Raw genomic sequence first — 142,932 nt, 5'->3', positions numbered from 1 at the left:
AGCCACAACTCTCGAATTGGGTAGGTACCCTTACCGGGCATTGGCCGTTTGGCGTTCATGAGGTGAGACTTGGGATTGCTTCAAGTCCTTTTTGCAGAAGCTGTCTGAAGGATGTGGTGGAATCATCTGAACACCTTCTTCGCAGCTGCCTAGCTCTCGTAGGGCAAAGATTTAGATATCTGGGCTCTCACACCTGTGGATATAGCGGGTTTCAATACCACACACCTGTGAGTAGCTTCAAGCGGTTAACTCGAACGTAGTTAGCCACGGGTGGTCGTCATCCTGTAGTCAAAAGCCCCTTCTTCCTATTTGTACCTAATTGGTTCTTCAAAAAAATGCAAAATTAATTTGGTATTTGGTAGCTCCTGCTACTCATTTTATGACTTTTGCACATCTTTGATGCATTAAATGAGAAAATAGAGTGCCAAGATTTTACAATTTGGTTCCGCATTTCTTCCCTTTTTGTGATTTTACAAGGTCCGAATTTTTTTTCCTGCTCTGTCCAAATATGCTAAATTAGGTTTAAGTCAGGAAAGTGCGTCGGCCACTCTAAAACATTAACTTTTTCACTATTTTTATTTTTTTTTCAAGTACTTCTTTGCTAAATTTGATGAACTCTTATTATCTTGCATAAGTTCCTACCTCAGAGGCATCTCTTCTCTAGCATGGGAAAAATACGTTCTTCTTCTTCTCGATTGGCGCGATAACCGTTTAAGCAATTTTTGCCGAGTTTTACAAAGCGCGCCAGATGTTTCTATCTGGTGCTAATCGGCTCCAGCTGGACACACCAAGTGAAGCCAAGTCCTCCTCCATTTCACACAGAGGAGGTCTACCTCTTCCTCTGCTACTACCAGCTGGTGTCGCATAGAATACTTTCAGAACCGGAGCGTTTCGGATAAATGGCTGCCAACGCCGGGATCCCATTTGGGCAAAGAATCAAAGCATAACCGCATCTAATATTCTCATATAGTCCACCGCACACATTTTATCGTTTGTCCGAACTATTGGACCTAGTCCTTCGCCCAAAAAAGCACCCCCACAGCATAATTGATTTCACGATGGCAAATTTATTTCTTTTTTTTGTCAAATGCTGACCTTGTTCTTGGCCCCCAAAGACAATCACATTTTCTAACGTTTAGACCGTCCATAGCACATTTTTCCCGATGTTTTACAAATCGAAGCCTTTTTGTTTTGTTCTGTAAACTTATCACCGGTAATTTTCAGAATGCTCTTGCTTTTAGTCCCGTATATCAACCTATATCGAACTGTCCGACTAATAGCTTGCAATTTAGTGCAGCTTTAAGCCCGTTCGATGTCAACCTTACCCTTGCTATAACGTATAGTTGGCTTATTTTTTCGTCCTTAATTTTCAGCTTTTGGTACGTTGGGACTGCTTCCAACAAGCTGACCAAAGAGTGGGGAGGTCACATACCACCTGTGGATGCGCAGCTGAAGTTAAAACGAACTCTCTTGGTCTTACGTGGATCGAACTGGGACACATAGCTCAAAACCGTGTACGTTGGCGAAGAGGCGTAGTTGATACCCTATGGGTGAAGTACAAAACAAAGATAATCATCCTCTATCTTCTTTACATCTCGTCTTATTTGTAATGTACGTGTCTACAAATGGAGGAGCCTACAGTTTTAAGCCGCTTCCCAACGGCAGTTGGTTTTTCATGAGGAGTTTTTTGCGGCAGATATACACTTGGAAGTTTGCCATTGGCTGCCGAGTGGCGACCGCCATTAAAAAACATGTTTTCTATCCTTTAATGGTTCGTTCCCACAGTGAGTTTCAAAACCGAGCGCCGCCTTATTGAGGTCACACGCAAGTTCTATCAGTTTTATTCAAATTTGGCTTAACACTGAGTGCGCAAGGCTCATGGTAGACCAGAGCTGCCTCTCACAGAGAAAACTTCTATTGTAAAGGTGATTAAATTTTAAAGGCCGATATTGACTGTAAACCACACCTAAATGTCAAAGCTTTTTTCTGCATTTCATTTGATATTTTTCAATTTCAGACTAACTCAATTTGATCCATGGAAAAATACACAATCGAGCAACGGTCAGAATGGTGGCAGGAAATGGCAACCGTGAATGACCAATTTTCGAAGTAAATCATCTTCAGTGATGAGGCACATTTTCACCTCAGTGGATTCGTCAATGAGCAGAATTGCCGCATTTGGGCGAATGATAATCCAAGAGTGATTGCCGAAAAACCAATGCACCCACAAAGAGTGACTGTTTGGTGCGGTTTAAGGGCCGGCGGCATCATTGGGCCGTATTTTTTCCAAAATGAGGCCGGTCAGGCAGTTACTGTGAATAGTGTTCGCTATCGTGAGATGATAACGAACTTTTTATGGCCCGAATTGGAAAATATGGATGTGGACGATATGTGGTTTCAACAGGACGGTGCCACTTGTCACACAGCTAACGAAACAATGGCTATTTTGCGCGAAAAATTTGATGGCCGAATAATCTCACGTCGCGGCGATGTCAATTGGCCACCAAGATCATGTGATTTGACACCGTTGGACTTCTTTCTTTGGGGTTATTTGAAAGAAAAGGTGTACGTCGATAAGCCAGCAACAATTCAAGAGCTAAAGGATGAGATAATTCGGCACATTAACAGGATAGAACTTCAATTATTCTTCAGCGTCGTCGAAAATTTGGACCATCGGATGGAGGTGTGCCGCCGAGGTCGCGGTGGCCATTTGGCCTATATTTTGTTTCATTCATAATTGAGCCATACCAATATTATCATATTATCATAATAAAGTGACAATAATTTCTTAAAAAAATTGTATTTTATTCAAAATCAACACCGGCCTTTAAAACTTAACCACCTTTTATTTCTCACAAATGAAGATACGAAAGTTGGAGAAACAAAAAGTAATTGTTTGGTAAAAATCTGGCATATAAATTTACCAGCTTGGGTGATACAATTTTAATACATTTTTTTTTTTTTCAAAAAATTTACTATTTCAGCACTGCCAACGATTTTGCTCTCACATACCAATAGCTTGCCCCAAAAGCTGATTTATACCTGTTTCAGTATAGAAAATTTAGCTCAACATTATAGCCTTCCAACTTAAGCAATAAACTGAATCTTAGAACGGAGAGACCCTCACTCGCTGAATGCAAATAGGCAATGAGATGAGCAACTTGCAAAAAGCGCGCAAACAGCCCTGATGAGGGCAACCGAGGAGCGGGGAATTTCACTACGGCTTTAAGAGCATGGCAAATGTTGACGAAAACTTGCAGCCTGTCGGCTTAAAATGGCGCACGCACACATGCAAATGCAAAAATAAACAAATAAAGTTGCAAGGATGAGTGGAACACACACACACCCACACACAGATCTAGTAAATTGCTCAAATGCTGCATTTGTTATGCAGTTGTTGCTATTGTTGTTGGGCGTAGTTGAATTACTTTAATGCATGTTGATGTTTTCAAAACAGAAACATTTCAAATACCAGCAACTAACCCGACTAATGTTGTTTCTACTTGTATTTACCTCAGTACAAAGAAGTGCATGACAACTACGTAACACTTTGAGCAAAAAGTCCCCCTAATTTCCTTAACCCTATTTCGGGTCGGCTCTCCTTGTGCGAAATCTCCAGGTCACCCGGTCCTGAGTCGTCACTACGCTGACGTATCTGCACTGCCTGTTGTTTTCAATGGTGTTTTTCCAGGTTTTTGGTGGTGTGCCTTGCCCTCTTTTCGTTAACTCTACCTGCAATATTTGCCTCACTGCGTGATCCTCTGGCCTGCTTATTATATGACCGTACCAGTGTAGTTGGGTTTCCTGGAGCTTAGTGCTGATTGGAGCAACTTTATTGCCACCAAGAATAAAGTAGTTTGGAATCTTGCCCAGCAGTGTAATGCGACTGACCTACCTCAGCATCCTTATTTCTGCCGCGTACAGTCTCCGCTCCAGTTTACATGGTATAGCCCAGCACTCGGATGCATTTGTCATGGCCGGCCTGAGCATAGTTTTGTAGATTTTACCTTTTAAGCTTTGTGGAATTTTCTTGTCGAATTTTGCCATCCACATTGAATTCGGAGAGAAATTTCTCGTCCGAAGATGTTATTTTCGCTGACATGCGAGCCCAAGTATTTAAAACTATCCACGATTTTGAGGGGGACGTTATTTATTGTAAGAGCTGGAAGCTCACAACTCGGTGTTGTAAAATGAAACTCGATTGCTTCGGTCTTTATGATGCTTATAATTCGATTCAAAGACGGCAATCCACCGGTTGAAATTTTCATGGAGGATGGATTTGGATGGTGTCTTTTTTTAATTTTTTTTTTTGTTCGAAGTTAGAGCTATTTGGTCAGCATACAGCAGTGTCCAATGGATTTTGCATTGGATTTCACGAGTAAGGAAGTATTTCGGCACAGTAAAGAAGAGAGGACAAAGAACTTTGTTCCTCAAAAGTGGTATTATCGCCTTCAAGGTACTCCCCTTAAACTGCACGACATCTATGCAAGCGTTCCATCCAGCTCTCGAAACATTTCTGGAACGCTATTTTCAGTATAGCCATCAGGGCCGTCTTAGATGTTTCCATTACCTCCTTTCGACTGTCAAAACCCATTCCCTGTAGTGGTTTTTCGACTCGATCAAACAGAAAAAAAACCAAATGAAAATCGCAGGAAGCAATCAGAGGAGTCAGGTGAATTCGGTGATTGTTGGATGGTATTCGTTTCGTTCTTGGTCAAAAATTTACAGGTAATGATGGCACTGTGCGAAGGTGCCTTTACATGGTTCAAAATACACGATTTTTTCCCCACAAATCATTTCACTTTTGAAGAATTCCTTCACGCAAACATCTCTTAACGCCCAAATAATAGTAGTTATTAACTGTCTCAACTTCTGGCGAAAATTCGTGGTGTACTATACCTTTGCAATCCATAAAAACCGCGAGTATCGCCTTCTTTTTTGAATAAAACGACGTGGTTTTCTTGATCTTAGTTCATTCGAAGCTCTCCACTCACTCGACTGATGTCTAAACTGCGTGTTTTATGCAGAAACCGACGTCTCGTCTCCAGTAATAACCCGTTTGATGAATGCTGGATCAGATTCAGTGATGGAAATCATTTAGTTGGAGTTAGCAACACGGTCTCTTTTTTGCAGAAAATTCACGTCCTTTGAGACCAACTTTGCAGCAACACGCAGATCAAAATCATAAGCTACAATGCACTGAACGGATCCACAAGCAATGTTCAAGTCCTCTGCCAGCTCTCTGATGCTTAATTTGCGGTTATTTATCAACTTTGCTTCCACTTTATTTATGTTTTTATCAGTTTTCTTTGCCGATGGTCTGCCACTACGTTCGCCATCCTCGATGTACTCTCGGTATTTTCTGAAGCTTTCAGGGCACTGGTATCACGGCTGTTTTTATAGAGTAACAATACCAAAAAAGTTTCCCAACATCTCGAAGAGTTTTGCACCATTTTCAACGGAAAATTTAATAGAGAGTGATTAGATTGGCAGTCACGCGTGACTACTGTCAAACTAAATACACAATTTTTTTCCTTAGTCATTGACATTTCATCATGCAAAGACCTATGTCTCAAAAACAAATCGTAAAATTATATTACGAAAATCGACGCTCTGTGAAAAGTATTCATCGCGCGCTAAGGCCAACTTGTGATGTACTGCACATGGCTCACTTTGGCTTAATGCCTGCGTTAATAAGCAAAATTGCCGTATTTCAGCTGAAGAGCAACCCAAAGCCATTCAAGAACAGCCATTAGATCCATTGAAAACAATAGTTTGATGCGGCTTATGGACTGGAGGAATCTTGGCCCATATTTCTTCAAAGAGGAGGCAGACGCGAAGGTAACAGTCAATGGCGATCGATATCGCGCCATGATAAATGCCACTTTGATATCGGAAATCCAAGACCGTAATTTCCACAACATTTGGTTCCGACAAGACAGCGCTACTTGCTACACAGCCTGAGAAACAATTGATTTACTGCGTCGTGTCCGTGAGCAATTTATCATCATCGTCTCAAAGCAGTGAATTGCCCACCAAGATCGTGTAAAATAACACTTTTCGACTTTTATTTGTGGTTGGGTGTAAAGTCTAAATGTTGTGTGGTTAAACCAGCTTCGATTGAGGCATTGGAAGCCAACGTTACTAGAGTTATTCACGACATATCGAGCGAAGTCCTCCAGCGAGTGACTCAAAATTGGTGCTTACGGAAGGCCGAGTTACGGCGCAGTTGCGGCCAACATTTGAAAGGGATTATCTTTAAAAAATAAATGCTATGAATGGTTCTGCCTTTAACAAAAAAAAAAAACAAAAAACGGAATTTAAATCAGTTGACTTCGAGCGTCACCGGGCGGTTGTTCGGTGAACTTTTTGCTCAAGGTGATATCTATACATATCAACCAAATGATGGCATACTTCAAGGCGCATGTGGTTTTTATTGTTATTTTTAATGTTGTGTGCTTCGGTTTGAAGCGAGTATTTAATGTAATGAGGCCTTGTTTTGTTATCCGCAAAAAGCGTTGCTGCGACAGGATGTTGCAACTTACTTACACTTTACTCACTCGCAAGTACACCAAAAGTACGCAAGCACAGCCAGCAGTTAGTTTTGTTATTTCGACTTTGACTATTTGCCCATTTGCACACTCAACCGTCAAGTCGACAGTTAAGCCGAATTGTTTTCCTTTCGGGGGTTGTTGTTAGAGAGCGGGGGTGTGTAAAAAATACGAGTAGCAGAGCTGCTGGCTTTGATGAGTGCCACTTGCCGCTGAAGTTCATGAAAGTTCAAGTGGCACTACATAGTGGCAGTGCAAAGCTAACGTTTTTGTTTTTTGCTTTTGTGTTTTTTTTTGTATTTTTTTTGTTTCATGAAATCGCTATGAAAAATTAGTGCTTTCGCTATTTTAGGCGTGAAATTAGTTGATTTTAGAAGTAAATATTTTTATTAAATTAAAAAAAAAATAAAAAAAATGTGTTCGGTACTGAAATTCGATTAAAGTGAGAAAAGTTGTGCCAGCTCATTCAGCGAAAATACTCCAGTGACAACTCAATAGTAAAATGCATTTAAACCCTTTTGAGCAGGCCAGCGTTTGGTGAAAGCTTTGAGTGGCATTCGTTTAAACGTTCGTTCGATTGCTTACATTTATAATATTGCTTATGTGTGTGTGTGGTTGCGTGCGTCTTTGGCTAACAAACACTCCCACATGCATACTCACTCACACACATGCACATTCCACTGCTGAATTAAGTTATTTGTCAATGTCGCTGCCATCGGCCAATTGCCAAGCCTTCCTTCCAACTGCTCAACCGGCAACTGTCACTTTGACAACCTGTCACTGGTTTGGCCAGAATTGAAAGCCAATCGCTGCACCAAATACTACAAAAAGACACACACACACACAGTTATCAACATAAAATCCGAATTTTTTGAATCTTGTGCAAAATGAAAATCAATTTTTCCAAACAATGCTGTTCGACTGAAGGCGATGGACAGTGAAGCGAAAAATTCTTCTAAAATAAGCTGAAAATATGCGTTCTATGTAGAATATAGCCGAATGAATGCGTGCTGTCGATTGAAATTTAAATGTGCGCTGCTCTGCACATAAAACACAAATGAAGATAACTAAAGCGGTATCATAAAGTCGGATTTTTTAAGAGCTATAGGAAAGTTTTTCCAAAAACACACACATAAAATTCAGAAAAATGCATGAAGTTTTTATTTAAATCGATAGTACAATCCGTATAACTTAATTTTGGAGATTATTTCATGCAAATGTTGACCGCGACTGTGCTTCAAATGGTCCATCCGCTTCCATCCGGTTAAATTATAGACCAAACTTAAGATGTTTGACAGTGAAACAAAACACGAAACGTGCGTCGGCTGTTTAAACTAACTGTTTAAAAAGATAATAGCTAAAAAATCGGCCTTTATAAGTCCGTTATTACCAAGCCAAACTGAGAGAAACATTTTTTTTATTATAATTTTTTGTCTTAGTTAAATTCCTTGTTTATGCGCAAAAATCCATCAGAGTAGCGAGTTCTCATACGAGGCTTTGCTTGCTTTTGCCTTGCAGGAGGATTTTTACATGGCACATCTCAAATGAAACAATGAGCTGTATGAGCTTTACGACGCCTTAGACATAGCGCAGCGAATAAAAATCCAGCGGCTTCGTTGGCTAGGTCATGTCGTCCGAATGGATACTAGCGCTCCGGCTCTGAAAGTATTCGATGCGGTACCAGCTGATGGTAGCAAAGTAAGAGGAAGTCCTCCCTTGCGTTTGAAAGTTCAGATTCGGAAGGACTTAGCTTCACTGGCGCGCTTTGTTAAACTCGGGCAAAATCGCGTAAGCGGCTTTTGCTTGAATCAAAAATCAAGAAGAAGATCCAAAATTTAGCGTACAACCAGATAGCCTGCGCTGTTTTGCCTTCTCGCTACCTCGAGGATACTTGGGCGAAGCTCGGAAGCTGTGAGCTGCTTGAACTGTTATGCAGAAGAATCGACCTGCCCACTCCGAGGCGAATGGCCACCAGGGACTTACCCCACTTGAATGGACTTTTACACATGGAAGCTTTCTCCAAAATCGTTTACGCTGCTATTGCGCTAATCGAAAAGAAGAAGAAGATGATACAAAGTAAAAAAGTGTAAAAACCAAATTAGTAAGTTTGTTTAAATTTTTTAAAATAAGAAAATAATTTTTTAAGAAAATTTTTGAGAAAAAAGCATCAAAAATTTTACTTTTTAAACTATAATATTTGTGCGCAACTAAGTTCTTGTTTTTCTTTATTCTGAAAAAATGGTTACAAGTGAATCATTGAAAGTATTGCCCATTGCAGACTACTACTTTCTCCCATATTTCTGGTAGATCTCGTATATCGTCGCAGTAAAACTGTTCATCTTTTGAGGCTATCCACAGATCAAACCATTTTTTGATGTCTTCATATGAATGGAACTGCTGGTCAAGACCATGTGCCATCGATCGGAACAGGTGATAATCAAATGGCGCAGTAGGGTAGGATTTCCGATTTCAGTGTTTCCAGGTAGGTTTCAACGGGTTTGGCAACATGACGACGAGCGTTGTCATACTGTAGAATCACTTTTCGTGCCTCTCCGCGTATTGCGGCCGCTTTTCGCGTAGTGCTCGGCTCAATCGCATCAATTGAATTCGATACCAATCCCCACTGATCCCCAGGTTTCGCTTGGTTTTAACAGTTCATAATAAATAACACCAACTTGGTCCCACCAAATACATAGCATAACCTTCGCAGCGTGAATATTCGGCCGAGGCGACGTCGCAGAAGCATGACCGGGCAGTCCCTAAGACTTTTTTTCTTTGGATTGCTGTAATAAATCCATTTTTCATCACCCGTCACGATGCGATGAAGAAACCCTTTCCCCTTTTGCCGCTGGAGCAGTTGTTCACAGGCAAAAAAACGATGTTCAACATTCCTTGGTTTTAACTCATAAGGAACCCAAGTCCCCTGTTTCTGAATCATTCCCAAAGCATGCAATCGCTTGCAAATGGACTGGCGAGTAACTCGTAATACTGAAGCAAGTTCTTCTTGCGTTTGATACGGATCCTGATTGAGCAGTGCCTCCAATTCAGCGTCTTTGAAGGCTTTTGGCCTTTCTTCACGCGGACATGAAAATAACCGTCTTTGAAGCGACGGAACCAATTTCGGTACGTTGTTTCACTTAAAGCAGCATCTCCATAAACTTTTTGTAGCTCTCGATGCGCTTCAGCCGCCGTTTTTTTGAATGAAAGAGGGAAATCAACACTTCCCGCAAATGACGATTATTCGGCACAAAATCGGACATTTTCACAAAACCAAAAGTACATGATACCAAAACAAAATCACTAATGTGTCGAAGCAGTTTGTTTACCATATGTCTAAGCTTGGTTTAAGACGTTTAGGTTATGTTAGAATCGACTAGCACACACTGCTGACGGCATCTATTGGCAAACAGCGGGAACTTAGTTGCGCACCTAATACCAGAAAAGAAAACAAATATTTATTCATTACGTGTGCACTATTTTTAGTTCAATACTCCCACTGGAAATAACCATTGAAATAAATTTTTTTTTTTTTTTTTTTTTTTTTTTTTAATATTTAAGATTAATAAATACTTTTCAGTTCCAAACTTGATGTTAGACAAAGGAACATAGAAAGTACTGCCAATGTGTTTGTTACGCTAGAATCACTTTTTGTTTACTATAAGGCGCATCTTGGAGAAGCCCCAAGCAAAAGTAATCGACAAGCACCACAGTTTGGTTGAATTTAATACCGCTTACGACTGCATGCAAAAGAATTTTCATCTTTCTTTACATATCAAGTGGTTTTAATATGATATCCCTGCTAAATTTATATGGGTGAACAGAATAATCTTGAATGAAGCCACGAGTTCCCTCAGCATTGAGGGAAATATCTGTGATCTGTTTCTCGCTAAAACGAGGCTTCTGACAAGATGGTTACATAGTCACACAAAAAACAGTTCTCGGGCATGAAACATATTGATTGTGGTGTCCTGAGAAAAAATCTGGAGCTCCTCATTATGTTAGAATACTTACTAATCTGAAAAAAAAACTTGATTAGTTTGTTGCAGCAAACAATTTTTACAAATATTGATGAATTTGCTGGAAACCTTAAAACATTTGAGTTCGGTTTCAGCGATCCTAATATATAACAAACATGATCTGATCTCGAAGGCAGATTTTTTTTCAAGTTCAGAAAAAAATTTCTTTTTCTTATTTCGAAAACCTATCGTAATTGGGTAAACTGATCAACCTTAGTTGATTCTTTTTGCGCTGTGGGTCGATTTCATTCCGAATAAAGTAAGTTTTGAGCGCAGAGATATCGGTAATAATTGAAAATACTACCGTTGGCAATTCCATCTCCTGTGGCTCCAGCAATACATCATCGTGTGATCAGCTGTGTAACCTTTAGTAAAATTCTAAAATAATATGCGAAAATATTACGCAATTTTTCTCACCGATACCAACATCAGGCGCATTATTCATGGCACTGAGCAGAATTGTAGATTTATTTTTTCCACCAATGTAGGTTCCCCATATGAGTTCGTGTGTTCCAAAAAATTTTATTTAATATGCCTCGATGTCTTCATTATTGTCCGAACATTCTTCCTCGAACTCTGGAATAAATAGTTACTCGCCTACACCAGAAAAATAGCCATCCAAAATTTCATCCAAATTTCATTCCTCTAGAAACTGTGTCGTTGAGCCATATTTTTTATGAAAAATCGCTTGAAAACTTATACAAAGCGACTAATATATCTAAAAATACAATTGATTTAAAAAAAAAGAGTCGGTAACGACAAAACTAATCAAGCCGGTGGAATATCTTATGAAAATAGCAGTGGAAGCTTTAGAAAATTGTATGGGTAGAATTCCACTCAAAAGGCAGGAAAAAACATGGTGTCTCTTAAAAAAACTTTACATTTATTGCAAAGCGATACGAAATAATCGGTCATTTCACAAATAATTTCGTGATTAGGTCACGAGATTTTCGCAGGATAAAAAATGTTTCGTGGTTGGGACTTAGCTCAAAGCCGAGTTTTTGTTAGAGTTCTACACAAAAGCCAACGAAGAGTTCTTGTATGCGTAGACACCTTTCACAGCACAAGTGAAGAGTTGGCATAAATTTCTACAAACTTTCTCAAAACAAAAAGCTACTTTCTCTTTAACCGACTTTTACTTAAACTTTTACTTTGATCAAGAGGCTCTTACAGCAAATGCGCATGGCGATTACAGACTCTAAGACTTTTGCTAGTGCTAACTATCCAGCTCTCTTGTTCGAGAATATATCCAATCCTTTTTGACTAGCTTTGCATATCTACTGCAATCCACTGTGCTTCAGCTTTTCTACGTCCAGCAATTGCCAAAAAGCACTGTGACAGTTACAGGAGCAAAATAAAGAAGAGAAAAACTGCTTACACAAAAATTGTAAAAGATATAATAAATATAAGGTACTGACAGGCAAAAATTCATCGATCAAAATAAAGTTGCGTATATGTCCGTACCAAATTAAATTTTAAAGGAGCTTCCAATCGCGATAAAATAGTTTTGTATTTAAATGAAATAAATGTTACTATAGATATGGGGCTGAAGGTTCTTCAAAGTATGGAACACATCTCGGCATATTAAATTAGATCTCAATATATTGTATATATGTATGTATGCTAATAATTATGCACATAATGCTCCGATTTGTATAGCGGTTTCTTTATTTTATTCTTGTTTTTCCTAGAAAATTTTTATTTTATTTAATATACTCAAACTTACAAAAGGAGGATGTCTTTAAGCCTTAATTTACTAACCAATCACAAAATTTTGATGGAAATGCCTTCACTCTCCATAAAGAAAAAATCCAAGCTTTCATTTGAGCACATCAAAAATTTTGAATGTTAAAAGTGAAAAAAATTATATTACCAAAAATATATTAGCATTACTAAAAAATTAAAAAAAAATTTTTTTCGTATTAAAAAATACATTAAAGATATTGAAATTTGAAAAAAAAAAATTAAAATTTACAAACCATTTTTTACTTTTTTTACCAAAACAATTTTTAAATTTCTTTGTTGTTGAAATTTGTAAAAAACATTTACAAACAATTTTTTAAATTTGTTTTTCATATAAAAATATACTTTAAAAATGCTGGTGTTTGAAACAAAAAAGATTTACCAATAAATTTTTTTAAAACCAAAAACTTTTTTCTAATATTTTTCTCATATTAAAAAATACCATTTAAATGTTGAAATTTGAAAAAAACGTTTACCAAAAAATTTTTTAAATTTGTTGATATTAAAAAATACATTAAAATTGGTGAAATTCGAAAAAAAAAATTACCAAAAACTAAAAAAAAATTTTTTCATATTAAAAAATACATTAAAAATGTTGAAATTAAAAACCAAATTAACCAAAATATTAAATTTTTTTTTTTCATATTAAAAAATACATTAAAAATTTTGAAATTTGAAAAAAAAATTAAATAAAAAAATGTTTACTTTTTAAAAAAAAAATTAAATACAAAAATGTTTACTTTTTTTACCAAAAAATGTTATACATTTTTTTTTGCTGAAATTTGAAAAAAAAAATTTACCAGAAAAAGTTTGTTAACTGGATTTCCATATTAAAAAATGTTGAAGTTTGAAACAAAACAAACTTACCAATGAATTCTTTTTAAATTTACCAAAAACTTTTTTTAATTTTTTTTATATTAAAAAATACAATCTAAATGTCAAAATTTGAAAACAAAAACAAAAAATTTATCATGAGTTATCAGATTGTATCTCTCCGCAACAACTTAGATATAATTTAGAAGTAAAAATTTCACGCTTTCTTTTAAACAGAAAAAAAAATTAAATATGTCGATATGTATTTGCAAAAAAAAAACAATTTATTTGTTCATCAAACAAATTAAAAATTTTTTTTTATCGAGAAACAGTTAAAAATCCTATCCCAAAAATCTATTTTGTTTTCTTTTCGGTCGGCGAAGTCGAATGGGCTGCGTGACTTTCATTCGGCAGAGCGTAGGTTCGAGTCCCCGTGCATGAAACACCAATTTTTTTTTTTTTTTTTTCGAACTCCATTTATTCCATACAATCTGTCATAACAATAACAATAAGTACTATTTTTACCTACAATTTAAATAAGAATAGCTTAGAGTAAGAATTCCCAGTGGAATTCGTTACTTAATAATGAGCAACATATAACATATACATATATTACAATTTTACAACTTTTGCATTTACGTATATTACGGTTTAAATCTTTGCATTAAATCGTTAGGCTGACATTTTTTTAATCTTGAGGAGTAGCTTATCTTGGAAAGGTTATTTGCTCGATTATTCGGATGAGTGGCAAGTCGGTTGTTGTATCTCTGGCTGAGGTTGTTTATTTCTTCGAAAACTGTCCTAACTTTTAGGTCACGGTGCAATATCTCGTTTCGTACAAACCATGGCGCATTGGCACACATGCGGAGCACCTTTGACTGAAATCTTTGCATGATTTCTAGATTTGATTTTGCTGCTGAGCCCCATAATTGAACGCCATACGTCCATATCGGTTTCAGAATAGCTTTGTAGATAAGCACCTTATTGTCTAGTGTAAGTGCTGAATTGTAGCCGATTAACCAGTGTAGTGATCGCAATTTCAGTCCAAGTTGCTTTCGCTTTAAAAATATATGCGATCGCCAAGTAAGACGCCGGTCTAATAGAATACCTAAATATTTGGCATTTTCTGTTTGTGGTATTGGAACGCTGTTAAGAGATACGGCAGGACATGAGCCATTTCGAAGAGTGAATGTTATCTGCGTCGATTTGCTTTCGTTAGCTTTTATGCGCCATTTTTTCATCCAGCCGCTAACACTGTTAAGGTTTTCTTGTAGGTAATCAGAAGCAATTGAGGGAAGGGTACTCCTGGCCATGACGACTGTATCATCTGCATACGTGGCTGTATATGTGTTCTTTGATAGTGGAAGATCTGCCGTGAACAAAGTGTACAAGACGGGGCCTAGAACACTTCCTTGTGGTACACCTGCTCTGATTGCGTGAAGGTTAGTGGTTTCGTTGTTTACTTTAACAAGAAAATGTCTATTTTGCAAATACGATTTTATGAGCATATAACAGTTGTGCGGTAAGCCCTGCTTAAGCTTGTATAGCAGGCCTTCATGCCAGACTTTATCGAAGGCTTGCGTTATATCTAAAAATGCCGCTGTACAGAATTGCCGCCTCTCAAGTGCTTGTCTAGCGAAATCATACACACAATTAACTTGCTCTATGGTGGAGTGATACTTACGAAAACCAAATTGGTGGGCTGGAATGAGATTTCTTTGCGCAATTATTGGATTTATCCTTTTTAAAAGCAGCTTTTCGAAGAGCTTGGAGGCAACAGGCAATAGACTTATTGGCCTGTAATTGGATACCACGCTCGGGGTCTTCCCTGGCTTTTGTATAAGGATGATTTCAGCAACTTTCCATTGAGTTGGGAAATACTCTTGTTTTATCATCGCGTTAAATATAATGGTGAGGAATTTGTATCCACATTTGGGCAGTTCTTTTAAAACCTTACTAGTTATTAGATCCTAACCTGGCGCCTTTTTGGTTTTGAGAGTTTTGGTTGCTGCGTATCTAACTTCTTTCCAGGTAAATCGTACAGTCGGAAAATCCATTTGAAACGGAGCTGAGAGAAATTCGTTAACTTCTGAGTCTACCTCCACACTTTGACTCGGAAATGGTTGGAAAACATTTGATAGGTGTTTGGCAAACTCTATTGCTTTTTGTTTATCAGTTTTTGCCCAATCTCCACTACACGTTTTTATCGCTGTGTTGTGAGGCGTTGGTTGTGAGATCTTTTTCGTTGCCTTCCAGAGTGAGTAGTCAGTAGCTTCCGTAGGTGACAAGTTGGATAAGTGTTCATGCAGTTCTGAGTTTTTTGCGTCTCTTATAGTGTTTTTTAATTGTTTTGTGAGCTTATTTAGTTTTTTTTTGTCGTTCCTGTTTCTGGTGCTTTGCCATATGCGCCGAAGATTGCGTTTTTCTGATATTAAAATTTTGACGTGATCGTTAATGTGCGCTTCAGCGTGAGTGTGCTTAATTTCCGGCGTAGCGGTCCACGCAGCTCTTTGAATGCAGTTGTTGAAAATCTCAACGGCCGTGTCCAGATCAGAGTTGGATTTTAGTGGAATATTTAGGCACAGTGTATCCTCGACTAGTTCTTTAAAGTATTCCCAGTTTGTCATTTTATTGTGTAGCTTTGGTGTCATTTCCTTTTTTTGAAAACAAGAGTTTATTGTTAACAGCAAAGGTGAGTGGTCTGATGAGAGATCTAGACATGTGTCTATGGAGACCTGATTTTTAGATACACCTTTGCGTATGCAAAAATCTATAAGATCCGGTGTTTTATTTGGGTCACTAGGCCAGTAAGTGGGTTGTCCTGTTGAGACGTGGAATAATTTATTGACCTGCATTGCTTTGAGGAGTTCGCGCCCTCTTGGAGTTATTAAGCGTGAGCCCCATTGCGGATGTTTCGCATTGTAGTCGCCACCTGCTATAAATCTAGGTCCCAACGATTTGAAATACCTTTGGTATTCAACGCTTTTTATTGATTGATTTGGAGTGCAGTACACAGAAGCAATCACAAGAGAGCTCTTTCCATCTGTGACTGTTATAGCAGTCGACTGTAGATTGTAATTTTTAGTGTTTCCATGAACCATATGCGTAATATTATTTTTGATTAAATAAATAATAAATTTTGATTAAACACCAATTGTCAGAAAAAGTTTGTGCCATGTTCATAGCGGTCGCCCCTCGGCAGGCAATGAAAAACCTCCGAGTGTATTTTTGGCATTAAAAAGCAATTTTTTCTAAATCTTGCACAAATTTTAAAACTTTCATTTGTCATAAAATAAATTGACAAGTGACGCAAAATTAACAATCTCATTTTGTATCGAATAACTTTTTTACTGAATAAAAAAAACCAACTGATTTTAAGTGCTGGAAATTTTCATTAAAAAAGATATTTAAATAAAAAACATGATTTTGGGTGATGGAAATCTTTATTTTGACCTTTACGCGCTCCACTCCTTGTCTTTTTGTTTAATGCAGCTGGGTATGCAGTTCGCAAGTGCCAAATATAATTCACGTACGACGCCATTTGAAAAAATTATAAATCTTCCTAAATGGTGATTAATTTTGGACTACCTTTCATGTTAGAAATAAAAATTAATTAAAAATAAAAAATTGTGTATATTATTTATAAATTGGCCTTGAGTGCGCGTGACCGAATACCTGTGCAAAAATGAGCAAGTCAATGAAGCCACTAACCAGCAACCAGTGCTGACCTCACTCAATGCACCCAATTTAAAAAAAAAATATATGCTTATATAAATCGTTAGCTGTGTATGAAAATAATCATTCACAGAAATTTCAGCTAATTTCAAATTACACTAGTCTACAAGGAAAAGTATCCGAAATAATTTAAACTAATATCTGCTTCTCTGTCCATGCAAAATTCGGATTGATAACTAAAATTAATTTATTAGTTTGAGTTTTCGAGATATCCTAACCTAAAAGTGCAAAAAACTCCATTTTTGCCCATATTTGAGGTTATGTAGCCTTGCAGATGTTTTCTTTCACCAAAATTAAAGGATGGCATCTTTAAATACAATCCTTTTTTTTCAAATGGCGTTTTGTTTGCTCAAATATCATTTTTTTTCGCAGAGATATCGCATTTTGAAATTTTCATGTTTCGAAATTTTCCTACACCTGAAAATCGATTAAGATAACATAGACATGATATAGTCGCTTACTAATTTTCTTGGGTTTGAGGGCCTGAAATATATGGATTAATAGTATGTAAATTTGGAGTTTGTGGGAAAGCCTGCTTGCAGTTATGTGGGTTAGCCTGCTCGCGGTATGATAGGGGTGGTTTCTAGGGGTTAGGGCTGTGTGTGACTCGGTACCCAAAGGTTAGATAGTGTAGGGATGTGGTGAGTCAGCACACTTATGGTGTGAGACAAAATTTTAAGAAAAATAAGACTCAATTCAAGAAAATTAGTAATCGACTATATCATGTCTATGTTATCTTAATCGATTTTCAGGTGTAGGAAAATTTCGAAACATGAAAATTTCAAAATGCGATATCTCTGCGACAAAAAATGATATTTGAGCAAACAAAACGCCATTTGAAAAAAGAAGGATTGTATTTAAAGATGCCATCCTTTAATTTTGGTGAAAGAAAACATCTGCAAGGCTACATAACCTCAAATATGGGCAAAAATGGGGTTTTTTGCACTTTTAGGTTAGGATATCTCGAAAACTCAAACTAATAGAGCAATTCTGAGGCCAGATTTGGATTCAGCGCATCATAAACCTTCGGAAATATATAGTCCGGTTTCTGGGTCTGAATGTTGGTTAAATTTTGTCGGCCTGTGTTATTCTATGAATTAAATCATTTATTTTTTCTATATTTTTTTGCTGCTTCTTTTTTCTTTGAATTACCTATTGCAGTGGCAGAAACATAATTGACTTTTGATTTCCACAATCAGTAGCTGCAGCGGTTAGTGGTCAGCAAACACTGCCGCTTTGGCCAACCAGCAGCGTAACTCGCTTGTCCATTTGCCAGCACGTCAGTGGCAGCAACAGCAATCGACTACCAACGGCTCTTCATGACCGAAACAGCAAAATTTATTTTAACCGCAGATATTTGCGGTTTTCATCTTCTTCAATGTCGGTCGCATTGCTGCTGACTTTTTACTCCTACCTACATACATTAAAACTAATTGTTTATTTTTGTTTTTGCCATTTCTTTTGTTTAACTTCCTGCTCTGCTGTTTGAATTCCTGCAGTTGCTGGTAACGCTTTAATTTATTATTTAAATTGAAAAAGCTTTGGTGTTTATACAGGGCAGCATCATAGCAAAAAGCCACAAGAAAGGGTGATGCATGGGGGGATAGGCGGAGAGAGAGAGAGGAAGAGGAGAAGAGAGCGGGCAGCGGGCCAGGCTCAATTGAGAAATTTTAATGAGCTATCTAGTGGCTCGGTAATCTGGCTGATTGGTATACCTCAAACGAATCCACAACTAATATAAGTTTCCCTGCTGGGATATCCAGTTGTGGCAAACTGGTTGTACTGCGCGATTAATTAAGAAATATGACTAGTTTGCCTTAGCTTACTCGAACTTTTCTAATTCAAGCAATTGGCAGATTCTAGGTGCAAATCAGTTATGGCAAGTCATTTAGCGCATTGAAAAGTTCGCAGCCGTAATACCACTTGTAATTGAGTGAAAAGATTGGTTTTTTATAATTTTTTTGTTTTGTTTTCAACTTAATCGCCTTGAAGTAAAATATAATTTTCTTATCCTGAATATAGTACAAGGTGAAGCCCAAAATAAACAAGACTGAACCAAACTAGAAACAAAAGGTGCCTTGTTCCGATAACTTCGAGTTTATTTATTTAAAATAGTCCCCTCTGTCCTCGGTACACTGTTTTGCGCGTTCTAAAAGCTTTTCGAAAGAGTGTTTCAGTCCATTGACCGGAATGTCCTTCAGGGTTTCGGTACAAGCCTTTTGGATGCCCTCTACGGACGAAAAACGTCTGCCGTTCATGCCCAAATGCAATTTTCCGAATAGGTAGAGGTCACAGGGAGCCCTATCCGGTGAATACGGTGAGTGATTCATGGTTAAAGCGCGATTTCTAGACAAAAAATCAGTCACAAGAGTGGATCGATGAGATGGTGTATTATCATGCAATAAGCGCCAGCTTCCTGCTTCGCGGTATTCAGGGCGAATTCGACAAATGCGATACAACAAACGTTTCAAAACGCCAAAATAGAAAATTGCATTGACGGTTTGGCCCATTGGCATGAACTCTGTGTGAGCAATTCCCTTGGAATCGTAGAAACAAACAAGCATCGACTTGATTTTTGACTTCTCCAAACACGATTTTTTGGCTGGTGGCTCGTCGGGAGCCTTTCATACGGCACTTTGACGCTTAGTTTCCGGTTCATGTTGGAAACACCACCGCCATAAGCTTCGGTAAACGTTTTACCGATTTTAAACAAAATTTGATATTCGCTATTTGTTCGAAATTTACTTTTGTACCGATGACACAAACATACTGACCCTTTAGTCGCAATAACTTCGCTTCCACTGAACCGAATGTCACCAAGCTTTCACTGGAAGTAAGCTAGTGATGTAATTTCCAACGCACTAACTCATTAAAAAGATGGCGCCATCAAAAGCATGTGTATAACGCCAGTCTTGCTTATTTTGGAGCTCTCCTTGTAATGTCTTTATGACACTTGAAAAACATTATTTTCAAAATGATTTTCTATCTCCACTTTGATTTCATTATCGTCCGTAAGCCTGCATTCCCGTAACTCCATTTTTATATTTGGTAAAAATTAAAAGATGAATTAGAGCCTACTCCATCAAGCCCAGAGTTTGGTGGCCAATTTTTCAGAACCGCTCACTCGCAATGCGCTATCTACAGTTTTCCACTCATCAGTGGAGCACTCGTGTCACCTAGGTTAAGTTAGGTTATGCTGGTAGTCGGTCTGTACCACCAACTCACTTAGATCTTACCATTCCGTTGTGATACCACTGTGCGACACGGGAAACTCATTCTTGTTTGTTCGTGGCACCATTTTGTGGCTCTTATGTAGCGCAGGATTGGCCCAATCCCAACGCCAGACAGTTCCGTATGCCAAACAGTTTATGCGAGAAAACTCCTAGTCAGAAGAAATACATGCCGAATAGCAAATGACCGGGTAAACAAGCCAAGACCTTTGAGATATCCTCTCTTCAGAGGCTCAGCAGTTCCTTTTTCTTTTTCTTATTTATTTGTGGCCATAGTAACTCAGCTGTTACGCATGTGTCTTCATCTCTCTATGCTCCATTGGCCTCTTGGATATTCTTAATTATTAAGTTGTTCGTGTCCGTAAGTATCCTAATGAGACTTCCATCCCTGAGCAGTTGAAGAGTAGTACATTTCCTGGCTACCTCATCGCCTTTATAATTTTCCTCAATACCTCTGTGCCCCGGAACCCAAATAAGGCTGACCTTGAGAAAGACACTAATAGCATTTAGAGGTACCAGGAATTCCTGTGCAACCTTTGATCTTAGTTTAGCCGCATTCATTGATTAGTCGTTTTTCTTTTAGTTATTTAGATACGTAACCACTTCTTTTATAGCTAGAATCTCTACCTAATAGACGTTGCAGTAGTCTGATAGTCGAACAGATAGTTGCAGTCCTAATTCCTTCGAAAATACTCCATAGCCAACCTTATTGTCTAGCTTCGAACCATCTGCATAGAAATTTAAGTCCCCTTTTCCATGGCCTTGGAGTTTGCCACTCCCTTCTTGACGATATACTCGTCTTAAAGAGCCTTTCAAAGGGGAGTCTAGGAATAGAATAGTCTAGTTCTTGTTTATGACTATTCAAGCTGTGCAAAGTAGATGCGTGGCCAAACTACCGGTCTTTCTATAGCGCCATACTATTAAATCTAAGCGCCGAGGTGCCGTTCACGTGTTTCCCTACAAGATTAGGTGCATGTAAGTTGATTAGAGCTTTCAGCGCTTTGTTTGATATACTCCTGAACGCACCAGAGATGCATAGAGAAACTATTCTTTGGCCCTTACTCGTGATTTTAGCGTAGCTTGCCCTTTGACTGTGGGCATCTATGTTTCCTTGCAAATAGATTTAGTTCAGTTTTTGCAGGGCTTTTACCAAGTTCCCTACTCTCAGTCCAGGTTCTAAGCGTAGCCATGTTAGAGCGCAGAATATCCATTAGGGTATTGAGATATTTGCCTTTAACAGCAATTGCAAGATCATCTGGGTAAGCAGTGACGTGGCAACCCCTCCGCATCGTCTAAGGCGCACTAATTTCTTTCATTTACAAAGATTCTTGCAAAATCTCTCCAATTCGTTTTTTGTTAATCTGCAATTTTTCTATTGCCTACCACAATTTAATTCTTCGATCGGTCGGTACAAATGTTTAGACTTTCAGATAACTTTCCTTGGCCACTACCAACATTGGACTATCTAGGCAGCTGCCTACCGTTCTGACAGATTTATCTTCCACTTTGAAATAGCCGATCCTATTTCTCACTATTTCACATGAAGGTGAAGCGCCCACAATAAGCGATGATATTACGTCGTATTTTCTTTTTTGGAAAGCCTACCAAGGAATTTAATCACAGCGCAGTACTCTAAATTATGAGAATTTTCAGTTTCCGTTCAAAGGGTTTTGCTGTTTATTTCAAAGAGAACTGTTAACGACCAAAATAAAAAGGAGGTGTCATTTAAACTAACAATACCCCATGAAATTAGTGCTACTACCTAGTAACGAGATGATGAGTCAGGATCGCAAAGGTACCTTAGGGCGCGTTCTCATCAAACGTCCCTTGTTCATGTCAAAAAACAGCCTTCAAACAAAACTTTTTCTTCTTTATTAAAAAAAAGTTGCCTGAAATTTATCGAACGTCATTTTATCTATAGGATAGGAATCTGGGACTACGAGGAATGGAGAAAATATAGGTAGCAGGGTTCAATGGAACTGTGGCTCATCTGTGGGGGCACAATAGTTTGATGGATTGGAAGATATCTCAGCAGTGGGTTGGAAATGTCTCCTTAAATTAGCAATATAAACAGCCGCCATGCGGGTGGACTACTTCAAAACGCAAAACTAATGAACTCCCTCTGGTATCGCTATGGACCGAACTGGGCTATGCGTGACTACAAGTCAAACAGTTGGACTTAACCTAACCTATCGAACGTTATCGGAGATTTACGGTGAACATACGCCGTCGATGAAAATGTGTGGGTTTTATTCCGATCTTTTAAAGGTGATTATTTTAGCCATCAAGGCGAGAAGCAGCCTCAATAAGCGCCAAATCACAAAGACGATAGTTTGAAGGCATATCAAGACTTTATGAATACTAGACAATCAGAGTTTGTAGAATTATTGAAAGTAAAACAAACAGCAACTTTCCAGCGCCTAAAAGCTTTGTGAGGCATACAATTGCAAAGCGGGTGCCATATGGGATGAAGCGGCCGTAATGTGGGAAAACGGCATTAATCTTGAGATATGGTAATCTTGTGATTTGAGGATAATGAGTGATGTGAGGGCAATAAAGTGGCTGAGTACCTAGCTAAAAAAGGGGCAAACATGCCTCTAATTGGCCCTGTGCCTTTCTGTGGACGAACAAAAGGCCACATCAACGAATTTCTCAGAAATTGGGAGGCGAAGAGATTCGTTGCACACGGGCGGAAGTCTATCGGTCAGCGACAAGTGAAACAATTCGTAATGTCGGAGAGATGAATTTATGATAAGCTACTTTCACTCAGCAGCGTAGACTTAAAAGGTTCCGGTGGTCTAAAATGTCCAAAAATTGATTTTTTTTTTGATATTTCGAAAGTGTAGCCTTTAGCAATATACAGTAAAATTTTTGGAAGGATATTCCCAGTATTTTCGATTCTACAACCGTTTTAGCAGGTAAAGTCAGATTCGTCATGCGGCCACTCTCAAAACTTTAAACTCTATTATCTCAAAATTTCTTTTTTTTCCTGGTATTGTCAAAAAAAAATTATTCCACCGAATCATCATAAATTTGAATATGTTGTTCACAACATCATTGGCTATCGCCCGTACTAGAATCATACCATTATTTCAATTATTTCGTTTTTTTTTATTAAAAAAATAAAAAACGGTTTTGAGAGTGTCAAATTCAAAACCGCGCCATTTTGTCAAATTTTTTCCCTTTTTTTATTCTAGCTCGGGACATCATGAGCCAACTGGCCCTACACAAAAAAGGCATTGTATGGAGTTTCACCAGACATCTTGAGGACCTGTAATTCTCCGATGACATCTGCCTCCTCTCTTACAAATTCTCTCATACGCAAGCGAAGGCGGACAAACTAGTCGCACTGGCATGCATTGTCGGACTGGAGGTCAACATTGCCAAGACCAAGGCCATGAGAGTTAACTACAATAACGCAAGGCAGATATTGGTTGACGGATGTCCGGTGGAATTCGTTGAAAGCTTCTGCTGCCTCGGTTGCATCATCACGGCATCATGGCATGGAGCAGATGAAGATGTCAACTGCACGCTAAACAAATCAAGTTCGGCATTCGGACGAATGCATACAAATATTCGACTCATGCGTGAAGTCCGTATTGTTGTACGAAAGCGAAACATGGCTGATCACTAACACCATCACACCGAGGCTACAATCTTTCTTCAACAAATACCTCCGCATCATCTGCGGAATATTCTGGCCAAACACGATCAGTAACGACGCACTGGAGAGATTAACGAATGAGGAGCCCATCCGTTGGCAAATAAAACACAAAAAGTGGCGATGGATAGGTCTCACGTTGAGAAAACCACCAGATAGCACCACGAGAATGGCACTGAACTGGAACCCGAAAGGGAGCAGAGGTCGCGGTCGAGCAAAAAACACTTGGTGTAGGCCTAGCAGATGCCGACATCACAAGGGACGCTGCAAAAACAACAGCACAGAACCGTGTACGATGGAAGAATCTTGTCAGGGGGGAGCAAGGAAAAAAATGTAAAAGAAATCAAATAAAAAGCTTAAAAAATTTAAATTTTGTTTTTCATTTTTTTCATTGTAAAAAAATTCCTGAAATTCCTACCCTAAATTTTCGAGCTCTAGGTCACCGGGGCCCCTTGAGACTTTTAACTGGTCGCTTTACAGGCCACTTCAGCCTGAAATATCACTTAAACAAAACTAATCTATCTGAGAGCATCGTCCGCCGATTCTGAGAAATGGACGCTGAAAATTCAGAATCCATTATTTTTAAATGGTGTTATTGCCGTGCATTCATATAAATTATAGAAAAAGGCCAAAATAAAGGTCAAAATAGAGATTTCCGGCACTCTAAATCATATTTTTGTTAGCAAACAATTTTTTCAAAACAAAATGAACGTTTTCTTTTGCGCCAGCTTTTGTAGTATAACCTGATTATTCTTTTTTTTAATGAATGAGTTTTGCACTTGAACCTAATAGTCTTTTGTACCCATTCTTTTTTACTATTTCAAATTATTCCTGCACGGTTTCCACTTGTATGCATTAGCTATGTGCGAGTATGTCCATGCCAATTTGTATTTTGGTTTTAGCCATTCAATTTTAGTTGCCTCCCCTACAGATATTCTTAGTCATTTGCGGTTGGCCTTGTTTGTCCAACAAAGTGGTTGCGAAGGTCGGGGTTGGCTAATATTGCCAGGCTGTCATTCATACATTTACGACTTTGTATGAGTATTTGTGTGTACCTATAATGCTACTAATGCGATTTGTACTGATTCAATTAATTTTGGAAACAAAACTCCCGCATTCGTATTTCGAATGATTTTTAATGTTGAGAAAATCAATCAAAGGAAAGCCACTGGTTTATAAAAATATTTATGTATTTATCTTCTTACATCTGTTAATATGTGGGATATAAATTAAGAGGAAACTATTGGGTTGTTCGGAAAATAATTTGGTTTTTTTGTGGATATATCGAGCTTCGACGCTAAGCCCAGGCCTTTCAGGTGGTCATAAACAGTTGTATTCGATAAATTCACGGCTGTTATTCGCCGGTTTGCATCAACTAACGCCTTTATCGCGTCTTTATCAGCTTCAACCGGCCTTCCAGAAGGTGGTGCATCTTCGATATCAAAATTTTGCAAACCAATTTTGGCACTGGCGTATTGTCAACACATCTTCTCCATACACATCGTTTAATTCCTTTCTGGCTTTAACTGCATTGTTACCTTTTCTATAGTAAAAAAGTAAAATATGACGAAAATGCTGATTATTGCTCTCTATATTTAAAAGGGCACCAGCCAAAAACTACTGCATAAAATCAATTCAACTTATTCACTAACGAGTCTTGCTATATCAGCTGTGAAAACATATAAAATGGGGTCTTCCATCGAAGTTATCCAATTGGTCCTACACAGTCATTGTAAGACCGATAGTAACATTTGCGGCACTAGTCTGGTGGTCCGCTATGGAAAAGAAATAAAGCATGGTTAAGTTTCAAGGGCCAGTATTGATTGCAAATAAAATACAATTGATTTAAGAAATTGTTATCATTTCTCTTTATTATGATAATACTGGTATGGCTCAATTACGCATGGAACAAAATATCGGCCAAATGGCACACCTCCATCCGATTGTCCAAATTTTCGATGACGCTGAGTTATAATTGAGGTTCTATGCCGTTAATGTGTCGAATTATCTCATCCTTTAGCTCTTGAATTGTTGCTGGTTTATCGACGTATACCTTTTTTTCAAATAACCTCAAAGAAAGAAGTCTAACGGTGTCAAATCACATGATCTTGGCGGGCAAATGACATCGCCGCGACTTGTGCTTATTCGGCCATCAATTTTTTCGCACAAAAGAGCCATTGTTTCGTTAGCTGTGTGACAAGTGGCACCGTCCCGTTGAAACCACATATCGTCCACATCCATATCTTCCAATTCCGGCCATAAAAAGTTCGTTATCATCTCACGATAGCGAACACTATTCACAGTAACTGCCTGACCGGCCTCATTTTGGAAAAAATACGGCGCAATGATGCCGCCGGCCCATGAACCGCACCAAACAGTCACTCTTTGTGGGTGCATTGGTTTTTCGGCAATCACTCTTGGATTATCATTCGCCCAAATGCGGCAATTCTGCTTATTGACGAATCCACTGAGGTGAAAATGTGCCTCATCACTGAAGATGATTTTCTTCGATCTTCTGTTGCCCGTTTTCATAATAGGCCTGAACAACTTTAACGCGTTGCGCGATTGTGTATCTTTCCATGGTTCAAATTGAATTAGTCTGAAATTGAAAAATATTAAATGAAATGCAGAAAAAAGGCTTAACGTTTCGGTTTGGTTTACATTCAACATCGGCCCTTGAAATTTAACCACCCTTGGGCAGCAAACCAAACCAAGCTAAACAAGATACAAAGACCAGATATATCTCAACCACAGGAGCGCTTAACGTGCAAACACATCTAGCACCATTAGACTTACAATCGCGTGCAGCGTGGTGAGACCCAGAGACATAGGAAACTGTATAACAAAAACGTACGGTCGCAACAAAATGCTGCTGTAGGGATCCTCACTGCTCAAAAACAAATCAGACTTCACAATCCCCGACCTTCAAACTTCAAGGAAGACTTTGCTTTGCGTTTTTCACTAGAAGCCGAATGGAAGAAAGATAAAGTGATTGGTAGATTCAATGTCGAAATCTACCGCGACTGTTCTGAGATGAACAGTAGTGTGGGAGCTCGCCTCTATTTGGAACCGCTCAACTTATACAAATCTATTCGACTTCCTGACTATGGCAGCGTGTCGCAGACAGAACTATTAGCAATCAGAGAAGCTTGCAAATCACTGAAACACTACAAAAAAAATGTTACAAGAGTAGCTATCAACAACAACAACCTTAGACTCCAATTCCATTTCATCCAAATTAGTTTTACAGTGCGGAGAGGATTATGTAGATTAGATTAGATTTGTGGGGGGTTGGAGAAGTCCAAGCACTCAGTCAGGAGACCTTTGTACTACACCCGGATAGAATTCAGTAGAAAGAATAGAAATAGGAAAGATAAAAAATGGGTGGTAAGACGGATAAATTAGTTTGAGGTCACTCTTCCACAAATCATTGATGAATTTTAAGAGATCCGGAAGAGGAAGAGTATGAACTTTGTCCATACTCAGTGTATAGCAACCCAATATCCTAAGTCTGATTCGGGAAAACGCCGGACAGCTACAGAGAAAATGGTCTGCAGTCTCGTCATCCTCAAGACAGGATAGGCATATCGGGCTGTCGATGATCCCCATGGCAGCCATATGCTGACCACAGGCGTTGTGCCCTGTGATTACACCCACCAGTACTCTCAGGTCCTTGCTGCTGAGTTTTAGGAGAGAGGTCGCTATTTTTCTGTTCGATTCTTTCACAAAGCACTTGGCTACTCTGCATGAGTTCAACCCTCGTCAATCTAGAAGAGGAACTAGAGTTGCTTGGTCAGTGGCTTCAAATATAGAGGGTAAAGAAATAGCAGTTGAGCTAGCAAGAAAAGGTTCGGCACTAGTCATAACAGGGTCGGTGGCAGTTTCTACCCCATTCAGCACAATAAAAACATCCATTGCTTCACGCGACTATATTTTAGCCGCAAGGAGGTAGAAAATTAACTACATGCAGCACAACCAAAAAAACATGGCCGTCGTACAACATCTAGAGGACAAATTACCTGTTACGAGGCTCTCGTTCAAACATTTCACGTATTACTGCAACCCTTACAGTTCACTGGGAGATAGGAGATTATGCAGCCAGACTCAACCTTCTCTTTAATCCCATCTGCAGAAGCAGTCAGGCGGAGGTGGTGAAAGAAAGTCATTCCCACTACTTATGCGAATGTTCAGGTTTAGCCAGAACAAGACTGCACTTTTTCGGTGAACCTTTCCTGCAACAAATGAAATCTCCGATGTGAAGATATAAAATGTATGTACGTAATGTTTTATGAGGATCTCATGAAATGGATCTAACTTAAATCAGGAAAAAACAGCAAGAGATCTTACGAAAACAGTGATAATAAAGCGGCTCTAGTTGGTAAATTAAATTGTTGAACCTTTTCGAACCTATTGGGACACATATGTCCCAGCAAAAGTTTTCTTATAACTATAGTCTAAATTTTCCATTAAAACTCATTGAAAGCTGTCCCGTCTGGTATAGTGAGGTTCAGGTAACGGTTCTGTGTTTTTTTTTTATCCAAAAATAGTGAACAGGTGCCGCTCAGTTTGCTTCTAAAAGTGACTGTGCTTGAATCAATTTCTATTTTCTTTTGAACATTCGATTTTTTTAGTGAAAATAAGTGTAAAAAATAGTAGATTTTACTAAAACTAAGTTATTATTTTGATCATTTTTATTTATGGGATCTATGTGTCCCATGAGGTTTATTTATTGGTATAAATATGTCCCGTTTAGAGCTTGTCGACATTCTCTAACCTTTCGAAATTTTTAACATATTTAATCATAAATCTGTTTTGATTTAGAAAAACCTTAAAATATGTCGAGAAAATTAAATGAAGGGGATATATTGGCCCAGGTATGGATGTGATGAATCTGGTGACCTTGGTGACGTCGATTTTTCAGACGGCAGTGACGATAATTACGAGCCCTCTGAAGAGGAAAACTTCTTATCAGAAAAATCTAGCGGAGATAACGAAAATAATACTTTTTCTGATGAGTCGCAATAAACGGAAAGTGGGGAAAATAATTATGTGTCGACATTTAAGGGGGTAGTATGGTTAATTCGGTGTAAAACAAGCATATTTTTCGAAATTTTTTTTGTCGACACAGTTGATTTATTCAAAATTTTAAAATTACTTCATTATAAAGTCATATTTAAAGAATATTGTGTGAAATTTTCATTGATTTTTATGAAGAAATGAGTTGGTGGCAGCGAATCTTCGCGGACGTCTCATAAAAAAGTTTTATTGCGGTGTCCCTCAGAACTCATTACTGGATCAACTAAAATCAAAAAACCAAATTGATTTCATCAGCTAATAAAGTTTCGCAGGTAACAACGTCGAATTTTTTTTTTTTTTTTTTTAATTTTTTAAAGCGCTTTGAAGTCAAAACACCGATTTTTCATAAAAAAAACTTGAAAACTTTGTTGTTTTAAAATATGACAAAATTAAAAAAAAAAAAAACTCGACGTCATTACCTCGTGAATAAAGTAAAGAAACCAAAAAACTAAATTTGAAAAGAATCGGTGCAGTAGATATGAATCTACAGTGGACACCGACCGTAAAAAAGGCAAGAAAAACGCGTTTAAAGATTTTCGGCAGCGTGAAATCCGGTTGGAGAGGTAGATACTTAATCCTTTGTGTCTTTGTCAATTTTATTCTAATGCACTTCAAACTTTCACACAATAATCTTAAGATGTTATAGAATAATTTAAAAAAAAAAAAAAAAAAAATGAAAAAAAAAAAAATACCATACTACCCCCTTAAAAATGTTACGGTTTGGCCAATACCTGATGAAAATTTTCAATCACGAAAGACTGTTCAAGCTCAACGAACCCGCATCATTTCTACACATATCGGACAATCTGACTCAGTAACACAAATTTTCGGTAAAACATTTCCTAGAAGCTTGCTTATTTACCTAACACAGTGCACAAACCAGCGTCTCGAGCTATTGCGCAAATCTCCGAACAATCATTCTTTGAAGCCTACCGATATCGGTGAAATCCCAGTTGTTATCGGGTGTACACTTATCAGGTCATATATGCGTCTACCTGCGATGAGACACTACTGGTCCAAACATAAAGCAATGGGAAACGAAGCTATAAAATTGGCGATTGCTCGCGATCTTTTCTTAACTATTTCTTCGAAAATGTATTTCTTGTCTCCGGAAAAACCTGTGGGTTCTAGCAAAACATATTATGTAGATGATATGGTAAAATGTTTGAAAAGCCAGTTCCAAGCAGCTCACGCCGGCAGCCCTTATCAAAAGCATTGACGAATCAACGACCAAATTCAAAGGGCGTTCATCTCTGAAGCAGTATATGCCACTGATACCAACAAAGAGAGGTATGAAAATGTGGATGCATTGCGATTCCCAGACAGGTTATTGTTATGACTTTAGCATATACTGTGGAAAAGAAGAAGGGCCTACTACGCTAGGTGAACGAGTAGTTAAAACCTTGGTAACCACCATATGAGAACCAGATGTCACATTATATTTTGATCGCTTTTTTACAAGTGTTAGCCTTTTAGAAAGTTTGGCCTTTCCTGCGCTTGGAACTTGTATGACAAATAGAAAAAAATTTGCCAAAGAAAACACAAAAATTGATAAAGGGGAAGCGGTGTTCAGGAGCAGCAGCTCTGGTACTCCTATACTGAAGCTAGATATATCACTAAACTCGCTGGTTGTTTTCCGGTTCGAAAGGGTTAAGTAGAAATACTCAACCACTTCAACAACAACAACAACATCCCTTTGATACAAATTTCCTTTACTAGGCTAATCTCTGTACATTTTTCTCTGATCTGCTTAAAATTTTGTCATAACATTCACGAAGTTTTATGCTTTGGAAAAAAGTGAAATACCTAATTTCGATATTTAAAAAATAAATCAAAAAAATTCGTTTAAAGTTCCCTTTGCTTCGAATTTCCATAACCTGACTGCTTTGGTTAAAGTCTTATATCTCCGTAAACTTTTCTCTGTTCTGCTTGAAATTTTGACACAGCAATCGCGAAGTTTTATGCTTTGGAAAAGAGGTGAGAAACCAAAATTTGATATTTAAAAAATAAATACAAAAAATTCGTTTAGAGTTCCCTTGGCTTCGAATTTCCATAACCAGACTACTTTGGTTAAAGTCTGGTATCTCCGTAAGTTTTTCTCTGATTGCCTTGGAATTTTGTCATAGCATTCACGAAGTTTTATGCTTTGGAAAAGAGGTGAGAAACCAAAATTTGATATTTAAAAAATAAATACAAAAAATTCGTTTAGAGTTCCTTTGGCTCCAAATTTCGCTAACCAGACTGCTTTGGTTAAAGTCTTATATCTCCGTAAACTTTTCTCTGATCTGCTTGAAATTTTGACACAGCGTTCGCGAAGTTTTATGATTTGGAAAAAACTTACATACCCAAATTCGATTTTTAAAAATAAATCGATAAAACTCGTTTAAAGTTCCTTCGGCTCCAAATTTCGCTAACCAGACTGATTTGGTTAAAGTCTTATATCTCCGTAAATTTTTCTCTGATCTGCTTGAAATTTTGACACAGCATTCACGAAATATTGCGCTTTAGAAAAAAAGAGGAAAAACCCGATATTCGACATAAACTTCCGTTAACTGACTTTAGTCTACCAGCTGGCAATAATTTCAATGTCGAGCTTCTCCTGCATTAACTGCCAGCTCTGGTAGCTGTTGGCTTCTAATGAATTATTGCATGAATGCCTTGTGTTAAAATGTGACCTAAATTGAAATAAAAAAACAACAACAACACTCATTTCTTTGAGACATATGTAGTTTTATTTATTTTTATTAATTAGCCATTAAAATTTAGTATTATTTATTGTATTGTTTTATCGTTACATCATCCATGTAATGAACCTTTTAGCCAACTTGATTTTGTTTTGTTCATGTTTTTTATTACTTTTACTTATTGTTTTTTTAATCAATAATTAATTACATTGGGCTTAATAGCGGAATTACTATTTATTTTGCAATTACGATGAAATGTTTTGCGCTTAATTAAATACTAAAAAAAAAAACTTTATACGATCATACGGCGAAACACTCATACTTATAGTTATAAATACATATTTACGTGTATGTGTGTATGTATGTATGTTTACCACTGCACATTTATTACATTTTTATACTATTTTTCCATTTTGTAACTCTTCAGCGATTTCGTTAGAAAAAAAAGCTTAGTCTAATACATTTATAATTATCACCTAAATATATGTTTGTGTGTATATATTTATATACATATATGTATGTATGTGTACGTAAAATTTACAGATTTATTTTTCCGGTAGATGTTGCACATTTTGATTTTAACCGTTTCCAGCGAAAAAAAAAAGAAATGGAACAAAAGCAGAAATAAATTTACGGTCATCAAAGTTCATTGAAAAGGTTTTTGTATTTTTTGTTTTTTTTTGTAATTTTTTGTAGCAACAACAGCAATTGCACACATACACTCTTACATACAGATGTATTGATGGCACATTTTTTAAGTGCATATTTGCTATTATTTTTGATTTTTCATTGATTGGAGTGTTTTTTTGTTTTTGTTTTGTTTGGTTTTCCAAGCAATTAAAATTTACCTTAATTTTACTTTGATTCTTTTCGTTTGCTTTTGAATTAATGTTAAACGTTTTTTAATTATAAATATATACAAAGTGCTGTTATTTTTGGTTATTAAATTTAGTTCGCATCATTTCGCGAATCCATTTGGTTTGTTCTTTGTTAAATTTTATTTTTATAATTGATGTTTTTGTCTTTCAAAGTATTTATAATATTTTACAGTATACTTAAGGGGTAAATATTTAAGTTCTAAGAAATTTTGTGTTAAATTGAAATTTTTGGTGAATTTGAATGCGCGTGGAATGCAGCAATTTTTTGATAGTTTTTTATTACTTTTATTTTTTTATTTCTTTCTTTTTCATAGAATTTATTTTATTTAACTCTTTTTTTTTATTAACTTTCGCAATAGAGAGCCTGAAATGTAGAATTATGAAATGTGAGAAAAGTTTAAAAATAACGAAGAAACATTTTAGTAGATTTAAAAACTTTTTATACTTAGTTCTTTGTGATTTTAACAGGGGCCTCTTATCAGTCGACTTCAAAAAATCGATTTTTTTTAATGCAATCGATACATATATTATAGAGGAATATGCCCTCAAAATTTTATAGCGGAATTCAAAGTGATTTCGGAGTTAAAGGCCTGTGTACCGTCCCTCGACAAGCGAGCTCGTCTACCTTCTGAAAACTTTGAAACATGTTTCCTCACAACCATGTTTTTGAAAATGGTGTGTAAGATTTAAAAACGACGAAAGTTATCGTTAATTGAAATGCGCAACTAATTACCTAACAAAATGCAAAAAAAAATCATTTTTTAATGTTATTTAACACCTTTTTTGAAAAAAAAAGCGAAAAAAAGCATTTTTTTTTTTTCAAAAATTAATTGTGTGTTCATATTTTTATACAAGAGTATTCTATTACATGCGGGAAAGCCTTCTGAATAAGACAACATTTTTCTTTTGTGTTTCAGGGGAAAACTACGACCGCAATTAGCGCGCAACGAGAAGCTGTGCGAGATCCCTCACATGTCCGCCATTTTGTTTTTTTATTTAATATATGTTAAAAAATTGCTTATTACTCTTCAATCATGCCTTCAAATAAATACAAAAGATTATTCCTGTGTGCCGCTTTTTTCGCCTCAAAAAAATTGAGAAAAACACCTTTTTTTGAAATCACTGATAAGAGGCCCCCTTAACCATGTTTTTGAAGTAAACTGCTTTGTTGGGCAAAACTAAATAAACAGAATGGCGTAAAATTAATCGTCCCATCGGAAAATTAATAATTTTTGCCAATGGCGTCGTACGTAAGTCATATTTGACACTTGTGAACTAGACAGCTACATTAAGGGGACAGATACCAGTAAAATTTCGAAAATTTTTTTTTTCATAAAATGTTAATATAATCCTTTAGGAATATGTCAAAAAATTTTTAGTACGTAAATTTAAGTATTTCTTTTATTATAGATCGTCAACCGTGACGACTCTATTCTTTGCGTTCGAGCGCTGGACGAGGTATAGTTACGTTGCCGACTTTAGATGCGTTTTTCTCAAAACTAAAGGGTGGTTAAATTTCAAGGGCCGATGTTGAATGTGAACCACACCTAAACGTCTAGCGTTTTTCTGCATTTCAGTCGACATTTTTCAATTCCAGACTAACTCAATGTGAACTATGGAAAGATACACAATCGAGCAATGCGTTAAACTTATTCAGGCTTACTGTGAAAACGGGCGTTCAAATCAAAATGCATATCGCGCACTTCGTGATTTTTTCGGTCAATTTAATCGTCCAATTGTGCGTACAGTCGGAAAAATTGTGCAAAAGTTTGAGCAAACCGGGTCTGTAGGAGATGTGAAAACACCATTGCATGCTCTTACAGCTCGTACAGCTCGTACTGTAGAAAATATTGCTGCTGTTCGCGATAGTGCGGTTGAAGAGCCGTCCACCTCAACTCGTCGTCGTGCAAAACAATTGCACCTCTCACGCTCGTCGTTGATGAATATTACGCATAAAGACTTGCATATACATGCTTACAAGGCGCAATTGACTCAAGAACTAAAGCCCCTTGACCATTTTAAGCGTCGTGCATGGCCAGAATGGTGGCAGGAAATGGCGACAGTGAATGACCAATTTCCGAAGAAAATCATCTTCAGGGCACATTTTCACCTCAGTGGATTCGTCAATAAGCAGAATTGCCGCATTTGGACGAATGATAATCCAAGAGTGATTGCCGAAAAACCAATGCACCCACAAAGAGTGACTGTTTGGTGCGGTTTATGGGCCGGCGGCATCATTGGACCGTATTTTTTCCAAAATGAGGCCGTTCAGGCAGTTACTGTGAATAGTGTTCGCTATCGTGAGATGATAACGAACTTTTTATGGCCCGAATTGGAAGATATGGATGTGGACGATATGTGATTTCAACAGGACGGTGCCACTTTCCACACAGCTAACGAAACAATGGTTCTTTTGCGCGAAAAATTTGGTGGCCGAATAATCTCACGTCGCGGCGATGTCAATTGGCCGCCAAGATCATATGATTTGACACCGTTGGACTTCTTTCTTTGGGGTTATTTGAAAAAAGGTGTACGTCGATAAGCCAGCAACAATTCAAGAACTAAAGGATGAGATAGTTGGGCACATTAACGGCATAGAACCTCAATTATGCCTCAGTGTCATCGAAAATTTGGACCATCGGATGGAGATGTGCCGTCGGGACCGCGGGGGCCATTTGGCCGATATTTTATTCTATACGTAATTGAGCCATACCAGTACTATCATAATAAAGAGAAATGGCAATAATTTCCTAAAAAAATTGTATTTTATTCAAAATCAACACCGGCCCTTAAAACTTAACCACCCTTTATATCTACAACTTGCACTAGGGTCTGCATGGCTTTCACGCAGTATAATATCAGCCAAATTCTGGATTTCGATTCACAAAAATTTGCTGAAAATGCATAATGGCCGATATTCCGATTAGTATTCGAATTTTTAGTGCCAAAAGTTATATCTCTGAATAATAAAACCGCAAAGAACCGATATGGAAGTTACAAGAAAAGAAAAAAAAAACAACAACACAATAAGGTAGAGGGCGGAACTATTTTCATTTTCTTAGCAATCGGAATTCAGCATGAGGCCAGAATATTTCGAATTTTGACTAGCAGCTTTTATACAAATTTTCTAAATTATTACGCTGTCTTTTTTTTATTTATTTGAGAAAAAAAATTCAAAATAATCATTAGCAGCATTCACTTCGTTTTGTTTTTTATTGAATTTGTTATTTGTTATTTGTAATTTTTTCATTTATGGTAATAGATTTTTGTTATTTGTAATTTTTTCATTTAGGGCAATAGATTTTGATTTTGGCAGTTACACAATATTGAAATTTTCTCTCAACCTTAAATATGTTCTTTTTTTCTTGTTCTCTATGAACTTTTGTATTTGTATTTGTATTTGTAATTTACGCAATAATTTTTCATTAGATATTTTTGTTACCATGTAAGTATGTATTATAGCTTAGCTTTGCCTTTCATTTTTGGTATAGTTGGTAAGTGATTTTTTCGTATTTTTATACATTTTTTTTTTATAAGTAATATGTACACTTTATGCGAATTGTAGAGCGCTATTTGTGAATAATTTTTCAATTTATAGCATTATTCAACATTTTTAGATTTTTTATTTTTAATATTCGCGCAGAATAGAGCTGCCAATAGCGTTTATTCAAAACAGTTCCCAAGCGCTCGAGTTCGTTATGTGACAAGCGTAATTGCACAAATCTTAGCTACAAATATATTTTTCTTCAATATTTTCATACGTCTAAATGCATTTTCGACTCAATTTGTAACATTAGTTTTTTTTATTTTTATTATCATCATAATTTTTTTCGAAAAAATCTGATTTTTTTCCTCAATATTACATGCGTGCATGTATGTATGTATAAATATTTAAGTATGAATGAAAGCCTATGAAAGTCCACTGCTGAATTTTGTACGTCTAAATATTTATAATAAACAGTGTATGCTTATCCAGTAATTTTTCGTTTTTTTCTTATATAAATACCTTTTCATTTTAATTTTTTGCGCAATTTTATTATACATTTTTTTTTCTTTCTATGTATAATATTATGTATAGGTATATATTATAATATAACTTCACTTTCCTGCCTTCACGCTTTTGGTATTTCTCTCATTTTAAATGCTTAAGATATGTGCCTACGCCCCATTATGCTACTTAAAATTAATGTAATATGAGTATGTCTACCTTAAGTAGTTACGCAAACACGCGTATGTGTAAGTAGACGCCTATATGTAGTACTATTTAACACACATGCACATATGCCTATATGCCTTAATTACTGTTACACTCAAATAAGGAAATATTTATAATGCAAATATGTACACAACAGCTGAGCAGCTTTTCCACTCCTTAACTCTAATTACTGCTCTTTCTCGAGCTCTCCCTCTCTCTCTCTACCCCTTTCTCTCTTTTCACCCCTCTTTCACCCAGCCTACTTCACTACCTCTCTTTCTTTCGCTCCACCTCTATCTACTTCTTCTCACAATCTTTCTCTCCCTTCTCACTCTCTCTGCTTACATCGACTCTTATTCATTCTTACTCAGAAGTAATCCATTTTGGGCGCATCCAAAGCGGTGTGTAAGGTCAGTGTCACTCCACGATTAATGCTCACTGCCGGATAGAACACACCGTAGAGATCGCGGAATGCTACTGAACCTTGTGGCATTTCATTGACCAGGAAACTTAAAGTATGTCGCTCCAAGTCGAGCAGTACACCAATGGTGCTGCCGGTAGTTATGCCACCTTCGACGCGTCGCTCATGCACAGAGTTGTGCTGGAACCACGAGCGTTGGCCATCGATGTACATGGCAAAGGATTTTTCGTCTTTGCCTGAAAAGAAAGGGAAAGAAAGGAAGAAACAAAAAACATTAATATTGCAAAAAATAATATTTTTTAGCGATATAAACTTTGGAATAAAAAAATCAATGCAAATTATCTTAGTAGTATTGACTATTAAAAGTTGTATCTTAAAAAAATATATTTTGATGTTTTATGAAAGCCAAAAGCTGGTTTTAGTACTACACTGGTTTAATATTCGGCTCGGTACATAGGTGAGATGCATCATAATAATTCCGGTAGTCAGTTGAGAAATGGATTCACAGTGTTCTTTTAAAAAGCGAATACTAGTCACCACATTTTTTACTTATACTAAGAAAACGATTTATGTGTAAGTCTCTTGCTCTCCATTTAATTCTCTAGTTCAATTTATTCTGTTTATTTTCAATGACTCTTCCTATTTAACTAGCCTTTCCGTCTTACGGAGTTCTTAGTACGTTAATAAATTGGAAATAACTTTCCTCAAGGTTATTAATACACTAACTGATATTTATCTACGTAGGCGATAAACAAACTGTCGAAATTACAAAGGCATATCGCTACTGAGCTCAGGGTACATGGTCTTCACAAATACAGGGTGGCTGATGAAAGCCGCTACCAAAAAAAAATTGAATAACTTTTTTTCTTTTTAAGTTATCTGTTCCATTTTTGTTTTAATTTGCAGATTGATCATTAAAATTTATTAAAATGGATAACTGGGACACGCAAACAAGAATTTGGATAGTCCGCCGCTATCACGCACTGGAGTCCGTAGTTTTGGTACAGAGAGAGTACAGGCGGATGTTTGGCGGCGATCCTCCGAGCAGATGGACCATAATGAGACTGGTGAATAATTTTGCTGAGCAAGGAACAGTCGCAAGAAGGCCTTATCATCGAAACCCACCAGTTCGGACGGAGGAAACGATCGCTGCTGTAGCTGCAGCTATACAAAGCAATCCAAGGGTTTCAACAAGAAGCTTATCTGCTCAACTTGGTGTCAGCCGACAGTCTTTGCAAACAATAATGCACAAAGATTTAGACTTCCGAACCGCTTGGAATTTTGCCAGAAGATCCTGCAAATGGTGGAAGAAGACCAAAACATGTTAAACTGCCTTTTCATGTCTGATGAGGCCCATTTCGATTTAAACGGCAATGTGAACAAACAAAATTGTCGAATATGGAGTACTTCTAACCCACAGATACTCCACGAGACGGAATTTCATCCTCTTCGCGTGACAGTGTGGTGTGCGGTTTCTTCACGCTGTATTGTCGGGCCTTATTTTTTTGAAGAAAATGGTCAAACCGTTACGGTTACTGGAGACCGTTATTTGAAAATGCTGAAAGAATTTGTCTATCCAGAACTACGCCGAAAGAGAGTTCCTTTCAACTCTGTGTGGTTTCAACAAGATGGGGCAACGTCTCACATAGCCCAGACTGTTATGACAGAGTTGCGACGAAAATTTCCCAATAAACTGATTTCAAGAAACTCCGAATTTCGTTGGCCCCCCAGGTCGCCTGACCTTACTGCACCTGACTTTTTCTTGTGGGGTTTATGTAAACAAGAAGTTTATAAAACAAAGCCAACAAATTTGGATGAACTAAAACAATCCATTCGGGCAACAATTGCGGCTATTCCTGTCGCAACTCTCAAAGCAGCAATGAACAACTTTTTACTAAGATGCCGCACTTGTGTCAACGAGCATGGGGGGCATTTAAATTCAATTATTTTTAAAACTAGTTAAGCTATATTTAATAAAATTTAATGACCTTCCTTCAACTTGAAAAAAAGAAAAATGAATTCCATACACTAAAAAAAAATTTATTTGAGTTTCTTAATGTAGCAAAATTCATCAGCCACCCTGTATATTATATTTAAGGCAGAGTCAATATGCTCAAGAAATACTAGATTATTACCAAGCTGGCTTTAGAACCAACTGGTCGACGATGGACCAGGGCTTCATAGTTATGCAAACCTTTGAAAAAGCTATATGAATACGACATTGATATTCATTGTCTATCTATCGATTTTCAGCAGGCATTTGATAGCATAGACCGAAGTAAAATATAGTACTTGTTGCAGTCTATAGGCATACCAACTAAGCTTATTGATCTTGTTATTAAAACCCTTACAAATATGACAGCAAAATTTATAGTGCAAGGAGAAAACACCAAAACCCAAACACCCAAAAAGGGTGTACGCGCCAATTATATATATATATAAAATATTATTGCGTGAGCAAAAATTAAGAATGTATAAAACACTGATACGACCTATGCTTACATATGGCTGTGAACTATGGACGCTGAAAGCTAACGAGACAAAACAGCTAATGTGCTTCGAAAGAAGAGTGATCCGAAAGATCTATGGCCCGCTTAGACTGGCAGATGGCCTTGTTGCATTAAGCACAATGCCGAAATGGAAGACATAGTAATAAAGAAACTATAATAAGATTTATTAAGTTTCACCGACTTAAATGGCTGGGACATGTGGCTAGAATGCCAAGGGAACGAACAACGAGAAAGGTACTAGATCTTCGCTCAAGGAAAAGGTGGCTAGAAGATGTGGAAGTTGATCTTAAGAAAATGCGCATGCAATGTTGGAGGGAAGTGACTGTAAATCGAGATCGATGGCAAGAAGCTGTGAAGGAAGCAATGGTTCACCAAGGACTGTGACGCTAAGAAGAAGAAAAAAAGATATTTATCCAAAAAAATTGTCAGTGGTATCATTATTGCCCTAACCTACTAAAGGGTACTGCGTTTCTACTTTCAGTTGTACAATTTTTAAATCAAGTTATTTGCATTTTACACCCAACATTTTTGGCTTGACGGAGTTCTTGTGTGACTTCCCAATGGGTAATTCTCTGAGTATTCTCCCAACTATTTATCCTGCATTCGGCTTCTGCCCAGTTGATACCACAGTGTGGTTCTGGGCCGCGAAAATCCGCTGCCCACCCCCGCCCTCACGACTTCAGCAACAATTTCATTACTTTTTATTCCAGAGTGACTTGGAACCCAGCAAAGTACAATTTTGTTTGTTGCACTACGTTAGTTGAGGATGTTAAAGCATTCGTACATTAGTTTCGATACCACAGAATGTGAAGCTAGTGCTCTTAATGCAGCTATAGCTATGTTTGCTAAGGATTTTCCAGAGCTAACTGAGTGAGCGTGAACTGCTGTACGACACACCAGATGGCCAGAAAACAAAAGCGATAACGTCTGGCGCAGCTCTAGAATCTATTCTCTGTCCCGATCTTTGGAATCTGAATTGTGACGAGATATTGAGCATAGAAATGCCAGAATACACATATATAGTGGGATACGCGGACGATATAGCGCCGGTCATACCACCTCGAGACACTGAGGACGCTAGGAGTAAGCTGAATCAAGTCATGATAAGGACGCAAATATGCCTTGAGGGCCACGGCCTGGAACTCGTCAAACATAAAACCGAAGTCATCCTTATGACACGAGGTCACACGTCCTTAGTGGCCTAAAACGTAGTGTAATACTTAGGCTTACTTTCTGGGCCCAGATACGGCATGCGGCTACCAAAGCAGCAAAGGTCACGGGTATGCTAAGTAGATTAATGGCAAATGTCGGTGGGCCAACACAGAGCAAAATAAAGCTAATTACGGCGGCCACAAACTCAATTCTCTTGTACGGCAGCGAAGTATGGGGAATTGTGCAAACTTCAAAGCCAAGCGCAAAGCACAGGAGGCTGTGCAACGAAAAGCGGAATGGATGCGTGGGACCACAAGCAGAAACACGTCTCTCTTCTCAGAAAGGAGATGCCAAATCATGCTGCGGTGGCAAAGCCGATGGGACACTGAACCGAGCGGCAGTAGACGACAGTCGCTGTAGGTGCGAAGGCATCTTGATCCCTACCTCACCCACCAACAAAACAAAGCTATGTTTACACCCTCATAGGATTTATGCTCGCACATATTCAAATTGCTTAAATTTCAGCCTGAAAGGCGGTAGGCCATTGGTTCGGAGATTTTCATGTTTGGACCATAGAACCTCGCACCGACATTAGCATTGGTTTTCGCCCCGTCTGTGAACCCTTTAAGACTTTTCGACCGAAGGTCCTTTCAGTGCCCATTCATCGCGGTCTGAGATTATTACTCCAACACTTTGGAATCATATAGTCTGTTAATGAACAGATTATATTCTGATCCATTCACCAGAAAATGTCAAAAAAATCCACAAATTCGTTTTAGGTGATTCAAAAGTGAAGTTGCGTGAGTTAGCTGACATCGTAAAGATATCTAACAAACGTGTTCACTTTATATTTCATGAGCATTTGACTATGAGAAAGCTCTATTCAAAGTGGGTATCGAGTTTTCTCACTGTTGGCCAAAAGCGTATTGATGATTCTGAGCAGTGTTTGGCCATTTTTAACGTAATAAACCGGAATTTCGGCATCGATATGTGATCGATGAAACATGGATCCATCACTTCACTCCGGAACTAGAGCGATCGTCATCTGAGTGGACAGCAACCGGTGAACCTCGCCCAAAGCGCCCGAAAGTGCAACAATCGGCAAGGAAGGTTATGACCTCGGTATTTTGGAATGTGCGTGGTGAAATATAATGACTATCTTGAGCAGGAAAATACGATCAACCGTGAATATTTTATACAGCTTTTTTGGAGCGTTTGAAGGCCGAAATTACAAAGAAACGTCCGCATATGGGTTAGAAAAAAGTTTGTTTCATCAAGACAATGCACCAGGGCACAAGTCAATCAAAATAATAGCAAAACTACATGAATTGAATTTCGAATTGCTTCCCCATCCACTGTATTCGCCAAGCTTTACTCCCAGCCACTACTGGTTGTTCGCGACATAAAAAAATGCTCGTCGGTACGAAATTTCGCTCGAATGAAGAGGCTATCGCTGAAACTGAGTAATATTTTGAGGCAGAAGATAAATCGTGACTTGTGAAGCTTTCTATTTGAGACAGCAGCTTAGAGATTTTTGTTGATTTTCAATCTGAATGATATTTTTTATTTGGTTATGCTATCCTACGTTCTGTTCCTAATAAATTAGGAGGAGTTATTGCATTAGTTTTAGCAATTGCAATTCCAGCAGTTCTACGAGTTTATCATCTAAGAAATTTACGAGAAATTCAATTCCATCCTATCAATAAAATTTTATTTTGAGTTTTAGTAGTTAGTGTAATTCTATTAGCATGAATAGGAGCACGAAATTTAACCCATCATAGGCTGAAACCACTAGATCGAACAGCCATTTCCATCATAATAGTGCCTGAGTCGCATTACTTGAGAGCCAGTCGAATGCATTGGAAGCATCAACTTATGGACAAAATCGCATTGGCTTTAAAGTGTTCGAAATTAGAGCCGAAGAAGAGAAATATTCACCACTAAACTACATGAAACTTTAAGCTCGTATGCTCTAAAGCGGACGCGACGAAAATATTTCCAAGCGCTTAATTCTGTAAGGCGCAAGCAAAACTTCTTAACACCGGCGTGGCAACACTAAAAAACGTAAAGCGTAAAAATCACTAAAGTACTACGTTCAGCAGTCTAAGAAGCAGAAAATAAAATAAAATTTTATATGTGTGAAAGAAAGAAAAAAAGAAAATTATTTAAAAAGCAAGCTGAGATACTTCAGGTGAGACAGCGGCGTAATGCTTATTAACAATAGCTTGAAGTGAACAAAATAAAAGGCACGCCGCCTGTGGGGAGTAGATTATTGCCGCCGGAGCTTACCTTCCAAGCATTTACGTGTATGTAAGTGAAGGGTGTTTTTTTAGAGGTTAGGTTTTCAAGTTGGCACTACTTTTTTCGTAGATGGTCTTTTTGACAGCTGTCACTTGATTTATGCTCAGTTTGGTTTGCCATTTCATAATGAATAGACTTACACCTGAACCACGTTTGCAAATCGTGCAAATTTGGGCCCAAAACGAGATGGCCACCGATCCCGATTTTCACAAGAAAATTTTGTTCAGCGATGAAGCTCACTTTTGGTTGAATGGGTATGCCAATAAGCAAAATTGTCGCATTTGGAGTGAACATAATCCACAAGCCATTGCTGAGACGGCGTTACATCCTCAAAAAGTCACTGTTTGGTGTGCTCTATGGGCAGAGGGAATCATTGGTCCATATTTCTTTAAAAATGAAGCCGGCCATAATGTTACAGTCAATGGAGAGCGCTATAGAGCCATGATTAATGACTTTTTCGTGCCTGAATTGGACGATGTTGATGTGGACGACCTTTGGTTCCAACAAGACGGCGCTACATGCCATACAGCCAACGCAACAATCGATTTATTGAAGGAAACTTTTGGTGAGCGCATTATCTCGCGCCGTGGACCTGTGGCGTGCCCTCCAAGATCGTGCGATATAACACCGCTGGACTATTTCTTGTGGGGCTATGTGAAGTCGCTTGTCTACGCAGATAAGCCCGAGACGATTGACGTCTTGGAAGAGAATATTCGGCGCGTTATTGCTGACATACGGCCCCTATTGCTGCAAAAAGTGGTCGAAAATTGGGCCTCTCGGCTGGAATTTATTCGAGCCAGCCGCGGCGGCCACATGCCCGAAATCATTTTTAAAACATAATGGCAAGCCCTTATCTTTATAATAAAGCTAAATTCTTGGCCATAACATTAAATTATATACGTTTTATTTCCTCTTGAAAACCTAACCTCTAAAAAAAACACCCTTTACAAGTGCCAGCTCTTCAAACTCCCGAAGATGCCAAAACGCTAATAAGAAACTTTTTCATTTGCAAAAGTGGCATGACAAGAAACAAAGAAGTACGAGAAGTACGAAGAAGGATATATACGCACTTTGTTTTTTATATGGCTATATCAGTGTATCTGTGCGGGCGAGTGTGTGTTCCGAAGCTGTCAACATTTCTCTGCCAAACAACTGGTGTCATTGAATATCGAGTGGCTGGTGAGAAAAAACTCACGCAAAAATTGCCAATTTCAATTCAATTGGAAAATTTCTGAGAAGGATGATACAAAAAAAGTTTAAAAGTATTTCATGTGAACACAAACACAACTTGGCACTTTGTGGAAGGAAAGCACAGAAATAGTAAATATTTATTTAAGGATATTGCATAGGATCGGCAAGAGCAGCAAGGAAGTTGTGGAGCGCAAAAACAAAAACTTGATGTTATTGAAACAAAGAAAAACAAAGAGTAAAACAAGTTCAATAAGTGAAAAACGATAATTGGAAAACAAAAACAAAATATGCGGAAGTTTTCAAATTAAGGTGGATTTTGATTAAAGCAAAAGTAGCTCAGGTGTGGATAATGTCCGGCGAAGATTTCAGGCATGCGGGGAGGTAAGAAAAAGTTGAACAAGTTGAGAAAGAAAAATTTCAGAAAAAGACACCAACACAAACATTACAGTAAACACTTGCTTTGTGAGCCAAGTAAACGATTGATTTTGTAACAAAATGTATACACAAAAATATTTTTTTATTTAATTATTTATTTATGACACTGAAGACTTTTAATAGGACTATGAATAAGTTCGTGCGGTTTTACAACAGATGGCGTAACTTGATTATTATTCCATCGATCCACATTTCCAAACATTCATTGGAGAGCTACTGTCGTAAGGCACAAACGTCAGTATAAGTTTTTTATTTGAAGCGTAAACAACAATATTTTTACCACACTTGAAAATGTCGAATTTCGTGCCAAATAATGTGTTTTTGCGGGGAATTCTTCTTCATTATTTTAATATGAAGAAAAAAGCAGCCGAAAGTCATCGTATCTTGGTGGAAGTTTATGGTGAGCATGCTCTATCTGAGCGAACGTGCCAGAAGTGGTTTGCACGCTTTAGAAGTGGTGATTTTGGCTTGGAAGACGAAGAACGCGAGGGTGCGCCGCCAAAGTTCATGGATACCGAATTGGAGGAATTGCTCGATCAAGATCCGGCTCAAACGCAAGAAGAGGTTGCAAAAACTTTGGGAGTTGATCAATCAACCATTTCCAAACGTTTAAAAGCCATGGGAATGATCCGAAAGGTAGGCCATTGGGTGCCGTATGAATTGAAGCCAAGAGACGTTGAACGCCGTTTTATGGCATGCGAACAACTGCTTCAACGGCACAAAAGAAAGGGTTTTTTGCATCGAATTGTGACTGGCGATGAAAAGTGGGTCCATTACGACAATCCAAAACGTCGGGCAACGTATGGATACCCTGGCCATGCTTCAACATCGACGTCGGCGCAGAATATTCATGGCCTGAAGGTTATGCTGTGTATCTGGTGGGACCAGCTGGGTGTTGTGTATTATGAGCTACTGAAACCGAATGAAACGATTACGGGGGATGTCTACCGACGACAATTGATGCGTTTGAGCCGAGCACTGCGAGAAAAACGGCCGCAATACGCCGATAGACACGACAAAGTTATTTTGCAACATGACAATGCTCGGCCACATGTTGCACAAGTGGTCAAAACATACTTAGAAACGCTCAAATGGGATGTCCTACCCCACCCGCCGTATAGTCCAGACCTTGCGCCATCCGATTACTATCTCTTCCGATCGATGCAACATGGCCTGGCTGACCAGCACTTCCGTAATTACGATGAAGTCAAAAAATGGATCGATTCGTGGATTGCGGCAAAACCGACCGAATTTTTCACAAAGGGAATCCGTGAATTGCCAGAAAGATGGGAAAAAGTAGTAGTAAGCGATGGACAATATTTTGAATATTAAATTTGTAACCATTTTACGTCAATAAAGTTTCAAATTTCGAAAAAAACCGCACGAACTTATTCATAGTACTATTAAATACTAAATAAACATTAAAAAATGTATATGTAAATTTATCCCGGATTGGTGGCCTAAGCACTTCCACCTACACTTGTCATTACAACATTCACGATCCTCCTACCCTCAAGCGAAGATTGGGAACGAGACAATGTAAGTCAAGGCGAGTCTGTCCATGTATACACAGATGGCTAGAGGCAGCGTGGGCGGAAGTGTATACTCCAAGCATCTGGGGATCTCTCTTAATTTTCGGCCCCCCGACTACTGTAGTGTCTTTCAGGCTGAACGGATAGCAATAATGCAAGCCGTGACACTGGTACAGTGCGATGCGATATCCGGATATGACATCTACATTTTCACTGACAGCCAGGCGCCGATAAAATCCCACACAAAACAGTCGACAACCTCCAAGGTACTCATGAAATGCCGCACATCTCTTAACGAGCTGGCTGAGTCATTTTGCTTAAGGAAAATATGGGTTCCTGGGCATCGAGACATTGAGGGTAACTGCAGAGCCGATGAACTAGCGAGACTCGGCACCAAGCTGACCGATGAGTACAAATACAATGACATGTAAGCTACTTATCCTTGAATAAATCATAAGGAAAGCAAACGAAAGATGGCGTAATGAAGCCACCTGCAAAATCGCCCATCAACTGTGACCGACTCTCATTGCTAAGCGCACAGAATCTTTGCTAAGCCAAAATAAACACAGTCTTAGCACACTGATTTCAGTCACAAAGGGACATAACGGCCCTAATAGGTAGGCACGCCAAAGTATGGGTGTGCAAGCACGTGACTTCTGTAGAAGTTGTCTTGATGAGGAAGAGGAAGAGACAATCTTGCAGCTCCTGTGCCATTGTCCTGTTCTATCCAGATGGAGATTTGCTATTTTAGGCAGACAATTTTTTAACACATTGGAAGATCTTAGAGTTTTAGGAGAAATAGGGAAAGCTTCCCACGCGGCATCACAATGGGCTATGAGCCTGAGTGTGTCCCACAGAACAACCGCTTCAACCTAACCTAACCTAACCAAACCTTGTGTAAATTTAATATATCCGAATCTAACTGCAAAAAATGAAAAAAAGTCAAATGCAATAGTATAACCAAATATTTATCGGAGCATTAGCACCGTGTTCCTGACGCATTGCTAGTACGATTGACAGCGCCGATCCACAAAAAATGGGTCAAGGTGCGATGTGAAAACTATCAAAATACTCCACCCCTGCTGCAAATTATTGTCGAGTTTGCTAGCGAATCAACTCAGATGTGCGGCGGAAAATATACTGGGAGACTATCAGTGTTGTTTTCGGTGCGGGGGCTCAACTACTGACCAGGTATTCAATCTAATGCAAAACCATGAAAAGTGTTACGAGTACAACAGCGATTTACTCTCTCTTCATCGATTTCAAACAAGCTTTTGATAGCATCCATAGAATCAAAATCCCTGAAGCATTCACGGAGCTCGGCATAAACAAAAAACTATTACGCTTCACTATGGCCACCCTTAACAACACCAAAGGAAAATTCCTTGTGCAACAGTCAACCTCCACCGAAAACGGGGCCAAATAAGGCGAAATTTTATCAAAAAATGTGTTCAATTTGGTTTTGCAATCATCATGACGATGTGAAATCTGGTCTTCTATTCAGCTGCTCCGGCGTAATCATCGCGTATGCTGATAACATAGTCATCCCCGCTCGAAATCGAAGGTGCATGGAAGGCATTTCTCTAACATCGAAATAAAAGCAAAGGCTGTCGGTCTCCATAGCAACGCCGATAAGACCAAATACATGAAAATTTCGCGCGCTGTTGAAAAACGGTAGTCTGAAAATGTTGGACAGCACGTTTTTGAAAGAGTAAAGTTTTAGGTACCCTGGGGGTACTATTAAAAAATTGCAATAATGTTCAGTACTGCATACGAGATTGTCTCGTTGTAGCTAACAGAGCTCCGATAATCGAAAAAAATCCAGACTATTCTTGCACAGCTGTAAATGCAGTATTTATAAAACAATAATAAGACCAATCTGGAAGTATGGCTGTGAGTCATGGGTATTGCCAATCAAGCATGAACAAAATCTGCGAACTTTGATGAGGAGTCTTACGAAAAGTGGGTGGAGGATGGTTGTTGTAGAGTCAGTTACAACAAGATGCTGCTGCGGATTTGCAAAGGGGAAGATGTCGTTAAGTTCATCGAATCGCAACGACTCCAATAGTTGGGCCATTAGTGGTGGCAAAGCCGATGGGACACTGATCCGGGTGGCAAATGGACGGCGAAACTCATTCCATCAATAGACAAATGGGTCCACGGATACTTTCGGAGATATCTATACCGCATGGGCAAGGTAAGCGATCCCAAGTGCATATACTGCAAAGTGCGAACGATGATACTGAACATGAATGTTTTTTAAGTGTGACAGATAGCTCGCGGAAAGACATGCTCTGAGGGAGCAGATTGGCGTTATTGCCCCGAGCAACATTATCAGCAAAATGCTCGAATGCGAGGACAGCTGGAACGCGGCCTAGATGGACATACTACGGAAAAAAAGATAGACTTCGACACAGTGCAACAAAGCGAAGCCGCACAGATACAGACACGAAAAGATGAGCCTATAGCAAGAAAGCTGGCTACAAATACCGTCAATCCAGACGTGGCACACTGTGACTTTTTATCGTTTTAGGATGCCAAAATTAAAAAAAAAAAAGTTCTGCGAAAATGATTTTCTTTCGGTATGTTGTGTAAAAATGACCAAATTTTACGACAGTGTACTCAAAATTTATCAAAACAATAGTTTTAAGAAAGATAACCGTTTAAAAACACAAGCCGGTGCGTCAATTGAATAATTTTTATTTATTATCCGAACATCGCTGTGAAGTTTGTCAAAAGATATAATACGAATAAGTATCAATTTCATAAAATTGAGTATTTGCTGATTAAATTTCAACAATTTTGTACTTCAGGGGTAAGTAAGAGAATTATAAAGTTTTTATTATCGATACAAATCCGCTCAGTAAAATATCACTAAAACAGCCATAGCTTAATATTATTTTTGATATTTTACTGAGAAAAACTTATATTGGTCCATCGAGTTCCGTCCATTCTTTAACAGCGAAACGACATTTAGGATTCTGTGTTTCAGATACTGGAATAAAATTTTGCTACAATTTGCTACCACAGCTTTAAAAGAAGTTTTCATGGCGATTCTTCGGAAAGAACTTTTTGAAATTTGGCTGACGAGCTCAAAAGAAACGCGTCGTGATGCGGTGTTAGAGAAAATTTTTGCGGTGATCGGAAGAGACGTGGATACTAAACAGCTAGGAGAGCGTATAAAAAAACTGTGTTACCAATTTTCTTCAAAGTGGGAGGGGTCTTGCCGAACTAAGGCCCGTGTTCTAGCCCGTAATTATAGTTGGTTTTCCAAGAGTGAAGACTTTGGAAAATACCGTCTTGATGTTGGGCCATCAACTTAATCCTCTATTAGATCCAATGTAGGTAGACCACATGTGGCGTTTTCCGATTCTTCTCTTCGCACAAAGAAAAGAAAAGCAAAGAGTCTTTTAGCAGTATCAAATAGCGAACAAGTGTTAATGGCGGCCGAAATGGGACTTAGATCAAACGGTAAGAGAAATTCCGCAATATTATTTAAAGAGCTGTGTTTGTCTTCACCGTCAAGAGGTATTGAGTGGAAAAAATCTCGACTTTCGAAAGAGCGCAACAAAAGTTTATCGTCAGACCAAGCACTTGCGCTGATAATAGATGCAAATGATTCAACACATGTTTATAATATGCATAGACAGCATACAGCAGAAATAAATCTCAAATTATATCCGTCGTATAACTGCATAAAAAAGTCCAAAGCTTTATGTTACCCAGAAAAAATCACAGTAACCGAAACGTATACCGAAATTGAGTTGCAAGCGCTTATTGATCATAGTATAAAAAGGTTGTGTAACGCACAAAAAGAAGTACTGCTGCCGATTCCCAGTATTCAAGAAGTTTTCGTGACTTTCAAATGGGGTTGCGATGGCTCGGAGCAAAAACGGTATAAGCAAAAGTTCAGCGAAGAAAATCAATCTGATAGCAGCATGTTTTTTGTTTCACTCGTACTTCTTTAAATGTATACTCTAGTTAATGAACGTAGAGTTGTTATATGGAGGGACCCTGTTCCATTATCAAACAGATATTGCCGTCCCATTAAATTTTTGTTTGAAAAAGAAACGCGAGATGCTATTGTGAGAGAAGTAAAGATTGTGGAAGACTAAATTTCTAATCTTCTTCCTACAATAATTAAGATGGAAAATTTAAACTTTAAAGTTACTAGTTTATTTGAGGGAATATGAGTGGTACAATATGTCACTCAGTCTGCATAAAATACTGTTCCATTCAAGACATATAATATCGTCATGCATGGTTCCTATTGGTCAGCTTTCCGAAGAAGCGCAAGAATCGAGAAATAAAGATGTCAGAAATTATCGCGAATGGTATACAATGAAAAGTTCACGAACTCAAACCAATGAGGATTTATTGCACAGGCTTCTAATATCATCCGATCCCTACATTTGCAGCTTACGTAAGCCATCGAAAACCAAGCGCGGGACTTTGCCTCAAGATGTAATTGCATTGCTGGCCCAGGAACAACTATTATGAATAATGGCTTTCGAATAAGTGTTTATGTTTTGCTATGTTTAATCTTTAGAAACGGTTTATTGGCTTACTATTAATAAAATAAAGATTAGTGACATATTTATCATTGAAACAATTTGTGATTATCTCCTTCATTGAGCAGTATAATGTAGTATAAAAAGGTACCCAGGGGCTAAATGAAATCTTTTAAATATTAGTCATAAGCCTCTAGCTAAAGTTAAGAAATCTAAATCCTATTTAAATTGGCACTGGAAAATGCTTTTAAAGTAGAAAATATGATTATGTGAAAGTTTACCTTATATGTGGGCAAGGAGAAAAAGTGGGCGTATCACGCCCATTTTTATTCTCAAATCAGATTTAGGTACCTGCAACCATACTGCAAAATTTGCTCCATTGGTTTGGCTGTTATTAATTTTGGCATCCTAAAAGTGAAAAAAGTCACACTGTGCGTGGGTGAATAGAATTGGTTCTTTATGCATGCCGTTCTGCGCACTCCCGAAGTAATGTCTCGGAAAGGAAGTCTCTCCAGAAGGAAAGGGAGGCTCTCCAGAAGGAGAGGAGGAACTGTTTTGGTGGTCACACCACTCGACACTGTAGACGACGGTCACTGTAAGTGCGAAGGCATTTTGAACCCTCACTCATCAAAAAAAAAATGTTAGGTGATGTCATGTCGTGTGCAGGAGTAAGGAACATCTCCAAAAATCCTTCTTAGATTCCCACGCACTGGCCAGCATATTTAATGGAAGGTCTATGAAACGCTGGCTCGACGACGTCATCGAAAACTTAAAATACCTAACTGGGTATCTGCTGCCTCGAATTGTGTAACTTGGAGAAGGCTAGTTGGTGAAGCTAAAGCTCACCCCGAACTGCAACGCTGCCTTATGATGACGAAGTTGATTAGCACTGTTTTTTCTTTCTCACAGACAAAAAACAAATTTGAGAAATTAGGCAAGAATTTAAGAAAAAAAAGTTTGTCTTAAATTCAACTTAAATCTTGCTATTATTATCCTTAAAATTCAGTGGGCTATACAAGTTCCGCCGTAGCCGAATGGGTTGGTGCGTGACTCCCTACATTCGGGAGTGAGCAAGAAAACAAAACAAAAAGCCTGCAAATGAATGAAAATATTTAATTAAATACCTGTCTTAAAATACCTAAAAGGCAGGTATATTGGAAAATGAAAATGAAATGAATTGAAAATCTTAACCATTTTACTGCGCTGACTATTTGAATCTGTCAATTGCACTTCCTATTTTTATTAAATTCCATCCACTCTCACTAAGCGACCGAGTTATTGCTTTTAAACTGCATTTAAGAGTTTGCAGAAAAACTGGAAATAAAATCACCACGCAAGTGCACCACTAAAGCAAATCGGCAAAGTTATGACCCACCAGAGGCAACAAGTTGAAAATAAATAATCTAAATCCACTGAGTGCAAATGCGCTTAAGAAGTACAAGCTGTTGACTGCAACCAACACTTCTACTGTATTCACTTAAATGCAATTTTTATTATCCTTTTAGATTTCTAAGGTTCTCGTTTCCACTCTGTCGCCCCTACACCACCGCTTCACTCACCTAACATTTTGTTGCGATTGACATCGATGCGCGCCACACCAAATGCCGGATCTGTATCCATTGTGTACTTGTCCACGGTGAATTCCCAATAGTGGATGCCACGCGAGAAGCCCACTGAACCCAAAGCAACGCGATGCTCCCAACCCTCCACCGAGACGGTGGCATTGTTGCTGGTAAAAACGAGACCAGAGCCGGCGCCGCCACTCAGTATCGGATCGAATGTGAACCAGGCAACTGTGGACGAAAAAAGGCGAAAAAGAGATAGAAAATGTATTATATAAAATGAGCAAAGAGTGGATATAAATTGGAAATATATTTTACAATAAACTTATCATAACAATAACACTAACAGGAATAAGCAGCAGTCATGCACTTGGGCTAAGTGCTTAGTTGTGAGAAAAAATCTACCAAATTGACAAAAAAAAGAAGAAGATAAAAAGTAAGCATTAATAAAAGTATCATTTTTGCAACAGTTGTGTGGCAAGTTTGAGTGCTGATAGTGTCATAATACTTTGCGTTTGCAGTTGTATACTTTAAAACGCCACAAAGTATGCTACAATTTTTGCACAACCACTAACAACGAAATCCAATTGTTGGCCTTTTTTATTTGCGTACTTCGGATGTTGGAGGGGACTGCGTTATCATTTCATTTAAGTAGATATTTTTTTGATTGCATTATTCTCTTTTGCGCTTTGCATTATTGAGAATTTATTATTTGCCACAAATTGTTGCAATTGTCAACTTATTGCTCACTTACGAGGATTGTTGCCCCATTTATTGGTTGCAAAGCAAAGTTACTTATTGCCAATTGCCCGAATTATGCTGAGATTTATTGAACTGTGAAATGGCTCAATGCGCGCATGATAAACAAAGCTGGTGGAGGTTGCGCCGAGGTGACCCAAATAGAGGTACGAAGGAATAATTTCCATGCAAGGATGATAAGGCATATAAATTTGGGCTCCATTTGCGTGAAAAATTACAACAAAAAAATTAAAAAAAAGAGGTTATCTGTAAAGTCGGTTTACTGACGATAGTTTAACGTGACAACGTCATAAGAAAATACTGATAGAATGGTTGCACTTTTCAAAAGAAAATTTAAATTTTATTTGTTTGATAGATATTTTGTATGGATATAGAGGAGGAGGTAAATGGAATCGCAATGGAATTGATCAAGTTACATTTACACAAACGTGAAAAATGTCGAAACATTTATCAAATTCATGAAAGATATGTTCAATTACGATTGTGCATCAGACGTTAATAAGTCAACAACACTAAGAGGCACCATCATCGATTTGACTTTTTCAAGACACATTACACTCGAAAGGGGGCTTTCATTTCCACCTTTTTCTATCATCGTCCTATTCTCAACAGAGAAATGGTTCATTACCATGCACACAGGAAGAAGGCATATCCAAATACAAGTATGTGAATTTATATATTATACATATGCGCCTATACATACATATACATGCTCACTCAAGTTGGAGAGAGCCAGATGTCGAACGCTGCCGAACGCGGGGACCGATTGCGCCTCTTTATCGTTCGTTCAGCGCTCTCGATTGCAGTTCAAGCAATGTAGTAAGTAAAAAAAGTGAAAAAAGAACTCAAAAAAAATAAAGCAGTTCAATAATTTCGTCCTGTGCTTCAACTTTGAACTCTAGGAATGGGTGATGAATATTTGGACCTGTTTCGACTATTTTTGAATTTTTTATTGTTTTCATAATTATGCAAATTATTTTTTCTATAAAGTGTAGCTCACTATATGACAAAAACCAAATGAATTCAAATTTAAAGTTTTATAAAAACATTATCAAAATTTTCACCGAAACTCTACGGCTTTTAATAAGAATGTCTCAAAAATTTTTTGGTATGCAGTTTCTTTATATCTTTATTATTATTATTATTTATAATACATGAGAACTAATTATAAATAATTAATCCACAAAGACAAGCGCTGGCTACTAGGGCCTTCGGCTTTATATTTCATACAATTTTAGTGTGTAAAGTTAAAGCTGGAAGCTAAAGGAATCCCATTAATTTTTTTTAATATTTTTTCTAAACGGTGCAAGTAAATATATTGTACAACCAAAAAAAAACAAGGTATTTTTTCGCTGAATATTCTAGGTTTGTTCATGAAAAGGATTAGTTTTTCAGTTTCCAGATAGTTAGGGGCTGATTTGCCGCCTTAAAGCCTTAAAGCGGATTCGAAATTTGGTTACTTGCCGTCATGTGTTACCGTTGAATAGAGGTAGGTAGATAGGTAAGTTGGCAAGACTACCTCAGGTACACTTCAAGTAGCACTTACGTGCCGTTTTAATACCATAATGTGGACCACACCAGTGAAAAGATTCAGCTTCTGCAATAGGGGTTGTACGGAATTCCAATCTTCTCCGCATGAGTACCGATCACCCAGTGACCAGTGAACACCGCAATGAGTTTTGGAAATTGAATGGCGGAGGATTCCCATTACCTTAAGCGTTCTGTTTCTATCGTATTGGGGCCATAGTGTTTTCGAAATAGCACACGATGAGACAGACCTCCATCTGTCTTGCGTTTTTTTAGAAAGAAATTGTGTAGTTTCCCTTTAACGACGGCCAAGGGGACACCGATGTCTGAGAAGGAAACAGCTGGAACCGGCTGAATAGAACTACGATAAAAAAATTCCAAACGGAATTCGTATACAAATAATTTGTTGTTTTAAAGGTTCACAGAAGTATTTTGATATAATAAAACAAAATTAATTCGGGCCTGACCAATCTCTTCCAAAATCATTTAAAACAAAGCATTAAAATTGGTCTAAAATTGCAAACAAAGTGCGGAAAAAAACTATAAAAATTTAATACGAATTTTTAGCCACTTCAAACTTCCACTTTATTATATTTCAATTTGATAAGCAATTTGATACAACTGCGTACCCAATTTTTTTTTTTTTTTTGAAATTCTAATTAAAAAGTTGGAAATGTGAATGAAGATTTTATTAATCTTGTCCAAAGTTTGTAACTGGGAGTACTAAGGTCTTTGTTATAGAATCATTTGTGTTTTATAAAAAAATTAAAAAAATAAAAAATAAAAAATTTATAAATAAATAGGCAAAACCTCTCAAAATATTGAGGTGCTATAGCTTTTTCGCGGGCTGTATATGCAAATGCAGGCGTAAATTTACGGATATCTGATGGAACATAAGCAGAAGGTAGTTACGTATCGAACATGTACTCAAGATGAAGTCCATGAGGAAAAGAGGGAATTCTGATTAAATTTTCTTTCGCAACAAATTCTTAGTAAAATTTCAAGATACATACCCGATCGAAAACGGATTACCAACTCTTGACCCAATAGAAGTAACCTGACTCCGAAATGTGTAAAAATGCACGAGAAATAATGGATGTTATAGATACATATGTATATAGGCATATGTATGTGCTTGCCGCTAGACTCTCTATTGAGATGGCAATAACAATTTGCCCAAAAGCAAGAGCATTACAGTAGATCTGATGGGTTCTCTTTATATTTGAATTTTACATATTTAGGTAGGCAAAAGGAGTGTCAAGACATCCTTCAGTTTCTAGCAAAGGACTCTATAAGAATTCGGCGATCTTGGCAACGAGATCACCAGAAAGCTAGCAGGAAGTCGTTGGGCATCTGTTCTACAGAGACCAGTACAATTTTTGAGTTTAGCTGGTCCATATCTAACTGGCTACTAATCGAGTTGTATTGAGAAACTTAGACAAGAAAAACCATTTGATTACGCTTTTCGAAGGATTGACTTAAGCTTACACGCAGATAGATTAGAAGGTTTGGCTATCGGAAGCAAAGCCATGAGAGTAACTTCGACTGTTACCTCATAGGAGATTCGCTCGCCCTATCCAAGGATGATAAATTTACCAAGTTTGGTCATTAGCTATGGTGAAAGACCAAATTGTGTGAACAACTTCGATTGTTACATCACAGGGCCCTCGGCAGCCGACTTCTGTCCGTTCGTTTCACAAGTATTCTTACGCTCGTCCAATCCATCGTCATTCAGACGGCAACGAAGCAACATAACCAAAGACTGTGCTGATTTTTGTCTCGTTTCGTCAAGCTCAACAGCTGATTCTGTCAAAATCACTGAGAGCCAGTTAACGGTCTGATATTGGTCACACCTGTATAAATATTTTCACCATGAGTCCAATCAGTCGTTATTCAGACGGCCACGAAGTAACATAAGTGCAGAAAGTGTTGATTTTTTTCGTATATCATCAGCAGAATCACAGTTTTTGCCTGTTGTAAACACTCTGCTGTCATATCCCTTTTTACGTCAACAAATCAGCTGACTCCTTCTAATGGGCTGAGAGCCGATTAAAGGTGTGAATTTGGTCGCACCTTTTGAATGCTCTCGACCACACCTTTTGGATTCTCTCGACCGTGCTCAGATTACTTCGCTCTTCATATTTCACTGCGTTCATATCTTCAATGGCAGAGTTTGTCTATTGAAACACAATGCCGACTACGTCTGGAAAGCCGTGAGATGTTACAACACATTTTAATATTTTCATATTTTATGCGAATATCCGGCATTGACTAGATTTTCTTCAAGCAAGGTATAGTTGATTCCGTTCTTGTTGGGAATGTGGCAAGCAAGGACCTTTTAACCTGCATAAGGGAGCCAGAGTTCAAAGCTGGTTTAGATAGCAGAGTGAGGCAGAGTGCTGATCAGTTTACTTAAACCCTGGATGAGGAACGCAATATTGGAGCACAAAACATCTTTCAGCCCTCTGTTCTATGAATCTGTTCTACCAATTCTTAATCTATCCATCAACACGCACCTAACAAAAGGCATTTTTTTTTTTGCATTCAAATAACTTTTCACACTCGCACCCATCATCACCAATCATGAAGCGAACGCACCCACAAAAAGCAATTAACTGAAAACAACAAATACGGGAACGCTAGCAGGAGAGGAAATAAACCCCAATGATAATAGAACTGACAGCAACCGCACGCCGATTAAACGACCAGCGTAGAGACGCACATGAAGCAGTACAACCAGGAAGTGCGAAGGTAAATCTACAACTAGACAAGCGCAGGAATTTCAAGCGCCGCAACTGGAAGCCGGTGGGCCTACCAGTTGATTGAGCGCTGCGGTTAGCGTTACTAGCGAATGTGAAATAAGGTGTCAGGCAGTGCAAAGAGAAGTCATTCCAGGGACGTGGCAGAGATGAAATGCTTGTATTTAGCAACTGGCTAAGGAAGAAGGGAAGAAGAAGCGGCGCCCGTGGGTGAAGTCAAACATTTAGTCAACAACACATCAGTCGATGGGGTTAGCTTCATATGTATGTATAGTAAATATATAGAAACATACATATTTAGGTATATAGAGGAGCACTCTTTTACAAACCGAACATTTTGCTCTCTAACTGACACCAGACTAGGCTGATTTGGCTGAGGCAACAATGTATTTATTTTATTTTATTATCGAGAAAGATATAAATAGTTTTTGTTTGTAATGCCAACGGGTATTCAAATTTGAAAGGAAATATTTTCAAACGCGTTAAATCTTTTTTTTTTATTGGGTTGGGGAATAAGATAATAGGGATCTTTTATATTTTCTTTTATTTTACAAGGATTCGATTACTATTTGGCAGAGGGTACATATTCATTGAGAGAACTCTTTCTGCTCTACAAAACTATTTTAATTGTATTTTTGAGTTATTTAATTTTTTTTTAGTTTTGAAGCTTAGAAATGGAATACGCAGGAGAAAGAAATCAACATTTTCGACATCTGCTCTTCTTTGCTTTCCAACGAGGTCAGAAAACTACCGCAGCAGCCCGGGACATTTGCGAAGTGTACCGAGAAGGTGTCCTAGGCTAGTCTTCATCACGGACGACTTTGACGTGGATGACACATCCCGCAGCGAAGGTCTTCTGAATACGATGAAGAACGTCGCAAATCACTTTTAAAGGAAAGCGGTCGCCAAACCAGTCGTGAATTGACGAAAAAAATTAACTGCGATCATAAAGCCATTCTTAATCACCCTAATTCAATGAGATTTATCGAACAATTGGGAGCCTGGGTGCTCAAGCGAGCTCAACGAAAAAAAAAAACAAAGAAAGTCCCCACATAAATAGCTTCTCAGCATCTCACCCACCATCGAGCAACACGCGGGCATAAACTGCGCCGAATCGTCACGTGAGATAAGAAATGGTGCGTATACATCAATATGAAGCAAAGAAAGGCGTGGGTGGCTCCAGGAGATACGCCAAAGCCGAGATTCAAGCCGGATCTTCATCCAAAGATGATCGTGATATGTGTTTGGTGGGACTGGAAGAGCATGGCGCACTGGGAAATCGTCAAGCCACACTCCAAGAGCTTCAATGGGAGGTCTGTCCTTTAGCACCCGACTTATTCTCCGGAAATTGCACCGACCGATTACCATCTTTTCCGCTCCTCCTGACCATATGACCATAGGTAACGCCCCCTTCGATTACACAGAGGTCCTTAAAAACTTGCTCAACAACTTAATTATAATTCATTAACTTATTGATATAGTTATTTTTGTTTGTTTAAATAAAAGTCTTCGATAAAAACGCTACGAACTTATTCCCCGACCCAGTATTACTTAAGTCTCTCGTAATTTTTATTTAAATTATAGTTTCATTATTTTAGCGATAAGAAGCTTTTATCTCGAATAGAACCAGAGTTATGAATTTTTGAAGAAGAGTCTCCTAGTTAAAAATCACGAAATTCTTAAAATTTTGGTCAACGATATAGAATCCATAAAAACTTCAACCAAATCAAAGATTTTCCCCAACAATTTTTGTTCAAATTTTTTTTGGTTTATCAAAGATTGTCCCGCTCCTCCATTTGGGGTATAGAAAGAACCACAAACCACAGCGCCTCAGAAGCCTTTGCAGAAACCACATTTCATATTGCATTATTTTCATAATTAGTTTGCGCCTACCAGAAAATTGCGTGTAAACACCGTTAAATTTATTTGCAGGGAAATATACTAGTTGTTGTTGTTGTTGCTCTTGCTAGGTTATTGTGAAAGAGGTCAATGGTTGCTTTGCATGCGAAGTTGTCAGTAATTTAAATGAAGCGAAGAAGAGAAAAGCGTACGGCAAATAGGCAGAAGAGCGCGCCAGCACTGGAGCTAAGAGTGATAGAATATTTTCTGCATCATACACAGGATTTATGTTTTATATCTATATGTATGTGTATACAAGGTATTTTATATGTATATTAGGATGGGCACATTTTTTTTCGACATCATTCCTAGCAGATTCAGATTCTAAGAAAAAAAATCCATTAGAGCATAACTCTGAATCCAAAAAGAAAGAAAATTTAAAAATTTTAAAAAAGCTATTTTTAACTAACACAAAGTCCGTATGGAGATACAAATAGAGTAAATGGACCATTGATCATAACCACATAACTCCTGCAGAAATTGCTCATAGAATCCTTATGGCGAACCGCTGCAATTTCTCTTTGTGCAATCACCCAAGGCGAGCCGCCTTCTAGACATGAGAACAAATATTTCGCTGTACCGCACAATTATTATCCCAGCCGTGCTATAGGGTAGTGAAATCACTCAGATAAGCGGATAAACAGAAACTGTTGATATTTGAAAGGAAACTTATGCGGGAAATTTTTGGCACGATATGTGATAAAGGCGAATGACGGAAGCGCTACAGTCATGAAATCGAAAAACTGTAAGTGCAGCCGCCTGTAATAACCACAATGATGACCAATAGACTGAGATGGGCAGGTCATACATTACGGGGTAGTACTTATTACCCACCCCAGCAAATACTCTTTAGAAAGTTCCACAGACATAGAAGAAAGAAGCTGCCGCACGCTACTCAGATGGATTGACGATGTAGATGAAGACGCAGATTTTTTGGGATTTCGGGCATAGAGAAACCGCAGGCAAGAAAACGAGACAATTGGAGGCATATGCGCAGAAGCAAAGACCCGACCAGGGTTGCCCAGGCAAGAATTAGAGGATTATGAATGGTGTTTTTTTAATACAAAGTTGTACTTGGAGATTTTCCAAATTTATTTTTGCAGAACTCATTCTTGACATCTATTTTTTACTTGAAGAATCCCATGGTTGTACCACAAAGCAAATTATATGCAATTTTTTTTATATGCTAATAAGAAAAGTGACTGTATGCAATTTTTTTAAATGTAAATTAAAATAAAACTTCAAAAAAAAAAAAAAACACGTCAAATACAATAAATTTTGCAATATTTAAAAAAAAAATGTTTTGACAAAAAAATGTTAATTTCATAATCACAAAATTTGCTTTCTCAATTGTTTTGATATAAAAGCCTTTTTGCTTTCAGATATTCGGTTTTTTGTTTTTCTATCTTCATTTTCATAACTCCTTATTGATTTTCGCGTTAATTAAAGGTAGGTAAAATTCTGGGCGGCGCGAAATTGGTTTCAGAGTTGTGTTCTAATAGACGTTTGTTCTTAGAATTTCATGTAGAGTCCGCATCTGATAGTAACGAAATTGAGAAAAATGTTCCCATAAAAATTGGTTCACCCTAATGTGTGATATTATATATACAAAATATTTACGAATTAAAATGCTTTTGAGCAAACCGTCGGAGAACTTATAAGATGAGCTGAAGCCCACTTCATTTTATTCATTTATTACGTAGCAACACCCCGCTTTCGCGCTACACAAAAGTCTCTAATGTTCAACTTCACTTTTGCAGCAACTTAGGTCTTCTTAGAATTCCATGCGCTGCCACTCCTTCCTATTGCGCCGCGTACGCTCCCCAACGCTACCGCTCAACATTTCACTTGGCACTCCTGCCTGCCTGTCAACTACTCCACCACTCACAATACTTAGAATCAACCCTTTGCTACTTACACACCCATCCGACTACTTTGCCTTTTGTCTTTATACAAGTAGAGATTTTAGCAGCTTAATTGAAATATTGGAATCTATAGGTAAACAAAAATGAATGCACAACAACGCGTAAATATGGTAAGCATTTTCTCCCATTTGAATCCAAAGCGCCATCTGAGGTCTAGTTTTGTACTACTTTTTCCTGTTGTAGTTATGTTTTTGCATGTTTTCTATGAGGCATGCCACACTTCAGTTGGCCGACTGTTTTGTGTTTATTATATTTACTAACTCACCTTCCGCTGTTTGCAATCCAATGAGCTCGGAGTATTCACCCTCGCCCGCATTGTTGAAGGCCTTCACGCGCGCATTGTACATTGAATTGAAGTGGAGTCCGTCGACGGTGCAAATTGTTTCCTTGCCGCAATAGACCTCCTAAGAAGCATAAAGTGGGAGATGTGAGAGATTATATTATACATAAATATTAAATTATAACTATGAATATACATACATATGTAGGCATAGTTGTTGTAAAAATAAAAATAAGAATTTAAATATGCAAGTGAAAGACTTGTCTATGTAGAGTTTGAGCCACTGGTCAGTGGGATTTCTTCTTACACCGCAACTTTGCTGACAGCTGAGGCAACTTTGAGATCAAAAAACGGGATATAAACTTAGTATTATAATTCCGAATTATAGCTACGAAATTTAAGCGCTCGGCAAAGAAATTTGAGCGTTTGGAAATTTTGAAAATTGCTTCTAAAAAAAGCGTCGTGAATTCGTTATATGGAGTAAATACGCAACACCGTCAGGGGAAAAAAAATGTTGAAAAATCAACAAAAATTGTGAGCTACTTCAAATTAAATTTCAAGGGCCGATGTTGAATGTGAACCACACCTAAGCGTCAACGACACCGTAGGACTTCTTTCTTTGAGGTTATGGCATAGAACCTCAATTATTCCTCAGCGTCATCGAAAATTTAGACCATCGGATGGACGTGTGCCGGCCGAGGCCTCGGCGGCCATTTGGCCGATATTTTGTTCCATACGTAATTGAGCTATACCAATATTATAATAATAAAAAGAAATTATAATAATTTCCTAAAAAAAATCTATTTTATTCAAAATCAACACCGGCCCTTGAAACTTAACCACCCTTTACAAAGTAACTGAAAAAATTTGGAAAAAATTTATAGTTCTGTGCTTTATTCGATGTTGAAAAATTTGATAATATATATATTAGAATTTTTTTTTAAGTGATCTTTTTAACCCTTTGGGGACGAAGAGGTATTGGACTGCGCACTAAGGAAAATAAATACGTTGAACGTTATAAAAACAAGAAATTTGTTCATAAAATCAGAAAATAATTATAAACAAACTGCTGTCACTGCTAATGTTGAAATGCCTGACTGGATTACTTATTTTACGGATTTCACTTCCACTTGACGAAGTAATGGCGTCATATTCCGTCTTATCAGATTCAAAGTAATATTCGTCAGAACTGTCACTATCTAACGTATCATTTCTAGATTGCTTCCCCATCGCGCGTAGGATAAAATATAAATAAAAAATATAAAAAGCCTGCTGGTTCCTCTGGCGGTGACACTGAGAGACTGAATCGAAAAAATGAAATTCGATATGACTATACCGTCGTGCCACATCGTAAGTTTACATTGTAAGGAAGATAAGACTTCATCGCTAATGGCCCCTAAGTCTTTAAAGGAAAACCTGACTCCTTTGGTATACCTATGCGTTTCTTATCGCTCAGAACGACAGGCGTCGCGAGCCTTGCAGCTACGAACTAATTTGGGCGGCTGTATGCCGACACGCGTTCGGAATGGTAAAATGGTTTGGGCGGTTATATACCGACACTCGTCCCAAAAGGTTTAAAATTTAATTTGATTTGAATTTATTGAATAAATGTTTTTTTTTTTTTCAAAAATATTCAGTTGTTTTTGAAAAAAAAAAAAATGGAAATAAATGAAAAAATTGGAAATTTTTTTTTTTAAGTTTTCAGCATTTCCTTTTTTTTTTGAATAAAATATATTTTCAAAAATAAAACTTGTTTTGAAAACAAAAATTGTTTGGAAAATTTTTCTTTAGATTTTCTTAGAGTGGTTCTAGTGTGATTTTTGATATTTAATTTTTTTTTTTAACTTATTGAATAATTTTTTTTTTGGAAAAATATTCAGTTGTTTTTGTACAAAAAAAATGGAAATTGTTTTTTTAAGTTTTCAGTTATTTTTGTGATTTTTTGGATCTTTTCAACATTTTCTTTTTGTTTTTGAATAAAATATGTTTTCAAAAATAAAATTTGTTTTGAAAAAAAAAATTGTTTTGAAAATTTTGGTATAGATTTTTTAGAATGATTCTAGAGTGATTTTTGACATTTAATTTTTTTTTTAACTTATATTTTTTTTTTTTTTAGAAAAATATTCACTTTTTTTTCGAAAACGGTTTTTTGACTTTGGAAAAAAAATAGTTTTGGAAAAATATTGCATATGAAAATTTTTGGGAAAAAAGTTTTTTTGGAAGAATATTTAGTTGCTTTTGTTATTTTTTTGTTTTGTTTTTACATTTAATTTTTTTAATAAAATAATATATATTTTCAAACAACAAACAATAACAATTATTCAGTTGTTTTTGTTAAAAATTTGTTGAAAAAAAGAAAAATTGTTTCGTGGAAAAATATTAATTTCATTTTTGTTAAAAATTGTTAGAAAAAAATTTCAGTAGTTTTGAGCAACACATCCCTATCCCTGTATATATTATATTTTTAGCCTATTTTATTTAATTAATTAATTAATAGCCTAAAAAATATAGTATATTTCTTACAGACTATGAAAACAGATTAATGCTAAAAAAATTAATCAAAATAAAATTAAACTTATAATTGACTAGTTTCAATTGTAATGAGTTAAAGAAAAAGATAACATTTATTATAATTTACCGAGGAAGATTATTAGGTAATACTAAGAATTTAGTTCAGCAATTCATTTAGAACCAAAAAGTCATGATTCCGTAAACTTCGCTGAGAAATACTGAAATTAATTTTCTCGAGTAGCGATGGGGAGTCAATAACCACATTTATCAAATCGAAGAGGAAAGTAATGGAGAGAATAGTCCTTCTAATATCTAGTGATTTTAGATTTATAAGCAAGCACCGACTTTTATAGGATGGAATTGGATCAGTGAAATGTAAAGAACGCAAAGCATGACGCACAAAAGCTTTCTGGACACGTTTAAGCCTACTAATATGACAAGCATAATATGGTCTCCAAATAAAGACGGCGTATTTCAACTTCAAACGCACCAGAGACGTTTATACTATGATAACTTTAGAGTATATGGATCAACAAAGTCCGAACTAAAACGTCGAATAAACGGAAGTACGGAATAAGACTTTGAAATGGTGTGATTTAAATGTTTTTGAAGAGAGAATTTAGAATCAAATACCACACCTAGATCAGTAATTTCACTTCGATCGGATAGACTAGAATCACAAATGTGGTAGGAAGTGGGTATAAGAGAACAAGATTTAGAATAATAAATATAAAAACATTTGCTTATATTTAAATCTATCTTATTTCTTTTGCACCAAGCAACAACGTTATCTAAATCAGATTGAAAGTTTAAAGAGTCCACTGTACTTGCAATCCCCGAGTATATCTTTAAATCATCGGCATACAAGAGAAAATTTTCGTTATTAAAACAACTAGAAATGTCATTAATAAAAAGTATAAAAAGTAGGGGACCCAGTATACTTCCCTGATGTACACCAGAGGACGCAATAAAAGAAATAGATGACGCTCCATCAACATTAACAACACATTTCCGAGAGGAGAGATAGGATTTAATCCATCTTAAAAGAGTGGCTTTGTTTTCATTAATAGCTTATCCAATGCTCAGTAATCCCTGAAAACTGCATAGTGGGATTCCCACAGCTTTTATGTTATTTTGTTTTCAAATAGGCACAGCAAACCAGTACCGAATAAATAAATTATAATCTAATCAATTCATTTTATAAAAAAAAAATTGAATACTGTAAACATTAAGGTGACTAAGTCAATTCAAAAAATTCTCGATTAACTGTGGTAGTGGTTTGTGAGACCACTGATTGGTGCTTATGACAACAAAATGGCACGCCGAATATAATCTGTATTTTTTTGTGTTGCACAGTGTAATTATTCTAATGACCTAATGATTTTCGGATTTTGTGTTTTATATTCATCAGCGAAATTTATTCAATCTCATAGTCATAATACAAACAATTATTTTTTCAATAATAATTTACTAAAGCGCGCCTAATTTCAGTTAACAACACATACAGGAAAAATAAACGCAAGAATTATTATTCACACTCACCCTGAACTCCCCACCGCTGCCATCATCCAACTCCAGTACATAGCCATCGACGAAAGAATGGGCCGGTGCTTGCCACGCCACTGTAACCGAATTATTTTCCGCTGAACAGTCCTCTGGAACAATGGTGGGCGCTAATGGCGCTGTTGGGCATTGAAGAGGAGGAAAACCAAGAAAAAAGTTGACGTTAGTTAATTGTAATACCGCTAAAGCTGATGCTTGTGAAAAACGGATAATAAATTATAATTTTCGAATTAAAAAGACCGCAAGAAAATTAAATAAATATTAAGTAATAGCAAACAAACGAACAACAACAAAAGTGATTATTAAAATACACAAACAAAAAGTAAGGTAAGAAGAAATTAATTAAATTAAGGCAACACTGAGTAAATTAAATACGAGGGAGTACAACAGCATCAAAAAGTGAACAAGGAAATTTAGTAAATGAAAATAAAAAACATGCACTTAGGATATCGGAAAGGCGTAAAAAGTGCAGTAGTCGAGAAAATCGGTTTATTAAAAATTTGTACTTGCTGTGGATGAGTTCGAAAAGAAGCGCTAGGAAGCTTACTAGGAGATTACATGCATAAATGTTATTAAAATAATTTGCAAGAAATTCAGAACAAAATTAAATAGCATAACTTAAATAGAATGCATACAAATTTCAAATAAAAACGAAGAAGAGATTAAAGTGAGAGTTTTAAATATAGGTTACAGCTGCAACCCTTGACTAACGACGGGGATAGCAAAGCCGGTATGCATGATGAACCTGTTAACTAAAAAGTTCGGCTTCTTTGCAGCCAGGTGGAATTAAACTTTTCGATGGAAATTTATAATATCTTTGATTATTCACAGTGCTAATCTGCATTAGATTCCAGAACATACAAGGATTATGAGAAACCACACTTAGAGTGCCACGGATAAATGCAGAAACAGGATTCGCGTAATCGTACCTTTGAGTCCTCCGCTTTGATAAGATGAGCAGTGGATGGAAGAAGAGCGGCAGGTTAAATCAACTACTAACAGCTGGTGAACTAAATTCTAAACATTTGAGATCTGAGAATCGCTAGGACGTTTGACAAACGAAGAGCGCGAAACTTTTTGAGACTCTCAAAAGCGAACCAACGACTCCTTCTAAGAATACTAAAAGGACTGTAGTATATTGGTCATATGACAACCAGGTGCGAGGGCCCACAGGAAGATTTCTGTAAGAACTGTAGGTGTGAGGATTTCCGAATACTGAAACTTTTGTAGATTCACACGCGCCTAGGGGCTTTACTTAGAGTCTTATCAAGAAGGGAACTCAGTATTAAGATTCTCTTCGAGCGAGGTGATTTGGTATTTGATCTAATTAGCGTATTCAAGCGCTGTGCCTCCTTTAAGTAACTGAACCTATGGTCTTAAAAAATCTTCTACTCAATGAGAGAAAACAGCTTTTGGTAGTCACTGCAACGTAAAAAGGACGCGAAGAGCCGAGCTCACAATCTCGCATGCCTTACTGCAGCATTTTGCAGCTACTCTTGTTGTCTGATCATCAGAGGAGCTTCTCAAATGATAACTGGTAATCCCACTCCATGTAGGTAGGTGGGTGGATAGGTAGGTTTTTTTTTTTTTTTTTCCTTGGGCTCTACGCGCTTACTGCGTTTCGAGTAATTTATTATTTCAATTAGTTTGTTTTCTAGAGCAAATATTTTCATACATATGTGCAGTATAACATTCAGATAGATTACAAGTATTTTCAATTACATAAATATTTTATAGTTTAACAAAACTAACTGAAATAAAATGCCTGCGATTGGATACAAGCAGTTAGATGGTTATTCTACTATATTACTATTATGATTAAGACATTAGGTAGGAATGTTTGAAGCATTGAAGTTTTTTAAATTATCAATTATTTTTTTGACAAATTCATTAAATGATGTTATCAAACTAGGATATTTTGAAATTTGTTTTATGTTGAATGCTGGAATATCATATTGTGCACAGAATGTTTCGTGTCTCTGTCGTGCACTGTGAAAGCGTGGGCAGTCGTGCAAAAGATGATGCATACTCTGCACAGTGAGTTGGTCACACGGGCACCAGTCTTCGTCAATGATTTTGAATCGCTTTAAGTATGCCTTGTTGAAACCATGGCCAGTAAAGAGCTGTGTCAATTCAAATGATATCCCAAAGAGTTGTCGGTATAGTTGCGCATCTTCAAGAATTGGAAAGAAAATCTTTGTGATGGAGCCAGTGGTATCGTCGGCATACTCCTGCTGCCATGACTCGAATATTTGAGAACGTATTTGCCGTATAGCATAGCTTAAGGGAAATGCAGTATATACTGGATCGACTCCTTGATTTGCTGCTTCTTTTGCCTGTTCATCTGCACGCTCGTTTCCTTCAATACCGATGTGCGATTTGACCCAGTAAAAGTCAATTCTGTGTCGCTGGCGAAGAAGGTACAGGTGCTGATGAATTGATGCAATTAAAGGATTGGGGTTGCTCCGATTTTGGATAGCTTCCAAACAAGAGCGACTGTCGCTATATATGACTAGCTTTTCAGTTTTCAATTCATTCTGAGCCCATTTAAGTGCAGTGTCAATTGCTAGAGCTTCAGCCTGGAAGACAGTGCATGTGTCATGTAATTTAAATTTACGTGACGTCCAGTCGTCATCTTGTTTATGAACGACAAAAGCTGATCCACAAGCGCCTGTTTCTAACTTGCTTCCATCGGTATAGATGTGGGTCGCATTTGCATCCATAGTATTGTCAGCTTCCTGTTGTGATGCTATACTTTCAAAACGTATAGACTGACGCTCGGAAGGATGTAGTTGATTTTTTGGTGTAGTGCGTTGTTCAAGCATGACGTTTAGTGTTTCATCATATACTCCGGATAATTTGACACTTTCGATTTGCATAGTTTCTTTTATCTTCAGATGCAGCGGTGTGAATCCTGCAAGCGCCAGAGCCGAATTAGCCGAAACTGTGTGAAAGCCTCTGATTGCTCGTATAGCGAAAGTTCTTTGGAACGAGCGAAGAAGACGGCGAATATAATTAAACTGTATAGCTTTGCCCCATATACTTGCAGCGTAAGTTATAGTTGGCTCCACAACATGCTTATAGATTGTGATAACGTTGTCTGCGTGTACACCCCATGTGGGTCTAACATATCGGCATAAGTTTTTATATACTCGCTGAGCTTTATCGACAACGTACTTAGCGTGGTTGGTGAATCTCAGTCGATCATCTATTACTACACCCAGGTACTTAATTTCTTTGACGAAGATTAGTCGATTGCCATTTAAAAATAGTTCAGCTTGTTTAGCATTACTTTTAAATGCCATAGCATATGTCTTGGTGTCGCTAAAAGTCAACTTCACATTCTTTCCCCAATTATATATTAGGCGCAAAGCATCATTAGCGTAAAGTTGCAGTTCTTTTACAGTTTTGGCGCTGACTATTAAGAGGATGTCATCTGCAAAGGCCTGAATTTCACACCCTTCAGGCAGCGGCATAGAAAGAAGCTCATCTATGATAATGTTCCAAAAAATTGGACCACATACAGACCCTTGGATACAGCCTCTAGTTGTTGCTTTTGTTGCAGTGGCGTCGGCGTAATTTAGTGAAGCGCTGCGATCTGTAAGATAGCTTATAATAAGCCTGTAAATATTAGACGGAGTTTGCATTCGTTCTAGCTGATTTAAGAGCGCCGGCCACCAAGCGTGATCAAACGCACCTTTAATGTCTAGAGACACACAAATTACCTGCCGCTTTTTACGCTTCTCCTTCTCAATAGTTTCAATTGCGTTACGCAAAGCATCCAAAGTTGAGGTCTGCTCTTTGAAACCATATTGTTTTGGAGACCATAGTTGATTCGATTCAGCATGATATATAAGGCGTTTGGTAAAGAGTTTCTCTAACAGCTTTCCGAACACAGGAAGGAGTCCTATGGGGCGGTAAGATCCTAGCTCATTAGTTTCAACTTTGTTTGGCTTTGGTAAAATTTTAATGTAAGCCTTTTTCCAAATTTTTGGAAAGTAACCCACACGGAGGCATGCATTATAGAGAGCTGTGAGAAATTTGGAATATTTCTTTGTAAAAGCCAAGCATATGTCTGAGGTTAGGTTATCTAAACCTGGGGCTCTATTTGGATTCATGGTTACTAACGCTTCGAGTACTTCTTCTTCAGTGAATGGTTCATCCTTGGGTGTGTTAAGGTAATGTTTGTTTCTATTGCGACGGTGGAGGTGTTCACGCGTAGAGTCAACGGTGTCGTCAGGAAAGAAATGTTGCAGGAGAGCTTCAGCTGTGCCGGCGCTGGTGTCAGAGTATAGTCCGCTATATTGAAGCGTCATTGGAGGTCGATGTAATGGTGCATCCTTAATTAATCGATTTGTCAGTGACCAGACATTTTCTTTGCCTTGTTGGCAAGTAACATAGAGACGTTTGCTTTGACCGATTAAGTAGCGTTTTTGAGCGCCTGACGTTACATTTTGGTCAAATTCTTTTTGTAGCGCTGCATGTTAGTAACGTCCTCAACCAAGTGAGACTTCATTATAACTCATCTACTATGGGATCATAGCAAAAGTGAAAGAACTTCAATTTGCTAAACAACTATTCATACCATCAATACTCATGGAAGTGAGACCCAAGAACAAACATTATGTCAATCTAGCCAAAAATGAATTGATTAACCAACCTTTAGGTTATCTCAATCAAGATAGATTCAATATATCAGAACAACTTAAGAGAATCAGAAAAGATTCACAGCAGCTGTGTAGCGAGAAACGACATAGAAACGAGAACCAGAACTAAACGTAATAAAGATATGGCTTTGGAGGCAAATAGACTCTACGACTAGGTTAATAAAAGAGGTTCGCCAGATGGAACAGTAGGTACTTCGGTGAAGTAAATTTTTATACTACCAAAGTGCTTTGGAGGCACAGGTATTTCCCGAAACTCGCCACATGCATACTATATACGGGGATGCCGCCGAAGATGGCGCTGAACACACATTCCTCCGATGCACGCGTTGGGTACAAGAACGTCGAGCGCTGGATATTGCAGCCGGTCACATAACCACTGAAAATGTAAGTGACAAGATACCAAGGAAACGTAGGAGATCATCAGTGGTTTCGCGGAAAGAATTCTCCGCATAAAAATGCAGAACCTGGACGCAGACACCATAAACCTTTGTAATGAAGTAGATGGTACGCCACTCTGGAGAAATGCGAAAACAACGGTTCCACGGTGGGCGACGGTTCCAAACGAGGGGGAGTTTTTTTAGTGCCCGAACATACCATTGTTCCAACGGTAGTTTCGATGATGCATTGGGCATTTTAAACCGCAAAACGAACAAAAAAACAAAGAATAAACCATGCTGGGGTAGTTTCAAGATCATCACACTGAAGTAGGAGTCAAGTAGATGTTGATGTAAAACTTATTCCTCAAACCGGGATTGTTACTCGGACGGTAGGAGGCTTGCGCTTACACTATCTGCTTGTTCCTTGGCCCAGCTCCTTCTCCTATACAATTGCAAGTTTGTAATTACCTCCCGAGGGGCCAACGATACTAGAAAAAACCTTCTATATCATTTGAACTTTCATACCCATAGTAGATCTCGAGTCAGGGCTCTACCATATGGTAGTAACGCACAACCTCATTCAGCCAAGGAAGTTTTAATGAGTTAAATTAGTACACTGGAGATGCTTTCCCAAAAAAACAAAAGAAAAAAAAAACTTCGTGTCAGCGAAAGTCTACTCGATGTTCAAGAAGACGGTCAATGTACATATTTTTCATGAGTTATCGGAGATACTGTAAGACCAAATACATTAATTTTCCCCTAACTAAGTTGGGCGCAAGGGAATGGAAAATATCAGTTAGGAGATGATATTGGTGGCCTCCGTAGCCGAATGGGTTGGTGAGGGACTACCATTCGGAAGCGCGTAGGTTTGAATCTTCGTGATATAAAAAGTTTTTCTAATAGCGCTCGCCTCTCGGCTGGCAATGGCAGACCTTCGCGTGTAATTCTGCCATGAAAAAGCTCCTCATAAAAAATAAAATGCCATTCCGGGTCGACTTAAAACTGAAGGCTAGTTAGAAAACTTCGCACTAACGATTCTAACTTCATATGCGAATGGAACTGCTCCGCTGCTGACTATTTTCGGCATACTCCAGAGGTTCATAAGTTGAAACTAAAACACTCTTTGTGCAATACACCTATGTATATACATTTTCTTCATTGTTTTTATGTGCGCACAAGTACAGATATTTTCAGTCGCATGAATATTTTATGGCGCCGAAAAGTGTATCATTCATAGTGTCGAACGACAGGTTGTGTGAAATTGCGAGTGAGTTGTCTCAACTCAAATATTTATAATAAAATGCTTGTTGACACCCAAATACACACATAATATGCTATGACATGTGTACTAATACATATATACAATACATAAATATGTGTGTTCACTTAAAAAAAGCAAGTCATATTTATATTTGAAGCAAAAAATCAGGTAAAGGCACGAAATGGAATTGCGGCAAAAGTCAGCGGAAATGTAGCAATATTTGGGCAAGTCGAAAAAAATGGTGTCTCTGTCTGTGTGACATTTTCATTTATTTCAAATTTTATAAAATTCATAGCCATATTGCAAGACACAAAAACATTTGACACATTGAAATTGTCATTGCTTGAAAAACTAAGAATTAACATGGTTTTGCAAAAAAAACCTAATGTAGAAAGAATGAAATTGAAATTATATTTGATACCAAATTTAATTTCGATTGGTGGAAAATGAATATTTAATATAATTTTATAAGAGTGGGCGAGAAGGCAGAGTGGCATTTTTCCGATACTGATTTATGGGATTAATTTTTTTTTATTTTTTTGTGTTTTGTGCTTGGTTTCATGGTATTTAAATGTGATTGAATTTAAATTACTTTGATGTTAATCTGAAAATTTAAAGTTATAGATGAGAGTGGTACTTTTATTAAAAAAAATAATATGAATGATAACCACTTTAAGTAATGGATTTTTCCATTAAAACGGCTCCCCTCTAAATTATTACGTACTTTTGGGTTGGTTAAAATTTTTTGCTAAAAGCAGTTTTTCAAAGCGAGCAGAAGTATCCTTAGGTTCTCGGAACAATACGGACAGGTATTAAGCGCTTACATACGTCCAGAATTTTCAAAAAATCGATTTTTTTTTTACGAATTATTATTCTTTATAGTTTTAGGCGTATTTCTGTGGAAGTCGGAAAAACTCCCCATAGATACAAAGTTATGGTAGAAAATGTAACTGCCCGATGAGAGAGTTTGATGCGCACAGGTAGCTGTCCTTCGCTTGCACTTGAAAGTTTAAGGGGTTACATGGGTTTCGTCGCGTAAAAAAAGGTCTGTTTCTAATATTTTTTTTCTATGTAAAAAATTATTTATTTATTTCAAACTGTTTTCTGTCTTATAGATACATAGTTAAAGAATAATTTCTGAAATTTTCAAAAAACAAAAATTAAAACTTCTCCATTGCGACGTAATTTCTGGTGACCTTTTGAAAAAAAAATGCGCCCGCGTTGTCAGCATAACTACTGACAGGATCATCAAAAATGAAAAAAAAACTAAACTAAATGTTTTAGTTAAGACCATAAACTCGTGCTTGAACGGAGGAAAGAAAAAAAGTAAAACTTGGAATTTTGGCAGACATTTTTCCAAACAAATGAAAATTTCGGTCAAATTTGCTTCACATTTTGTTTTTTTAAATAGTTGTAATTGAAAAAAAAAAAACAAAATCCTTCGTTCAAGCTGGAGTAAATTGTATCTCGAACACCTGTGTAAAATTTCATCAAGATCGGTTGAGTCGTTTCCGAGAACATTTGACAACTAACTTTGAAAACACAGTTCCGAGAAAAACGCGTTTAAAGTTTTGAGTAACAATAAAAGTGGCTTGAAGCGCACATATTCCAAAGGCTGGATCTCCGAAACCATTAATCAGATCGACTCGAAAATTTAATATAGGATAATATTATTGAAATGTTGTAGAAACTAATAAGTAACAAAAAAAAAGATTTTTTGAACCCATGAAACCCCATGTACCCCTTAAACTTGTTTTTCTCGAAACTACTTTTTCCGGCACCGTCTGCATGGTAACTCATACAGTCTTTAATATTTTTTGATGCGGTCTTTTTTTTTAATATCCGAAAGTGTTTTCTCTATAGATTTGATTTTTGATTTTTGATATTTTTATTAAAAAATTGTATAAACATAATTAAAGTGCGACATTTATGACGTAAAACGCATACCCTTCTTTTTAAATACCGTAAATTGAAAATTTTTTTGAAATTCAAAAATTCGGCTCTACAGACTATAACTACAATTTTACTTTACAAGCATTTTTTTACTTTTTACAGATCCATCAACATTTCAAGAAGAAATGATGCAGACCGTGGAGCAACTTTTCTTTCATTGCACTTTGGGTTACGTGATTCTTTATATACTAATTTTTGTAAAGCAAAATTAAAATAATTTTTTTTATAAAATTTAATTACTAATAAACATTGCATAAAATTTTTGTTACATTTATTTCAATTGTTATCCCTTCTAAAAGCTGTTTTTCTTTCAGCGCATTTTTGGCGCTGCTGGACGTATGTAACCCCTTAAGCGGAGGGCTGTCATTAGAAGAGCATTGCTCGAAAATTCATTAAGAATGTTTATGTTGTTACAACATCAACAATTTCGCTTATTTCTTTCAGCATCTTTTGGGCAATTTTTTTTTTCTAATTTTAATTTTAATTCTGAGAGAAAGGAGAGAAGTATTCGATACTTACTGGTATGGGAGTTGTTCTAAAATTCAAACAGAAGAACATCGGCGTTGTTTTATAAGATGTTTAAAATGTTCCTTTAATGTATTTTCATTCTTTTGGCGGTTTACTCTTTACGATATATATCTCGAAAATTCGTTAATACCTCAGTACCGCAACAAGGTCTCTAAATCTTTCGGACTGCTTTGTGAGTAAGCAAGTCGATCTGCCGTTCGGAGAAGGCATAAAACCACACGCCCCTCTAATGGTGAAAAAGCAACAACACTCGCTCCCCATAAATAGGAGGAGGAGCTCAACAAAACACCCAGTACATCCAATACAGGGTGTACGCGCTAATTATACGTTTAATAAAAAATATATATGCATATATATGGTTAAATTTCAAGGGCCGATGTTGAATGTGAACCACACCTAAATGCCAACGACCATTTGGCTGATATTTTGTTCTATACGTAATTGAGCCAAACCAATATTATCATAATAAAGAGAAATGATAATAATTTCCTGAAAAAATTGTATTTTATTCAAAATCAACACCGGCCCTTGAAACTTAACCACCCTTTATTAAAATGATAAAACAAGAAAAAGAAACGGATTTTCTAATTTTCAATATTTTTTTAGGTCACTATAAAAATAATTGTAGCGGCAGGATAATTCCCTACGCTGTCAGAAATCAAAAACAGATTAAGGAAACCAACGCAAGACTCAGTCTTGTCGAGGCTCTATGCTCCCGAAAGGAGTGAACAAGGAAGAAAAAAATAATAATAATTAAAACTATCGTTTTTAAATAAAGCATAGAGTATAATTTTGTTGGTGTTTGTGGAGGAATATTGAAAGGGAAAATTGATGCCGCTATTCAGTAATGATGCTGACTACTGTTCGGGAGTGCATAGGTTCGAATCTCCGTGCACAAAAAAGCAAATTGATGGAAAAAGTGTCTCTATCGCCCCTACGAGAAGGAGCTCGGACAAACACCGAACAGAAGTGTTTTTTCAATAAGCAGTCAGAAATAGAGACTTTCACCAGTGAAATCTCATTTTTAGACCAGTTTGCTATCCAGCAAGCAGTCTCTTGTTAAATTTATGTCAATGAGGAAAAAATATATATCTAAATAGAACAAAGTATCATCTGACTGTCTCAAAATTTCTCACTAACATATTTGCGAACTTTTTGTGACTTCCAGCTACTGAATACCCTAATCATCTTAAGTAGCAAAGATAGACTCTCAGCGGAAAGTCTCAAAGTTAGTGAATTGAACACAAGTTATTGAATGCCGGTATAAAAAACAACTAGCAAGTACAGCACTCAGACCACATTAAGTCCATTGTCACTGAAGTCGGGTTCCCTCTTTAACTTTCTTTGAATCTGCCAGACCTCCGAATAAATCCGAGTAGATCTTGTGATGCCAAGGTGGCCGCTTCTTAACACATCAAAAAATCTTTTATCCACAAACTAAAATATTTTCACCGATTATTTTTTCTGCTGTATGTAGCTCAATGCATGCCAAAACCAATGAAAAAGGTAAGGACTTAAAAATGTATACCTGCTATACTTAAAAACGAATTATAAATGTGGCGCATTTGCCACATATATAGGGGTCCAGCCTTTTTTTCGCTTTCGTCCTATTCGAGGATCCCTTTAAAAGCCTATATCCATAAATCTATAGAAAACTAGATTTAAGGAAGCTACCTGGAAGTTTCAGTCGTTGGCTATAATAGAAAAATGTTAAGTTCACGTCAGTTCTGGCCAGACCCGGGTGACCAACGGAGAATTGAAAAGTGGATGGTAATTTTCAAATACGGAAAAATATTGAATAACAAAAATTAAAAATATAGTTACAGTGTATCACTAAAGTAAGTATGCACCATGATTAACAGCTGAATATGTGAATTTATTCCCAAAATAATTCGACATATTTTTATCAAATGTAGGTATGTAATTGCTATGCAGAATCCCTAACAAGAATATAAAAGACACGATGCCGACATATTGTTCCGTTATCTTGTCTGGCGTCATTACGTAGGAAACGGTAAAAATCATATAACAAAAGTATGTATGCAGTTCGCAAATTTGTGTATTTCGTTAGTCTTTATGTGATTTATTTGCGACAAAAACCATCAAATTTGTTTCGTTGTGTAAGCGCGAATTATTTTTAAAGTTATAAAGTGAATTCAAGCTAAAATTTTGGTCATGGCTCGTTGAGGCAAAGAACTTTCACAAGATATGGAGGATTTAATAATAAAATTGTACAAAGATAATAAAAGGAAACACGGTACAAAAAATTATTGAAAAATTTAAAAGAGAAGGTAATAGCAAGAACCAACCAAGAACTGGTCGCCCGAAAATTTTCACGGAGCAGGAACGCAGGATAATTGTACGAAAGGTACAGAAAAACCCCAAAACGAGTGCCCCTAAAATACAGGCTGAAATGGAAAAAGAAACTGGCAAGACTTCTAACCCCCAAACCATTCGTCGTGCTTTGTATACTGCTGGTTTCCATGGTCGGTACATCCGTAAAAAGCCGTTTATAAATACTACTAACAGAAAGAAAAGACTTGAATTTGTAAAACTGCACGAAACCAAAGACCAAAACTTTTGGAATACCATTATTTTCTCTGACGAGAGTAAATTTAATATTTTTTGGTTCCGACGGACGAGAAAAAGTATGGAGAAAAGTAAATTCAGAGCTCGATCCTCAAAACATGACCGGCACAGTTAAACATGGTGGCGGTTCAATAATGGTGTGGGGTTGTATGGCGGCTTCTGGTGTAGGAAATCTGGTTGTGATTGAAGGGATAATGGACAAAACTGTTTATCTCAACATTTTGAAGGATAATTTGAAGCAAAGTGCATTAAAATTGGGGCTTGAGCGATCATTTGTCTTCCAACAGGACAATGACCCCAAGCATACTGTTCTAGTTGTGAGAGAATGGCTGCTGTATAACACACCAAAGCAATTAAAAACACCACCTCAATCGCCAGATTTCAATGTCATTGAACATTTGTGGGAACATCTTGACAGACAAATAAGGAAATATAAAATAAATGGCTAAGATGACCTAAAGAAAGCACTTATGGAGGAATGGGGAAAGATTCCAACTTCTGTGACCTGGTAAACTCTATGTCATCGCGGTTAAAAGCTGTCAAAAAGAGTAAAGGCTATCCAACGAAATATTAACAGTTTATTATAATTTTAAAAATTGTTCTTGAATTCGGTTTTTGATTGAATGCATACTTATTTTTGTGATGTGATTTTAAGACTTTTTTCATATTAAGCCGATCTGGCTAAAACAAGAATTACTTTTATATTATTTTTTGTTGTAAATATGTATATAAGACTTTGAAAAATAAATAAAATTGTATTTTGTTTTCGTAGTGTTACTTTTGAGTTTTATTTCTTTTGTACCATGGTGAAATCATCGCTGCATACTTACTTTAGTGATACACTGTAAGTAATTTTTATAAATATATCAAGTTTACGGGGTTGTATTAAGAAAAAGTATATTGTGTTGTTTGCTGTATCCGAGAAAACATGCCTTAAGTAAGTAGATATTTTAAGTAGTGACGCTGGGAAATATCTGCGTTGGGTAATGTAATCAAAGTGGAAAATCGTATCAGTACAAAAATATGGCATCAGCGGTTCGAGATTATGATAATAAATACATAGAGGAATGGACCAGGATATAAAAAATGTAATAAAAAATATGGGAATAAATACAAAGAAGAACGGACAATAATACAAAAATTACACAAAAGTTTTAAGGAAAAATAAACAAACGACACGAAATGAAGACATCGAGAAAGCATTAGCAACCAACACCAAACGAAAAAGCATCAAGAAGAAGCACCAAACCATAAATTAAATTAATCAAAGATTATCAAAGTAAGCAGATTTTCAAGAATTTTCCAAATATTTAGTAGAGGTCAACACAAAAGCTTATGTTCAAAAACAAAAAAAAATTAAGAGCCACAAAAAGCCAAAACAACAGCAAGAAAAAGCAGGTCTACGCATATAAAAGTAAGCAAGTGTGTGTAGGTACTTTTTGTTGTTATCGTTGGAAAGAGTGTTGACAACAATGACAGAGATGGTAGTGATAACGTAGGCGACATTGACGGTGATGAAAATGATGATGAGGTGTCGGTATTGGTCTTGGTGTTGGTAGTTGTGGTAGTGAAGGTATTATTGTTGGTGGATGATGTGTTGATGGCATTATTGGTTAGGTGCGTGAAGATGGGTATACAATTATTGTGAAATCTGGATGAAATGGATTTTGGTAGTGTTGCAGTATGCATGAATTTAGTTGGTATGGTTTTTGTTGTGACTGTTGTTGTTGCTGTAGTTGCGGTATTATCGTTTGTGCCAGCTGTGGCTACAATTGCGGTTGGAGGCGCAGTCGCAGTTACTGTTGTTATTGTTTTTGTTGTCGTTGTCGCATGATTATTTGTTTTTATTGTTGTGATTACGGGTAACAACATCTCACCTGCTGGTAATCTTTCTTCTCCATCTTTGACGGCTATTTTTGGGCGCATTTCGAAATTTTCAAGTATTTCAACAATTCGTTTCGTTTTTGCGGTTGTCATTGCATGGATGCATAGGATTGGTGGTGCATCAATGCGTGTGCGTGTGTGTATGCGTGTATTTTCATAGATGCACGTTGAAATGAGATTATTTTTTAATTGTCAGTGGTAAGTGATATGGGTAAGCATAAATATTTTCCCCAAATATCAATTGAGGCAAATTATTCGATTATTCAATTTTTCGTTGGTTGTTGAGTCACAATTCATGATGGGTTGGATGTTGGATGTTGCGCATAGGTTTGGTAGCAATACATTTTTTTTATTTTCGATTTTTGTGTGCAAGAGAAAGAGAGAGCAAAACAGACACAATTATGTAGATTACATTTGTATATTTTTCGTATTTAAAACCACTTACACATATACATACAAACGAACAAAAAAAATGTTAAATGCATTTACATATACCTGAATACGATTTCACCTACGTACAATAAATTAAGAAACAATTAGTATATTTTAATAGCAAAGCGCCGCGTTGAAACCATTTCGCCCCAAACAATTGCACTTCAAGCCGCCGAGGGCTCTCCACAAAAAAGTCTCAAATTTCCGATAAAGTGTTTGCATGCACACACATAAAAGTACACTTGTGTTCACATTTATAGCAGTGCGACTTTCTTGACTTTTTTTTATTTAGCTTTTTAATGTTTTTTGAGATTTTTTTTTATCAATTTTTTTTTATAATTTTTATTTTTTTTTAATACTTTTTTTATAATCTTTTTATTTAGCTTTTTATTGTTTTTTGAGATTTTTTCGTAATTTTTTTTATAATTTTTATTTTAATTTTTTTTGTTTATAATTTTTTTTATAATTTTATTTTACATGTTTTTGTTTTATCAATTTGTTTTTTTATTTTTTTATTTTATTTTTTAATTTCTTTTTTAATTTTTTACTTTTTGTTTTTGTAGAAATTAGCTTATATTACATCAAAAACCATGTAACTCAGAATTTCAAACTTTTTACAGAATTAAGAAAAATTCAATAAATTTTCATCAACATTTGAAACTCTTTAATTGGAATTAAAAAAAAAAAAATGGAGTGGATCGAATTTTGGTATGAAAAAACCTAGTTTGAAGTGGCTCAAAAATCGCTTTTGTAGGTGGGTAAAATTGGCGGCCGCCGTAGCCGAATGGGTTGGTGCGTGATTACCATTCGGAATTCACCGAGAGGTCGTTAGTTCGAATCTCGGTGAAGGCAAAATTAATAAAAACATTTTTCTAATAGCGGTCGCCCCTCGGCAGGCAATGGCAAACCTCCGAGTGTATTTCTGCCATGAAAAAGCTCCTCATAAAAATATCTGCCGTTCGGAGTCGGCTTGAAACTGTAGGTCCCTCCATTTGTGGAACAACATCAAGACGCACACCACAAATAGGAGGAGGAGCTCGGCCAAACACCTAACAGAAGTGTACGCGCCAATTATTTATTTTATTTAGGTGGGTAAAATTGCAAGAGCGCCACAGGCTCACTTCAAGTAGCACTTACGTGCCGTTTTGATACCATAATGTAGACCATTACCTGTGCAAAGAAAAATTTTTGGGAAGAGAAAACCTTCTACAGCCATCCAGTGCTGTTGATGTAGTGGAGGAGAGAGAAGGGATCTAGGCTGGAGAATTTCTTCAAGTCATCCCCAAAGGGTACGCTAAGGAATCTCAAGCGCCTAGCCGCCAGAGCCGGGCAGTGGCAGAGAAAGCGTTCCACAGTCTTTTTCTCTGTAGGGTCCCCACAGGTTCTGAAAATCGCTTTGATTTTTGACAATTTTTTTCTAAAAAAAAAACTCGTCCACATTTGAACCTCTTTAATTAGAATTAAAAAAAAATCGAGTAGGCAGTTTAATATTACATTGAATTTTAGTATAAAAAATTCTAGTTTGAAGTGGCTCAAGAATCGCTTTGATTTTTGACATTTTTTTTCTAAAAAAAAATTCATAAACATTTGAAACATTTTAGTGAAATTTTTTAGAAAATTTTTCAGTACATAATTTTATATTATAGCCCAATCAATTTTAATATAAAAAATTCTACTTTGAAAAAGTTTGAAATTCGCGTTGATTTTTGACATTTTTTTCCTCATGGTGTTGCACATTTTCTTCCCGTTAAAAAAATTTTTAGTATTCCTTATATGGAAAAAAATGCATAACAGCGTCAAAGTTTTGACTATTTACTTTTTTTTTTGGTTTTGAAACTTAAATTTTTTTGTTTTTTTGAAATTAAAATTTTTTTTTTTTTGTGAAATATAGCTCTTAGTACATCAAAAACCACTTTACAGTTTCAAACTTTGTATAAAATTAAAAAAAATTCAACAAATTTGTATCAACAATTCCAACTTCGTAATCAGAATTTTTATACAAATGTTGGGTAAGCAAATTAATAGTTCATTTCATTTTAGTATAAAAAATTCTAATTTGAGGTTGCTCGAAAATCGCGTAGACTTTTGACTAGTTTTTTCTTGACGGTGGTGGGCAATTTTTTTCATATAAAAAAAGAAGAAAATGCATAACGCCGTCAATGTGACTTTTTGCCAAATTATGATTATTTATTCATTCTTTATTTAATTTTATTTAATTTTTTGAAGTTTTTTTAAATTTGTTTATTGTATTTTATTATTTTATTTTTATTTTTTGTATATTACATTAAAAACCATATAACTTATAGATTTCAACTTTGTACAAAGTCTAAAAAAATTCAACTAATTTTCCTTCCCGATTCCCCGGTTTCTATTTAGAACCTCAAGAAAAATGTTTGATATGCAGTTTATAGCCCATTGAATGCTGGCATAGAAAGTGTAAGTTTCAAATGACTTAAAAATTCTCTTGAGTTTTGGGCATTTTTTTACTGACGCTCTTTTCCAATTTCTTCACATAAAAAAATTGTAAAGCATTCGTAATATGGATGAAAACGCACCGGGAACAAAAAAAGTCTTCAAAAATCTGAACGAATTTGAAGCCACTTGAAACTTGCACTTTGTTATACCAAAATTGAATGGGCTACAAAACTGCGTACCCAATTTTTTTTTTTTAATTCTGACTAAATAGTTTGAAATTTTTGTAAATTTTTTACATAGTTAGAAACTACAAATTATATGATTTTTATTGTAGTATAAATAATATTTTTATAAAAAATAAAATAATATAAAAATTAAAATACCAAAACGGCAAAAAACAAAAACTAGATACTCCAAACGTCAATATATGTCACGCTGCTATTATTCCGAACACAGGTGTACATATGCATGTAGGCACTCATACACAAACACACTTAACAAGCGCATGTGTACGTACATTTAAAATGGATACGAGTCAATTGGAAACACTTTCAAAACAATCAAATTTTGTTGAAAAGTGTTAAGTGGCCGTGGTGATTTGTAGTGGCACAGCTGCCATATGCAGCCGAAACCTCTACCGCTGTCTCACCGCTTGCGGCAAGCCTGCGCTAAACTACCTCAAATTCGTATGGTATGTGGCAATGTGTGACACTTCACACTCGTCAAGGCTGTGCAGCACTTCAATGTCGTCGCCCCTAGTGCGCGTAGGGATGGGTGAGGGTGTGTGCGCTGTATTTCACGCTGTAATGGAGCTGTGATTGCATTCACAAAATGTGCGTTAAATCACTCGAAAGTACGAAAGTACTTTCATTTCATAGTTTTATTTGTTATTGGATTATTGGCAGTTGATTGTTTTATTTTTCATGCACCAATACATATTCGTCGATTTGTTCAGTCGGATATGTGCAATATTGCCTTTCAGCCAACCATGAAATTTCTAAAATATGTTTGGTAAATTACCGTTCCGTATACCCTGCTCAAGGAATTAGTACCGGTCTAAATTTTACTAGTGAACCAAAATATGTTCATATGTGTTGGTTTGTTGTAAAACCCACACATTTTGCACCCAAACCAAATGACGAGTTAATATACGAAAATAGTTCGGGAACTGAGCTGTTAAATGGAGAGAGGACATCCCAACAATTCCAGAAAGTGAAAGGCCTTTGTGAAGTGTTTGCCTTTGGAAATTCTAGAAACAGACAGCCATTGTCCTATGAAATTTTGAATGCATAAAGGTCAAATTATTCAAGTGAAACTTCTTAGGCGTCGATGGACGAGCGAGAATGGAGAGTAAAATTTCAAGGGCATCCAACGTTTTGAGCATTTTCATTCCGCGAGAGAGAAAAAAGATATACCTTAGAAGAAAAGAAGAGAGAGAGCTATACCTTATATATGTTTATCTCAGATACTCTTTACGCTATTTTTCCTAAGTTTTTCCTTGTGGTTGCTAATTTATAGTGAGAAATAACACTGCCTCCTTTTTGGCGCTTGTTTGTTGGTGACAATTTGTAGGAAATATATTTTTGGTGCCTACTTTTTGCCGTTATATTTCCTTGGTGCCTACTGTTTGGGTGGTTTTTTGGTCCAAATTTTTTTGGCGTTTTTTTGGTGCACACTTTTTGGCGCTTATTTCCGTTTCCTGGCTATAGCTTGTCGTACTATAAAGTGTACATAAAAGTCCATTCCGGCGTCGGATTTATTGGTCGCAAGGCCAGTATTTCGTGCCGTTGCTGCGGTCCTGGAATCGCTGCGTTTGTGCGGGTGATAAACGCTCGGAGTAGTGCACGTTGTTGCCACGGTTTGTGCCCAGCGTTTACCTACACCGGTGGACCCTTCTCCGTGTTTTGTAAATTTTGTCTATTTGTATTCTCTGGAAATGTTGTGAATTTATTTATATATATATTCTTTCTCTCTCTCATTCTCTCTCGAGTCTCTCTCATTCTCTCTCGGCCTCTCTCTCTCATTCTCTCTCGAGTCTCTCTCATTCTCTCTCGGGTCTCTCTCTCTCTCATTCTCTCTCGAGTCTCCCTCATTCTCTCTCGGGCCTCTCCCTCTTTCTTTGTCTGCCTTGAAAGTTTCACTTCTGTTATGTGTACTTTTTTTAATATTTAGTACAAATATTATCTCAGAAATAAAAGACTGAGTGAAGTAATAGCCTTGACAGACTGATTCTGATTAAAATTGTAGTGTAACAGACGGTTGTTACGCGGATTAGTGAATAGCTGATTTGGTTATTGGATAGTTTAGTCAGTAAAAGATGGACCGCAGATAACAAATACAGGTACCCGGATACTCAGAAATAATTATTTTCATATAATTTCAAACTTCAGTTTAATTGCAAAAAAATCTTAAATTGCAGTTTCTCAAACTGCTCCGAAATATCAAAACAATTAATGTAGTTTCGAACTTCTTAGTGCAAACTAGCAGCATTGTATCGAGTCTTTCTTGTTCTTCTCTTTAAAAGTTTCATTACTTTTCATTCACAATAGATATTAACTCCCATTTTTCGGCAAAGTTGCCATCGAAAATTCCTCTAATCCGCCTAAGCTATGAGAATTCAGTCTGCCTGCCAATCTGCATTAGTTCCACTTAATTCCTGAGCTAATTCCGAATTAAGTCATTAATCCTAATTAGCGGAGATTTCATCTGATTCTGACTATAAATCCCCCTTGGGATAATGAGCAAAACCTCGACGAGGTGTCACAACTAAGCTCCGAAAATTTAGTAATAATTTGACACCTGGTAGGTAACATATGTATCTTCTGGAGAGAGACTACACTGCTTTAGTTCCATATTTCAAGTTTCAAGGAGTTAGTATATTTTGGCCTTAGGTTTAGTGCAAAGGATTTCAAAAGCAATTTTTTAGTGGCATCATGAAAATGAGTGACATAAAAAAAAGGTGCCGAAACCAGTTTGCGAGCATTAGTTGTTTCTTACTCAGAGTGACGCCGGAGTTTATTTGAGTCGGTTAGTCAATGAAGCTGAAACTTAGATATTTGAATATGATCCCGAGACCTGTAAGTAAAATCAGCAATGGGTGGAAGAGGTTGGTGAGCGGTCAACCAACCAATGTTGATCCCTCTTTCGATAGAGGTTTTTTTTTAATCATTTGTTATTTTGACAGTAGCAGCTCTTTGTCGCCAAACTCTTGGAAGAATGTCAGTATCATATCTCTGCGGAATGAAATGAAACTTCATGTTTCAATTACGTTTTGGAATATTGCAAACTTATTTGCAAAGCCAATGTTGTATGGCCCAAACAGGCGCTTTTTTGAAAAAAAGTTAAAATCATATTTTCCGACGAAGCGTATTTTCATCTCGGCGGCGATGTTAGCAAGCAAAACTGTCGCATCCGGGGATCATGAAACCCGCACGTAATCATCAAGAAGCCAACTCAACCTCAGAGAGTAAAAGTTTGATACGGTGGCTTCATTGACCCATTTTTCTTGGAAAATTTTCCTGGAAACGCCAGCAACGGTTAGCGCTGTAAAGATATGATAAAAACAAAGAAAATGTAGGCATGGACCTGGAAAATCGCAGCCTCAAACAGAATAGTGGGCCATGTCACACAGCTCGTGCCACAATCGATCTTTTGCTCGCGGTAATAGTGTTAACAGTCGTCTCGGCGATGCCAATTGGCCACCTCGGAACTGCGATTTGTTACCGTTGAACATTTTTTAGTGGCGAGCAGGAAAGTATGGATGCTATGTGAACAATCCTCTAACGATTCTGTCGGTTAAGGCGAATATCAAGCAACCAGAGCAAGAGATAGAGACAGAAACCGTCACCAAGGTCTTGGGAAAACTGTGCCTATAGGAAACGCTGCTGTGAAACCAGCCGAGGTAGCCACATGCATGAAATCAGATCAGTTCCAAAAAATTATTTTTTATTTAAATCATTGCACGGATAACTCTTTAAAAATTCCCGTCGGTTAGAAAATAACTCAAAACAGTTCTATGTTAGCGTTCTGGAGCAGCTGCAGATAGTTTTTGGACAAATAAGCATTACAAGACTGCCTCAACATCCTTAAGATGAAACTTAACTTCAGATGATTACCAAGAGTGCTTCCAATGGACCGACGTGGGCATTATTAGACCAGAGAACGGCTGTTAGGATGGCCAATAGTAACATTTTTCTCATGAACTGATCTTCTTGCATTTTATTGGCGTATTCCCAGAACTTGGAAGGCTCGTTCCATATGCAAATGTCAACGCAAGTTGGTGAAAGTTCCTGATCGCCATTTACTTGGGAGTGGTAATTTTTCTGTATATGGTCCAAGCAGCTCACATATTTTCAGTATCTTCTGGGTAGCTTCCGAACATCTGTTTGAGAGCGAGAAAGTGAAACAACCCAGGATATTTGGTTCATATCCCATATCTAGCAATGTCACCCTCCGGTGGCCTTAACAGACGCACTGTTAGTTCTGCCTTATCCAAACTGAATAAAGAAGCAACGCGAATGGGTCTGGTGGTGAACGACGACAAATCGAAGTACCTCCTGCCCTGAAACCAACAGTCGGTGCTCTCGCGCATCGGCACCCACTTCACTGCTGACAGATATGATTTTGAGTTTGTAAGAGACTTCGTTTATCTAGGAACCAGCAGCCGATAACAATGCCAGCCTTGAAATCTAACGTAGAATCTCTCTTGCCAACAAGTGCTACTTTGGACTCAGTAGGCAACTTAGTAGTAAAGCCCTCTCTCGACGAACCAAACTAACACTTTACAAGGCACTCATCATGCCCGTCCTAACATATGGCGCAGAAGCGTGGACGATGACAACATCCGATGAGGCATCACTTGGAGTGTTTGAGAGAAAGATTCTGCGCAAGATTTTTGGACCATTGCATGTTGGCAACAGACGATGAAACGATGAGCTGTATGAGCTTTACGACGACATAGACATAGCGCAGCGAATAAAGATCCAGCGGCTACGTTGGCTGGGCCATGTCGTCTGAATGGATACAAACGCTCCGGCTTTGAAAGTATTCGATGCGGTACCAGCTGGTGGTAGCAGAGGAAGAGGAAGGCCTCCTCTGCGTTGGAAAGATCAGGTGGAGAAGGACTTGGCCTCACTTGGTGCGTCCAATTGGCGCCGGTTAGCACGAGAAAGAAACGACTGGCGCGCTTTGTTAAACGCGCTCAAAATCACGTACGCGGTTTGTGCACCAATCAAGAAGAAAATTAATTTCCAGAACTTAATGGCAACACTTCAAAGTGGTGCAGACAGAACCCTATATTAAATGGGAATTTTATTTGAACTTTGTTTGGAGATTAACTGTCCGAGTGATTAACTGTCCGCTATGAGACGTGAATAAGTCGTAGACCCGATTAAAACAAATTGTTTCTTTTCGATCATAGGCTTGGAGGACGCAGTATAAATATCTTTGTGACTCACAAGCATCTCACTCTGCAGTAGTAATGTTACCATACTTTCAAAAATGTTTGTACATACCTTCAAATGCTGTATGAAGGTGAATGCGATAAGTTTTAAATTTGTTAGCAATTACTTCAGTTAATAGGATTCTGGTGCATTTTAAATACAAGATAAATAAGTACTTTTAGAACTATTTTTTCAAATTTATTTTGCAAACTACGCTAATATTTTAATATTATTAATGAATAATATTTAGTAAAAATATAATAGGTCTATTTATAAGTTCGTGCGGTTTTACAACAGATGGCGTAACTTGATTATTATTCCATCGATCCACATTTCCAAACATTCATTGGAGAGCTACTGTCGTAAGGCACAAACGTCAGTATAAGTTTTTTATTTGAAGCGTAAACAACAATATTTTTACCACACTTGAAAATGTCGAATTTCGTGCCAAATAATGTGTTTTTGCGGGGAATTCTTCTTCATTATTTTAATATGAAGAAAAAAGCAGCCGAAAGTCATCGTATCTTGGTGGAAGTTTATGGTGAGCATGCTCTATCTGAGCGAACGTGGCAGAAGTGGTTTGCACGCTTTAAAAGTGGTGATTTTGGCTTGGAAGACGAAGAACGCGAGGGTGCGCCGCCAAAGTTCATGGATACCGAATTGGAGGAATTGCTCGATCAAGATCCGGCTCAAACGCAAGAAGAGGTTGCAAAAACTTTAGGAGTTGATCAATCAACCATTTCCAAACGTTTAAAAGCCATGGGAATGATCCGAAAGGTAGGCCATTGGGTGCCGTATGAATTGAAGCCAAGAGACGTTGAACGCCGTTTTATGGCATGCGAACAACTGCTTCAACGGCACAAAAGAAAGGGTTTTTTGCATCGAATTGTGACTGGCGATGAAAAGTGGGTCCATTACGACAATCCAAAACGTCGGGCAACGTATGGATACCCTGGCCATGCTTCAACATCGACGTCGGCGCAGAATATTCATGGCCTGAAGGTTATGCTGTGTATCTGGTGGGACCAGCTGGGTGTTGTGTATTATGAGCTACTGAAACCGAATGAAACGATTACGGGGGATGTCTACCGACGACAATTGATGCGTTTGAGCCGAGCACTGCGAGAAAAACGGCCGCAATACGCCGATAGACACGACAAAGTTATTTTGCAACATGACAATGCTCGGCCACATGTTGCACAAGTGGTCAAAACATACTTAGAAACGCTCAAATGGGATGTCCTACCCCACCCGCCGTATAGTCCAGACCTTGCGCCATCCGATTACTATCTCTTCCGATCGATGCAACATGGCCTGGCTGACCAGCACTTCCGTAATTACGATGAAGTCAAAAAATGGATCGATTCGTGGATTGCGGCAAAACCGACCGAATTTTTCACAAAGGGAATCCGTGAATTGCCAGAAAGATGGGAAAAAGTAGTAGTAAGCGATGGACAATATTTTGAATATTAAATTTGTAACCATTTTACGTCAATAAAGTTTCAAATTTCGAAAAAAAACCGCACGAACTTATTCATAGTCCTATTAAATAAATTTGGTTATTCAAATATTCCTCATAATTCTAGTTAATACAGTTAATTAGCGCTTACATAACCATGAAATAACTAGCAAATGCTCGCGGCACATAGCAGTTCATACAAATATTACGAATACCTAACTATTTTTATATAATATAATATACGAATATTGTATACAGGGTGTCCCAAAGCGGGACACTTCACATTTAAGTCTCGCGCAGCAAAGTTAAAAATAATTTTAGACCAAGAAATTTCGGGCTAAAATAATATAGCATTCAATTTCGGAACACCCTGTATATAAGTACTAGCCACTATCTATGTATATACACATACACTTATTATTACCACTGTAATTTATTTTTCAACTTTCCACTCACCTTTCATCTGTATAAAATTCAAATTATCAATGGCACGCACCAGCGCAGCATCGTCTAGCGTCAAGTCGACAATTGGCGAAACACGTGGAGCCGCATTTGTCACTTCCTGATGCCAGGTCATGTCCGTATTGGCAACGCGATTAATCAACATGGAGCCGACCTGTGGGAATGAGTGCATTAGAGTGGGCAGTGCAAGAGCGCTTAATTAGAAATACTCTGTATGCGAGAGACAAAGTGTGAAAGGGAGCAGCAAACCGTTGGAGAATACGCGCGCTCAATGCCGCAGTACTCGTTAATGTGGAAATGAATCTAAGTAGGTAAGTATGTGCAGAAAGACAAAATCTCTACTACATACAAAGCTACATACACACATATACGTATGTGTAGATAAATACATACATACATACAAACATTTCTTACATAATTTAGGAGCTACTAATTAGTCGCCTATTCTACTTACTTGTAAAAAGGCAGCACTGTCTGTCTCTTTCAGCGCCTCAATACAGAATTGTATTAGTCCAGTGGTTTGTTGCAACTTGCCCGTGCAATTTGATTGTTGATCCTATGTAGAAAATGGAGAAAATAGAGGAATGAGAAATTGGAATAAAGTGAATAGATTTTACTTCAAAGATGGTAATTCTGCATGTACATATACGAGTACATATGTATGTACTTGTGAGCTTATATTTTTTACAAAAAGTTCATTTACTCCTTTTTAAGTCTCTTAACAACCCATTAGATATCTACCAGCATCCATTATTGTAAGCCTCGTACATATACATGCACAGTGGCGGACATAAAATCATGCCCGGCTGCGCAAAAAATTTCTTTAGAGAAAAAAATGTTGGCGTACAGTGTTTCAATCTCTTACAAAGATGAGGTAAAATTACATGGAAAGCTCAGAAAATATTATTATTTAGATATGACTAATTTTTCTTTAGAGAAATTAGAAAAAAAAAATCCCCTTACAAAGATGAGGTAAAATTACAATACTCAGTAAATATTATTCTTTAGGTTTGGCTAATTTGGGCTCGTCCATAGCAAGAATGAAAAAAATATATGTAAACGAGCTGCTACGTCGCTGGCTAGCGCAATTTAAAGTTTTCCGTATATTACTATGCTATCTTCACATTACGCCAAATTCTGAAAAAAAACCATAAAAAAGATAATAACATAACTTTTCATCTCTTTCTCGATTATAAAGCTGCTTTCGATAACCCGATAAGGGATTGCCTATACGCCACAATGTCGGAATTCAGTATTCCCGCAAAATTGATTCGACTTTGCAAAACGACATTGAGCAACACGTCCATCTCTCTCAAGGTAGGAAAATACTTCTCCGAACCTTTCAACACCGAGCGAGGTTTCAGACAAGGCGATCCGCTGTCGTGCGACCTCTTCAACTTCCTCATGGAAGGGGTACTGCGGAGAGTCGGTGTTCATCGAAATGGCATTATTTTCACCAAAAGTGACATTGACATCATACGTTTTCGATCCAGCATTTCAGCAGACAACTCTACCTTTGAAATTGCCAAAGAATTCATATAGCTTGACACCGCCGTCACAACTACAAATGATGTCAGCCTGAAGATACACCAACGAATCGCGCTTACTAATAGGTATTAGTATGGTCTCAGTAAGCAAATGTGTAGCAGCTACCTCTCTCGCCCGTCTAAACTAGCACTCTACAAGACGTTCATCTTGCCCGTGCTACTCTAACTATGGCGCTGAAGCATGGGTTGTGTCGCAGACAGATGTAGCAGCTCTTGGGGTATTCGAGAGCGAGAGAGATACTTCGGAAAACCTTCGGCCCTCTTCGTGTTGGCGATAACTACTACCGCCGAAAGAACCACAAGCTGTATGAGCTCTACAACAATGTGGACATAGTGAAGTGCATCAATATTCAATACGCTGACTAAGCCACGACGAGCGTATGAAAGCTCCAGCAAAGAAGGTGTTCGGATGGCAAGTTAGAGGACAATGACTTAGGAGAAGAAACATAACCACAATACGGTTTCTTTTGATCTTCACAAAAAGTAAGTAAAATCGTCAAAAATCGTTGAAAGGTAAGCCATAGATTTCTTGCTAAGTATAACTTCCAAGCGCCAGAATATCCACCTCTTTCTTCAGTTCTAGCGCCCTGAATTAATAAATGGACTGCATACTGAATGAGCTGATAGATCAATAATTTCAATGAAAAATGACATCAAAGAAGGATTGTGGCGATAGAGAAGTGGTGTATATTGAAGCTGAGCTTAACAATGGGACTCTGTGGCCACCAAGTGAAGTGTTGATAAATGAGCAACTCTTTTGATTTAAACTAACCTTAAATAAGATTTTAATTACTGTCTGGATCTAGTCATCTTACCTAAATTCCAGAGAGGTAATAAAAATACATCTCGTTCATCACAAATTTATTTATGTATTTCTTTATTTCTTGTATTTCCATCAAACTTAGTTGCTTATACCATTTGGATATTTTTAACACGGTAACTTGTGACATTTTGCAAATTTCCTACATCCTAAGGAAATAATCGTGAAGATAATTGGCACGACTTCTTTCTAGTGCAGCACATTCACAGAGGAGGCGTTGTACCGACTCAATTTCTTCTTCATCTTCGCAACTTCTGCAGAGGCTCCATTGTGAGGTACACCCATTCCACTGCCTATGGTGCCAGTAGTGCAGTGACACGTTATAATACAGGGTTTGATTGAAAAGTAATGAGCCTTCCCGCGCGGAGCGTCTGCCAAGCGATCAACTGAATCGGCTAGTGGGGGAAAATGATCGTTGGACCTTCCGCTGGCAACAGCGGTGCAGTCAACATCGCTACGCGCGTGAAAGCTGTTTTAAAAGTGTGTTAGGATTTTGCAGTGGCGAAAATGCAGCGATCGTTGGAGCAACGTTACTCGATCAAATTTTGCGTAAAGCTAAACAAACCAAGTACCGAAACCATTGGGCTACTCAAGGAGGCTTACGGGGACCAATCCCTGTCCAGTGCCCAGATAAAACTGTGGCACAAGTCGTTCAGGGAAGGCCGGGAGGACATCGAAGACGAACAGCGATCTGAAAGACCTTCGACGACGCAAACAGACGAAAATATGAACCGGGTTCGTGAATTTTTGAACATTGACCGTCGTGCTAGTCTACGTGAGATCAGTGAAGAGTTAAATTTAACTTATTCTTGTTCCCGCGCCTGAAAAAAAAGCTGAAGGGGAGGCGTTTCGATTCCATCGAGGCGATCCAAAAAACTGTGACAGCCGAATTGAACGCGATTCCGGCGGATGAGTTTAAAAAATGTTTCATGCAGTGTAGGGACCGCTGCCAACGGTGTATTGACTCTCAAGGGTCCTATTTTGAAGAATATTAGTTGTATAAGCCAAAAGGTTTAATAAAACTGCTTAAAAAAATAAGGCTCATTTCTTTTCAATTAACCCCTGTACCTGTAGTTGATCTGTTGAATCCTACCTATTAAATTTCAAGTAAAACTATGCTGCCCAAACTTCTTCGGAACAGTGTTTTTAAAGTGGACGTTAAAATAAAAAGTTACTTAATTTGTACCAACATTTTCTAAAAAACTAAATAAATTAAAATTTTTTTTTGGAATGTCTTATTTACTGATATTTCGCCATCAAGTGTGTATATAGACGGCATTTATTTAAAAAAAAACCAATTTTTTTTCAGCTCAGAGAGTTAAAACTGCCACCATTAGCCCATAAATTCGACAAAAAAATTGCTAGCTTGGGCTTAAAAATATGATTTCTTGGAAGCCAATTATTTTCTCATACAGTTCCACTTTTATGCCCGCTTCTGTATCATCACGCCATTCTTACCCACAAATACTTTCATAACTGCATGTAAAATTTTATTTCATTCATCCGCACTCACCTTTAATATTCTGATTTTTGTATCCTTATCCATGCGTATGGCCTCGAGTAGATATTCACGACGGTCGTGTATTGCTTGTATTAAGGCTTCACATTGTGCTGTCACCAGTCTCTCGAATTCCATGCAAGACTCCTTTGATGCCAACCAAGAGCAGAAAAGAAAGCAAAGAAGAGCAAAAATGTGAGTACGGTATGACAGGCGGTGCAAGAAAAAAAACTAAGGATTTAATTAGAATTAAAGGAGTAGATGCATTTTAAGCCAAACAACAAAGTTTTTGTTTTCTTATTTCATTAATTCTGCTACTCTATTCAGCTCCTGTGTGTTTTTTTCTTTTTGTTCCTTTTCGATGGTTTTTTTTTTGCTTTTTTTTTTTTGTTTTGTTTTTGTACCTCGCAGCTTAGATTAACTCACGCCCAGCGTTAAGGTAAACACGGAAATTTTTAAATTTTTCATAACTCCTTCACGTCGTGTAGTTTGTCTTTGTCGAAATGCGCTGCCCGGAAAAGTTGACGGCTGGCAAAGGGCTGGCTGCGCTTAGCTTGGAGTGGCAGCAGTAGCAAATGCGCAATTAAAAAAGTTCTGCCATAAATAGCGCTGCGCATTTTTTATGCACGCCAATTTAATGTAACTTGCGTGGTTTTCTTAATGAAAGTGCGCTAAAGGAATTTCGGTTTAGCGTTAATGGCCCTTCTTGATAATAAAAAATTAGAAGAAAAAACAAATTAAAAAACATTGATATTAAATGCAGCAACCAACTCGCTTTTCATACACTTGGCAACTTGTAACTGTCGCGCCAAAGTGCCCTCAAGCAGTTCATGCTTTCATTATTTCCTACCAAAGACACCAAAGAATTTGAAAAATTAAAACAAGAATTGGAAAAAGTAACTGTTGCCGCGTTCATTTATCGCCCGAATTTTTTTTATCATTTTTATTTCTTTTTACTTTTTTCTTATACAAAATTTTATAGCCATAGTTTGGCTTAAGTAACTCTCTCCCCCTCCACTACTTAAACTAGTAACATTTCCCCTTTTTGGGATGCTTTTCGCCTCAAGCGCTCACTTACCGTCACTTTGTCACTCATGCCTTTTAATCGCTGTATAAATTCTGTGGTGGAACGTGCCTTCTCTGACAACTGCTGCAAATTATGCGAGAGTTCCGTCTGCAAATAAAATGATAAGAGAAAGAAAAGTTATTAGTTAGTGTATGAAGGCGTGTGTGTGTGTGTAAAGCGGAAGCACGTTGCAGAGATGAGCATCATAAAAAAGAGTAGGGGTATTCTCGTTGAGCTCGTATTTTGAACTCGAGTATTTCCTTCTGGTACAACTATCACTTACAGAGTAGCAGTAAACTTGGCGATTTGTATGAAAATCAGCTGTTCGCTGTTCACTGACATTTAAAGTTTTTCGCTGTGATGACGCATAGCAGGACACTAATAATATTTCCTTTAATTCTTAAGACTTTTTTCATGGCAGAGAAAAAAATGCGAGAGTGCGAGAAAGAATTGCATATCAGCAGTAACAAAACCGTATTTACCAGTCTAACCAAAATAAACTAAAAGGTGTGAATGTCCGATCTACAAAAATTACTGAATTTCAACTAAAAAACTGTTCTGGAATGAAACTAAAGTCCAAAATGAGCGGCCTTCGCTATATATAACAGGGGTCACTGGTCACTGTATTAATGCTAGGAAAGAATTATTCTTTTTTTTTTTTCTTTCTGCAGCACTCAGACATTAATTAAGTCCATTTTACTACACTTGGATTCCCTTTTAATTTTCTTTAAATCTACCCTATCTCCGAAGAAATCTGAGTAGATCTTGTGGTGTCAAGGAGCCAAGATGGTCGCTTTTTAGCACATCAGTGCCAAAGACCTCAAACCTGATTCGAGCGAAGGCGGGGCAGACACACAGGAAGTGGTCCGCCGTCTCATCCTCCTCATCACAAGCTGGACAGAGTACACTGTCTGAGATGCCCAACCTTTCCATGTGCTTCGCCCACAGAAAGTGGCTCGCCATCAGTCCAACCAGCCGTCTACACTCCCCTCTGCTTAATGACAGAAGGGTTTGCGACAGTTGATCGGACATGACAGGTAACATCAGTTTAGTCCATCTGCGGCCTCTTTCAGCCTGCCAAGCTCGCTTGTGGGTGGTAGTTACCCATTTGCTAACCGTGGCTGTGATGGCCGCAGAAGGGAGTGGCAAAACGGGCTCTTGGTGAACTTTGATATCTGCCCTTAGAGCTACCTTCAGTGCTACTCTTACCACTCTATTTGTTTTTTTTTTTTTTTTAGTAACAGCGTAAACCAATTTTTGTCGAAGAAGCAGATAGCAAAAGCGTAAACTCAGGTTCTTCTGTGTCACCCAATCTGCTCTGAAGGCCTTAGAAACCGCTCGCAATTCATCAAACATGGTTCAAGAATGCAAAAGGTTGCTACACTCCGTTGGAAGCTGGAAAGAGCTTAGAATAGATACCGGAACACTGTGGTGTTCTAAGCTACAAAATGTTTGGCAAAGTGTTTGGAGCGTCCAATTAAGCTGGAGCAGGTTTTAGGGCCTCAGATAATGGGAAGACTCAGAAACATAAAGGATTTCGTTGATAAAGCTCATAAGAGCCATAGGTGCAGTATTAATACCTGCAAAACAACCAAGTGCTTCTTTAATAGGACTGCCTTCGTGAAAACTGGCAGAAATGTTAACTACGAACCCTGATGGGACTAATTACGAAACACAATTCATAGGGGCGACATATCACCTCAGGCACCGTCGAAGATTCAATGTCTTCATCTTGTTTGAAGGACAAGACAGAGCATTTGATCCGCTACTGTCTGGCTTTCGACTTAGATGCTTCACTTTTGGGTCGAATGTACTGAGGATGGACGGGTCATATTCACTTTCACCCGACAAACTGCTAAGATTTTTTATAAATTTGAAAAGATTGCAGAGAAGTAATTAATCCCCACGCCATCTTTGAGCCCCTCTCTAGAACTTAAGTCCTTAGGGCAATATCGCTTGAATGCTTGGAAAATTTCCGGTCATCCATAATTTCATTCCACTCCAATTCTAAATCATAAATAGACTAAAGAAACGAATTGTTAGACAGCAAAGCAAATCTGGCTTAAAGTCAATGAAAAAAGTACAAATCGCTAATGGATTTTAATCGATTCTCCGTCATTTCAATAGTCGGTACATTAAAATACTTTACCGTAAGAAGATTGATTTCAGATCCAACATTTTCGGTTGCAGCTGTAAAGACGAGAAAAAGGCTGAGAGTGTTGCACACTACCCCTGTCACTGTCCAGCTTTGGCTAAGATGCGATGCAGAAACTTCTCTAAGTACTTTTGCGACCACCTTGAAGACCCAGGTTCCTAAACTTTCACAACTTGCTGCATTTCATAAGCCAAACACAATAGTTTCAATTTGAAGGGAAGGTAAAAGAAAAGGGTGTTATCCCTTTAGTGCTACTTTAATGCTCCTAAATTTCTTTAGTGAACCGCATAGGCCCTGTATAAGGTAGAAGTATGGAACTGGAAACCAAGACCAACTGGAATACACATGTTCTTGAAAGAAAACTCCAAACCCTGTACTAGTATACGGATAGGTTGTAAAAACCAGAAGATATAGACCGTGGGATTTATGGCAAGATAAAGCCTTCTGTGCCAGTGGGTAGTTTTCCTCACATCTTCCAAACGAAACAGATTTTTTTTGGTGGATGAGGCAGGGTTCAGGGTAAGGGCCTTCGCACTTACACCAAACATCGTCTACTGCGTCGAGTGTTGTGGCCACTAAAACAATCCCTTCTCTCCTTCTGGCTCCCTACTAATAGGATTTGAGGTCATAGCACCGAACACATCAAAGAAGTGCTAAACGACGAAGAGCTAAGCTACGAGATCAAGTTGGTACTAAACTGTTGGTCGACGCCAGACTGACTCCTTAATGGGAGGATATAAGCAAATGAGATTTAAACATATCTTTAGCGTCCCTAAGGACAAACAACCAATGCTTATTGTCATTCTCATGGACCACTGCAGGTTAAGTAGCCATCTGCACAGACTCGGGATACGGTTCACTAACTACTGTCGTTTCTGCGAAAAAAGCTCCTAAAACTCCAACAAACCTTCTTATCGAATGCGATTCCATAGATTAAAGAAGGAGTAGACATCTCGACTGAGTACAACTGGAAGAAGGGCACCATTGCTCAGCCCAACCCAGCTCCATCTTAGGTTATTTAAGGGAACTGGGTTTGGATTGGGCACTGTGATGAGTAGAGCGCACAAAAGATCTTTTGATTAATATCTTAAAGTGCTTTTTGCTTTTATTTTCTATTCTAAGAATCAACGAAATTGTTGTGAATACCCCCAGCACACATAGACGTCGGTTTTAGTGTCGCGCACAAAAATGTCAACAGTGAAAAATTGCGAAAGGCGAAATAATGAAGCGCTAAGTGCAGTTGAGCTTTTGCAGCTTGCGCTAGCTTTAACAATAAAATTTTATACATTTATATGAGAGTAGGAAAAAAAACAAAAAAAATAAACGAAATAAAATAGGAGACAGTGAAGTGACTTTGAGCGGCCACCACTGCAGCTAAGGATGAGAACACAAAATTTACTTTTCACAATTTTGCGTTTCACATTTATTTTCATTTTTAAATACTTTCTCAGCTTCCTGCCAGTACTTACAGGCAGTGGCCTGCGGGTAATTTTGAAAAAACCACATTTTGAAAAATAAATTTCTGTTAGTGACTGGCTTAGCACTGCAGTTACTTCTAGTATACTTTAGGTGCTTTTGTACAGATGAAATTTGCGGTTTTCATTTGTTGGAAATCCAAGAGAAATTTTGCCGCAAACTATTTGCAGAAGGTGATTAAAATTTTGTAAGGAGTCAGCCAGCAGTAAGAAATAAATCTTAAATTTTACAATGCGAAGAGGTAAGAAAAAGAAATATAAAAATTAATGAACTGATAAATAACTACTGTGGTTACTTAGAGGCCATTTTCGGTAGTCAAGTGCAATGCTCAAGGATGCAAACTGAAAGTGGTAACATTGGTGGAGTTAAATTTGAAGAAATAAAGAGAAAAAATGTTCAGAAAGCAATATGGAAATTTTGGGGGAAAAGGACGAAATACTAAAGTGAATTAAATGTTTAACTTTTGGGAAAATATCACAAAACAGCTAAAGCATTCAGGGGGCGTTTCAGTGAAGAAGGGCGCGTAATAACTGGCCTACTCTGATATTAACCATATGAAATGGGGCTCAATCGCATGAACTCTCAGGCGTTCGAGCAACAAATATTACTAACAGCTTTTTACAGCCCTCCCAGACACCAATTAAAATCTGAAGATTAGGTACCTCTCATCGAAAGATACAAAGGACGATTTATTATAGGAGGTGATTTTAACCCTACGCACAAACATTGGCGGTCTAGGCTTACAACGACAGAAGGGCGCGAAATGTTTAAAGCCATAAGGCACAAAGGTTGCGAAATAATTTCAACTGGCGAGCCAACATATTGGCTTTCAAACACCAACAAAGTACCTGATTTGATTGACTTTTTTATCTTCAAAAATATTCCTTCAATTCATCTTTCTGTTTCCGAAGGCTTCGATCTGAACTCTGACCACTCACCGATCATTTTAGAAATATCAGGAAATGTGGTATTAAATAAAACGTCTCCTCGTCTATTTAATCACTTCACCGACTGACAATACTTCCAGTTGCAATTAGAAGCTGTAGTGGTAGATACCGAACGTATCCTCACCATTGATGATCTTGATGATGCCGTGCTTCAATTCACGCAAATAATTTAAAACGCAGCATGGAACAGTACGCCCCAGCGAGATGTCACATCAAAAAAGAAAAAACACCCATCATATAGCACGATGCTGATAAAAAAAAACGAGAACTTAGACGTCGTTGACAGCAACCCAGATATCCTGAGGACGAATTGAAGCTCAAACAAACAACAAAACAAATACACATTCATATTCACACATTCAAAAACGATAATTTCAATCGATTTCTTAAGAACCTCACAACTGATAAATCCACAGACTACTCCTTATGGAAGGCAGCAAAGTCATTTAATCGTCCGATAAAACACAAAACACCTATCAAAATAAACGATACCCAATGGGCAAAAACCAATGAGCAAAAAACAAATTTATTTGCAGAGAATATTCGTAAAACCTTCTCTGCCAAATTGGATTGAAAGTGATGTCAGCATTGAACCTGTTAGTAGCGAAGAAGTAATGAGCGAAATTTCAAAACTGCAGAGATTCTTTAGAGATTACTCAATAATTTTGCTACTTGTCTGTCTCAATTGATCAATTTGTGTTTTTTGTTAAAATATGTTCCTGTGTACTGGAAGACAGCAAAAGTAATTATGATTCTGAAAGCCGGAAAATCACCAAATGATGTGTCTTCATACCGACCAATTTCCCTGCTCCCAATGCTGTCCAAACTTTTTGAACGACTGTTACTGACTCGAATGTTGCCGATTACAGAAAACAGAAGAGTTATTAAACGCACCAATTTGGCTTTCGAAAAAATCACTATACAATCGACCAATTTCACAGGGTTGTTAGAACCATAGAGTGTGCGATAGAGGAAAATAAAGTTTGCGCAGCGGTGATTCTTGACGCCTTGCAGGCATTTGACAATATTTGGCATACGGGCTTACTCCACAAACTGAAATTGATTTTGCCCAGGAATTATTGCGAAATCATTTCTTCCTACCTTGATGGCAGATACTTTCGTGTCAGACTTGACAACGCCTATTCTTCATTGCAAAACGCAAGCGCGGGGGTACGTCAAGGAAGCATCCTAGGTCTTTTCCTGTACCTCTTGCAAACGCATGACTTACCGGTTCACGAGCAACACGTTACTGTAACCTTTGCAGATGACACGGCTATCCTAGTAGTTGGAGAATTAATCGAGACTACAACGACGAAATAGTAATCAGCGGTGAATTCTATTCCAGCATGGACAAAAAAATGGCGTATCAAACTAAATAATTCAAAATCAGTACACATTGCATTCGGCCTGAAAAAATACATTTTACAAGCCAGTCTACGTAAACAGCGTAAATATATCGTACGTCAACGAGGCAAAACATCTTGGAATAACCCTTGATGCTAAACTGCGTTGGAAAGCGAATGTGAAGAAAAAGCATAAAGGCTGGAATTAAAAACAAAAAACCTTCTTTATCTTATTGGTAGACACTCTATTCTGTCAACGAACAACCAACTACTGCTATGTAATCAAATACTTAAATACTCTGGACGTATGGCATTCAGCTATGGGGATTCTCAAGCGAATCTTGCATGACTATTATCCAACGCTTCCAAAATAAAGTGTTGCGCAACATCGTCAATGCTCCATACTATGTGAGAATTCTCGACCTTCATCGTGTCTTGGTATGCTGCTCGTCACTGACGTGGCGAAAAAGTATGCCATGACTCACAGACAACGTTTAAGTGCACATGACAACGCTGAAGCATTGGCTTTGCTCATCGTCGACGGCTCAAGACCAGATGGGCACCCAGTAGCAGCTGTACCTTATATATTTATACATTCATAATGAATTTATGAATATTGAGGCATCTTGGTTTTTCCTTTTCTAATATATATATTTGTTCAATAAAAATTGGTCGTTAGTATTTTTATTTAGTTGTACTAGTTGTAATTTCTAACAAAATTTTGTTAATACTTTAAGATGCGTTAATAACAAAAAAAAATTAAAAAAAAACTACATAAAGAGTTCAAATTTTACTTAGCTACACAAAAACAATTCTTATAAACTGAAGAACTTTAATCAAGCTTTTAGCTTCAGTTTCAAAAGATTTTTTTTTTCAATTTAATTTCATTATTTTGCTTCGATATCTCAAATTTACTACAATCAGAAGCTAAAAAAATCTTTTCTTCTTAATATACAAAAAAATCCTAGAATTCCTAATTAATTTTTTGTATTGCTTCAAATTGAGTTGGAATTTTTTATAAAATTAAAAAATAATAAAAATATTTAACTAAAAATAAAAAATAAAAATGTATAAAAAAATGTATATGAAAAAATATATCAGTTTTTTTTTTGATATTTTAATTTTTTCACTCTTATCTGAAATTTTAGAAAACCTGTAATTTGTGAAATGCCATATTGATATCACTATACTAATAAAAAATATGTAATAAAAAAATTTTACAAAAGCAAAATCTAAAATATAAAAATGTATAAAAAACTGAATAAAAAAAAGTATACAAACAAAAAAATTATAAGAAATTTTTTTTTTATATTTTAATTTTTTCGTTCAAATCTGAAATTCTGGAAAAACTGTAATTTGTGATATGCCCTAATTTAAAAAAAAACTATCACTATACTTAACCATACAACCGCAATTTTATGAAAAACTATGTCCATCTGTAGGTTAGGTTAGGTTAGGTAGTGATGGTTGCCCAGAGATTGGGGCCCACTTGGACGAAAAAGTTTGGTTCATCCTTTGTGATACCATTGCAAGAGGGGGAAAAGAGGTGAAGGAAAAGGACGATAGGACGAAAGGGAAAGGGGTGGGGAGGGTTGAGTGTTTGTGGACTAAGAACGGTGACTACAGGTAGTCTGCGGTTGTGTTAACCTCTTTCTGCTGCTGATGAAGTTCATCAGATTTTTGTTATCAACACCTGCTATATCAGCAGGCGCAGAAAAGAAGCGAGAACCAAGATGCTTGAATCTTAGTCCCGCGAAAGCTGGGCAGCTAAAGAGCAGGTGCTGAGATGATTCCACCTCATCCTCTATACAGCTAACGCAAAAAGGACTCGAAGTAATTCCGAGTTTCACGGCATGTATACCTCGCGAACAGTGCCCCGTGCGGATGCCCACGAAATTTGAGAGATGACATTTTGTCATCCCCAGGATATCCCTCGAACGCCTCCTATCCAAACGTGGCCAGAAGGACTTCGCGACCCTACACCTTCGTGTACTTGCCCAGCGCTCGCTGAGTTGGTGCAGAGCTCATCCTTCCAGCAGTAGAGCGCAGGATGTCAAGGGGATCCCGATCCTTTCCTTTCGCGGGCACACTGCTTCACAGGTCCCTTGTCTGGCCAGCTCGTCGGCTTCGCAGTTTCCTGCAATGTCACTGCGACCAGGTACCCAAATTATCTTTAGGTCGAAGAATTCTGATGCAATGGAGAGTGAGACCAGGCATTCCCTGACCAGCTTCGAATGCACCATAATAGAGCCTAGGGCCCTAATAGCCGCTTGGCTATCGGAGTAGCCTTAGTGTACCATATGTCTAGTGTACCGTATCCGTTTCCACGACAGTCGGTTCTACGTTACCGAAACGAATCGGATTTATATCCGGTCAAGGACTGCCACTCCATCAGCATTCCCCGTATGTAAGTATGGGGAATGTTTATGCTGTCACAACAAAAACAACAACAACATTTTTCACAGGAGTCTAACCGTTCAGCCAAGTTCTTAGAGTTGTTCCAATTTGCGTTTTACTGTAGAAAAATAGAAATAATTAAAATTCAGGCATTTCATACCCAAAATAATAATTTTTGCGCCTTTAAAAAATTTTTAGTAAAGTTGACGAGGCTGCCGATCGCCAACTCCCAGTACTAATTCCGAACTCCAGTGCACACATGTTGCACCACTTCGATTGATTTATTACCATGTTACAACACGTCAATAATGCTTCCACAACTACATACACAGATACTCGAAGTTGTTTCAGCAGCCGACGGAAGAGTGGAGTTCGAGTAGTAAATATTTACAAACAAAACAAACAAAGGGCGGAAAACCCGTGTCGCCGTTGCTGCTGCTACAACTGCCACTGTCACTGCCGGTGTTGATGCCACCGGTGCGCGCCGGTAAGACGAAAGCAAATAGACAACAACACAAACGACAGTCAACCGCCGCGCGCAAACCAATAAGCTAGCAGTCAGTCAGAGTCTTGTAAACAGTTATTCAACACATGTACACGCATACATAGACAGTTATAGAGTAAGCGCCGCCAGCACAAATATCACTCTGCCACATGCTTACGCGATGTATGTGGCGGGTAGAGCATGAGGTGCCTGCTTTTGTTGCCACGGCTACCAACAGACGTGTTATAGATGAGCGCAATGGCAAACAAGAGACAGTCGGCAGTCAGTCAGGCAGTCAGTCAGCCGGGCAGGCTGGCAGGGGCCCTAAGCCTTCGCTGCGAATGCAGCGGTCATAGGAATGAAAGTTTGGAATTTACTTCATTTAATTTGAATAGGTCGTGTGGCAGACAACAACAAGAGCAAGTATGTAAGTAAGCAAACGGACGCAAGCGATTGTGAGGTAACGAATACTCCATGAGTGTATCTATGCATGTATGGGTGTGCGCGTGTGTGTGTGTAGGGAATGATTTCAGCAGCTGTCATAGAGTGGAAAACAACGTTAAATGCCAGCTATGAAAGCCGTTGAAAGGTACGCAGCCACGCGGATGGGTAACCACCACCCACCAACCACCAACCAACATCCGAACGCCCAGCAAGTGGCAGGACGTATAAGCAACCTGCGAAATGGAGCTAAAACTGTAACTGGCATTCAGACTGCGGACACAAAGCAGCTGCTGCTAATTTACCTGCAAAAACATTCATTTGGGTGAGTAGACATATAAATACACGCACACACACACCCATACACACACGTACACCGCCAAGCATATGCTTAATAAATCCTATTGGATAGCAAAGTGGTGAGTCACGGGATCAGCAGCTCAAAGGGATACACAAACTTGTAGCAGGAAACATTTGCACAATAGAATATTTTGTCTAGCTTCAGGCCGTTTTGAGATTTTCGCCTCGCACCGCCAACAGGCAGCCAGCTGAAACGTGTTGTACATCAGCATCATTAGGATGTTCAACTTGTTTGACAGCAAATGGGAAAATCGACAAAATCATTTAAAAGAAATACAACGAAAAAGTAAATCATGCAAACAACCCAAAAACAACAGCAACAAATAGAAAAAAATCAGCTAAGCAACTTCTACAATGAATTAATTCTAATGAATTGAAATGTTAAGTAGAAAATAACCACAGGACATATCAACACGACCCTTTTTTGCCATTCAGAGCAGAAGTACAGAAAAACCAAAAAGTACAAACAAACAAAAAAAAACAAAGCAACAGCAAAACCCACTGTGAAATCTCCAACAGCAACAGATACTTCAATCAGAAGCAAATGGTAAGTAAAACTGTAAATTAAAATTGCAAATTAAATGCAAGTCGAGCTGTAGCACCGTTTCCCCGCTTCCATCTCTGTTGCCCTTCGTTGCCGCTATTCTTTTTTCATTTCCTTCTTTGCTTTCTTTTGATACTCCTTTTTTAATTTCCTCTACTGCAGTCTGCACAATTTCTTGTGGTTTCGACTGTTTCCTTTGCAAGTGGCTGTGCGAACAAGTCTCCTCAGGTTTGTGGCAAAGTTTTTTCTCTGCGCTGCGCTTTTGGAATGCAACCATAGTTGAATCTTTCATGGCGTCTGATGCGCGCATTTTTGAAAGAACTGCACTGAGTGCTGAGATTTTTCTCATGACATTCTCGAAATACTGAAGTGCTTGCATTTCGTAGTAGTTTGCGGTTTCGAAGTGTGAGTGGAAAATTTAAAAGTGTTCGGGCATGGAATTTTAATTCCATTTGAGTAGCTACTTTTTCCAATCATAGAAAAAATGAAAGAAGGAGAGTAGGATAAGAGTTTTAAATTTAAATTAATCAAATAAAAAATGGTTTTTGCTAAAAACAAATAAATTTACAACACACTACTCTATGCGTTGGTAAATAGTCGCCTGACGTGGCGCAAGAGCTCCTCATCAAAATTCCATCATAGAATTTTATCTCTCTACAAAAACTTAGGTGTCATCTTAAGACAAATATTCCAAGGAAATATTAATTAATTAAAAAAAATAGTAATAAATTTAAAAATAATGAATTAAAAAAATCATAAACATCAAAAAAAATTAAAATTAAAAAATATATTGTTTTAATAAAAAAATTCATTTTCGTTTTCTCGTATTAAAAAAAAATATCCATGTGGTTTAAGTTAAAGTTGATTAACTAAATTCAATCATTGAATGTCGAAATTCCACAGAAAATATTTTTAATTGAAATAAAAAAAAAGTTTTTATCAAAAACATTGTTAGAAATAATTTTCTTAGATTTCCATACTGAAATTTTACCTTTCTATTAAGAGTTAGGAAATTATTTTATAGAAAAATACCGAGGAACCGTTTCAGTTTAATTAACAAAATCAAAAATGATGAAATTTGAGCAAAAACAAAAGTATTTAATATATAAAAAGATCAAAAACAGAATTTGTAAAACAAAAAAAAATAAACATACAAAAAAATTAAAAAAACATGAATCAAAAAAGTTAAAAAAAAACATAGAATATAATAGTTAGAATTTTTTCGAAATGACGAGCGAGAATGGAGAGTAAAATTTCAAGGCCATGCAACGTTCTGGGCATTTTCGTTCCGCGAGAGAGAAAAAAGATATAACGTAGAGGAAAAGGAGAGAGAGCTATAAGAGCTTATATATATCTTAGATACTCTTTGGGCTATTTTTCCTGAGTTTTTCCTTGTGGTTGCTAATTTCTAGTGAGAAATAACACTGCCTATTTTTTGGCGCTCGTTTTTTGTTGGTGCAAATTTGTAGGAAATATATTTCTGGTGCTTACTTTTTGGCATTATATTTCCTTGAGCTTACTGCTTGGAGCATTTTTCGGCACCAATTTTATTGGCATTTTTTGGTGCCTACTTTTTGGCGCTTATTTCCATTTCCTGGCTAGTGCTTGTCGTACTATAAGGCGCTATCCATTCTGGCATCGAACTTATAGGTATTGCCTTGTGGTAATTTATGCCGTTGCTGCGGTCCTGGAAGCGCTGCGTTTGTGCGGGTGATAAACGCTCGGAGTAGTGCGCGTTGCTGCCACGATTTGTGTCCGGCGTTTACCTACACCGGTCGAGCCTTCTCCGTTTTTTGTAAATTTTGTATATTTGTATTCTCTGCAAATGTTGTGAATTTATTTAGATATATTCTTTCTCTCTCTCTGTCTCTCTCTCTCTCTCTCTCTCGCTCTCATTCTCTCTCGGGTCTCTCCCTCCCTTTCTTTGTTTGCCTTCTCTTTCTCTTCTGTTATGTATACTACGCTACACGCACTTTTTTTCTTAAATTTCATTCTTGAGTTTCCCTCTGCCCATTAAAAGTGAAGCATTATTTTAAAGCAAAAATTCCAGACTTTCATTTTAAAATATTAAAAAACAATCAAATGTTTCGAAATTTGACCAAAAAATATTTAAATTTTTAATTAAAACAAAATATATATTTTTAGAATTTCTTTTTTTTTACTTTTCAATCATGAAATTTCATCTTTCCAGAACAAGTAAGGCACTAATTTAAGGGGTTATATACCTTGTGGTCCGGTGAAATTAGCGAAAGTTGGGTTTTTTTTAAAGATATGTAGCAATAATTTTATGGTATAAAAGTTTTTATTATTGGATATTACAATGTTTAAAGAAAAAAAAAGGCTTTGTTTGTGTAAAAATATTTAAAAATGGCGGAGTTATGGCGTTTTCCCCCAAGACCCTTTTTTTGGAAGAGGCTTGCGGTGGACGCGATTCAAGTCCACCAAGTCAACTGAAATCAAAAAATCGAAAAGATTTCATTAGTATAGGGTTATATCTTCTTAGTGAACGATCAATATATTAAATATTTTGATTTTTGTGAAAATAGGAACATGTTTTTAAAAAACTCCACTTCTACAGTCCTAAAATTGGCATTAAAAAATGCATATCTGCAAAATAAAAATTTATACATAAAAAGTTGATCGTTCACTAAGAGGCGACATCAATTACGAACAATTTAAAAAAAAAATTATAAAAATCGGTTGAATACTTTTTTTGCAATCGCGTCCACCGCAAAAGCATTTTTGGAAAAACACGTTTTTGAGATAATCGCGTTTAAAGTTTCAAGCGCCGCATGAGGCCGTACGCTCAGGACGTGACGACGCACAATTTAAAACGCTGTAACTTTCGATCTATTGCTCAGATCTCTATGAAATTTTTGGAAAATGTTCTCAAAGGATTGTACTTTACGATAAAGAAATAAAATTTATTTTGATTTTTTTGAAAAACACAAGGTATATAACCCCTTAAGGGAAGAAATTCAAAGTTTTCATTTGAGTATAATTTAAAAACAAAATAATAATTTAGAAATATGTTTAAAAAATATGCAAATAAATTTAATTAGAACAAAATTTAAAAATTCATTTTCTTAAATTTCATTCTGATAATTTAATTTATCCATTAAATGTTCGCTATTAGTTTAATAGAAAAAATCCGACCAATCATTTGAGCACAATTTAAAGAAAATACAATAAAAAAATTCGAAATTTGGGAAAAAATATATTTTAATTTTTAATTTGAAACAAATTTTCGACATTTTACTTTTATTGCATTCTTAAAAATTTTCTCGCCATAAAAATTTAGGTATCATTTTAAAGGAAAAACGTCAAGCTTTCATTTGAGCATAATTAAGAAAAAATCTGGAATGCCAAACTTGGAAAACAAAAAAAAAACTTTAAATTCAAATTTTTTTTTAAATAAAAATTCTTAATTCTTCATTTTTTTTTTTTTATTGAAAAAGTCTAAGCGCAATTAAACAAAAACATAAATCACAAAAAAAACAATGGTGAAAATTAAAAAAAAAAGTTTCACCAAAAAACTTTTTTGATTTTTTTTTTCTTACTTTAGAATCACAAACTTGTATCTCTCTAGTGAAAGTTAGGCATTATTTTAAAGGAAAAACGTCAAGCTTTCACTTGAGCATAATTAAGAAAAAATCTGGAATGCCAAACTTGGAAAACAAAAAAAAAAATTTAATTAAAATTAATTTTTTTTTAATAAAAATTCTTAATTCTTAATTTTTTTTTAACTGAAAAAGTCTAAACGCAATTAAACAAAATCATAAATCACAAAAAAAAAAAAACAATGTTGAAAATTAAAAAAAAAAATTACACCAAAAAACTTTTTTGATATTTTTTTTCTTACTTTAGAATCACAAACTTTTATCTCTCTAGTGAAAGTTAGGCATTATTTTAAAGGAATAATGCCAAGCTTTCATTTGAACAAAATTGTAAGAAAAAATCCAAAATTTCCAAATTTGTGCAAAAAGAATATAAAATAAAATTATTTAAATAAAAATGGTTAGAGTTTGGTTTTTTTGTTACATTTTAATCATAAAATTTTATCTCTCCATAAAAAAATAATTTTTCATTTTATTTGGGCTTAGTAGAAAAATTCAAATTTGTCGAAATTTTACAAAAAGAAAAATTTCTTTCCTTCTTAATTAAAAAAAAATCGGATTTTGTTCTCTCACATTTCATTTATGAAATTTTATCTCCATAAAGGTGGTGGTTTAGGAGTCATTTTAAAGGAAGGCTTCAAGCTTTCGTTTCAGCGTAATTAAAAAAGAAATACAAAATTTCAAAATATTTGGTAAAAAAAATTTTTAAAGAAGTTTAGAAAATATTAAAATTGTTTTTTGTCGGAAAAGCGGAAAACCTCTGTCGGAAATATCTATATTACTTTCTTTTAGACTCTTAACTGTTCGTCGTATGATTCAGAGAGACGGGATTAGCTCAGAAGGCATACAACTTTTGAACTCCTATATCTGGCAAACACTCAATTTTTCCTGCCTCGCTTGAACTCAATTTACGCTACTGTACTCGTATATAAAAACATTTTCACAAATTTTCATCAAAATTAAAACTATGAGGCTTTAAGGCCGGTACGCTTGGCAATGTTTGCTCCACAGGTAATTGAATTTGCACCTCTTCATCTTGCATGTGCTTATGAAAAAGTTCAATAGTGTTACAGAAAATATAACAAAGACATGAAGCAAATTGCAGATATGAATTACATTTTTCTGCCTCAGATTCAAGACGAAAAAAGTCCTTTCACAGTTTTGTGTTTGGTGAAGTCAGTGCCTTTCAAAACCCGTGAATGTCTTTCTAAGGCTTGCAAATGCTTTTATTATTAGTTACAGAAAGATGAGTTATCATGTTAGTGTGCCATAGCCAACTTCTAGTCCTGTAAGCAGGTTTTTGAACTACCAGGGTGAAATAGGGAATTGAATATTTTTCAGTAAATACCAAACAAGAAATTTTATTTTGTAGTACTGAAGGCTCAAATTAGTATTCAACGCCAATTAATGCCTTAATCTTGTGGTTCTAAAGAGATAGGGCAGTTTTTAAAGACACTAAAGAGCACACATACATACGAGTATGTGCATACGTATGGTACAAGTATATCCGAAGCACCATTGGCGTCTTTTGAACACTTCAATCGAATTAGCTGAAAACTGCATCACAAAATTTCCACTACGTAAAAAATCTTAATTTGTGAAAAAGAGTGAACATGGATTTTTTCGCCATTCAACCTCCTTCTTTTAGCTCTAGAACAAAGCACTAAACAGTGCATTCAAAAAGACTTCACTGCAGCTAATTTTAATTCAATGGTCACTATCTATTCCCCCTCAAAACAAACAAAAAAAAAAAAAAAACCCCAAAAGCAGTGCTACCAAAAAGAAGTCTACGCTAAAGCGCAAACAAGAAAAGAAATCCGCAATAGCTGTGAATGAGCATTTCAAATGTGCCGCACAAAAAACTCCAATTCAAAACGCTTTTCAACGCATCGTCGGCTTATCAATGAAAAACAGACGTTGCGCATTAAAGGCAAAGCGCGAACAAATGGCCAAAGGCGAAAATAATAAGAATAGAGTAAAATGAACAGCCTCTACACGTAAATATACTTTACTTTGCATGCAACAGGGGGCTAAACAGGACCAAAAACAGGGTAAATGGAAAAAACTGCAACCCCTAGAGAAACATTAAAACAACTTAGTGAAATATTTTTAGAATTCAGGATATTCCTTTGAAATGGTATTTTCTCATTTGTTTAAAGGATTGGTGTTGGTTTTTTGGCATCCTCTCGAAAAATAAACAACTTCATGGAGGCTGCAGTGCTACGCAGAAAGAAGTTATGACTGAAAGCTATGCAGTAACGCCAAGAGTGTAAGGAATTGCGTTGAAGGGGGATGCCTGTATATGGATTGCTTGCTGTTAATGAATGTAAATGTATGCAAGTATGTGTTGTAAAATTTGGTGAGCTAGACAAAACATTTGTTAGGAATAAAATTTAATAATTTTTGAAAGCCTTCCGCATAGGCAGACTCACAACGGAGTAAGAGGATACTCGTATGAGTCATAATTTTAGTGGTGTGCGCTCAGTGGATTTCAAGCGAAACGCATTAGTAACCCTTGGTTGGCTGGCTAAAGGTAATTACTTATTAAATAGAAGAAAAAAAAAATATAAAAAAAATATTGTAATAAAATTGAAGAAATGGAAATGAAATAACAGAAAATGAAATAAAATCAAATGTACAAAAATCAAGTGGAACAAATTAAAGTAAACTAAAAAAAATATGTAAAATGATACCAACATGAAAAATGAAATAAGACTAAATAAAGTAAGGAAAACCAAATAACCTAATAAAATAAAATCAAATAAGAAAAACAAAAATTAAAAATAAAATAAAAAAATAAATTTACGTGTAAAACATACATTAACATACCATAACATAGATGCCATAGCCAAGCAACATAATGTTATAAATAACAGAAATAACATAATAGAACATAACATAAACAACATTGCAAAGTAATACTTAACATGACAGAACAAACATAGCACGGCACAGATAACATAGCATAGCATAATAGAACATGAAATAAAAAACAAAATTAAATTAACTAAACTAAAACAAATTAAATTAAAATTAATAATTAATAATTAAAGTAAAAAAAAGAATAAAGTTCAAATAAAAACGTTACAAAAAATGACACAAACATGAAAAATTATATAAAACAGAATAAAATAAGGAAAACCAAATAACCTAATAAAAATACCAAAAAAGGAAAAAATAAATGAAGCACAATGAAATAAATGTACGTGCAAAACATAAATTAACATACCATAACATGGATCACATAGCAAATCATAACATAAAGGAACACAACATTACATAAATAACATACAAAGCATAATATAACATAACAAATATAATATTATATAAGATGGCATAGAACATAACATAAATAACATAGCAAAGTATAACGTAATATAATACAACACACATAGCATAGCATAGCATAACACATAAAATAAGCATAGTATATTGGAAAATGAAAAAAAACCTAAAAAAGTATTAAATTAAAGTAAACAAAAAAATGAAACAAATATGAAAAATGAAATAAAACTAGATAAAATAAAGTAAACCAAAATAACCAAATAAAACGAAATCAAATAAGATAAAAAAATAATAAAATAAATTTACGTGTAAAACATATTGGGAGGTTGAATTAGTTTTAAAGGTGACACACAGATGGCGCTATTTATCACTTTATCGCGTTGGCAATACTGAATATATATTCATGACAAAGCCTCATCCCTAGGCTTTGTTTATCAGTATCTGTCATTTCGCTGAAGTATAAACAACGCAGTGTTTTCGTGCTCCGAGTATGTCAACTTTCGTGCCGTCGAAACGCAATTTGCGGGAAGCTTTGCTTTTCTGCTTCAATTTAAAAAAAAATACAGCCCAAGCCCGTGAATTGCTGCAGGAGGCCTACCCAGACCATACTCCGTCGATTTCAACATGTGAGTACTGGTTTCGACGATTCAAAAGTGGTGATTTTCACACCGAAGACAAGGAGCGACTTGGCCAGCCCAAAAAGTTCGAGGACGCGGAATTGGGGGAATTGGTAAACGAGGACTCGTGCCAAACCCAAGAAGAGCTTGCTGAATCATTGGGCGTTGATAAATCAACCGTTTGCAAGCGTCTAAAAGCGATGGGAATGATCCAAAAGCAAGGACATTGGGTCCCGTACGAGTTGAAGCTGCGCGACGTCGAACGGCGATTTTTTACGTGCGAATTGCTGATCGAGCGACAAAATCGGAAGGGTTTTTTGCATCGGGTGGTGACTGGCGACGAAAAATGGATCCACTACGATAACCCAAAACGCAAAAAATCATGGGGTTTGCCCGGCCACGCATCAACGCCGACGGCCAAGCAGAATATTCACGGCAAGAAAATCATGCTCTGCATTTGGTGGGATCAGGTCGGCGTCGTATATTTTGAGCTGCTCCAACCGGGCGAAACAATCACGGGGGATCGTTACCGACTGCAATTGATGCGTTTAAGCCGGGCATTGAAAGAAAAACGGCCGGAAACGGTAAAAAGGCACGACAAGGTTATTTTGCAACATGACAACGCTCGGCCGCATGTTGCTCAACCTGTCAAAAAATACCTTGGAACGCTTGGCTGGGAAGTGTTATCCCACCCGCCGTATAGTCCAGACATAGCTCCCTCCGATTATCATTTGTTCCGGCATATGAGTCTCGATTTGGCGGACCAGCGGTTCTCCTCGTACGAGGCTACCAAAATATGGGTTGAGTCATGGATAGCCAAGCAGCGGCCAGAATTTTGGAGAAACGGCATCCGGAAATTGCCCGAAAGATGGGCGAAAGTTGTAGCTAGCGATGGTCAATACTTCAAATAAAATATTTTGTACCGTTTTTTCACAATAAAGCCCCAAATCTTCGAAAAAAACCTTTAAAACTAATTCAACCTCCCAATAAATTAATGTACAATAACATAGGTAGAGGACTTAGTAAAGCAAAATAAAGGGTGGTTAAATTTCAAGGGCCGATGTTGAATGTGAACCACACCTAAATGTCAACGACACCGTTGGACTTCTTTCTTTGGGGTTATTTGAAAGAAAAGTTGTACTTCGATAAGCCAGCAACAATTCAAGAGCTAAATGATGAGATAATTCGGCACATTAACGGCATAGAATCTCAATTATGCCTCAGCGGCATCGAAAATTTGGACCATCGGCTGGAGGTGTGCCACCGAGGCCGTGGCGGCCATTTGGCCGATATTTTGTTCCATACGTAATTGAGCTAAACCTATATTATCATAATAAAGAAAAATTACAATAATTTAAAAAAAAGTTGTATTTTATTCAAAATCAACCCCGGCCCTTGAAACTTAACCACCCTTTATAACGTAACATAGTATAACACACATAATATAGCATAGCATAACATTCAACATAAGCATAATGCAATAGCGAATGAAATAAAAAACCTAAAAAAATGAAGTTAAATTAAATTAACGAAAAAAAAACTAATATACATAAATGAAAAAATCAAAAATTTCGAGAAGAAACAAAACCTATAAAACAGTTCAAAAATATTATTTAACAAAAAAAATGTTAGAATTTTTTCTTGCAATCATGGAATTTTATCAATCAATTAGAAGTATGCCAATATTTTTAAGAAAAATACTAAAAATAAAAAAATGTCGAAATTTTACAAAAAAGAATTAATTTTTTTTTTTTTAATTTTTACACAAATCTAAAATTTCGAGCAACAAACAAATTGTTCGATTTTTTTTCTTACATTTAAATCATGAAATTTTATCTCTCAATTAAAAGTTAACTATTATTTTTAAGAAAAAATGCCAAGCTTTCTTTTAAACATATTGAGAAAATTAAAACTACCCAAATTTTACAAACAAAAAAATTTTTTTTTCAATTTTTAATTTAAAAAAAAAATTTTTTTTTAAGTTCAATTTGAAAAAAAAAATTTTTTTAATTTTTAATTCGAAAAAAAATGAAGTTTTGTCTCTACACAAAAAATTATGTACCGTGTTAAAAGAGAAATACCAAGCTTTTATTCGAGTATAACAAAAAAAAAATTTATAATTTCGAAAATCGTAAAAAAAATGTATAACAAAAATTAAAAAAAAAATTAAAAAAAACTAAATGAAACTATTTAACAAAACAGTGTTTGAAATTTCTTTTTTAAATTGTTTGAATTTTTTTGTTACATTTAAATCATGAAATTCTATCTCTCTATTAAAAGTTAGCCATTATTTTTAAGAAGAAATGCCAAGCTTTCGTTTGAATATTGAAAAAATTAAAAATACTGGAATTAAACAAAAATGTATAGGAAAATAAAAGAGCATAAAAATATGTAATAGATAACATAGCGTAGCATAAGTTAACATAACATTATATAACATTATATAACATAATATAAAATCATAAAAAATAAAAAAAATGCAATAAACAAAATAAAAAATTCAAATTAGTTTAATCAAATAAGAGTGAAAAAATATCAAAAATAAATAAAATTACACAAAATGAAATAAAGTAGAATAAAATTAAATTAAATCTGGACAAAAAAAAATATTTTGGTGCAGCAGACGATAATGCACCGCAAACACTTGATGTTTGTGCTTCTCTCTCGACTCCATTCTAAAAATAAACGAAGAATTGAGTAATCCTTCTTCATGAATTTAAAGCCCACCCATGCTCGATGGCTACCCGCGCAACATCTATGATTTCCCTCAAAACATCGCGAAAATATGATAAAGGCCAATTTGTTGCAAGAATTTTGCGTTGCAGCTGATAGTGATTCATAGAACTCCATAACAACTTGCGGAACCTCAAACGGTTGCTGGTATATGCCGCCTCTCAGTGAGCCTGTCATAATTTAATTAGACGCATTTGCTGCCGCGACTACTTTCCACAATCAGTAACATTAACAATTTAAAGCAATAAAGTCAGCAATGAGGCTGGCGGCAAGGCGTCAGCGGAGAGCACTTTGAAGTACTTACAAAGAAAGAACAACAAGAAGTAGCAACACACAATAATTAGTGCCATAACATATTAGAGCTTATTATGAACGTGCGCGGCGCAGTTGCCACAATACGAGTAACTATTTGATGTAGATGGCACGATGCATGTGGCAATGTGCAACATGTGGTACGCGTTGCCAGTAAAGAATACTTTGCACGCTTGCATTTATTTATTTATTTTTCTTACTATTACTTTACTAGATTTACTTTTGTATGCTGATTGTTGTTGTTGTCACAATTGCAATTAACAGTGTTGCCGTGAAGTTGCAGAAATGCAAGCATATGCACTTATAAGTATTTATGTATGCGTGCTTGTATATGGCAGTGCCACATGGCGTCTCAAATCTATTGTTGCCTTAAATGGCGCTACAAGTGTCACTGCTTTGGCTTCTTATTGTAAGTTTTGCTGTCAGCGTAATTGGCATTTTAATAGGATTTTTAATTTAATTTTAAATGTGCACGCGCAACTTAACCAGAAGAAGAAGCAACAATTAAATATGGATAATATGCAGCGTATTCTTGTTTTTTAAGTGAACAAGCGACAACAAGCGACATGCGGTAATTTAATTTATTTTACTTTTTCACTTCTGATTTAATTCATTTTGTTCCGCTTCACCACATTTTTTTTTTTTGGTTTCATGTCATTAATGCAATTATTAACTTAATTTCACTTCAACTCCATTTTTTTGCACTATTTCCTTGATTTTTCCCCTCTTTAATTAAATTAAATTTAATTTAGTTTGGTTTAATTTTATTAAATTTCCTTTTATTTGATGGCAGTTCAATTTCATACGATTTCATTTAATTTTCTTTATATAAATATAATTGACGCGTGCACCCTCTTTGGGTGTTTGGCCAAAGGACCTACAGCTTCAAGCCGACTCCGAACGGCAGATATTTTTTATGAGGAACTTTTTTATGTCAGAAATATTACACTCGGAGGTTTGCCATTGCCTGCCGAGGGGCGACCGCTACTAGAAACAACTTTTTCTTTATTTTGGTGTTTCGCCGAGATTCGAACCAACGTTCTCTCTGATTTCCGAGTGGTAGTCACGCACCAATCCATTCGGCTACGGCGGTCGCTTTAATTTTCTCTAGTTTATTTAAATTAATTTCATTTCGATTCGATTTGATTTGATCAGATTTCAAATCGCTAGATTTAATTTAGTCTAATTTTATCTCAATCTGATTTCGAACGCATTTCATCTGATCGCATCTGATCTGATTTAATTTTACTTAGTCTCACCTCATTTCACCTTACGTACTCTGGCTTTATATGATTTCAACTGAACTCATTTGATCTGATTTCATTTCATTCAGTCTCTTCTCATTTCATCTCATCTCATTTTAACTACTCCGCTTTAATAAGATCTGGTCTGAGCTCATCGCATCTTATCTCATCTTATCTCATCTCATCTCATCTCATCTCATCTCATCTCATCTCATCTCATCTCATCTCATCTCATCTCATCTCATCTCATCTCATCCTATCTCATCTCATCTTATCTCATCTCATCTCATCTCATCTCATCTCATCTCATCTCATCTCATCTCATCTCATCTCATCTCATCTCATCTCATCTCATCTCATCTCATCTCATCTCATCTCATCTCATCTCATCTCATCTCATCTCATCTCATCTCATCTCATCTCATCTCATCTCATCTCATCTCATCTCATCTCATCTCATCTCATCTCATCTCATCTCATCTCATCTCATCTCATCTCATCTCATCTCATCTCATCTCATCTCATCTCATCTCATCTCATCTCATCTCATCTCATCTCATCTTATCTCATCTCATCTCATCTCATCTCATCTCATCTCATCTCATCTCATCTCATCTCATCTCATCTCATCTCATCTCATCCTATCTCATCTCATCTTATCTCATCTCATCTCATCTCATCTCATCTCATCTCATCTCATCTCATCTCATCTCATCTCATCTCATCTCATCTCATCTCATCTCATCTCATCTCATCTCATCTCATCTCATCTCATCTCATCTCATCTCATCTCATCTCATCTCATCTCATCTCATCTCATCTCATCTCATCTCATCTCATCTCATCTCATCTCATCTCATCTCATCTCATCTCATCTCATCTCATCTCATCTCATCTCATCTCATCTCATCTCATCTCATCTCATCTCATCTCATCTCATCTCATCTCATCTCATCTCATCTCATCTCATCTCATCTCATCTCATCTCATCTCATCTCATCTCATCTCATCTCATCTCATCTCTTCTCATCTCATCTCATCTCATCTCATCTCATCTTAACCAATTTGGCTGATCTGAACCAATGATCTGATCTGAACCCAATTGATCTGATTTTATTTAATTTAATATCACCTCATCTCATCTAAAATACTCTGGCTTACTATGATCTGATTTGATCTGATCATCTCATCTTATCTCATCTCATATTAAGTAATCTGGCGTCATATGATCTGATCTGAACTCATATCATTACATCTGATCTGATCTCATTCCATATAGTCTCATCTCATCTCCTTTTATCTCTTAGGTCTTTGGTGTGGGAAAATCACCTTCTCACCAAAATAGCAGCTACTCTCTTTTTACATTCATTTCATCTACTTCATTTTCACTCTCATGATTTACTACCATTATTTTGGCTCAATTCCATTCCAGTCCATCCAATTTATATCAAATGTATATGAGTACATAGGTACCTACAAATAGAAAATCGCACGCATGCACACATACAAATCTATACGCGTCTGCCCCATCGTTGGTGCCAATGTGTCTGCGATTATTATCTCACCACTTGAATGGCAGTGGCACTGCCAGTGCCACTCACTGACTATGCATTTCTTGTGGCATTAACTCCTCCGAACGCGGCAAGCAAACAGAAAGAACAATGAAAATCACAACAACACTATAACAACAAAGTCCACCTACTGTATTCAATTGTCTACATATGCTGTTAACGTGTTGTTGCTGCCACTTGCCACCACTGCCACTGTCGCTGGTGAAGGAAGACCTTGCAACCTTGCAGCCTTGCAAAACGACTAGGCGTAGCTGGTAATTTAAATGTTGCAAATGCCACCGAAGGCGTTCAGTTTCTTGTCTTTGTCTGCTGCTTATTGCAGCTACTACATTTTAAGTAGCTTTTTTTGGCAGTAAGCAAATTGCTCTTTGCCATTACAAAAGCAATCGCGTGCTTCTGTTGCAACAACATTCATTGTTCTTTTTTATTTTTGTATTTCATCTTTTTGTTTTTTTGCGAACATTTTTCATTATGCGCCGCGCTCTAGCAGTCTAGGCTGTCGCTGGTACTGTCGGCTGTCTTGAGTTGCTTGGAAATGACTTTGTCACGGCAGCTGTTGTTATTGTTATTGTTCTTGCTCATATGGTATTGTTTTTGTAGCCGTCAGTGTGGTAGACTCTGGTAGTTTAGTGGCGGTGGCAGTGACAGTGGCGACAGTTTTGACAGACTCCCTGAGTGACAAACTACTTTTCAGCCTTACGCACATGTTTGCATGTGTATGTGCGTGTGCCTTTGTATTCTGCGTGTATGCAACAAATTTTTATAGCTCTCAACGCATTTTAATATGCGCTCGTAAATAGTTCCGCTCGCACACCTATCGCCGCTAAGACTTCATAGATAGTCCATCTCCTCTTAGAATTTTTATGTTGTCTGCAATTTGTTTGGCACTGATGTTCTACATGTTGTTGTAGCAAAAAACAAACAAAAAAATATGCGCTTTACATATCCGTACAAGTTTATTATGTTTGGTTGCCTCTCTGTGTCTCCTTTTGCTCCACCGCTGCTTTCGATTAGTTGTTGCCTTTGCCTGCCACTTTCGCTTTGTTTTCTGTGTAGAACTTCTCACATGCAACACTACCCGTGTGTTTGCAGCCGTTGTTCGCAGCTGATGTTGTTGATATGCTCACAACTTTTTAATTTATTGCATTGCTGTTGTCTTGCTGATATTTCAGCAGACAGCAACCGCAGACAAATGCAATAAAAAAAATCTAAGGGACATAGAAAGCAAGCCGTGCGAGATTTGATATACTAGAGTCCAAAGGAAGACGCAAATTCTAAAAGTTTTTTTAAATTGAAATTACTTTACAAATTTGGCAAAATTGTCGTAGGAGAAAGCCGTCTTTATAATTGAAGACCAAAAGAATAAGGAAACCCTTGCGAGTGCTTGATAGTGAAACATAAACACAAGTATTACTCAATTTGATCAGAAATTATTACGGAGCAGCCTCGAAGCAGTATTCAAAAAAACTTTGATATTTTTACAGCAATAATCAAACTTGACTAAGGTTCGTGTCCTTGGCTTACAAACTAGCAGCTAATGAATAATTCGTATTGAAAAAGAATTCGCAAATTTTGACGTCATAATCGTTGCAGTCTCAGCAGAGCACAGCAGAAGCCCAATTTAACACACTCCTACTATCTTGGCTCCCATAAGGCCACAGAAAAGGACGCGAAAGTGTTTAGCCGGATAGTGGTTTTTATAGGACCGCCACTTAATTTTAAGCTCCAGATATTTATTGTGTAAAAGCCGAATTTAAATTCTAATTTATGGGGTAAGGGGTAGTCAGAGTCATAAGGCGCCCTCAGGAAATATTTTTCAGATTTTCGAGAAAAAACCGACAGTTAATTGTTAAAAAAAAAGTCGAAATTTTTGGAAAAAAAATCCTTCAATCGGGAACGAGTGTTTTAATTTTTTTTTAAGTTTTTCAAAAGCAGTATACATTTTTATTGAAATCTACCAAGCGGTTTTTAAGTTACACTGATTACCAGTCCAAAAAACATAGTTTTGAGAAAAACGAAATGCGTTTTGCTGAAAGTTTTGCTATCGACTACCGGAGCGCCCGAGCGGTAATAATTGTTAATTGTTGAATAACTCGAAAAGTATTTGTCGGATTCACTTCAAAATTCCACACAATATTTTTAAGATATTATAGGTACTTTAGGGAAATTCAAAAACAAAAAATTTAAACTACCCCTAACCCCTTATTTTAATATTATTTATTTAATTTTTTAATTTCCTTTAACTTACTTAGCCAATTTTTTTAATATTAATTTATTTTATTATCATTTAAAGAAAGACAGAAGTAGAGTCTACTACAGAACTGCAGCTTGCTATTAATAAAATATACAACTGGACAGATAAATGGCACATTAAACTGAATGAAACAACGTCTGTACACATCAACTTTACAAACAAAAAGACCCAACTACCTGCCAATATACATAAACAGCATTAAAAAACAGCATTAGTACCATACTCTAATACAGCAAAGTATCTAGGTATGACGCTCGACACGAAACTTAGGTGGAGTGCGGACGTGAAAAAGAAAAGAGAAGAGCTGGATCTAAAATTCCAAAATATGCGCTGGCTAATGGGTAAGCAATCAGCTTTATCCACACACAATAAGATACTGCCTTACAAACAAATTCTAAAACCTATCTGGACCTATGGGATTCAGCTATGGGGATGCACCAGCTATAGTAACACACTGCAACTACAAAGATTTCAGACTAAGGTACTCAAGTATGCAGCTTGTGCTCCATGGTATATTAGGACGCAAGATCTGGAACGTGATCTCAATATTGATTCAGTTACGGAAATTTGCAAAACCGCACGCAGAGCGACTAAGCAAGCGTGTGAACAATGAAGCCTTGATTCGTAACGATAATACAACATGGAAAAGACGGCTCAAACGTAAAAAATCTCTAGAGTTAAACTAATAAATAAACAAAAATCATTTAGAAGTATGAATTGTATTTTGCTAAGGATTAACATAAATTATTTGTTGTAACAAAACTCCACAAAAATTGCTCGTTAGTATATATATGTAATGTTATACTAGTTGCAATGAAAATACTAATAATAAAAAAATATATATTGTTTTTTAAACAATTCCATTTCATTTATTTTTTTTTATTTAATTTTAATTTTTGAAATTTTATTACAGGTGGGTAATTTTTTAAATTTTATTTTCATTTCTGAAATTTTATTCAATGCAATTGTTTTCATTTCGTTTTAATTAAATTTAAGGTACTTTTTTAATTGTATTTTTTAATTTTTTTAGTTTAATTTTTGATTTTTGATTTTCCTTCATTTTCCTTTGATTTATTTTATTTTAATATTTTTACTATTTTTATTTTCTTCAATTCGACTTTATTTCATTCCATTTTTATTTTTTATTATTTATATTTTTTAATCTATTGATACCGATTTAAATTTGTTTATTATTTCTTTTATTTTGCTTTTTATTTTATTTTATTGTTTTTAATTCACCTTGGTTGGTTGGTTTAAGGGTGACCCCGCATCGGAGTGCCACATAGACCGCAAGTTGGGTCCGTTGTGTTGCCCTAGAGCTCATTATGTTATATGATTTCCCCACCTAACCGAGATTTTTATTGTGGATTTTGGTCAAAGATATTAATTCGTTTCGAGAATTTGATGAGAGATTCGATTTTCAGGTTCGAGAGTACTGAAAGATTGTCAATTGTTGGAGAGCCTAGAAGAGCGAGTCGACTTCTGGCTAGACCCGGACAACTGCACAGCAAATGTCTGCTCGATACTTCCCTATCTTCGTCCTCGCAGTATCTGCACAGGTCGTTTTGAGGAACCCCGAGCCGACGTGCGTGAGTGCCCAACAGGCAGGGGCCGGTGATAAGAGATATTATATGCCTTAGTTCGTGTTTCGAAAGACTTATAAGGGTTTTTGTCTGTTTCAGATTGTAGGATGGCCAGATTTGTCTGGTCGTAACGCAAGTAGTTTCCACTCGCCACCTCCGATCAGCAATGCTGTGAAATTCTCGATCAATGAGTAATTTACATGTTGAGAGCGAAATGTGGATTGTGGGTAAGTTACTAACATTTGATTGCGCAGCTCCAGCTCTTGCGAGCTCATCAGCTTTGCAGTTACCTTCGAATCCACTGTGACCCGGTATCCAGATAACATGGACGGAATTCTGAACACTTATCTCGTTAAGAGATAAGAGACAGGATCGAACCACATCTGAGTGGGTATAAGAGGAGCTGAGTGCTCGAACGGCCGCTTGACTGTCGGTGAAAAAGCGGATATCCTCTAGTGATATTCTATTTTCTAAGAGAGTTTTCGCAGCATACCAGATAGCGCATACTTCCGCTTGGAATACGCTACAGTAGTCGGGTAATCTAAATGATAGATTGATGTGAGGGGAATTGGAAAAGATTCCAAATCCCACTTTGCCGTCTTGTTTTGAACCATCTGTATAAATAGTCAGAGGGCCATTGATTTCAGTTAGATTTGTCTTCCATTCTTCCCTAGTTGGGAGTGAACAGGAGAATAGCAAGGGTGGTGATGGAAGACTTACATGATAGTCTATGTCGGAAGAGATAACAGTGTTCCTGTTCAGTATGGCCGAATGGCCAAGATACTTATTCCATTTCGATATAGCATTCATGCGTGTCGCTGTTTTCGCTGCAATCGCTTTGCCAGCCAGATCGATAGGGAACAAGTGAAGCAACGTATTTAGAGCCTTAGTAGGTGTTGTACTTAAGCATCCTGTTATCAGGAGGCAGGCTGTTCTTTGAACTCGATCAATTGTGGCTACTCTACACCGTTTTTCGAGTGCTGTCCACCATACAACCACACCGTAGAAGAGTATCGGTTTCACCTTGTTTTTTTTTAAACCGTTTAATTTGGTTTTTTAATTAAATTCTTTTCAAATTTTTTTTATTTTTTTTATTTATATTACTTTTTTATTTTGCGTTGATATATTTCATTTTATTTTATTTTTATTACTATTTATTTTTTATTCTCTCCCATCCGATTTAATGTAATTTACTTAGTTTGTTTTCATTTGTTTTATTTCTATATTTTAATTTAATTTTATTTTTTATGCCATTCAGGTTTTTATTTTGTTTTATGTACATAGTTATTTATGCATTTAAGTTCCAGTTATCTTATTTTTTATGAACTATTAAAATCATTTTTTTTTTTGTATTTTATTTATTAATTGTTATTTATTTCATGTTTTTTTGTTTTTATTTAATTTTAATTTTTTACTTTACTTAATTTTTTTATTTTATTTATTTATTTTTTTTGCTTTTATTTCATGCATTCTTTTAAGTTAATTTTTTTAAATTTATTTCAATTTTTTCTTTATTTATTTTATTTTGTTTTCATATTATTATTTTTTATTCCCTTCAATTCGGTTTTATTTAATAACATTTTTTTATTATATATATTTTAATTACATTCATACATATTATTACCTTCAATAGATTAACAAACCGATTTTAATCTTTTTTATTATTTCTTTTATTTTACTTTTTATTTTGCTTGATTGTATTTAATTTGTCTTGTTTTTCATTAAAAATTCTTTTTAAACCATTCAATTTGGTTTTTTTAATTAAATTATTTTCGAATTTTTTTTCTATATTACTTTTTTTATTTTGCTTTGATTTATTTCATTTTAATTATTATTTGTTTTTTATTCTCTCCCATCCGATTTAATGTAATTTATTTACTTTGTTTTCATTTCCTTTATTTCTATATTTTAATTTTATTTTATTTTATTTTTTAAGTCATTCAGTTTTCTACCTTTTTTTACGTTATCTTATTTTTTATGTTACATTTATTAAATTTTTATTTTTTTATTTTATTTCTTTCATTATATTTTATTATTAATCATTATTAAAATTTAGTCAATTCAATTACTGTTGAAACAATTTTTTTTATTTAAGATAACTTTTTTGTTTCTTTTATTTAAATTTTCTTTTATCTATTTTTTCATATTTTGGTATATCTGTTATATTTTTTGTTTTTATTCTTTTTTATTTTATTAAGTTTTTAATTTTGTAAAGTTTATTTTAATATATTTTTTTCTTATTTTATTAACTTTTTAATTTATTTTGTTTTATTGTTTTTAATTTTCTATTATTATTTATTTATGTTTCTTTTTTATTCAATCCTATTTAATAAAGCAATTTTTTTCTTCATTTATTTAAATTTTCTTTTATCTAATTTTTATGTTTTTGTTATATTTGCTATATTTTTCCTTTTTATTCTATTTTATTTTGGTATTATTTTAATTAAGTAAACTTTATTTTAATAATTGTTTTCTTATTTTATTTATTTTTAATTTATTTTGTTTTACTTTTCTAATTTTCTATTATTATTTATTTATTTTTTTATTCTATTCAGTCCTATTTAATTTAACAATTTTTTTTACTATAATATGTTTTTTAATTTAATTTAATTTTTTTTTGTATTTTTATTTAAGTTTTTATTTTATTTGTTTTACATTTCATAATTATTTTTTTGATACACTTTTTTATTTCCTTTTATTTCATTTTATTTCCTTGTATTTTATTTATTTTTGTAATCTATTCAATCCGGTTTAGTCATTATACTTTTTTTTGCTTCATTTAATATTTTTATTTTTTTATCCTGTTTTTTATTTTATTTCATTTCAGTTGACTTTGTTATTTTTACTTCACCAATTTAATTTAAGTTTAATTAATTTTTAATTTTCTATTTTTATCTTAGTTTTTCTAATTAATTATTTCCAAACGAAGAGAGTTTTTTAGTCTCCGGACATACCAATTTTAAACCTCCTCATTCGCAAAAAAAACTATGCAGTCCGATTTAATCAACTACGTTTTTTTATTTTATATTTACTTTTGTAGTTTTTACCTTATTTTTTATTTTATGTATTTTGTTTTATATTATTACGTTATTTTTTATTACATTTGTTTCATTTCCTTTAGTTTTCTTTTATTTAATATTTTGTATTTTTGTTATTAAGTTTTTTAGCCCATTCAATTAAGTTTTTTTCTGTCCTCTTATTAAATATTCTCTCCTTCATTAATCATTTTATTTTCTAATTTTTTTATTTTATATTATTAGTTTTAATTTTTTTTAAACTATTATTTTTTTATATAATTTTTAATATATATATATATACATTTTTAATTTTAATTTTTGTTATTTTTTACCTTTTTTTCATTTTCTATTTCATCCTATTATTTTTCCCCAAGTTTTGTCATTTTTTTTTTTGGATATTATTTTATTTCACTTGTACTCGTACTTTGTGTCCCCTGACAGCAAGCGCCTGGGTTCAAAGTTCAATAAACTCAGCATGAATTGGCAAACACTGCTTAACAGCATTTCGTATCAACAATCGACAATATTATAAATTACAAGTTTTTAATCAATTTTAATGTTCACTCTTATATGGCATTATTGAACATGTGTTCGCACATGCAAGTGTATGTGGGTACACACACACACATACATACTTCCTTGCTTTTGCTGTATTTTTTGCTTCATTTACTCGACTGCCTTCACAAAAATAACAATTGAGTTCAAAACATTGAACTTTTTGATATAAAATATTGCCTTACCAAATGGAACGTGACCACATACAAACACTTACACACACACACATACATATGTGAGTACACACTTGTGTAGGTGAAGGTGTAAGATATGCACTTATGAGTACTGTCAGACAACCTGTTGGCCAATGATGTGCTTCGCAGGTCATAAAGCATGCAAGGAAACCTCGTACATCACAAGCAACACACATTCGTACATACACACACACAAACATACATGCAATAGCTACAATATTTTAACATATGCTTTTTGAGTTTGGTTTATGCAAAGCCATAAATTGCCAAAAATATGTGACCTGCACAAGCTCCACACATCCTACAAACGTATGCGAGTGTGTGTGTATGTATGTATGTATAAGTGTATGAGTAATGGCTGTCCTCGTAAAAGTGTTAATACATACCTACATCCATATTCACGTCTCAATTGCCTGATTTGTTGTTGCACTTGTAGGAAATATGAGCAAATGACCTCTTTTTCTTGAATAGAAACGAGCAATCGAGGTATTTTATACAATTTCCAATTTTCCGTCAGCTCGTTATATCATTTTTAGTTCAAATATTTAGCTTGTTAGTGATATTTCTTACGCTCCAGTAGTTTCTACCTTACATTTTAGATTTATAGGTTAACCTGCATGCATACATATGAACAAATAAGTGTCTATGTATGTGTGTATGCGGTAAGCACTACGAGTATAATATGGAATAAATTCCGGTGATTATTTATACAAATTTTTGGTTTTCAATTTCTGGTATGTCACAGAGCGGCAAGAAAAAAGATATATAAAAAAAGTTTTGTGGAGCAGAGGAAAAGGCTTAGTGAGGCTCTGATGCAAGCTATCGCCATTTCATAAAAGTTAACCGATGGGATTCTTTAAGATGTTAATTTTATTTGTTTATGCTGGTAAGGTCTTCCTTTTTTTCAAAGGCACTTTCTGACTCTTCGTTGGACACCTCTTTTAAAACCATCGATTGAGCATCCGGGTCTGGCCTTTTTTCGCTCTGTTCGAGTATCTTTTTCAAAAGGTCATGTCTATAAATTGATAGAAAATTAAATTTTGGGAAGCTACTAGGAAGCTCAAGTCGTGAGCTGTAATGGAAATATGTTGAATTCACATCCAAAGTCTGACCCAAAGGAGGGTTAATCAGCTAGGCGATTACTGTAAAGAAAGTTGCAGCTCTGCCTGTAGTAGAAAGTTGATATAGAAAACGGCATTGCTCCATTAAAACAGGCGGTGAAGTGTGTCTTACATTTCTCCAATCGCAAAACTTCTAAATCAGACTTGAAAACTTCTAAATCAGACTTGCTTTGGCAGTAATTTTTGAAAAATATTTTATGCAAGTCTGACCAAGAAAGCCTGTAATTAAACGGAATTTGTATGAAGAGTTGAGATAGGAGAATCAAATTTTAGTAGGTTGATATTTATAAACTTCAGTGCGCGATCCATTTTTGGGGGAGTTTCCTCGACATAATTTGATAAACTTGAGCCTTAGACCAGTTTTGATATCAGTTAAAGAGCTCGTTCACGCAATCAAATATCAAATATCAGATTTTATACTTTAAATTTTTTTTAAATGAAAAATTTAAAAATTTGTTTAGCCAAAAAAAATTTAAGATTTTTTAAACCAAAAAAGTTATAGGATTTTTTTTTAATTTTTCGGTTTTGGTTTGTTTTTAACATGAATTTCAGTAAAAATATCCGAAACGCCTGGTGTCTATTACTCAAACCTACTGCTCGACTTGCAGAGATTAATACAATCCCTGGACGACCACGAAGTAGCCGCTCACTTGAGAAAACATCCAGGCTATATGTATATATTTCTAATGGATAGATCGAATAGGAGCAAAAGTCGTTGGTGCCAGTCTGATTTTGTTGCAGCTGAATAACTAAATGCTTGTTTTTGTTTTTTTAAGAATTTGATGATAAGCGAAGAGGTGATTTCCATGATATCTGATATCTGAACCAATAAAATATCCGGTTTTGAAAAACCAAACTTTTCTAATTCTAATTAAACTCTAGAATGTGACCGTATACTGGCCCTGTGTACTCAGAATATTTGATTGGGCTACTTTCTTTTAAAAACTGCAAGCCCAGCATTGACCTATTTTGAAAGAATTATTAATATCGATACTGAATGAGTTGGAGTGGCAGAGCATATGGCTTCAATTGCGTGACGTCACCGCGCAGAGAACCATTAAACGATAATTTTCCAGGGCATTTATTAATTTTATTCTTTTCTTTTATTATATTTTTTTTATAATCTTTGGTTTTTTTTTCATTTTTTTTTTTTATATAAATTATTTTTTATTATATTTTCATTACTTATTTTTGGGAATTTTGATTGACCAGGCCGATCTGATGATTCCATATTTCTTTCAGTGGAGTTATTTAAATAAGCTGGGCTTAAAAATAAGTCGCACATCCTTTAAGTTTACAAGAAAAACTATTCAAAGAGAAATCGACAATCTAATGGAATAATGAAAAATGCCATAGAAAAGCGGTGGCGGCGACCACTCAATTTAATTTAATTTAATTTCTCAAGCATGGAAGAATTTAATTTATTGTTACAAATAAATATTGAAATAATAAAAAAAAATTAATTATTTCTAAACTTAGAGCAGATTAGGTCAGGTTTGGTAAAGTAGCTGTCTTACGACGCATCTAGGCCAAATAGAGGCCCCATGTGATACCACCGGAACTAGCCCGCGCTTACTCTCCCTGGTCCACTTGGAAACGGATATTGACTCTTTCTGTACCACCTTGTTTTCTGGCCCTACGCTCTAACCGGAATTCAAAGAAGGTATATATGTTTAAGGGTCTAGTAATAATCAGCCTAGAATTAAACATTCCAGTACAGAAATGTCAGCAATCCAAGTAATCATGTTTGCATCGTATTTCATAAAATATTTTTTATAGAATATTCAAAGCTATTAATAAACTATTCAACACATTAGCAAATTATATTTCATTACTAATCACCATACATTTTTATTTTATTTCCCATTTTATTGCATTTTTATTTGCAAGTTACCACATAAAAGTTACATTTGACAACCATCGCCTTGCCAATAGGTTCAGTCACATAAATTTGCAACTGAAGGCAATGAAATAATTCAATTTCAGACTTTAAGAGCCATTTTAAAATTAGCATTAAACTCAAAAAGAAAACTATCAAGAAAATGTAGTTTTAGGGGCTTCCTACTGTGGAAAAAGAGTTGGGAGAGAAGCTACAATGAAATGATGTATGCACTGTAAACAAGACGACGTGAGGAGATATGCACTTGTACATGGGATATGGTATTTATTCATGCATGTGAGAGACGGTATGGTTTGGTACGTTATGGGAGAGATTCCACCTTAGGTGATTCGAGTGTTTGGAAAAAGTTTGTTTTTGAAAAAAAAAATATTTTTAGAAGAAAATGGGGTTTCTGGAAATAATTTTATTTAAAAAAAAAATTTAATTTTTTTTTATTAAAATTTGTTTTTGAAAAAAAAAATATTTTTAGAAAAAACTGGGTTTTTGGAAACAACTTTATTTTTTGGAATATTTTTTTTTTATACAATTTTTTTTTTGTGACTTCCAAATTTTTTTCGCTTATTTTTTTTTAAAGCTAAGACAATTGTGTTTTGGAAAACATGTAGGTTTTTGAAAAAAAAAAAATTGGGATATATTTTATTTTTTATTAAAATTTTAGTATTGTCATTTTCTGAATTGTTTTTCTTTTTTTTAATTAACAGCAGAAAAAATGGGTTTTTGGAAATACTTTTATTTTTTGGAAAAATTTAGGTTTTAAAAAAATTTTTTTTTATTAAAATTTTCTTATTGTGATTTTTGAAAAACACTCCACCTCAAAATTTTTTTTTGTTGCTTACTTTTTTCTTTAAAGCAAAGAAAATTGTTTTTGCAACAAAATTAGGTTTTTGAAATTTTTGTGTTTTGAGAAAAACTATTTTTTATTGTCATTTTTGAAAATTACTCCACCTCAAAAAATTAGTTTCGCTTATTTTTGCATTAATAGCTAAAAAATTGTTTTTTGGAAAAAATTGAGCTTTTTTAAAAAAAATTTTTTTGGGAAATATTTTATTTTTTATTAAAACTTTTATTGTCATTTTTGGATTTTTTTTCTTTTTGTTTTAATTAAAAACACGAAAAATCGGTTTTTGGAAATAATTTTATTTTTTGGAAAAATTTAGGTTTTTGAAATTTTTTTTTATTAAAATTTTCTATTGACATTTTTGAAAAACACTGCACCTCAAAAATTTGTTTTAGCTTTTTTTTCTTTAAAGCTAAGAAAATTGTTTTTTGGAAAACATGTAGGTTTTTAAAAAAAAAAATTTTTCGGAAAAACTATTTTTTATTGTCACATCTAAAAAAAGGTCCACCTCAAAAAATTTGTTTCGCTTATTTTTTCATTAATAGCCAAATTCAGGTTTTTTAAAAACAAATTTGTTTGGGACATATTTAATTTTTTATTAAAATTTTCTTATTGTCATTTTTGAAATTTTGTTTTTAATTGATAGCAGAAAAAAATTTGAATCAATTATATTTTTTGGAAAAATTTAGGTTCAAAAATTTTTTTTTTTATTAAAATATTCTTATTGTGATTTTTGAAAAACACTCCACCTCAACAATTTTTTTTTCTCTTATTTTTTTCTTTAAAGCTAAGAAAATTGGTTTTTGAAAAACATATAGGTTTTTAAAAAAACAATTTTTTTGGTAAAAACTATTTTTTATTATCATTTTTGAAGAACACTGAACCTCAAAAAAATTTTTTCGCTTATTTATGAGCTAATAAATTTGTTTTTTGGAAGAAAATTAAGTTTTTAACATATTTTTTGGGGAAACCTTTATTTTTTATAAAAATTTTTATTGTCATTTTTGAAATTTGTTTCTTTTTTTTTTTTAATTCATAGCAGAGACTATGCTCAGTAATACCATATATGCGGCATTTGCGTATTTGAATATAACACTAAAAGTTATAGGAATCCAGTTAAGCTATTAAAAGATAAAGGGTTATCTAATAAGAGGTGTTACTTTGATATTCAAAGGAAAATTCTATTTTTTAATATAAATGATCGGATGTTTATTTCATTATAAACGGAAAGTATGCCGTTAATAGTGGTAAATAACTGGATAATATCCAATTTCGTGAAATTTTCCATAACCGAATTGCAAAGTGGCTGCCCTATGTCCTCGATAGCCTCACGAATTCCATCTTTGAGGTCTTGAAACCCTGGGCTATTGGCGTAGACCTTCTCTTTCACGTGGCCCCAAACAAAAAAGTCACAATGTGTTAAATCACAAGATCTCGGTAGCCGATTGAGATCACCTCTTCGAGAGATAACACGGTCCGGAAACTTTTTCCGTAAAAGATCAATGGTTTCGTTGCTTGTGTAGCACATAGCACCGTCTTGCTGAAAATAAACGTTGTCCAGATCAATACCATTCAATTACGGCCATAAAAAATCGTTAACCATCTTTCGTAGCGATACCTGTAGATACCACCTGTTATGTATATGTATAAAAAAAAACAAAAACTCAAGGAACTGTTTTTCAAATATGACCAAAAAACTTGGTTCCAAAAATGTTTCACAAATAAATACAATTTTTTGACAGAAGGTATTTTTAAGTTTTTAAAAAGTATATTTCATCATAAAAAATTAACAATAAAAAAAATTATAAAAATGTAAAAAGTTATAAAAACGTTCAGAAAACCGAAAATACTTCACTTAAACAACTCTATACCAAATTTTGTAGCATTAATTAATTCCCAAATTATTACAAAATAAACCTATTATTATACAACCCACAACTAAACAAATTTTCAGAAAAATTTGCGACACTGCCCAAAATTCTTGTACCACTTGACGACATCAAGGCCTTAGGTTCGCTTATGGTGCACATGAAGCTGGCGAGGCAATGCCTGACTTTGCTTCCGATCACATCTGAATACTTTGTTACCTTAGATGAGCTCTTGATCACAGGGGCTTTTCAGGAGACTGCATAGGAGTCGAGTTGGCTAGGCTAGAGGTGGTTTCTCGGTACAAAGAGGGGTTCGAGATCCTCTTAGTAACCTATGGTCGGCGTCTGGAAGGTGAGCTACGTGTCAACGCACCAAGTGCAGGGAAAAAACTCACACTTGCAATGTCGTGAGATTCTGCTGGTCATGTGTGGATTGGAGACGCTCGATAGAGCTTCTGATACTAACAAAGCCTGAAATATCGATTGTTGTGGCTGCACTAATCAGTATGACTTGGTATAACTTTCATTATTTTTGTGGCAACTGTCTAGAACACGAAGTGGAATCACTTCAGTGCTTACTCCTTAGCTCTGCTGAGCTGCTTTCTAAGATTCAGGCATCTTGGCACTCATAGTTTAGCTATACCTGCAAAGATAAAAGGCCGCAACATTAAGCGGTTAGAACAGCCGTAACGAGTCAGCGTTCGGTGATTTTTATTTAACTATATCGTTTTTATTTTACTTTTTTCCCTACTTTCTTGACATCACAATGAATGAATTCAGGTTTGAAGTCCAAGTGGAGTCTCTTTACGTGGAGGGTGAACCATCGATCTAATCTAATTTAGCCTCTGTATGAAATTTATATAGGTGCCCTGCAGTGAAAAATCAATTATTTAGAAAATATTCTAATTGATGAACTGGTATTTGATGCAAGAAGTCATACTAGTTTCAGGGTGACTCAAAGTGTACCAGTTGCCAAAATGGCCATTTTGAGGTGGATGCGAAACAAATATTATTATATTACTCCATGTTAACCAGAATATTTCAAACATAAAGCATACACAAAATAGGGATCATACGAATATAAAGATGATGGAGGCAGCCAAAAGCTTTCTTTGTCCATTCAAAACTAGAGTAACACTGACATTCAACTGGTCCAATACTGAAGCAAAGGCGGACTACTTAATTAACTGATGTAATATAGAGGTGAACTAGTTCAATGAATTGTTTAATGTTGGTGCATAAGCTAACAATTGACATTTCATAGGATATCACCACACTAAAAGTACCAGTCGCTGGCATTGAAAAAAGGTAGAAAGTAGATTACTGCAACTGGTGGTAAGGTAGTTCAGAGTTACAAGGATTGACTGTATATGTATGTATACACTTTACGCAGACATATTCATGTGGCAGTGGATATGACATATGACTGAGTATATCTCGCAATAAGACGGCTTATGAATTTAAATGAATTATCGTTGATTTATAGCAGAACGTATTGGAGCCCGAAGCCGGGCGCAGCAGCGAAAAGGAAAGAAGAAACGAAAGAGTGGGACGCGATGGCATACATGCATAGGTGTACATACATACACACTGGAAGGTGCTCAGCAGCGCCATTACTGATGAAACGACAGATGAGCAGACGCCAATCGTGATTACCTTAAATTGGATTATTTATTTAAGGCAGCCAAGCCGCATACGACGCATACTTAGTGACAGAGACAAGATACGGGAAGCCCTAAAATGCGCAAAAACCTATAAAACGTACATATATAGATCTATATAGTATTTTTGAAAGCTTGTTTTAACTTACATGTATTTGGATATGCACATCAGGGTGGCAAACATGACAAAAAATTAAATTTTTGCTACGACTAAATTTTTTTTTGTTTTCAAATAAATTTTTAATTTTTTAATGTATTTTATTTTAATTTTGTTTAATTTATTTACTTAAATTTTTTACTTTTTCATTTACTTTATTTTAATTTTTTATTTACTTTATAATAATTTAGTGTTTTATTTTTTTTTAATTTTTTTATTTAATCTTTTCGTTATTCATTTTATTCTAATTTTTTATTTATCTTATTTTAAGTTTTTATTTATTATATTTTAATTTTTTATTTATTTTATTAAAATTTTTTTTTTATTTTATTTTAATTTTTTTAATTTTTACTGGTTTTATTTTAATTTATTATTATTTTTGTAAATTTTTTGTTTATTTTATTTTAATTTGCATTTTTTATTTATTTAACTTAAATTTTTTACTTTCTCATTTACTTTATTTTAATTTTTAATTTATTTTATTTAAAATTTTTATTTATTATATTTTAATTTTGTATTTATTTTATTTTAATTTTTTTTTTATTAAATTTATTATTTTTTTTCAATTTTGGTTTATTTTATTTTAATTTTTTTATGATTTTATTTTAATTTTTTTTTTTTAATTTTGATTGGTTTTATTTATTTTACTATGGTTGGTTGGTTGGTTTAAGGGTGACCCCGCATCGGAGTGCCACATAGACCGCAAGTTGAGTCCGTTGTGTTGCCCTAGAGCTCATTATTTTATATGATTTCCCCACCTAACCGAGATTTTTATTGTAGATTTTGTGTCAAAGATATTAATTCGTTTCGAGAATTTGATGAGAGATTCGATTTTCAGGTTCGAGAGCACTGAAAGATTGTCAATTGTTGGAGAGCCAAGAAGAGCGAGTCGACTTCTGGCTAGACCGCTAGAGATATTATATGCCTTAGTTCGTGTTTCGAAAGACTTATAAGGGTTTTTGTCTGTTTCAGATTGTAGGATGGCCAGATTTGTCTGGTCGTAACGCAAGTAGTTTCCCCTCGCCACCTCCGATCAGCAATGCTGTGAAATTCTCGATCAATGATCATTTTACATGTTTATTTTACTTTAATTTACTATTATTTTTTAAATTTTTTGTTTATTTTATTTTAATTTAAATTTTTTATTTATTTTGCTTTCATTTTTTACTTTTTCATTTACTTTATTTTAATTTTTTATTTATTTTCTAATAATTTAGTGCTTTATTTTTTTTTTATTTAATCTTTTCGTTATTTATTTTATTTTAATTTTCTATTTATTTTATTTTAATTTTTTATTGATTTTATTTCATTTAAGTTTTTAATTTTTTATTTATTTTATTTTAGTTTAATCTTTTCTTTATTTATTTTACTATAATTTATTTTATGTATTTTATTTTAATCTTTTATTTATTATATTTTAATTTTTTAATTTGTTTTATTTAAATTTTTTTCTACTTCTTATTGATTTGATTTTAATTTTTGCACTTATTTTGTTTCAAATTTTTTTAAATTTTTTATTTATTTTATTTTATTTTTTTATTTATTTTTTTTTAATTTATTTTTTTATTTCAATTTAATTTATTATATATTTTATTTTATTTTTTTTATTTTTTTATTTAATAGTTTAAAATTAGCATGGATTTGCCTTGCCAAAAATGGACTCTTCCGTAAATTGGGTATAAAATGTTTACAGATCCATATTATTTAACACGCATCAGTCCCTTGTGTCAATTTGACCACAACAACACTTCATTTAGTGTCAAAAATATCAAGCATAATTAATAGGTTTTTTTTATTTTGTCCTTATTTTCTAATGCAATTGCGTTATTTTCTATAAATATGCAGACTTCACTTACTTTTTCACTTTTTATTGCATCAATTCGCATTTTTAATGTTGAGTCAAATTGAAATTTTCGTTAGGAGCTGATGTTTGTTAATCTCCGCTTTTAGTTTTCCCTTACTAGTGCACAAAAACTGAGACCCTGAGTCTAAACAAAAACAAAAAATTCGCGTTTTTAATCGTATAAACAATTTATTGCTGATATCTAATAGTTTTTCTTTTCTTGCCCAGAAATCTGTCGTTTTTTGCAGGGTCATCAAGAAAAAATATATATTTTTTTTGGCCGCCCTAATGCACAAGTATGTAAGTATTTAAGTAAATAAAAAATTCCAAAATCGTAGAAAATAAATAACGTAAGAACAAGGAACTGATGCGCGTTAATCTCCTCTTCTAATTGCCCCTCACAAATGTCCAAAATATATACCCTATACTTTATTCAAACAAAAATAATAATAATAATTTAAACTATTTATGCAAAAGCTACTGAAAACTATTCAAAATGACGGAAGCTTAAAAATTAAAAAAAAAAATTGTTTCATATTTTTCCTTTTTTTATTTTTGGCTCAAGAAATATGTCATAAAAAAAGAATTAATTATTACCAATATTTTACTTTAGTGCTTTTTTAATTATTTAAACAATTTATTCTTGATATTTAATAATTTTTTATCTTACCTAGAAAGCTGTAGTTTTTGCTTCGGGGTCACCAAAAACAAATTTATTTGGGTCACCTTAATGTAGTTGTGGCATACCTACATACATATGTACTTAAGTAAATAACGCTTTCGAAAAAGGCGGAAATGAAATAAAACAAAAAGATTCAATTTCTATTTCTACTTTTGGCAGTTCTTGCACAATTAACGACGAGTAACGAAAAATCGTTGATTGCCAGCAGAGGCAATCAAAACAAGCAGCAAATAAGTAGGAGGTGGCAAGTAAGTGGGAGGAGAACACGCAAAATGAGAAGACGAGCTGACGCAGTTGACATCACACTGCCGCATCTTGTCATTGAGTCGGGTTCTGACACTTCAAGACATTTTGTAATGATGATATAACGGTACGGTCTTAAGTAAATAGGGAAGAGTGGGCAAATGAAGGAAACAATAATAACAAAACGTCGTAAAAGCAAATAGGGCCATGAATAATGAATATTTGAGGAAGAAACGAAAAGAAAATAAGTATTTCAAACTACCCAAAAACACAAAAAAAAAAAAAACACCAAAAAAAAAAAAAACACAAATAAGGTCTAAAAAAACCGCAGACAAACAAATCGTAACAACTGGCAGGCGGCCACAAAATGTTGCAGCAAGTGGAAAGCAAAGACGGAAGCTGCAGAACAACAAGCAACAGACCAGCTGTATCCAGCTATCATACACAGCATAGTGTTTTTTACTAAGTAGAGGAGGAGTACCGAAAACTCTCTGCCCAACTTCTCAAGCAAACAGGCAAAGTTCACACTGCATTTAGGGAGCAATTTTGCTAAGTAGTAGGCGCAACAACGGCTAGCCAAACATGAAAAAAATGCGTCACGCCAAAAAAAATAAACTCAACCCAATTTTAATAAAACAGGCCAGCCGGCAAATGGAATATTGCAAGAAAGTAAATAAATAACAAAGTGCGAGAGTGTGAGTGTGTGAGTGAGTGTAAAGAAAATAATAATAATAAATCAGCACCACGGCATAGCAGCGTAAAGTCAATGCGGAGAGTTGCGCAGCAAAGCAGAGATTAATAAAAAGGAATAAAAAATGCATGAAAATAAAATAAAATAAATGAAGAGAAAAAATAAATGAAAAGAAGAAAACTTCCGAAGAAGAAACTTAAGTCATAACCGCAACGGCAGAAAATCAACATACAAATTGCATGCGACCCGCAAAGTATGTATGTGTATGCGTGTGTGTATATGGTAGGCACTCGTATAGCTTGTGTTGCCCAAAATTCGAGCGCAGAAGAGATGGGCTTCTCGTTAATATCATACAAAGTGAGTAAATATTTTTGCATGACAAATTGAAATTATATTGCAATCATGCAATGCGTCATGACCTGGGTTAAAAATGATTCTCGAATTAGGTTAAATAAGCAGTCATTGGTTGGTGGTCGTCGCTAAGGAGTGCGCGTGAGCGTTGCACACTGGCTGGCTATTAATCTGATTTTGAAATTGTGGGCTCTCGACATACGCAGAAAGAATAAGGAGAAGTAGCAGTACTGGTAGGTGTCTCCAACAGCGATTATGAAACTTGCAGGGATCAGCTAGGGAACCAGGGATTAAGGATCAGCTTTATGAGTATAAAAACAAAAAATAAATAAAAAAATAAACTAAAATAAGTAAAAAATCTGAGTGGGATATATTTTCAAATATGACAAAAAATTTTCTCAAAAATTTTTAACAAAAAAACAAAACTTCTGTTTAAAAAAATCTTTATAAAAAGTATAATTCATGCTGAAAAAAAAATGTATATAATATGTTGAAACGAACCGAAATATTTCACTTCAAGGAATTCCATACAAAAATTTTCAGCATTGAATAAATTTCAAAATTATTTTTTCTTTTTCGAACTTTTTTAAGTTTATGTACTTCATATTATGCTCAAGCTCTTTTTTCTCTTGTTATGTTTGACAATTAAGCCTACTGTACTGCACTCGGATTCTCCTTTTAATTTTCTCTAAATCTACCCGATGTCCGAAGAAATCTGAGTAGATCTTATGGTGCTAAGGAGCCAAGATGGTCGCTTCTTAACACATCAGTGCCAAAGACCTCAAACCTGATTCGAGCGAAGGCTGGGCAAACGCACAGAAAGTGGACCGCCGTCTCATCTTCCTCACCACATGCTGGGCAGAGTGCACTGTCGTGCACCTTTTCCATGTGCTTTACCTATAGAAAGTGGCCGGTCATCAGTCCAACCAGCCTTCTACAATCCCCTCTGCTTAGTGACAGGAGGAACTGCGACAGTCGTTCGGGCATGCCAGAAATGAAAACAACATCAGTTTTGCCCGTCTTCAGCCTCTCTCAGCCTGCCAAACTCGCTTGTGGGTGAGAGTAACCCATTTGCTAACCGTGGTTTTGGCGTCGTCATTGGCGGCTCAATCTTCCCCCACAAGGAAATACGTAAATACTCTTGGATTTCACCCATTGGGAAGACTCATAACCAAATAGAGCATATTTGCGTGAGCCGAAAGTGGGTAGGCTTCTAAATTGATATCAGGAATAGACGGGAAGTCGACATAAATAGTGATCATGAGCTAATTACCAACGACGTCGAGATCAAGCTGAAATGCAGAAACAAAACCAACACACTGCATAGACATAAGCTATTCGACGTACAGCTGCGATACTATCCTGCGGCCAGAAAAGAAATTACCAGCGCCTTTCGCGAAAAACTACTCACTAACAGAACAACAAAGATTGGGAACCTACAAACGTCATGGTCAGGCAGATCGCTGAGGAGAAAATCGGCACAGTAAAAGCCACCAATATCAAATCGTGGATATCTGATACTACTTAGGGCATCTTTCAGCGTAGAAATTAACTCAAAAAGCAACTCATCAGCTATGGCTCTCTTCGGTCAGCCTACAGAGAGGAGGCGAAGCAAGTAAAGAAAACGGCCAGAAATGATAAAAGAAAGTTCATCGAAGATCTTGCAAGCGATGCGGAAGCGGCAGCAGGAGCAAACAATACGAGACAGCTGTACCGCATAGTTGGCCACCTAACCAACCAGCAGGGAAGTGGTAATCAACCAATCAGAGATCTGAATGGTGCTTTACCTCCAATGATGACCATATCCTTAGATGGAAAGAACACTTTGGAGCAATTAGCAACATCGCTCTTGGCAATGAATCTAGCTTCGAAATGGGCAGCGCACCAGCCAGCAACAAAAAGCAACAGCTTGCTCTAGACTAACGGAGGTGAAAAATGCAATCAAGAAGCTGAAGCTCAACAAAGCTACGGGCGTAGATCGCATACAGCCAGAATCGCTAATTTCAGCAGAAATTCTGCATCCTCACATCACCGCCGTTTGGGACAATAAATAGTTGCCTTCGTTCTGGCCAAAGGCACCATCGTGAAGCTGCCCAAGAAAGGCGATTTGCGTGACTACGCGAGGAATAACCCTGCTCAACGCCACCTACAAAATTCTAGCCGCATTCATACAAGGCAGACTCCAATGTATCGAACGCTCCTTAAGGGACGAGTAAGCTGGATTTCGCCCTCACTAAGACAACATTCTTCGCATTATAGTAGAACAATCAGTTGAGTGGCGCTCCCGCTCTATATGCTGTTCGTCGACTTCAAGAGGACTTGCGACCCTACAAACGAGACTAAATATGGCTGGCGTTGAGTAGAAACGAAGTTTCCGCTAAGATAATCCAACTCAGCAGATCCCTTTACGAGAACTCTGAAATGGGCAGTGCTCCACAACGGCAACATCACCGAACCGTTCACCACCAACTCAGGTGTAAGACAATCTGTTCCCTATTGCCCCCTCTCGCGTTTTCAAGTAGATTCAGTTAATAAAAGTAAAAATCTGAACTTCCGAATAGCTATTCCAGGTACTATCATTTTGACACTGATAATAATGGTTTACAACAAAAACAAAACTATTGTAAATTGAAAAATATCATTAACGAAATCCAATTACAATATGGAGCATAATCGCCCAGCGAAATGTCACAAACAGTCGGAAGTGTGTGTGGGCAGATTACACTCATCAAAAATTTGATTGAAAAACGCAAAGTCATCAAGAAATGAAAACTTCGAATGCCGTGCTTTCTCTCTCGCCCCCCTCCCTCCCATCACACGTGTACGCTCTCAGATAAACAATGCTTAAGCGGCTTTTCAACATTTAATTCAATTAAGCGATGCCGCCCACTAGGATTGCAGTTAAACATGCAGCGGCAGACAAAAGTGGTCAAAAAGCGGCGACACGTGCCAATTCTCAGATAAATATAAATACGCATGAGCACACATATGCACACATAAATGCATCAAAAAAATTCTATGTAAGCATATTAAATGCAAAGAAGATTGAAGACAAACAACTTCAACTCATTTAACTTCTTTCAATCGGCGCTTCCTTTGTCATCGATCAAGTTAACCCCTTTACCTTAACTGGTGTAAAGTGCAGCGAGACACTGCGATAGCGGTGAAAGCGCGGAATTTGCCTCCATTGTAAGTCGAATGAATTGGCAAACAATAGCTCTGCATGGGCCAAGCCGTGAGCGCAGTTGGCCGATTGTCCGAAAATCTTGCGGCTGCTGAGTGTCGTGTGGCTGCCTTTTGCTTCACGCATAATCCCAAAAATCCCAATTAAAGCCTGATATATTGCCAAGTTGAAGTCACCACCACCGCCACCACCTTTAGTGCGCGATCTTCATTCCCATATGTCATATGTCAACCCCTGCGAGTGGCCAGCTAGTCAGACTAACCGTTCACGTTGGCACGTTACACTCATCAGCGAAGCATTTTTCGCATTTTTCCCCTCTTTTTTTTTGTTTTTGTGCTCTTACACCGCTGCCATGCATCTTCAGCGCAAATGTAATGCATTTTGCGTGAAATCCCCATCATAATCCGAATAATCTTTACATTCGCAAGCAAAGTTGAAAACTCCGCAAGTCGTACGTGAAGCCAGCCAACCGCTATGGTCCCCGCACTTTCCGCCGCTGGCAACTTGCAACTCACAAATCTCCAAGGCTTTGCTCTTCACTCAATTCTGCTTACTATCCTCGCATCAGTGCAACTCATCAGACTCTTCTTCATATGTGAATTCAAAACTGCCCACTGTATGCACTTCTGTAATTCTGTCTTTTCATTGTTTTTTGTTGGTTTTTTCTGTAGTTCACTTCTGCCTCTTTGTGTAGTGAGAGCTGTGGTTGTTGTTGCTGTTGTTGACTGTTAGTGCCGTCTGCTTGCGGTTGCAACAAGTCATATTGTCGTGCTCATCATTATTTGCGCATAAATTAGGATTATGTCTTCTCCTTTTCCCCGTTTTCCCTTTGCTTACATTTTGTCTTTAAAACTGACCACACTTTCAGCCTGCGCTGATTCCAGGCAAGGCGAGGAGTTGCGTGCTGACGAGTGGCATGGTATGTGTTTGCCACAAATTGTGGTCGGAGTTATGGTCGCAAATATAAATTCTTTTCTAAAATTGTATTTTATGTAGATACACTGAGAGAAAATGTTTAAGAATTGCGTGATCCAATGGCGAGTTGCGCCTGTGTCGTGTCATGAAAAGACTTAGCACGGCACAGCCCGTGATCTCGACGGCATTTGGTTTCCAGGGGAAGGCGCCATTTGCCATATAATACGTGAGACCATGACTTGCCTCCGAAAACGATTCGGTGAATAACTAATTTCACGCCTCGAATCAGTGAATTGACCGCGGCGTGGTCTACATGGACACTCCACAGTTTATGTATATGGATAAGCCGCCTACGATTGAGGCCTTGGGAGCCAACTTTATGCGAATCATTCGCCAAATACCACTCAATAGCTTCGAATACGCCAACGTACATTGGAACTTCAGAATGGTCTGCCTCAACCGCAGTTACGGCCAACATTTCAAAGAAATTATTATATAGAAACAATTATAAAGAAGGGTTAGTTTGTATGATGTTAAAGCTTATCAAATAAATTGATTTGTTTCATTGTTTTTCCTTCAAAAAAAGTACTCTTAAATGAATCACCCGATGGTTACAAATACTGAAGTTGAGATATGCATTTTTAGATTAGAGTGATGGGTTATCAGTTTTAATGGGCTACTGAAGCATGCAGAATATGTTCGCAAAGAGGGAGTTCACAATGTTTTGAACCTAACAACCATATAGTCCATAGTCCAGTGACCCGTGAGAGACAGAGTGCCTCAACAGTTTCTGCGTTCTTCGTTCATCGCGAGCTGGTTAAAGAGGTTGTCATACTCTGCCTGTATCTAGACAAATCCATCTACCAGATGGATTCCATTCACTAAAGCAGATCTTACGTTTTTGTCGCTACAGAGGAGTCAAGAAAAGATTTTCATATCCCATTACTATACGGATCTTTTGTCAAATCCAGTCAACCCTTACAGAGAGGAAAAGAAGATCTCATTAAAAATTAGCGGATATGGAAGAAGAGTCCAAAAATATAATAAAATTAAAAGTACGCAACTGTTATCTCGTGCACTTTTAGGGGACTTAAACCACACGGATCTTTTGTCAAATCCAGTCAACCCATACAGAGAGGAAAAGAAGATCTCATTAAGAATTAGCGGATATGGAAGAAGAGTCGAAAGATACAACAAAATTAAAAATACGCAACTGTTATCTCGTTCACTTTTAGGGGACTTAAACCACACTGATCTACAGTCAAATCAAGTCAACCCTAACAGAGGGGAGCAGAAGATCTCATTAAGAATTAAAACTAAACAATGGTTACGTCGTCCACTTTCCTACATATCTAAGGAAATCTTAAGTGGCCAAGATCTGCTGAAATTGAATGGACAAGTGACAAATATCAATAGGAACACCTATTGATTGATCGTGTTGTTGTTGCTGCTGTTGCAGCAGCACACTAATTCTCCATAAATGTATGGGGAATGCTGCTGGAGTGATAGTCCTTGGCTGGATATAAATCCAAGTCGTTCCGGAAACGTGAAACCGACTGTCGAGGGATTTACATTGATCGTGCCTTCATAGGCGCTGTGGTATAAAAACAGGGCACTCTCTATTCGGTTTATGTAGTAAAAATATGGGCTTCTAAGTTAATGATTGTTTCGTAGAATATTGAGCAATGCCTCCTATACCGACTGCTTCACTCTAACTCAAGACACAAAATCGTTGTCTTCAAAGAAGAAAAAAATCTAAATAAAAAAATACTTACTTGAATGTATGGCTTTTCGAGTCTCCGTCTTCTAAAAAGTATTAGCTTCTTTAGGTGGCACGGCAAAGGACCAACTAACCGACATACACGGCACCCACTTCAGTAGATAATCAAAGAAGATGAATAGGTAGAAGGAAAAGAAACAAACGGGTAGAAAAAGGAAGGAGCTTTGGATTAGAGGATGACTACCAACAGTGGCCAATTACGTTCATATTAACCACTTCAAACTACTAATGAATTTCTCCAGGTGCGTGATACTTAAATCCGCAAATAAGTAAGACCCCAGATATACATATAAATTTTTGCTCGACGAGAGCAGAGCAGAGCAGCTGAGAAGAAGGTGCTGAGGTAATTCTATCTCATCCTCCAAACAGCTTCTACAGAAAGCTGCAATTCCAAGTCTCACCGCATGAACGACACCTAACGGACAATGTTCGAACCGGTATACTTGTCCGACAACTTGAAAGAACAGATGAACCCGTACCACTACAGAACAACGCATGCTATCGACAATTCTGGAGAAATATTGCATCTTCAGAGCTTAGAACTATTCACGAGGAAATTCTGTATACCTTCAACTGAACTGATTTGTTTCGTAAAGAAAAAATCGCTCCGACTTGGACGAAGATATTGAATCGGTGAGGAAAGTTTATTCTAGGCAATCCATTGTAGATAATTTTTTCTGCCTAGTGCGGGCATAATCTTAAAACAATCATCTCTACAAGAGAATGAGGAAATGCTTCAAAGAGCAGCAC

General features: G+C 36.2%; 1 protein-coding gene across 1 annotated transcript; it reads right to left on the bottom strand.

Moving 5' to 3' along the window:
• Window positions 1–36,244: 36,244 nt before the first annotated feature.
• LOC128864837 (E3 ubiquitin-protein ligase TRIM9) lies at window positions 36,245–102,793 on the bottom strand. Its single transcript, XM_054104594.1, has 11 exons — window positions 102,743–102,793; window positions 102,542–102,688; window positions 93,832–93,927; window positions 92,769–92,900; window positions 89,343–89,444; window positions 88,883–89,042; window positions 78,673–78,705; window positions 65,400–65,539; window positions 61,332–61,470; window positions 52,195–52,428; window positions 36,245–37,239 (listed from the first exon to the last, which is right to left on the bottom strand). The coding sequence occupies exons 1-11, from the start codon at window positions 102,791–102,793 to the stop codon at window positions 36,950–36,952; spliced, it is 1,524 nt and encodes a 507-aa protein (XP_053960569.1). The 3' UTR covers window positions 36,245–36,949.
• Between the last annotated feature and the right edge of the window lie 40,139 nt (window positions 102,794–142,932).

Source organism: Anastrepha ludens, chromosome 5 (assembly GCF_028408465.1).
Source record: "Anastrepha ludens isolate Willacy chromosome 5, idAnaLude1.1, whole genome shotgun sequence".
Lineage (NCBI taxonomy): Eukaryota > Metazoa > Arthropoda > Insecta > Diptera > Tephritidae > Anastrepha > Anastrepha ludens.
This window is presented reverse-complemented; position numbering and strand designations above follow the sequence as displayed.

Excerpts from the sequence above, each read along its gene's own strand:
- LOC128864837 (XM_054104594.1), bottom strand. The coding sequence starts at position 102,793 with ATGTGGCAGAGTGATATTTGTGCTGGCGGCGCTTACTCTATAACTGTC. Across the intron at positions 78,706-88,882 it reads GAATTTTATACAGATGAAAG|CCGTCAAAGATGGAGAAGAA; the intron begins GTGAGTGGAAAG and ends GCCCAAAAATAG. Across the intron at positions 61,471-65,399 it reads GCAGCGGTGGGGAGTTCAGG|GAGGTCTATTGCGGCAAGGA; the intron begins GTGAGTGTGAAT and ends TATGCTTCTTAG.